A 107,500-nucleotide genomic window follows, 5' to 3' on the forward strand; every position below is an offset into this window, starting at 1 on the left:
TAGGGTTGGGGTTGGGGTTGGGGTCGGGGTTGGGGTCGGGGTTAGGGTTAAGCATAGTGAAACGAGTTGGTTAGGGTTAGGGCTAGGGTTGGGGGTGGGGTTAGGGTTAGGGTTAGGGTTAGAATTAGGGTTAGGGTTGGGGTTGGGGTTGGGGTTGGGATTAGGGTTAGGGTTAGGATTAGGGCTAGGGTTAGGGTTGGGGTTGGGATTAGGATTAGGGTTAGGGTTAGGCATAAAGGGTTAGGGTTAGGGTTAGGGTTAGGGTTAGGGTTGGGGTGGGGTTAGGGTTAGGATTAGGGTTAGGGTTAGGGTTAGGGTTAGGGTTAGTGTTAGGGTTAGGGTTTTTGTGACTGCTCCAAACAGGGTTAGGGTTAGGATTAGGGTTAGGGTTAGGGTTGGGGTTAGGGTTTGTGTGAATGCTCCAAACATTCACTCACATGCTTTTCTACACCAAAATGCATCTATTTATTTTTCTTCTCACTATTATTCTATTTCTCAAGATTTTGGCGCGCTCTACCTTCCACATTTTTCACCCGATTCAAACCGTTCCAACTTCAAATTGTTCAGCCTATTCGGGAATCGCGGGCTTTCCCTTGTCAAATTTAAAAAATTCCCAAATTTCCCAGAATTCCAGGTCTTCCGGGACAATTTTCCCCATTCAAAATGAATTGTCCATTTTTCAAACTTCCACCATTTCCACATTTTTCAACCTATTCAAACCATTCCAGCTTTAACACATTCTGGAAATTCAAACTATAATTTTTTCAAGTTCAAAACAATTCCAGGATTTTCCAGAATTCCTGCTTTTCCAAAGTCCTATTTCCACCCTTTTTTCTGGCGACTACTCCTTCCACAATTTTCAACGCATTTCCACCGTCAAAACATTCCTCTTAATCAGGACACAAAACAAAGTTAATTTTTGAACTGGAAAATTTCCCGGTTTTCCCGAAATTCCGTAATATCATTTCTCAATTCAACATGTTACTACTTCAACATTTCTCCACCGATATAACATTTTTTAGCACCAACCTTTTCAACTCATTCCGAACATTCAAGTCTTCTAAAATTTTCCCCAAAATTCTCAAATTTCCATGAAATTCCCATTGAAATGAATGGGACATATTTCTAAGTTCCACAATTCTCACATTTTTCATTGGATTCAAACCGTTCCAACTCCAAAATATTCAGCCTGTTCAAAATTGTGTGCTCTCCTTCAACAATTAAAAAAATAAATAAAAATACCCGGATTTCCAAGAATTCCCAGTTTTCAGGGACTTTTCCCCTCCATTCAAAATTAATTGTCCATTATATAAACTTCCACAATCCGCACATTTTTCAACCTATTCAAACCATTCCACATTCAACACATTCTGGAAATTCAAACTATCATTTTTCCAAGTTAAAATTTTTTTCCAGGATTTTCCAGAATCCCTGCTTTTCCTAAGCCCTATTTCCACCCTTTTTTCTGGCGACTACTTCTCCCACATTTTTCAACGCACTTCAACCGTTCCACCGTCAAAACATTCCTCTTAATCAGGACACAAAACAAAGTTAATTTTTGAACTGGAAAATTTCCCGGTTTTCCCGAAATTCCGTAATATCATTTCTCAATTCAACATGTTACTACTTCAACATTTCTCCACCGATATCATTTTTTTTAGCACCAACCTTTTCAACTCATTCCGAACATTTAGGTCTTTTAAAATTTTCCCCAAAATTCTCAAATTTCCATGAAATTCCCATTGAAATGAATGGGACATATATCTAAGTTCCACAATTCCCACATTTTTCATTGGATTCAAACCGTTCCAACTCCAAAATATTCAGCCTGTTCAAAATTGCGCGCTCTCTTTCAACAATTAAAAAAAACAAAAACCCGGATTTCCAAGAATTTCCCGTTTTCAGGGACTTTTTCCCCCCATTCAAAATGAATTGTCCATTTAATAAACTTCCACAATTCGCACATTTTTCAACCTATTCAAACCATTCCACCTTTAACATATTCTGGAAATTCAAACTATAATTTTTTCAAGTTCAAAACAATTTCAGGATTTTCCAGAATTCCTGCTTTTCCAAAGTCCTATTTCCACCCTTTTTTCTGGCGACTACTTCTCCCACAATTTTCAACGCATTTCAACCGTTCCACCGTCAAAACATTCCTCTTAATCAGGACACAAAACAAAGTTAATTTTTGAACTGGAAAATTTCCCGGTTTTCCCGAAATTCCGTAATATCTTTTCTCAATTCAACATGTTACTACTTCAACATTTCTCCACCGATATACATTTTTTTAGCCCCAACCTTTTCAACTCATTCCGAACATTTAGGTCTTTTAACATTTTCCCCAAAATTCTCAAATTTCCATGAAATTCCCATAGAAATCAATGGGACATATTTCTAAGTTCCACAATTCTCACATCTTTCATTGGATTCAAACCGTTCCAACTCCAAAATATTCAGCCTGTTCAAAATTGTGTGCTCTCCTTCAACAATTAAAAACAAATTCCCAGATTTCCAAGAATTCCCAGTTTTCAAGGACGCGTTCCCCCCATTCAAAATGAATTGTCCACTTTATAAACTTCCGCAATTCGCACATTTTTCAACCTATTCAAACCATTCCACCTTCAACACATTCCACTCGTCCAACCGACACTTTCCCAGGTTCCAAACCAAATTCAGTTTTTCTTGAAAATTCCAACTCTTCGACATCAAAACCATTCCAACATTCAAACTATTCTTACATTCATACTACATTCTGTCAGCATTTCAGTTCAACTTCAGCATCGGGGCATTCACACGCAATTCCTTCAGGAATGCTCATCTAGTTGACGCATGTTATTTCAAAGCTTCTGGGGGCCACATAAAATAATGTGGCGGGCCAGATCCGGCCCCCGGGCCTTGAGTTTGACACCTTTGCTCTGGTGTCACCCGGACTATATTCCATAGAAATAAATCAATCCAAAATAATGTCACGTCACGTACATTTAATGTTTTTTCCGACAACTTGACCAGCTTTCGTTTCATAAAAGTGGACAATTCAACACTGTAAAAATATGCTTTTATGAATGCAAAATGTGCAACAAAAAACTAGAAAAATAAATAAACGCAAAACAAGAGGTTCCTTTTTTTAGGTAAACTTAATAAAACTGACCTGAAGACGTTATATGGAAATAATATGCTGGATGTCATACATTAATAAAGGGTCGTGATCAATAGTCTGACTCATCGGAACGTTCTCCTTGTTGCGTCCAGTGTTTCCCCCTCTTCTTCTTTTTCCTTTTCCTCTCCCCCTTCAGCATGGCGGCCAACAAGGTTATCACCACGGTGACGGTGATGATGAGCACGGTGACAGTCTCGGCCAGGCACAGCTCCGTGTCCACCTCCATCAGCCGGTAGTCGCGCAGCACCGCGGGCTGCCCGCACGTCAGGTTGTAATAGTCGTCCAGAAAGAGTCTCTGGATGCTCCGCAGCTTCCGGAACACCCTCTGCAGGTCGCAGTCACAGTTCCAAGGGTTCCCCTCCAGCAGAATGTGGGTGCTGTAAGTGTGGATGCTCAGGAAGGTCTTGAAGTAGAGGCTGCTCAGCCGGTTGCCGGCCAGGTTGAGGAGCGTCATGCTGGTGAGCGGCTTGAACACCCCCGCCCGTGTCTCGTTGATCCGGTTCCCGGCCAGGTTGAGGACCTCCAGCGAGCGCAACATGGAGAACATACCGCTGCTGAGCGTGCTCAGCCGGTTGTCTTGCAGGTGCAGCTGCCGCAGGCCGCTCATGGAGGCAAACGACCTCACCTGGATGGCGTGGATGCCGTTGCCGCTCAGGTTCAGCCTCTGCAGGCTGTCCAGGTGCGCGAAGCTGCTGCTGTCCAGGCTGCTCAGCGAGTTGTGGGCCAGCTGGAGCTCTCGCAGAAAGGCCAAGCCCGCGGAGAAACCCTCGCCCAGCGTGGCGATCCGGTTCCGGCTGAGGTCCAGCTTCTGCAGGAACTCCAGCAGCGAGAAGCCGCCGTCTCGCACCGCGCTGATGTTGTTGTTCTGCAACAGAAGGACACGCAGCTTGCGGTTCATGCCAAACGAGCGCTCCGGGATGACCGAGATGTGATTGTCGGACAGGTCGAGCAGCTCGGTGGTGGGTGGGACTCTGGCGGGAAGGTGGGTGAAGAAGGCCCGCGAGCAGATGGCGAACCTCAGATCTCCACGACACTTGCAGCCTAATTCACACCAGGCGCTGTGAGACCTGGAGGACGCCGCTGACGCCAACAGGAGCAGGAACAGGAACTCCCTCATAGCTACTAAAAACAGCAGAAGGAAACATTTGCAAACTTGCAGTAGATGAATGACAACCTGCAAGATGAGGTGAAAAGTTCCTGTGTATGATTTGTCTTACCAGCAGCTGCACGTCGGCTTCCCAGCGCCTGCAACGACCAGCGGACGGCAGGGGGGAAACATGACATGATGATGGAGGCGAGGGGGACCTAATGAGACGCCACAAAGAGGATGGAAACAAAACAGCAAGGGGAGGCGAGCTCATCAATTATTTACCGTGCGGCGGGAGGGCGGAGGGGAAAGTGAAGTGCAGCGGGGTTTAAGAGATTGAATTGGGCCACAGGACAGAATTAGAAGGTCTGGGCTTATTCAACTGATTGCAGGCAGCTCTTAATCTCTACTATATATATATTTCCATCCATCCATCCATCATCTTCCGCTTATCCGAGGTCGGGTCGCGGGGGCAGCAGCCTAAGCAGAGAAGCCCAGACTTTCCTCTCCCCCGCCACTTCGTCCAGCCCCTCCCGGGGGATCCCGAGGCGTTGCCAGGCCAGCCGGGAGACATAGTCTTCCCAACGTGTCCTTGGTCTTCCCCGTGGCCTCCTACCGGTCGGACGTGCCCGAAACACCTCCCAAGGGAGGCGTTCGGGTGGCATCCTGACCAGATGCCCGAACTACCTCATCTGGCTCCTCTCCATGTGGAGGAGCAGAGGCTTTACTTTGAGCTCCCCCCAGATGACAGAGCTTCTCACCATATCTCTAAGGGAGAGCCCCGCCACCCGGCGGAGGAAACTCATTTCGGCCGCTTGTACCCGTGATCTTGTCCTTTTGGTCATAACCCAAAGCTCATGACCATAGGTGAGGATGGGAACTGTGGAGAATGCATATATGTTTAAGAGCTTTTTCTCTGTTCATAGCCATGTTTGGCGTAGCTAGTACTTTTCCTTTGTATATTCTACCAGTTTCTCTTTGTCCTCAGATGCCTGTTTAGTGGAATGTGAATACCTCCCCCACTTGTTCCTTATCAGTGTTGCGAGGGGGATGGGTGGGGGCTTTCTTTGTGTGCAAGGAGTTGGCTTTTCCGTTTGAATGTCAAATCAACTAGAGTAGCCGATATGAATGTATTGATTACACTGATCTCTTGAAATTTCAGTAAAACTTGATAATATTCCAATTCTGTTTTGACGGTCCTTCTCACTCAGCATATATGTCATCGAAATAACTTGGAATTGACCAGTAACTTAGATTCCCTGGGAGGAAGAGCTGGTCGACGCAACAGAACGTAGATCGACCGGTAAATTGAGAACTTTGCCTTCCGGCTCAGCTCCTTCTTCACCCGATACGGCGTCCGCATTACTGAAGACGCCACACCAATCCGCCTGTCGATCTCACGATCCACTCTTCCCTCACTCGTGAACAAGACTCCGAGGTACTTGAACTCCTCCATTTGGGGCAAGATCTCATTAGACTCGTATGTCTCTACTACTTATTTGGAACAAGGCCAAATAGTTTTATAAATATCTCCGCCACACTTCCATGGTTTGAATGAAAGTTTGAGACTTGGAGATTCCATATACACAAATTCAGGTGCCCACAGGTAAGAAAAGTAGATTTTGCACAATACCACCCTTTTAACTAGACACATTTTGCAGTTGCATAAATTGTGTTAGTTCCTCTCAGCTTACTTCTCTGCTTCAGCATTGCCATTTTGTGTGTTTTTATTGGTGAACCTTATGCTGATGACAGGTATGGTTCGTATTTCTTCCACATGGTGAGATACACGTCGACATCTACAGCCAGGGCCGCTTCTCCCTATCACGCAGATCACATGTTGTGGATCGAGGGGGCCCCATTTTGTGTATAGAAACCCATGAAAATGTCAATTACAGAGTGCTTAATATGACATTGTTAGAATAAATATGTGTAAGTTATCACACAACTCTTATGCTTAAAGGCCGTTGCTATAGTTATTATCAATTGTGCTGAAGTTGTGCTTTTCTATCTGTGCAAAGAGACAACTGGCAATCCAAGATTGTGAGTCGTCTCGTATCAGTGTTTGTGTCCAGAACATGGAGTGCCGTGACGCAGACAAAGCAGAGACAGGGCGATATCAGGAGTGTCAGCACATTTCCATTTCTGAATAATCATATATTGTGTCCAACTGGGGCTGCTGAAATGACGCCCCTTCCTTCAGAAGCAGCCTCAGTGATGTAACCAGGGACCTCCCAAATAAATAGAGGAGCACGTGGGACTGGACCTTAGAGCGTGGTGGGAGATTGTAACTGAGTGTGCAGCCCCAAACGTCTCTCTTCATTGAGCCAAATTGAACTCTGTCTCTGCATGATTCCTTGCTTCTTGTCTGTTTAATAAATGTCATCAGTGTTTGAACCTGACAGACATTCCTAACTCTTTCCTGCGAGATCACCAGTAAGAATTTGATGGTAAATTTCTCTAAACATGCCCATGTTAATGCTCGCCTTGAAAGGAAATCAATACCCAGAGTTGTTTCATAAGGTTTGCAAATGTTTCAATTACCGTCTTTTCCGGACTATAAGGCGCACTTCAAATACTTTTTTTTCTTTCTCAAAACTCGACAGTGCACCTTATAACCCGTGGCCTCTAATGTACGGAATAATTCTGGTTTTGCTTACCGACCTCGAAGCTATTTTATTTGGTATGTGGTGAATAATAAGTGTGCAGTCACACATAAGAGATACGTGTAGACTGCAATATAACTCAAGTACCCAACACCAACATTTTATATGTTCCATTGAAAATATAGAACATTACACACAGCGCTCAAAAACCAATCAAAATGTTTTAGTAGGACTTTGGTAAGCTATGAAGCCACACCGCTTGATGGATTGTACTGTGCTTCAACATAGGAGTATTATCATGGTGTGTGTATAAGCGTTTTGTTTCGCAATATTATGCAAAAGCAACTTTTCTTACCTTCTGGTACTCGCTGATCTGTATTTGGGATGTGCATAAGTCCTGAAAAATTGCGTGGGTCCGCCTTTGTAGTCCGTGTCGACGCCGTAGTCGATAAGCTTCTTCTTTTTCTCTATCTTCTTGTTATGTGACATTCATCTTCCACTGTTGCCATTTCTAATATAAAGTAGTGTAAAGTTCTTACATATATCTGTCAGTAAACTCACCATGAAAACACTAAAACATACCGGTGTAGTGAGTTCACATCATTCACCCAAGGAACTTTAGTTATTAGAAAGTTCCGGTCGGACGTTTTTCACGGGACACATTTACAGCGGATGAGGAGATGCTGCTCCGTAATTGATTGAAGTAAAGTCTGAATGTCATTAAAACAGTTAGCGCCATCTTTTGGCACTTCTTCCCACTCCCGTCCTTGCACGCTACACCGCTACAACAAAGATGACGGGGAGAAGACGCTGTCGAAGGTGAGCCACGTAAATAAGACCGCCCACAAAACGGCGCATCCTGAAGAGACTGTCAGAAAGCGACTTGAAGATGATCTGTAAAACATCATCTATGCAACATTTTGACCAAAGAACCACCATTACATGTTATGTAGACCACAAGGAAGTCTTTTACGTTTAGAAAAAAAAAATTAATAATATGACTCTGATGGCTTCATCTGGCCAAGATCTTCAGCTCTCACTGGATCGGTTCGCAAGCCGAGTGTGAAGCGACTGGGATGAGAATCAGCACCTCCAAGTTCGAGTCCATGGTTCTCGCCCGGAAAAGAGTGGAGTGCCATCTCCGGGTTGGGGAGGAGACCCTGCCCCAAGTGGAGGAGTTCAAGTACCTCGGAGTCTTGTTCACGAGTGAGGGAAGAGTGGATGGTGAGATCGGTGCGGCGTCTTCAGTAATGCGGACGCTGTATCGATCCGTTGTGGTGAAGAAGGAGCTGAGCCGGAAGGCACAGCTCTCAATTTACCGGTCGATCTACGTTCCCATCCTCACCTATGGTCATGAGCTTTGGGTTATGACCGAAAGGACAATATATTAGAATAATTATGTATGTATTATCACACTAACTTTATGCTTAAGGGCCGTTGCTATAAATTATTGTCAATTGTGCTGAAGAATGCCAGCCGTCTTTATCAGTGTTGTGTCTAGACTCGGCCTGCTGACTGCCAAGCCGAACACCGCCGTGACGCAGACAGAGCAGAGACAAGGCGATATGATCTGCGTCAACTAATTTTCATTTATTCTATAATCATACATTGTGTCTAACTGGAGTTGTCGAGATTACCCCCTTCCCTCAGCGACAGCTTCAGTGATGTAATAGGGCCCTTCCAAATAAATAGGGGAGACGCACGGGCTTGACTTTTAGAACGTAGTTTGGATCTGTAACTAGAATACAGCCCAAAACACGTGTCTCCTCATGAGCTAAATTGAACTATGTCTCTGCATGATTCCTTGCTTCTTGTCTGATTATTAGATGTCATCAGTGTTTGAACCTGACACAAGATCACAGGTACAAGCGGCCAAAACGAGCTTCCTCCACCGGGTGACGGGTCTCTCCCTTAGAGATAGGGTGAGAAGCTCTGCCATCCGGGAGGAGCTCAAAGTAAAGCCGCTGCTCCTCCACATGGAGAGGAGCCAGATGAGGTGGTTTGGGAATCTGGTCAGGATGCCACCCGAACGCCTCCCTAGGGAGGTGTTTAGGGCACGTCCGACCGGTAGGAGCCCGCGGGGAAGACCCAAGAGACGTTGGGAAGACTATGTCTCCCGGCTGGTCTGGGAACACCTCGGGATCCTCCGGGAGGAGCTGGACGAAGTAACTAGGGAGAGGGAAGTCTGGGCTTCTCTGCTTAGGCTGCTGCCCCTGCGACCCGACCTCGGATAAGCGGAAGAAGATGGATGGACGGATGATTCCTTTAATCCATCCATCCATCCATCTTCTTCCGCTTATCCGAGGTCGGGTCGCGGGGGCAGCAGCCTAAGCAGGGAAGCCCAGACTTCCCTCTCCCCAGCCACTTCGTCCAGCTCTTCCTGTGGGACTCCAAGGTGTTCCCAGGCCAGCCGGGAGACATAGTCTTCCCAACATGTCCTGGGTCTTCCCCGCGGCCTCCTACCGGTCGGACGTGCCCTAAACACCTCCCTAGGGAGGCGTTCGGGTGGCATCCTGACCAGATGCCCGAACCACCTCATCTGGCTTCTCTCAATGTGGAGGAGCAGCGGCTTTACTTTGAGCTCCCCCCGGATGGCAGAGCTTCTCACCCTATCTCTAAGGGAGAGCCCCGCCACCCGGCGGAGGAAACTCATTTCGGCCGCTTGTACCCGTGATCTTGTCCTTTCGGTCATAACCCAAAGCTTGTGACCATAGGTGAGGATGGGAACGTAGATCGACCGGTAAATTGAGAGCTTTGCCTTCCGGCTCAGCTCCTTCTTCACCACAACGGATCGATACAGCGTCCGCATTACTGAAGACGCCGCACCGATCCGCCTGTCGATCTCACGATCCACTCTTCCCCCACTCGTGAACAAGACTCCGAGGTACTTGAACTCCTCCACTTGGGGCAAAATCTCCTCCCCAACCCGGAGATGGCACTCTACCCTTTTCCGGGCGAGAACCATGGACTCGGACTTGGAGGTGCTGATTCTCATCCCAGTCGCTTCACACTCGGCTGCGAACCGATCCAGTGAGAGCTGAAGATCCTGGCCAGATGAAGCCATCAGGACCACATCATCTGCAAAAAGCAGAGACCTAATCCTGCAGCCACCAAACCAGATCCCCTCAACGCCTTGACTGCGCCTAGAAATTCTGTCCATAAAAGTTATGAACAGAATCGGTGACAAAGGGCAGCCTTGGCGGAGTCCAACCCTCACTGGAAACGTATCCGACTTACTGCCGGCAATGCGGACCAAACTCTGGCACTGAGCATACAGACTCCTTTAATGTGCCCTATAATCCGGTGCGCCTTATACATGAAAAAAGATCAACAATAGACCATTCAGCAGTGCTCCTTATAGTCCGGTGCGCCCTATGGTCCGGAAAATAGGGTAGGTAAATGTGTTATTTTGCACTAATCGTGGGGGCTTCGGCCAAATTGATTGCAAAAACTCATCTTCTTGTTTCTCTGTTGAAGCTACCGATATTACACCTTCTTCCCTTTAGTTCTGAAAGGAATACGACATGTGTGTCACGCTGAACCCAGTCATATTCACAGTTTCCACACCTCATTTTTATCTGGGAACAGCTGTACGTAGGGCCCGGCCACACATTTAAAAAAAAAAGTTCTAATAAGAGGGAAGTTTAGAGTGGTGAAAATGATTGATTGGGAGCAAACGCACTAATCTAAGTTCAGAGCCGTTGCGCCACATGTTGTATTGTTTACTTTCATCTGGAGGATGAGACAGGACGGATCAGACTGCCAGCAGACCTGTTGGACACCGAGGGAAAGATTATATTAATACCGTTAAAATCCGCGGCCCAGATAAAGCACTCTGTCACCACGTGAAGTCCCATCACTTCATGCTTACTTTTGCCTTTTACCAACGAGAACACAATGTCAATATCAAGGTTTACACGATCGGAATACTTTGATCCAAATCAAAGAAACTATCAGATGTCTGCAGGGTTCCAATTTCGTTGAGTGGACCCGAATAAATCCAGCATAATAGCCCTCCTTCAGTTACTCCCTGCAACACAACACGTCTGCTCCACGTGGGGAACAGTGTATGCCACTATGGAAACACCACGTAGGGAACAGTGTATGCCACTATGGAAACACCACGTGGGGAACAGTGTATGCCACTATGGAAACACCAGGTGGGGAACAGTGTATGCCACTATGGAAACACCAGGTGGGGAACAGTGTATGTCACTATGGAAACACCAGGTGGGGAACAGTGTATGCCACTATGGAAACACCAGGTGGGGAACAGTGTATGCCACTATGGAAACACCAGGTGGGGAACAGTGTATGCCACTATGGAAACACCAGGTGGGGAACAGTGTATGCCACTATGGAAACACCAGGTGGGGAACAGTGTATGCCACTATGGAAACACCAGGTGGGGAACAGTGTATGCCACTATGGAAACACCAGGTGGGGAACAGTGTATGCCACTATGGAAAGACCACACAGGTGAACATGCATACATTGTTGCATCATGGCGGTCTCATGCCTCACACTTCCACAGAGCAGGCGGATTAGAGTAAAGCCTGAAAGAAGACGTTAAGCTGTGCAGAGAAGGATTACATCCATGTTCTGCTGCTTTAGAACATCAAAGTACGCATGTGTTTATCTATCTTAATCACTTCCACTGTGGAGCATGTTGCACACATGTGTGACACTTTATCAGGGCTGGGCAAATTTGGTATCAATCCCATACTGGGTAAATACAGGGCCAGTATATATATATATATATATATATATATATATATATATATATATATATATATATAAATATATATATATATATTAGAGATGCGCGGTTTGCGGGCACAACCGCGGAGTCCGCGGATTATCCGCGGATCGGGCGGATGAAATAAAAAAAATTTTGATTTTATCCGCGGGTCGGGTCGGGTCGGGTGGTTGAAATAAAAAAAAAATTAGATTTTAAATAGATTCAGGCGGGTGGCAGTTAAACCAATTCGGAAATATATATACATAGTTAAATGTTGTTACCCACATACGAAAAAGGAGCAGGCACCTGCTGCATATGCCACAACAGAAGAAGAAAAAAAAAAAGATGGACATTTTTACGGAGCGGAGAAGGGACGCCTCGCCGGGGTCCGGGACCGAGGCCCCTTCCCCCGAGAGGGCCCCACCGGGAGCCGTAGCTGAGGCGATCCGCGAGAAGGGCCCGACGCACGTCCAGGGTCACCACCGCGCCCACCGCACTGACACCCCGCCTCGTCCGCCTTCGCCGCGGCCGACGTCACTCCGCGCGCTCCGCCCGCGCAGCTTACCTGCCCGCCACCCCTGTTGCCGGGGGCGCGTAACAGGGGTCACTCCGCGCGCAGTGCGCTCACGACAGGGGTGGGGCTCACCCTGGTTGATATAGACAGCAGGACGGTGGCCATGGAAGTCGGAACCCGCTAAGGAGTGTGTAACAACCCACCTGCCGAATCAACTAGCCCTGAAAATGGATGGCGCTGGAGCGTCGGGCCCATACCCGGCCGTCGCCGGCAGCGAGACGCGCTTGGAGGTGCGCTCAGCGCGGCTCCCATATGATTGCGCACTGGTGTGCGTCTGGGTCGTGACAGCGTGGCACGCGAATGTCTGTGCTGCATTGGATCAGTCTCCTTTCTTTAACAGGCAAAAGCTTTATAACCTCACTAATGCCTTGCATCGTCTATATTAGATATATAACAACGGGCGGGTGCGGTTCTGATCAAATGTTAGGTCGGGTGGATGGCGGATGGTTGACGACTTTCTGATGCGGTTGCGGATGAAATAATTGCCTATCCGTGCATCTCTAATATATATATATATATATATATCATCTCCTGATGATTGAGGGTACCCCCCCTCATGAAACAGGCCTGTAGAGATGAAATAGTCTTGTGATTTTGTTTCCCACACATACATATATATATATATATATATATATATATATATATATATATATATATATATATATATATATATATATATATATATATATATATATATATATATATACATATATATATATACATACATATATATATATATATATATATATATATATATATATATATATATATATATATATATATATACAGTACAGGCCAAAAGTTTGGACACACCTTCTCATTCAATACGTTTGTCTTTACTTCCATGACTATTTACATTGTAGATTGTCACAACAAAACTATGAATGAGCACATGTGGAGTTATGAACTTAACAAAAAAAAGGTGAAATAACTGAAAACATGTTTTATATTCTAGTTTCTTCAAAATAGCCACCCTTTGCTCTGATTACTTTTCCGAACACTCTTGGCATTCTCTCCATGAGCTTCAAGAGGTCGTCACCTGAAATGGTTTTCACTTCACAGGTGTGCTTGAAGCTCATGGAGAGAATGCCAAGAGTGTGCAAAGCAGTAATCAGAGCAAAGGGTGGCTATTTTGAAAAAACTAGAATAAAAAACATGTTTTTAGTTATTTAACTTTTTTTGCTGTTAAGTACATAACTCCACATGTGTTCATTCATAGTTTTGATGTGACAATCTAAAATGTAAATAGTCATGAAAATAAAGAAAACACGTTGAATGAGAAGGTATGTCCAAACTTTTGGCCTGAACTGTGTATATATATATATAAACTCTACCCTGCATACTGCAATTAAGCTGTATAATGACACTATCTAAGTAAATAAGTAATACAGGCATATACCAGAATGCTAATAGTTTCCATGCTGCTGTTGCCCTGAAAATGTTTTTTTTATATATAAAATACTGTCTGTTCTTTTAATTTTTTTCTTTTTGTTTGTTTGATATTCATTGTAAAGTTCAGCTGTTCTTTTTCAGTGCAAGCATGAATTAATAAAGTCAAGTCAAGTCAAATATATATATATATATATATATATATATGCATTGTTGAGGTGTGTCCAAACTTTTGGCTTAAACTGTGTGTGTGTGTGTATATATATATATATATATTAGAGATGCGCGGATAGGCAATTATTTCATCCGCAACCGCATCACAAAAGTCGTCAACCATCCGCATCCACCCGATCTAACATTTAATCAAACCGCATCCGCCCGCACCCGCCCGTTGTTATATATCTAATATAAACGATGCAAGGCATTAGTGAGGTTATAAAGCTTTTGCCTGTTAAAGAAAGGAGACTGATCCAATGGAGCAGAGACATTCAATGCGTGCTACGCTGTCACGGCCCAGACGCACACCAGTTCGCAATCATCTGGGAGCCGCGCTGAGCGCACCTCCAAGCGCGTGGAGGTGCGATGTCCCTCGCACCTGCGGCGGCTCCCCCCGGGCTCGCGCCCGAGGCTTCAGCGCGCACTGCGGCGGCCATCCTACTCGTCGCGGCAGGTAAGCTGCGCGGGCGGAGCGCGCGGAGTGACCCCTGTTACGAGCCCCCAGCCACGGGGGTGGCTGGCAGGTAAGCTGCTTACCTGCTGCGCGTGACGCCGGCCGCGGCGAAGGCGGACGAGAAAGGGTGTCGGTGCGGTGGGCGCGGTGGTGACCCTGGACGTGCGTCGGGCCCTTCTCGCGGATCACCTCAGCTACGGCTCCCGGTGGGGCCCTCTCGGGCGAAGGGGCCTCGGTCCCGGACCCCGGCGAGGCGTCCCTTCTCCGCTCCGTAAAAGTGTCCATCTCTTTTTTTTCCCTTCTTCTGTTGTGGCATATGCTGCAGGTGCCTGCTCGTTTTTCGTATGTGGGTAACAACATTTAACTATGTATATATATTTCCGAATTGGTTTAACTGCCACCCGCCTGAATCTATTTAAAATCTAATTTTTTTTTATTTCAACCGCCCGGACTGCGGATAATCCGCGGACTCCGCGGTTGTGTCTGCAAACCGCGCATCTCTAATATATATATATATATATATATATATATGTAAAAATATATAGAGACCTAACCCTTCCAACAACGCAACATTTACACACCAAACACCAACGTTTTCCATGTGTGACGTCATCCACATGCAATGTGTACTTACGGCCAGAAGGGGGCACAACAGGCCCGTTTGAACAGCAGAGAGGGTTGTAATGGTACACACTGTTCTAAAAACCAATAAATGCATTATTTCTTTGTTTACCTTTTAACATATGTATGTTATAGAAAATGCAATGACGTATTTTATCCAGCAAAGACATCATCATTGACTTTACCTCCAGCATTATCCAACTATTAGTGTTAGAGATGGTGTGTGAGCGTGTAGGTGTGTGTGTGTGTGGCGAGACAGACAGAGGTGTAAACAAAGACGACAGCATGGCTGCTTGTTAACGCCTTCCCGCAGATTCCACACGGCATCTCCACTGAGTAACATCAAGATTCTCACACTGGTTTCAAGGGTCAACGACCGCCAGGGGCCAAAGGGCTGCAAGCCCACTGGCCTTTGGCCGCTGTGACCTCCTGAGTGACACATGTTCATGTCCAATTGAGGGTCGAAACTGGAAAATTGGGAGGGGGTCAGCGCAACCAAAAAGTGTGATCATCAGATTTCTGAAGTTATCACATTATTCAACACAAGACATTAAAACAACGTTAAGAAAATGTTGAATTAGGTCCTGACGTTGAGCAACTCCAACCTAACGTGGAAACAACCATTTTGACAATGTTTAATCAATGTTGGGTTCTGACGTTGATTTGACCATTGAAATGTGGTCATTTCCCAACCAATATTCTACAACACAAATACAACGTTGAAACAACACACTTTTAGACTACGTTTATTCAATGTCATTGAGTTGACCATTGAAATTTACGAACAATGGGAGACCGGGCTTTCTGTTCCGCCCCTCCCAGCCTGTGGAACGCTTCCCCTGACCACCTGAGGGCACCACAGACTGTGGATGCATTTAAAAAAGGCTTAAAAAACCTTCTTTTTTTAAAAAAGCCTTGTTTTAGATATATGCATACTAGTTCTAGCTATTTGGCTGTTCTAGTTTTTATTTTTACTAATTTTTTATTATCTTTTTATTTTATTTTTTTAATACACTGTAGCACTTTGAGGTTGTTTACTCAATGTAAAGTGCTTTTTACAAATAAAATCTATTATTATTATTACATACCTGCCAACTTTTGAAATCAGAAAAACCTAATAGCCAGGGTCCAGGGGCCGCAGGCCCCGGTAGGTCCAGGACAAAGTCCTGGTGGGGGGTTCAGGCTTCGCCCCCCGACGCAAAATGATTATTAGCATTCAGACAGGTTAAAATGTTGCTAAAACCATCACTTTTCTATCAGTCAGTGACTTTTCAAAACAAAAATATTACAGCAAAAATCATATGGGTTGATTGACATGTTTATTCTGTAAGCTAACTTCAATAGTTTGAAATTATTTTGACAGTTAATGCCAGTTATCCTGTCAACCTTTCACAAGACTTCAATTTGTTAATTGAAAGTATAAACAGTATAAACACTTTTTACAGTAAACAAATGGTAAAACAGTACTAAACAATTCCATAAAAAAAAAAATTGGTGTTATTATTAACTTTCTGTCCAAGCTTGTATAATCTACTGCCTTGTTCAATTGTATAAAATATTCTGTGCCTAAAATTCACATTTCTATCACAATTATCATACTGTAAACATGGTAAGCTAACTTCATTAAAATTAATAGTCCTGTCAATAGCATGGAATTACAATTCAAATGTAGTTTTTTTGTAAGCCTTTCAAAAGAATTCAAAATATGAAAAATTAATGAAAATTCATTTAAGCCATCAGACACTTGAAAAGTGGCACATCACATCTCTAATGTAATCATTTGAACTTTTCAACAGAAATAGCACTGCAAAAATATTAAGGACATACTTCTGTATTTTGGTAGTTATGCTGTCAACATTTAACAAGATTTCTTCAACTTGGACTTGAAAGCATATATAGTATAAACACTTTTAACAGTATAACAGTACTAAACAATTCCAATAGATAACATTGGTGTCATTACCTTTTTGTGGCTAAAATCCGAAAAACGTTGAAAGTTTTCCACTTGTATCGCTAGCAACGGCATTAGACTTGTGTTTTTTTGTCCCAACGTGGTCTTTTACATGCTAATTCCTCCGTGTCCGATCGAAAAATCTTGTCTGCACAAGGTGCAATTCGCGTAGTTTTCACCCTTTTTGGAACGGATAATTATTTTTTGAATATTCTTCACGGAATGACTGCAGTTTTCTTTTCGGTTTAAGACTCGTTTGCGATTTTTCTCTGGCTGATTCCATGATCGTTCGCTCGTTTGTAAACAATGGCAACAGGTGCCTCGTGCTTGGCAGCGGTGCTATAAATAGCCTCGCGCATTTAAAAAAAATTTTTTTTTTTAATTAATGAAAAACCGTATTTTTTATCACTACAACCGTAACCCGGAATAGGTTGATGAAAACCGTACTAATTACGGGAAAACCGGAGTAGTTGGCAGGTATGTTATTATTATTTAGTCATTTCCCAACTCACAACGCGGATCCAACATTGGACATCAATATTGTCTCAATTTACAAGTAGAACTATTTTGCAACGTTGTTTAGAAGTCCGTTTTAAAAAACATACACAGTACAGGCCAAGAGTTTGAACACACTTTCTCATTTCAATGTGTTTTCTTTATTTTCAAGACTATTTACATTGTAGATTGTCACTGAAGGCATCACAACTATGACACCTTTGAAGTGAAAACCATTTCAGGTGACTACCTCTTGAAGCTCATGGAGAGAATGCCAAGAGTGTGCAAATTAGTAATCAGAGCAAAGGGTGGCTATTTTGAAGAAACTAGAATATAAAACATGTTTCAAGTTATTTCACCTTTTTTTATTAAGTACATAACTCCACATGTGTTCATTCATAGTTTTGATGTGACAATCTACAATGTAAATAGTCATGAAAATAAAGAAAACACATTGAACCAGATGAGGCAATTCCTGAAGGAATTGCGTGTGAATGCTCCAATGCTGAGGTTGAACTGAAATTCTGGAATTTTTTTTCTTAGAATTGTTGAAGTAGAGCACACAATTCCTGAACAGGCTGTATATTTTGAAGTTAGAACAGTTTGAATCAGACGAAAAATGTGGGAATTGTGGAACTTTGAAGAATTTCCCCAAAATTTGGGAATTTCGGGAAAAGCTGGATTTAAAAAAAAAAAAAATGGTAATAATCTTGAATTTTCTGAATGAGTTGAAATGGTTGGTGTTAAAACTTTTGAAATCGGTCGAGAAATGTTGACGTAGTAACATGTTGAATTGAGAAATGGTATCGTGGAATTCCTGGCATATTGGGAAAACCGGGAATTTTTCCAGTTCAAAAAACAACTTAATTTTTTTGTCCTGATTAAGAGGAATGTTTTGACGGTGGAACGGTTGAAGTGGGTGGAAAAATGTGGAAGGAGTAGACGCCAGAAAAAAAAGGGTGGAAATAGGGCTTTGGAAAACCAGGAATTATGGAAAACACAGGAATTTTTTGGAACTTGGAAAAAGGGAAGTTTGAATGTCCAGAATGGTTGAATGTTCTGAAGGTAGAATGGTTTGAATAGGTTGAAAAATGTGGAAATGGTGGAAGTCTGAAAAATGGCCAATTCATTTTGAATGGGAAAAATGTCCCGGAAAACCTGGAATTCTGGGAAATTTGGGATTTTTTTGGAATTTGCCAAGGGAAAGCCTGCGATTCCCGAATAGGCTGAACAGTTTGAAGTTGGAACGGTTTGAATCGGATGAAAAATGTGGAAGTTAGAGTGCACCAAAATCTGGAGAAGAAGAAGAAGTTGTTGAATAATAAATACATTTTGGTGTAGAAAATGTGTGAATGCTTTGGAGCATTCACACAATGAGAAGGTGTGTCCACACTTTTGGTCTGTAGTGTGTGTATAATCCAGTGACGTGCGGTGAGGTTGATGGCTGGTGAGGCACTGACTTCATCACAGTCAGATTTACAAACATATGAACCCTAAAGAGTATCTTATTCACCATTTGATTGGCAGCAGTTAACGGGTTATGTTTAAAAGCTCATACCAGCATTCTTCCCTGCTTGGCACTCAGCATCAAGGGTTGGAATTGGGGGTTAAATCACCAAAAATGATTCCCGGGCGCGGCACCGCTGCTGCCCACTGCTCCCCTCACCTCCCAGGGGGGTGAACAAGGGGATGGGTCAAATGCAGAGGACAAATTTCACCACACCTAGTGTGTGTGTGACAATCATTGGTACTTTAACTTAACTTTAACTTTGCACATACAAACTGTAGCACACAAAAAAGCACATTTAATAAAAAAAAAACGTTATTATGGTCTTACCTTTACTTAGAAATGCGCCGCTGTTGTGCTGGATTAATGAACCCCCTGATGGGAGTGTTATATCAACTAAAGCCCTCCCTTAAACTTTCCACGTGCAAGATTGAATCTATTTAAAAAAGTGTAACCGAGGGTTTATAAATGTCGCCTATACTGTATGAAACTACAAAATAACAAACACGGAGGCTCCAGTTTACACGAGGACCACTTTATTTACCTTCTTTCAAAAACTTCCGCTCCACTCCAACGTGTCAAAATTCCGCTCTTAGCGCCTTCAAAATAAGAGCTCAAGGCATATACTGTATAACAGCGCATAACAGGAACTTAACATCACAAAGAGGAAAGCCCATAAAAATAGGTTACAAAAGTTATTTAATAAGAAGCCAAAAAGTGCAAAAACAATAATGTTCGTGTTGGAGGAGTTGTGAATTAGGTACACCTGCAGTCTGCAGGTGTATCTAATGTTGTGGCCCTGCAGTCATTCACAACTCCGCCAACACGAACATTATTGTTTTTGCACTTTTTGGCTTCTTATGAAATAACTTTTTTAAATAGATTCAATCTTGCACGTGGAAAGTTTAAGTGTGGGCTTTAGTTGATATAACACTCCCGTCAGGGGTTGCCGTGCATTCTACGGCGGGGGTGCAGGAGGCGAGCCTCAGCCAGTGCGTCTTTTGCAGCCGTTTTATGATCGCTCAGCACAAGAAATACTTTACACACATACAGTTGTTGACAAAATACACTGTACATTATATACCTCAGCTAACTAATGTCACAGTCTCTGTGTGTGTATTTGGGAGAGTGGGTGTGTTTTGGGCGTAGGCGTGGCTCCAGCTCTCAGCCTGTCACAGCTGATCCCAGCACCCTAATCACTCACCTGCCTGCCATCGACTCATCACCTGCAGCCTACAAATGTTTGGACTTCACTCGGCGCGATCACCAGATCGTTTCACCTTTCTACATGTGGTAACGCTTCTCGCCCCTTTGTTCTTGGATTCTAGCACTTTTGGATATCTTGCGAATCTGCCATTTTTGTGTTTTTGGCTCCTCATTCTACCCCTGTTTTTTCCCTCTGCCTTCAGTTCCCTACCTGCCGTGTGTGCCTGCTCAGCCTGCTAGCCTCAGCCTGCTAGCCTCAGCCTGCTCGCCTCAGTGTGCTCTCCTGGACTGCCAAGCCAAGGACTACGAGCTCCCTCCTTTCCCTCTGGTTTTATTAATAATAACCCTTGAACTTTAAATCTGTGTGTCTTTTCTGCATTTGGGTCCACCAGTTTTACCAACCGTGACAACTAAACTATGGAAATGTATAATATAGTTCATATAGCAATACGGTCTCACTGCACAGCAGACCAGCAGTTAGCCGAGTCCGTCCATGTTGAGGCACTGAGTGACGTGCCTCGACTCGTCTCTTCTCAGTATTTGAACGGCAAATGTGAAAATTCAGCGATTTTGAATAAAAATAATCTAAAACTGGTGAAGTTAAATGGAAAATAACTTTATAGTTAGTATAATCACTGGATACATTTAACAATTTAATATATATTTTTTTCTTTTTACATTTTTTTTCTTTCCATGATGGCAGGTGAGGCCCTGCCTCACCTGCCTCTAGTGACTGCACGTCACTGGTATAATCCATGTCTTGTGCCTGCTGGGGAAAACACAGTAATTTGATCATGTGGAAAGTGAATGAGCTTGGTTGTCACACTCACAACTTGCCACCAGAGGGTGCTGTTTCTCCAATTCCATCCATCCATTTTTCTACCGCTTATTCCCTTCGGGGTCTCTGGAGCCTATCTCAGCTACAATCGGGCGGAAATGGAGCTAGGGATGTAACAGCATTAACAGTATGATATGATCAGGGCCGGCCCGTGGCATAGGCCGTATAGGCAAATGCTAAGGGCGCCGTCCATCAGGGGGCGCTACGCCAGTGCCACAAATGTTGGAGAAAAAAAAAGAAAAAAAAAAGTTGGTACTATTATTTCTAAATACAAAAAATAATCCCACGTTAATTAAAATGCAAAGTAAAGCCTATTTATTAGAAATATTATTTGTTACAACATTACAAAACATTACGCCCCCCCCCCCCCTGCACGGTGCGCCCCCTCCCTTCCCGTATCATGACTCTTTTTGGACGTCACCACATCAAAAAATCAACACAAGATGTCAAAACGGCCAAAACTGTCAGGTGCCCAGGGAAGAAAAAAGAGAAAAGAAGAGGAGGAGAAACGAGAAAAGACAGAGGTAGCAGGTAGGTAACGTTAGCCTACATGAAATTATTTGTCTGTTACAGAATGTGATAGTAGCTGGCTTTAAGCTAATGTTACATGATTCGGCAATTGCTAATCAATAAATAGCTAGTTCTGTTTTAACGTCGGGTTAATATTGTGGAGGGGGCTAAATTGTTATGGAAAATAATAATGTAACGTTAGGTAATTACAGTACTCCCACCTTACATTCCTCAGGGACATTTGTATTAGATCTTTTAAGCGGGTGTTTTTTGTTTACATTGTTATTGCCTTCTGGTTAGCTAATGTTTGCCCTGCAGGTAATAGTCACTTTTCCACCCCTTTATATATTAGGTATAGTTGTAAGTAAAAAAAAAAAGGTCAAAGACAAAGCTATTCAGTTTCTTGTGAGTATATACACTTCACTGCCGATGTGGGGGGGCGCCACCTAAAATCTTGCCTAGGGCGCCAGATTGGTTAGGGCCGGGCCTGGATATGATCATGGTGTTATGGCCAAAGCAGAGGATTCTGGGAGATGTAGTCTATTACAGACCCGGCCTATGCTAAAGGGCCAGAAAAGAAAGACACACCATGAATTGATTAACGTGGATCCCGACTTAAACAAGTCGAAAAACTTATTAGGGTGTTACCATTTAGTGGTCAATTGTACGGAATATGTACTGTACTGTGCAATCTACTAATACAAGTTTCAATCAATCAATCAATCAAACCAAAATATTGGTATTGGGACAACACTACACCTACTGTATGAGAGATTTGTTTGTTATTTTGATTGACAGGTAAAATGTGTATTTATGCCCCGCAGGAGGAGCATGGAAGCCACTGGCAGGAGGGCAAAGGTCAGATGTGAGCGAGGGGCTGTGCTGCCCTAAAAGCCTCCCAGCTTGTTCACGCTGGCCAATATCAGCCTGTTTAAAACTTGATGACAGCGTACACGGCATGCACCTTCCTGTGTGCCCCATTTGCTCTTGCTATGTAGCCATGGCCATAAATGAAAAGGAAACCAGTGTTCTAGGTGCATTTTTGTTGACTTGATGCTCTCTGTTGATGTAAAGAGCAACCATAAAGTGCACGCTTGTTCTATCCCGTCGCCTGCGTCCAGAGCACCGAGTGGAAGAAGTGCTTGCTGGACTGCATGTAATGCACACTGACATGTCGGGGAAAGGAGAAAGTCTGTGTGCACTCGGAAGAGAATCTATCAGCCATCGATCTGAAATCTTGACTCCATTTCTCTTTCAACAGTCAGCTTTAAAGAGCCACTTCACTTGGTAGATGACCAAATAACAAAAGGGTGTCACCGCCATTATCCCCTCAAAATGCCCCAAAACAATGGCGGCGTACTCCTGAGTGGCCTAAAATCAGGTCAGTGTGTCTGCAAAGAAACGTGTTCTTCATCAAGGCCTGAGTGGTTCTAGAGGAACATTAAATATTTCATATTTTTCTCATGCAGCAGAAATCTAGTCAAGGTGTTAAATATCAGATCACATATCTGTTGGAGAGCTATGGAAACACATTAAAAACCCTGTTAACTCTGCGCAACTGTCTTCCAGCGTGAATCTGTGAGACTGCAAGTATACGAAGCTTACAAATACAATTGTTCCTTTTAATCGGTGGAGCAAAATGAAGTCGAAATAAAAATGGCAATGACCTAACAACAGAAAAAAACTGATATTTGTGTAAAATAAACATGAAAGAGAACTGAACATGATCAATCATGTTAGTATCGAGCTGATACGGATACTATCTTTGGTCCCGATGCTAACGATATTAGGACCTATCTGCCCCCAGATCCCCTCTCCTTTGAGCAGTACGGATGCAACTACGGAAATGACTGGTAAAAAACCACGGGAGTCAGAAAATACGCGTCCGTGGTTGTTGCCATGGTAAGTAGTTTTATACTTGTGAGTGTTGATGACACAGCTTTGCAACAGTTGATATTCTAGTTTCAAGCATGTTTTTGTCATGTCTGTGTAATCATGTTTTGTTTTAAGTCATGTTTTGTTTAGTTTCTGGCTTTTCACTCCCTTGTCTTGTTTGCATGATTACCCATTAGTTTCACCTGTTCCACGTTTGGACTCATTGTGCACTCTTGTTTGTCACCATAGCAACCATTAGTTTTCACCTGTTTCACGTTTTGAGTCACGCACCTGTTTTCGTTAATCATGTCTGTGTTATTTAAGCTTTTCATTTTCTGTTGTTCGTCCTGACGACATCCCCGCATTCTTACCCCTGTCACACTCTATGTACCTCTGCGCACTTTATGCCATGTCAAGTAAGTTTTGTTTCGATTCATGCCACAGTTAGTGTTTTGTTTAATTGTTCATAGTTTCTGCCAATGTGCAAGTTTTGTGTTTATAGTCTAGTTTTGTACCTCCGCCCCTGTGCGCGCCTTTTGTTTGATCCTTTCTTTGTAGTTATAGTGTTAAATAAATCATGTATTTACCTTCACACCCTGACCAGTCCAATTCACTTGCACCTCGGGAGAACAAACCAAGCCACAGTCCAAGTCATGACAGTTTTACTCAATATAGGTCAGCAAATCTCAGCAACAAGCTGTAAAATCTTACTGAGATCATTTAGGACCAAAACCTTAAAACAAGTAAAAGACTCTAACATAAAATCTGCTTTGTGAGAAGAATTATCTTATCAGACAGAAAATAAGCAAATATCACACTTATTTGAGATATTTCATCTTACTTAGATTTCAGTTTTTGCAGTGTGGTTGTTGACATACCCCAAACCGAAACTGACAATTGCTTTCATGTACAGTGGAACCGCGATTTACGGACCTCTCGATTTGCAAGCTTTTCGGTTTACAAACCTTCGGATCGCGGCAGCTATGCCTCTTTGTGTGAACCATGTCTTGGTGTATGAACGCTTCATTCATGCAATCATTTTGTGTGCCGCTGCCAGTACAGTACGCATTTTGGAGAGGCGGAGCCCCCCCACATCACATCCTGTTTACGCAGTCCATTACTCAGTCACAACTTCTCAGTGCTTTAGCATGTGTTTCTCTTCACGCCATTCACCAAGTTTTTGCTTACTCACTAGGAGTTCAAGAAAGCCAACAAACCCGCCTGGAAAGAAGGAGGGTTTGGCTGTGGCATACCTGCCAACTTTTGAAATCAGAAAAACCTAGTAGCCAGGGTCCAGGTGTTGCAGGCCCCGGTAGGTCCAGGACAAAGTCCTGGTGGGGGGTTCAGGCTTCGCCCCCCCGACGCAAAATGATTATTAGCATTCAGACAGGTTAAAATGTTGCTAAAACCATCACTTTTCTATCAGTCACAGTGACTTTTCAAAACAAAAATATTACAGCAAAAATCATGTGGGTTGATTGACATGTTTATTCTGTAAGCTAACTTCAATAGTTTGAAATTATTTTGACAGTTAATGCCAGTTATCCTGTCAACCTTTCACAAGACTTCAATTTGTTGATTGAAAGTATAAACAGTATAAACACTTTTTACAGTAAACAAATGGTAAAACAGTACTAAACAATTCCATAAAAAAAAAAATTGGTGTCATTATTAACTTTCTGTCCAAGCTTGTATAATCTACTGCCTTGTTCAATTGTAACAAATATTCTGTGCCTAAAATTCACATTTCTATCACAATTATCATACTGTAAACATGGTAAGCTAACTTCATTAAAATTAATAGTCCTGTCAATAGCATGGAATTACAATTCAAATGTAGTTTTTTTGTAAGCCTTTCAAAAGAATTCAAAATATGAAAAATTAATGAAAATTAATTTAAGCCATCAGACACTTGAAAAGTGGCACATCACATCTCTAATGTAATCATTTTAACTTTTCAACAGAAATAGCACTGCAAAAATTTTAAGGACATACTTCTGTATTTTGGTAGTTATGCTGTCAACATTTAACAAGATTTCTTCAACTTGGACTTGAAAGCATAAATAGTATAAACACTTTTAACAGTATAACAGTACTAAACAATTCCAATAGATAACATTGGTGTCATTACCTTTTTGTGGCTAAAATCCAAATGTATCCAAAGAATCTGTTTGGGCGACGAAAAACGTTGAAAGTTTTCCACTTGTATCGCTAGCAACGGCATTAGACTTGTGTTTTTTTGTCCCAACGTGGTCTTTTACATCGCTAATTCCTCCGTGTCCAATCGAAAAATCTTGTCTGCACAAGGTGCAATTCGCGTAGTTTTCACCCTTTTTGGAACGGATAATTATTCCCAGATAGGCTTTTGAATATTCTTCACGGAATGACTGCAGTTTTCTTTTCGGTTTAAGACTCGTTTGCGATTTTTCTCCGGCTGATTCCATGATCGTTCGCTCGTTTGGAAACAATGGCAACAGGTGCCTCGTGCTTGGCAGCGGTGCTATAAATAGCCTCGCGCATGGCATTCGGAATGGCTCGATAGGAAGTTACGGGAAGCAGTGTAGATTGTCATTGTTGTTACGCGATTTCGTGAATAAAACTTAAAAAAAAAAAAAAATTTTTAATTAATGAAAAAACTTATTTTTTATCACTGCAACCGTAACCCGGAATAGGTTGATGAAAACCGTACTAATTACGGGAAAACCGGAGTAGTTGGCAGGTATGCTGTGGACTTAAACATAGAGAGAAGCACTCACACTTACCCACCTCCTACACTGTTTTCTACGCCTCGTGACGGCACTTTGTCTTCCGTTTGTGGACAACGAGGTAAAACTGATTTTACTTGATTTTTAATTACTGTAGCAACGTGGTTGTTAACGTTTTTGAGAGCACCAAAGGGACTTTTGTGTGTATATATACACACATAATATACAGTATATACACAATATACAGAATGTATATGTATATGCTAGAGATGCGCGGTTTGCGGGCACAACCGCGGAGTCCGCGGATTATCCGCGGATCGGGCGGATGAAATTTAAAAAAATTAGATTTTAAATAGATTCAGGCGGGTGGCAGTTAAACCAATTGGGAAATATATATACATAGTTAAATGTTGTTACCCACATACGAAAAACGAGCAGGCACCTGCTGCATATGCCACAACAGAAGAAGAAAACAAAAAGAGATGGACACTTTTACGGAGCGGAGAAGGCCCCCGGCCGACGCCTCGCCGGGGTCCGGGACCGAGGCCCCTTCCCCCGAGAGGGCCCCATCGGGAGCCGTAGCTGAGGCGATCCGCGAGAAGGGCCCGACGCACGTCCAGGGTCACCACCGCGCCCACCGCACAGACACCCCGCCTCGTCCGCCTTCGCCGCGGCCGGCGTCACGCGCAGCAGGTAAGCAGCTTACCTGCCCGCCACCCCCGTGGCCGGGGGCTCGTAACAGGGGTCACTCCGCGCGCTCCGCCCGCGCAGCTTACCTGCCCGCCACCCCTGTTGCCGGGGGCGCGTAACAGGGTTCACTCCGCGCGCAGTGCGCTCACGAAAGGGGTGGGGCTCACCCTGGTTGATATAGACAGCAGGACGGTGGCCATGGAAGTCGGAACCCGCTAAGGAGTGTGTAACAACCCACCTGCCGAATCAACTAGTCCTGAAAATGGATGGCGCTGGAGCGTCGGGCTCATACCCGGCCGTCGCCGGCAGCGAGACGCGCTTGGAGGTGCGCTCAGCGCGGCTCCCATATGATTGCGCACTGGTGTGCGTCTGGGTCGTGACAGCGTGGCACGCGAATGTCTGTGCTGCATTGGATCAGTCTCCTTTCTTTAACAGGCAAAAGCTTTATAACCTCACTAATGCCTTGCATCGTCTATATTAGATATATAACAACGGCCGGGTGCGGGCGGATGCGGTTCTGATCAAATGTTAGATCGGGTGGATTGCGGATGGTTGACGACTTTCTGATGGGGTTGCGGATGAAATAATTGCCTATCCGCGCATCTCTAGTATATGCGGTATAGGCCAGGAGTTTGGACGCACCTTCTCATTCAATGTGTTTTCTTTGTTTCCATGACTGTTTGCGTTGTGGATTGTCGCGTCGGGGCTGTGGATGAACACGTGGAGTTATGTACTTAACAAAAAAAAAAGGTGAAATCACTGAAAACATGTTTTGTATTCTAGTTTCTTCAGGGTAGCCGCCCTTTGCTCTGATTGCCGCTTTGCACACTCTTGGCGTTCTCTCCATGAGCTTTAAGAGGTTCAAGACTATTTGAAAATCTTACTTATCTCATTAATAATCTTACTTATCTCATTATATGTACTATGACTTACTTCACCAATTATTATTTCTTTATTTTTATTGTGATTACTTATGGAGTATATTGTGAATAAATTGAGAACAGGAAGTGAACAAAAGCTTTGGTAATTGTTATGTAAAAGAAAAGGGGGTAGGATTAAATAAGCTCTGCTTCTTCCTACTCCTTTTCGAACATGTTGAAAAGAGAAACTGGAAATTGTAGTGTATCATGTTGTATGCAGGGCCGGCCCGTGGCATAGGCCGTATAGGCAAATGCTAAGGGCGCCGTCCATCAGGGGGCGCCACGCCAGTGCCACAAATGTTGGATAAAAAAAAAAAAGTTGGTACTATTATTTCTAAATACAAAAAATAATCCCTCGTTAATTAAAATGCAAAGTAAAGCCTATATAATAGACATATTATTTGTTACAACATTACGCCCCCCCGCACGGTGCGCCCCCTCCCTTCCCGTATCATGACTCTTTTTGGACGTCACCACATCAAAAAATCAACACAAGATGTCAAAACGGCCAAAACTGTCAGGTGCCCAGGGAAGAAAAAAAGAGAAAAGAAGAGGAAGAGAAATGAGAAAAAGACAGAGGTAGCAGGTAGGTAACGTTAGCCTACATGAAATTATTTGTCTGTTACAGAATGTGATAGTAACCTGGCTTTTTAGCATTAAGCTAATGTTACATGATTCGGCAATTGCTGATCAATAAATCGCTAGTTCTGTTTTAACGTCGGGTTAATATTGTGGTGGGGGCTAAATTGTCATGGAAAATAATAATGTAACGTTAGGTAATTACAGTACTCCCACCTTACATTCCTCAGGGACATTTGTATTAGATCTTTTAAGCAGGTGTTTTTTGTTTACATTGTTATTGCCTTCTGGTTAGCTAATGTTTGCCCTGCAGGTAATAGTCACTTTTCCACCCCTTTATATATTAGGTATAGTTGTAAGCCTAGTTGTTAAAGTGCACATCATTAATGTTAATTAAGCAATATGTATGTAAAAAATATTGTATTTCATATATTCATTTTTTATTTTTTGCATTCATTTATTTATTCATAGTTTTTTTTATCTTGTTAACTATTCTGATTGTTAATTTGCTTTCTTTAAGTAAAAAAAAGGTCAAAGACAAAGCTATTCGGTTTCTTGTGAGTATATACACTTCACTGCCGATGTGGGGGGGCGCCACCTAAAATCTTGCCTAGGGCGCCAGATTGGTTAGGGCCGGGCCTGTTTGTATGCTTGCATGTTCGAAAAAAACTCAAACTCAACTCAACTCAAACTCAACGTGGCCACATGAAACTCTTGACTTGTTCCAGCGGCAGGGCGTGAAAAAGCTAGAGTGGGACACACACACAACATCTTGCCTGGATGATTGATCCCTTCACAAGTGCACCAGCTAACCAGCTGAAAACTGCGGGGAAAAGAAAACTCTCATAAATGATTTGGGAACGGTCATTAAAGATGCAACGTCGGCAGCGTTCTGCACTTGGCAGGAGCCTCAGCAGCTGCCCCTTAAAAGTCATTTCAGATTAGTATTATTCTTACAGGACTCAATTTGGGCTTTGAAATGAGAAAAAGTGAGATAATGTGGTTAGCTGCGGTTTGAGGGGATGCTGCTTATTCCACACCGTGAACGTGGGTTTGTTTGTTTGTTTTGGGAGGGATGTCAGGTCACACCAGTGAGGTTTGAGGTTGGGGAAGGTACTGACTCACTAATCAGATTTACAAACATAGAGTGTGATGCTAAGGCCCCGTTTACACTAAGGTTATCCAGGGTAAATCACACCTTTTGATTGATTGAAACTTGTATTAGTAGATTGCACAGTACAGTACATATTCCATACAATTGACCACTAAATGGTAACACCCCAATAAGTTTTTCAACTTGTTTAAGTCGGGGTCCACGTCAACTGAAACGCTTTTGAGGGCTTTAGTACACTCAAAAATATATCATGTCTCACAAGAAATTTGTACACTTTTTCATCAATGACCTCATACAGTAAGATGCTCAGGTTGTTTTTTTGGTTTTCAGGTCCCATTTTGGGGGGGATTTGGTCCCGTTGAATTTTTCAGAGTTTTTTGTTCTAAATTTGATTGATTCAGTTTTTTGTTCTAATTTGGGACCTGTTTAGTTTGTCTAAAGAATGTGTCGCGGGCCATTAAAAATTGAGCTGCGGGCCGCACTTTGGACACCCCGGGTTTAGAGCCAGATCAATACGTGATATTCCAAACGTTTTGAAATGAATCTGACCTTGAATGAGATGAGCTTTCATGTTTTTCGAGACTTCTTGGCAGTTTTTTTTCAGATCCATCCCATCCATTTTCTACCGCTTGTCCCTCTCGGGGTTGCCGGAGCCTATCTCAGCTGCATTGGGGCAGAAGGCAGGGTACACCCTGGACAAGTCGCCACCTCAGTATATCCCATTTGGGTCCAAACACGGTCACTCGCTGAAAATAAACGAGAAAGCAATAAAGACATTTTTTTTTGTAGCACAGCCACAAAGGCAATCCTTTTGAAATTAACAAGTTATTTTCTGTCCTCGGACCACACACCTTTGAATCAAATCTGGCAGCTCAGGCGTCGGTCTCCCAGTATTCATGACTTCTTGCATTCATTGAAAGTCCCGTCTTGAAAAGTTCCTTTTTTAGAAATCAAATCCTCCATTTTTAGGGCAAAAAAAAACACGTCACAATTTGCGGGAAGCCTAGCAGTTGTTGTCTGTTCTTTTCTTCTTCTACTTCTTAAGGGTTCATGAACTTTTGAAGTGCGAGTTGACAATATATCGCCCCCTACTGTGAGGCAGAGGTACTTGCTGCCTCATTGGCCTTCCCTTTTCACCGTGGTTACAAGCAATTTTGACCATGAAAATTATCAAAATATACAGGAACCACACCAAAATCACACATAAAGCATAGACCAAAAGAGAATTATTAAAACGTATTTTATTTTATTACTTTGTTTTTGAACATCTCATGGCCTACTTGCCAACCTTGAGACCTCAGAATTAGGGAGATATTCAAAAGGCCCGCTGGGGGGGTATGTATATATATATATATATATATATATATATATATATATATATATATATATATATAAAAGAAGGAGGATGATGTTCGTTAAGAAATTATCGATGACGATGCCATTAGCGAATCCTCTTACCGAACCGATTCCTTATCGAATTCAGATAGGTTGTTGTGTGTGCACTAGAGATGCGCGGTTTGCGGGCACAACCGCGGAGTCCGCGGATTATCCGCGGATCGGGCGGATGAAATAAAAAAAAATTAGATTTTATTCGCGGGTCGGGTGGTTGAAATAAAAAAAAATTTGATTTTAAATAGATTCAGGCGGGTGGCAGTTAAACCAATTCGGAAATATATATACATAGTTAAATGTTGTTACCCACATACGAAAAACGAGCAGGCACCTGCTGCATATGCCACAACAGCAGAAAAAAAAAAAGAAGAGATGGACACTTTTACGGAGCGGAGAAGGGACGCCTCGCCGGGGTCCGGGATCGAGGCCCCTTCCCCCGAGAGGGCCCCACCGGGAGCCGTAGCTGAGGCGATCCGCGAGAAGGGCCCGACGCACGTCCAGGGTCACCACCGCGCCCACCGCACCGACACCCCGCCTCGTCCGCCTTCGCCGCGGCCGGCGTCACGCGCAGCAGGTAAGCAGCTTACCTGCCCGCCACCCCCGTGGCCGGGGGCTCGTAACAGGGGTCACTCCGCGCGCTCCGCCCGCGCAGCTTACCTGCCCGCCACCCCTGTTGCCGGGGGCGCGTAACAGGGGTCACTCCGCGCGCAGTGCACTCACGAAAGGTGTGGGGCTCACCCTGGTTGATATAGACAGCAGGACGGTGGCCATGGAAGTTGGAACCCGCTAAGGAGTGTGTAACAACCCACCTGCCGAATCAACTAGCCCTGAAAATGGATGGCGCTGGAGCGTTGGGCCCATACCCGGCCGTCGCCGGCAGCGAGACAAGCTTGGAGGTGCGCTCAGCGCGGCTCCCATATGATTGCGCACTGGTGTGAGTCTGGGTCGTGACAGCGTGGCACGCGAATGTCTGTGCTGCATTGGATCAGTCTCCTTTCTTTAACAGGCAAAAGCTTTATAACCTCACTAATGCCTTGCATCGTCTATATTAGATACATAACAACGGGCGGGTGCGGTTCTGATCAAATGTTAGAACGGGTGGATGGCGGATGGTTGACGACTTTCTGATGCGGTTGCGGATGAAATAATTGCCTATCCGCGCATCTCTAGTGTGCACTGAGTTCCAAAAGCCATAGACTTATGTGACTGGGACGGCACGCTGTTTATATGGAGGAAAAGCGGACGTGACTGAGAACAGCATACGGCCGTTAAAGGGTGAAGGTTTCAGGTGAGAGAGGACGCTAAAGGCACACCCCCAATATTGTTGTCCGGGTGGAAATCGGGAGAAATTCGGGAGAACGGTTGCCCCGGGAGATTTTCGTGAGAGGCACTGAAATTCGGGACTCTCCCGGGAAAATCGGGAGGGTTGGCAAGTATGTCTCATGGTAAGGCCTTTTACCCCTGGTGGCAAGGTGAGGCACTGCCTTACTTGCCTCCCCCCTGACAGCATGTCACTGGTTCACACGTGCTGGTGCAAAAAGCGTGGAGGAGGTGGGGGGGTCGACTTTGGAGTGTTAGTTGGTTGTGCTAAAAGCGTTCAAAGGTTGACATTTGCAGACAGGTCACCCGGAAATGTGATAAAATGTCAGAATAATCCCATAAACAAAGATGACAAAGTGAAGTGATGAAGTTGCGAAGGATGCGAGAGAAGGAATTCAACATTTTTATTTCCTTATGTTGTCAAAGTGCATTTTTACAAAATGTATTTCCGGGCATTTTGTTAGCGAAGACAGTCACGGTGATACCTTAGTAAGTTGCCAAATCAAATACCTCAATATACACACACAGTGTACATACACTGTAGCTTCTGAGGGAGCACATTTCGACAGTGTAGTGCTGTCCCAAATCCATTACTTTTAATCAGAATGTTTAAAACTGCACATTTTTTTTAAATTATTTTAATTTAATTACAATATAAGACAAAACGACTAGATTTTAGGAAACAATACTAAAAACAAGCTCAGAGGTGTCGAACTCATTTTGGCTCAGGGGCCACATGGAGGAAAATCTATTCCCAGGTGGGCCGGACAGGTAAAATCATGGCATAATTAGAAACAAACACGACTTCAGATTGTTTTCTTTGGCCAAAAATAGAATTAGCATTCTGAAAATGTACAAATCACAAATAATCCTTTTGTCAAATGACTTCAAAATCTGAGGAAAAACAATGGGTGCGGTTTGAAAAACACAATGAACTTAGACTTGGTCTCAGGCTATGTCTACATTAAGCCGGATAACCCCTTAAACCAACAATTATTTAGCCTAAGCCCCGTTTCAGCCACACTAAACCATCGTTTAAAGTCCCCATCCTCGGACAACTTTCTACACGGGTAAGTGCGTCGTGTATTTCTCGAATCTCCGGCTCTTAGCTTTGTATGGACTCATTGATCGTTTACAAAGTGAGTTCGGAGAGGAAGTGAAGTCAGAAAGACCAAGCCACAGCCAGCTTCATAACAACCGGAGCTAACCACTGGAAATATGAAGGCGAGTCATCCAGACATGCCCGTGTTTCCCCTTCTTCTACATGTACAGACGCTTGTGGAAATCACACATGAATACCTTAAGACAGGGGTGCTCACACTTTTTCTGCAGGCGAGCTACTTTTCAATTGATCAAGTCGTGGGGATCTACCTCATTCATATATATAATTTATATTTACTTATTTATGAAACATATGTTTTTGTTAACAAGTTAAAGGTGTTTAATGATAATACAAGCATGTTTAACACATATAGTTAATATTGTTAATAAATTAAAGGTGTTTAATGAAAATACAAGTTTGTTTAATACATATAATTAATATTGTTAACAGGCTAAAGGTGATTAATGATAATACAAGCATGTTTAACACATATAGTTAATATTGTTAAGTTAAAGGTGTTTAAAGATAATGCAAACATGTTTAACACATATAGTTAATATTGTTAACAAGTTAAAGATGTTTAGTGATAATGCAAGCATGTTTAACACATATAGTTAATATTGTTAATAAATTAAAGGTGTTTAAAGATAATGCAAGCATGTTTAACACATATAGTTAATATTGTTAACAACTTAAAGGTGTTTAAAGATAATACAAGCATGTTTAACACATATAGTTAATATTGTTAACAAGTTAAAGGTGTTTAAAGATAATACAAGCATGTTTAACACATATAGATTCCTTTCTTTCATGAAGACAAGAATATAAGTTGGTGTATTACCTGATTCTGATGACTTGCATTGATTGGAATCAGACAGTAGGTGCTGATAAGGTCCGCATTTTCGAATGGAGGAGAAAAAAAGTCCTCCTTTCTGTCCAATACCACATGAAAGTGGTTGGTTTTTGGCATCTTATTTGTCCAGCTTCCGTACTCCTTTGTATACACTTTACAAGAAATACATTGTCGGCAAACTCCGTAGCTTGTTAGCTTGTGCACGCCAGCTTTCTGAGACTCTTATTTTGGTAGCGCAGGCAGGATGAAGCAGAGCTTTTATTGTGCAACTGTGCAGTCGGTCTTTGGAGTTTTGACGACAGGTACGGCGCCAGAGTCTGCTGAAATAAAGTGTTTCTCGCCTTCCAGTCGGTAATTTTAATGAGCTGGCAGCAGCCAGCGTCATCTCAGAAGACCCTCGGGTGCCGTGAATGTCAATCAAGTGACGAAAGTGACGTCATAGTGAAGATTTATGATCGCTAATTTTTAGGACTATTTTTTTAATGCCTGGCTGGTGATCGGCTGACACACCCTCCGAGATCGACCGGTAGCTCGCGATCGACGTAATGAGCACCCCTGCCTTAAGAGAAAGCCATTGCAGCTATTTGGGATACAACACTTCTCAGACGGCAAGAGAACTTCCGAATGTCGAGGTCAGCTGTGATTCTACTAACCGAAAAACGTTGTCCACTTGTCAAAGAAGAGACAATGAGAATGCGGGCTCCCGTGGATGTGATTAAAAAAAGGTAGCCTGTGCTTTGTATTACCTGGCCGTCGAGGGAAAACTATGGAAAATAGCGAATGCATTTGGACTGGCAAAGCAGACTGTATCAGTTATTGTCCGCCATGTATGTCGCGGACTTAACGTCTAGGTCCAGAGTATATAAAGTCACCAAAAAGGAATGGACAATGAAGGTGAAGGCAAAAGAGTGAGGAGTGTCCTGACCAGATATCTAGATCCCGAGATTGATTGATGTAAAATGTTCTTTATCACATTGTTTACGTGTCTAATAAAGATGTGATTAATTTATGATGTCTCAGGTGGGATTCACTACAATAGGGCCCCACAGCACACTGGATTCCAGTTCATTGAAATACCACAACACTGGATATTGTTCAGATAAGTTAAATTTAAGAACTTGCACACAAAGCAACACTGGAGGTGACTATGACGTGTGCATTTTCCGCGCATGCGTACTAGGTTGCGTTGCGCCAGCGGATTGTGGGGGGTCTTAAACGACCATTGTGTGTGTGGTAGAGATGCGCGGTTTGCGGGCACAACCGCGGAGTCCGCGGATTATCCGCGGATCGGGCAGATGAAATAAAAAAAAATTAGATTTTATCCGCGGGTCGGGTCGGGCGGTTGAAAAAAAAAAAAAAAAGATTTTAAATAGATTCAGGCGGGTGGCAGTTAAACCAATTCGGAAATATATATACATAGTTAAATGTTGTTACCCACATACGAAAAACGAGCAGGCACCTGCAGCATATGCCACAACAGAAGAAAAAAAGAAAGAAGAGATGGACACTTTTACGGAGCGGAGAAGGGACGCCTCGCCGGGGTCCGGGACCGAGGCCCCTTCCCCCGAGAGGGCCCCACCGGGAGCCGTAGCTGAGGCGATCCGCGAGAAGGGCCCGATGCACGTCCAGGGTCACCACCGCGCCCACCGCACCGACACCCCGCCTCGTCCGCCTTCGCCGCGGCCGGCGTCACGCGCAGCAGGTAAGCAGCTTACCTGCCTGCCACCCCCGTGGCTCGTAACAGGGGTCACTCCGCGCGCTCCGCCCGCGCAGCTTACCTGCCCGCCACCCCTGTTGCCGGGGGCGCATAACAGGGGTCACTCCGCGCGCAGTGCGCTCACGAAAGTGGTGGGGCTCACCCTGGTTGATATAGACAGCAGGACGGTGGCCATGGAAGTCGGAACCCGCTAAGTAGTGTGTAACAACCAACCTGCCAAATCAACTAGCCCTGAAAATGGATGGCGCTGGAGCGTCGGGCCCATACCCGGCCGTCGCCGGCAGCGAGACGCGCTTGGAGGTGCGCTCAGCGCGGCTCCCATATGATTGCGCACTGGTATGCGTCTGGGCCGTGACAGCGTGGCACGCGAATGTCTGTGCTGCATTGGATCAGTCTCCTTTCTTTAACAGGCAAAAGCTTTATAACCTCACTAATGCCTTGCATCGTCTATATTAGATATATAACAACGGGCGGGTGCGGGCGGATGCGGTTCTGATTAAATGTTACATCGGGTGGATGGCGGATGGTTGACGACTTTCTGATGCGGTTGCGGATGAAATAATTGCCTATCCGCGCATCTCTAGTGTGTGGACACGGATAAGATTAGTTGTGATTTACCCTGAATAACCTAGTGTAAACGGGACCTTATCAGACACTTCGCCTCTCATCCGAGTAGGCTTCATCAGTTCGTGCTCATAGACTTAGATTGCTTAGTCTCGCAGCTGGTGCCAAAACCCCAAATATTTATACTCCAACACTAGGAGGGTGTGCCTGGGCAAGGATGGTTTCGCCCTATCGTAGTGAGAAAAACAACTGTTGAGACGCAAAAGAGCAACCCTACTGTCAATGCCAAGTTGCAAACGACAGTCGTTGAAGTGGAATTTGCCCTGGTTAACACTGAGGTATCGAGTGGTAGGACGATCGCTGTGGATCGACCACTATCAGACCAAAATAGTCGTAATCATCCCGTTCGCATTCCATTCAGTTGTAAACAAACGGCAAAAAGGAACATCTTTGATCAGAATGTTTCCAACTACAACACTAATTGAGACACAGCCTTCCGACTTTTTCAAGCGTTAATCAGTTGCATGTTGGCGAGTCCCAACTTGCAACAATAGCAATTAATTGTTACCATTGTTATAAATAATACTTATACAAGATGGAATCACAAAATGCAGTATTTTAGTACGAGACCATTTGTGTGCATGTTGATCTTTTTTAATAAGAAGTGCTCGCAAAACAACACACATTTACAGGCACACATATATATTTTTTTACATTATTACATTTTTTTTAAATATACCATTGTGCATCACATACAAAAAGTCCAAAGCTGACAAAAATCAGGAAAATGCATTTGGTAACATTTAAGGGGAACTTCACTTTTTGGAATTTTTGCCTATAATTCACAATCTTTATGAGAGACAAGAACACATTTAAAAAAAAAAAGAAAAAGCATTCTAACTCGTTAATAAACGCAAATAAAAAGTCTGCTCACAATGGAGCCGATGCGGAGTCGTCTATTTTGACTATAAAGTCCTCTAAATAAGATCCAAAAAGCGCCAATACTACTCCATTTACATTTTGTGACCTGAATATTCAGCAAGTATTAGTGATATTGTCATATAAGCACTAACGTTAAGGACCTATTTTTAGTGGCGCATTGTCACAGAGAGGAAACTTCCTTGTGCTGCTGTATTGATGTCATCAACTGGTGAGCTGCTTCCTTGTCTCGGAGCTCATGAAAGTTTATTTATTCTAGATTATAAATGCCTCTCACTGACATAGTAAAAGGATGAGGACATAAACAGAGGAGTTGGTCCACTTTGACAGCCAATTTAGACCCGTATATGGCGAGAAAGACATCTTAACGGTAACATGGCAACATCTTAACAGTCGGCATCCCAGGGACAGTAGACTTCGTACAGTAAGTGATGTTTTAATATGTTTGTTGTCTCTCATGATGTCTGCAGTGGAGTAGTACGGTAATCAGTGATGTTGTCCAAATAAAAAGCAAACCTTGTGATGCGTTTGTGATGCTTAAAATGATCAAAATACGGAAATATTATATTTTTTTAATGAATGTGCCTGTTACTACATTAAATATATGCTTAGAGCATGTATATAAAATGTTGATGGAGGTTGTGGGGGGGCGTGGCCTGCGGACCTGCAGCGAAGCGGGGTGTGCCAAGACCGTCTTCGAGATCAGCGGCAGGTGCGTAGATGACACAGCTGAGAGTGTTTGTCTGATCACCTGTCGCTCTGTTAAAGGTAGCAGTCGGGAAGGAGAGGGGTTGGTTGATGGTGGAGAGTTGGCAGTGAGAGTGAGAGCTGAGACTGAAGAAAACCATTCGTGTGCTCACTGGCGAGATTGAGACACAAAAGACATTTGCTGAAAAGCATAACAGCTAGTGAAAAATAAATCATTGTTCGCAAAGATGACCGAGGCTGTCATGTCCGTTATTGGTGGTCCAGGGAACCCTGAGGAGCGAGACCTCCACAGAGGTGTTTGGATGTTTTTTTAAGTGATGTATGTGCAGGATGTTATTGTGGCTTGGGCAGTCCTTTGAGACACTTGTGATTAAGGGCTATATAAATAAACTTTTATTGATTGATTTAAAGGCAAAATAGAGCGACTCCCTTACGCTCCATTGGAAGCAGTCTTTTGCTCTGACTTATCTACTAGTTGAATGCATTAAATAAAAGAAAAACATACGTGTTCTTGTATTACGTAAAGGATTGTGAATGATTGGCAAAATTGACAAAATAGTGCAATCCACCTTTAAGACACAGCCACTGCAGACAATTGTGCTAAATGCTAAATGTTGCTTATCAGCATTACCTTCACTAACCACCAAGGCCCCATACTGTACATACTGTAAGTTAGCCGCATGGCGCAGTTTCATGAAGAACATTACAAATAGGAGAAGGATATCAGAATCAGAAAATGATGACTGTACAGTAAAGGCAGGGTCACCCCCAAACAAATAAAACCCACACATTTTTGAATAAATCGGTCGATTTGAATGTTTTTTCTTTTCTTTTTCAGGGTATACAAGTCAACTCGGTGCATGTACGATGGGACCAATAGTCTTCCCTAACAGGCCGACAGTATGTCTTCAAAAGAGCATACACTGCAGTGCAAGCATGTTTTCAGAGAAGGTTTCGGGTCTCGTCATGTTCCATCAAAAAGCTGAATTTTTGACTGGGTTCGGAAGTTCAGAAAGTATGCGACTGCAAAATCTCAATTGTAAAGTTTGAGTAATAATTGACAGTTTTGAGCCACTTTTATGCGGGTGTTACCATGTAGTGGTCAATTGTACGGAATATGTACTGTACTGTGCAATCTACTGATAAAAGTTTCAAAAAACATTTCTCAAAATTGGCTTGACCTCTGTATTCTACCTCTTTAATAGCATTTTCTATGGTTCCAATTTTTTTGGGGGGGGGTCACCCTAGATTTTTATAAACAACCGTTAAGAATCAAGAGACGGTGGAAAAATCCCCTTTCCAGGATATTCCTTAGGGCAGTGTTTTTCAACCACTGTCTGGTGTGCCGTGGGAGATTATCTAATTTCACCTATTTGGTTTAAAAATATTTTTTGCAAACCAGTAATTATAATCTGCAAATGATGTGTTGTTGTTGAGTGTCTTCCATATCAGTAGGTGGCAGCCGGTAGCTAATTGCTTTGTACCGGTAGATGTCGGAAACAGCGGGAGGCAGCGTGCAGGTAAAAAAGTGTCTAATGCTTAAACCAAAAATAAACAAAAGGTGAGTGGCCCTAAGAAAGCATTGAAGCTTAGGGAAGGCTGTGCAGAACGAAACTAAAACTGAACTGGCTACAAAGTAAAAAAAAACAGAATGCTGGACGACAGCAAAGACTTACTGTGGAGCAAAGACGGCGTCCACAAAGTACATCCGAACATGACATGACAATCAACAATGTCCCCACAAAGACGGATAAAAACAATTGAAATCTTCTTGATTGCTAAAACAAAGTACCGTATTTTCCGCACTATAAGGCGCACCTAAAAACCACAAATTTTCTCAAAAGCTGACAGTGCGCATTATAACCCGGTGCGCTTTATATATGGATAAATATTAAGATTCATTTTCATAAAGTTTCGGTCTCGTAACTACGGTAAACAGCCGCCATCTTTTTTCCCGGTAGAACAGGAAGCGCTTCTTCTTCTACGCAAGCAACCGCCAAGGTAAGCACCCGCCCCCATAGAACAGGAAGCGCTTCTTCTTCTACTGTAAGCAACCACCCGCCCGCGTAGAAGAAGAAAAAGCGCGCGGATATTACCGTACGTTCATTTCCTTTGTGTGTTTACATCTGTAAAGACCACAAAATGGCTCCTACTAAACGACAGGGATCCGGTTCATGAAAAGACGCAATCTCTCCATCCGCACACGGATTACTATTTCACAGCAACTGATATTCCTGTGAACCGCACTGTGGATACAACGGGAGCACGTACGGTGAATATTCGCACCACAGGGAATGAGAAGTCATCCTTCACTGTGGTTCTAGCTTGCCATGCTAATGGCCAGAAACTTCCACCCATGGTGATATTCAAAAGGAAGACCTTGCCAAAAGAGACCTTTCCAGCCGGCGTCATCATAAAAGCTAACTCGAAGGGATGGATGAAGAAAAGATGAGCGAGTGGTTAAGGTAAGTTTAAGTTTACGCGAAGAGGCCGGGTGGCTTTTTTCACGCAGCTTCGTCCATGTTGATATACGATTCCATGCGCGCCCACATCACGCTGGTTTTAATATATTATTAAAGTTTGACTGACCTATCTGACTGTTTTTTTGACATTCCTTTAGCGCAGTTAGATGCGGCTTACAACACGGGGCGGCTTATAGGTGGACAAAGTTTTGAAATATGCCGTTCATTGAAGGCGCGGCTTATAACCCAGGGCGCCTTATGGTGCGGAAAATACGGTAGATGCGGGAAATATCGCTTAAAGGAAGACATGAAACTGCTACAGGAAAATACCAAAAAAAGAGAAAAAGACACATAAATAGGAGTGCAAGACAAGAAGTAAAACACTACACACAGGAAAACAGCAAAAAAGTCCAAATAAGTCAGGGTGTGATGTGACAGGTGGTGACAGTACACCTACTTTGAGACAAGAGCTATATTGATGCATGCTTGGTTATGCTTTAATAGTTATTAATTAATTAGTCATATCCAACAATTGCGACGACTTTTTACTGTCAACCGGTGTGCCTCCGGATTTTTTCAACGCAAAAAATGTGCCTTGGCTCAAAAAAGGTTGAAAAACACTGCCTTAGGGTAATCCCGTCCTTATAAATTGACAAAAAGAACAAGAGTGAAAACTCTGTTCTTCTGTACGTGCTTCATAGGAAGTGTACAGGAAGTCAGCAGCGACAAGGCAGCAGGAAACTAAAATGCTTTTCTCGTGTCGGACATACCAGACCTGCTCTGACTATGTCGGGGACACACGTGTGCACAACATGGCGGCCATACCCAAGAGGCACAAATGCAGCAACAATGAACGTCTTGATGCTGCCGAGTGTTTGTCTCCATCGTGGCAGACGGGGAAAGATGTGAACACGCCATGCAAAGCACTCGTTTGTTGATGAGCTGGCATATTCTAGAAATACAGGATGCAAGTAGGTAAACGCTGAACCATGAATAAAAAGTTTTGGTGTACGTTCCAGTTGGAATGAAGCAGGGACTTACTTTACATAACTGCTGTCCAGTGTCAGCGTTGATTTTCTCTATTATTTCATTTTCAAACCCGGTTTCACTTGACACAGGCGCATACATTTAAGTAATATATAAAAGTGATATATAAATATATAGTAAAAAAAAAATGGAAGTGAAACAGACAAAGCGATGGAGGAGCCTACCCATCATCCGTGGGAGAAGTTTATTGATGCCTAACGTATAAAGACATCAAATCGTATTATGGTCCCACAACATAGCACAGATGATAGGTAGTAGAGATGCGCGGTTTGCGGGCACAACCGCGGAGTCCGCGGATTATCCGCGGATCGGGCGGATGAAATTTAAAAAAATTAGATTTTATCCGCGGGTCGGGTCGGGTCGGGTGGTTCAAATTATTAAAAAAAATTAGATTTTAAATAGATTCAGGCGGGTGGCAGTTAAACCAATTCGGAAATATATATACATAGTTAAATGTTGTTACCCACATACGAAAAACGAGCAGGCACCTGCAGCATATGCCACAACAGAAGAAGAAAAAGAAAAAAGAGATGGACACTTTTACGGAGCGGAGAAGGGATGCCTCGCCGGGGTCCGGGACCGAGGCCCCTTCCCCCGAGAGGGCCCCACCGGGAGCCGTAGCTGAGGCGATCCGCGAGAAGGGCCCGACGCACGTCCAGGGTCACCACCGCGCCCACCGCACCGACACCCCGCCTTCGCCACGCGCAGCAGGTAAGCAGCTTACCTGCCCGCCACCCCCGTGGCCGGGGGCTCGTAACAGGGGTCACTCCGCGCGCTCCGCCCGCGCAGCTTACCTGCCCGCCACCCCTGTTGCCGGGGGCGCGTAACAGGGGTCACTCCGCGCGCAGTGCGCTCACGAAAGGGGTGGGGCTCACCCTGGTTGATATAGACAGCAGCTAGGACGGTGGCCATGGAAGTTGGAACCCGCTAAGGAGTGTGTAACAACCCACCTGCCGAATCAACTAGCCCTGAAAATGGATGGCGCTGGAGCGTCGGGCCCATATACCCGGCCGTCGCCGGCAGCGAGACGCGCTTGGAGGTGCGCTCAGCGCGGCTCCCATATGATTGCGCACTGGTGTGCGTCTGGGTCGTGACAGCGTGGCACGCGAATGTCTGTGCTGCATTGGATCAGTCTCCTTTCTTTAACAGGCAAAAGCTTTATAACCTCACTAATGCCTTGCATCGTCTATATTAGATATATAACAACGGGCGGGTGCGGGCGGATGGCGGGCGGATGCGGTTCTGATCAAATGTTAGATCGGGTGGATTGCGGATGGTTGACGACTTTCTGATGCGGTTGCGGATGAAATAATTGCCTATCCGCGCATCTCTAATGGGTAGGCTCCCGCTCCTTCATCACTGTGTCTGTTTCACTTCCGGTTCACTGACATAGGAAAAAAAAACTAGAGATGTCTGATAATGGCTTTTTTGCCGATATCCGATATTCCGATATTGTCCAACTCTTAATTACCGATACCGATATATACAGTCGTGGAATTAACACATTATTATGCCTAATTTTGTTGTGATGCCCCGCTGTATGCATTAAACAATGTAACAAGGTTTTCTAAAATAAATCAAATCAAGTTATGGAAAAAAATGCCAACATGGCACTGCCATATTTATTATTGAAGTCACAAAGTGCATTATTTTTTTTAACATGCCTCAAAAAAGGTGGGCGGGGGTTAGTGGGGGGTGTATATTGTAGCGTCCCGGAAGAGTTAGTGCTGCAAGGGGTTCTGGGTATTTGTTCTGTTGTGTTACGGTGCGGATGTTCTCCCGAAATGTGTTTGTCATTCTTGTTTGGTGTGGGTTCACAGTGTGGCGCATATTTGTAACAGTGTTAAAGTTGTTTATACGGCCACCCTCAGTGTGACCTGTATGGCTGTTGATCAAGTTTGCTTTGCATTCACTTGTGTGTGTGAAAAGCCGTAGATATTATGAGACTGGGCCGGCACGCAAAGACAGTGCCTTTAAGGTTTATTGCCGCTCTGTACTTCTCCCTACGTCCGTGTACACAGCGGCGTTTTAAAAAGTTATACATTTTACTTTTTGAAACCGATACCGATAATTTTGAAACCGATACCGATAATTTCCGATAATATTGGCAGTCCGATATTATCGGACATCCCTAAAAAAACCTTTTGCGAGATCTCGGAAAAAGTATTGCGAGATCTCGCAAAACACCCATGTCCCTTTAGGGGCTCCGTACAAAAATTACTACTTATTGTTTTGTGGGGCCAGAGTTAGCTCCTCCCCTTCCATTATGTAGCCAGTATGGCATTTTTTTTTGTTGGTAAGTGATGTAGTAAGCGAGCATTGCTCAATCACCATTGGTACTGATTGCCAGGACGTAAGTGATGCTGTCACATTTTTATGGTTACAGCAGCGTTTCTCAAAGTGTGGGGCGCGCCCCACTGGTGGGGAATAGAGACATGACAGGTGGGGCGCGAGGAACGGGAGGACATTTCACTTTAATTTTTTTTTTTTAAATTATATTCTTAGATTTTTTTTTTTTACTATGCTTTCATTTTCTATACACACTGTAAATCACTTTGTGATTCTGTCTGTGGAATCCGCTATATAAATAAATGTAAATTACTTATTTTTCCTGTAGGCTTTAAATTTTTCGGTAGGAGCGAAAGTTTGACAGACATAGCAACAGTAACTAATGGGGGCGGGGCTAAGCGGATCAAACTTTCGCGCGGATGGGTAGCAGGCTAATGTGTGGACCACAATTACACAAAATGGATACATTTGTGACTGGCACCTCAAAGGTCGTCGAACCAGAGCCAGAGCCAGCGCCTGCAGAAAAACAAAAATCTGACGGGCCTAATCAACCATAAAGCCAACCGAAAAGAAAATATGATGAAGGGTATCTTGCTCTTGGATTCACGGCAGTGGTGGTGGAGGCAGAGAGACCCCTGTGTGTTCTGTGTCTAAAAGCGCTAGCAGCAGACAGCATGAGACCCAACAAATTAAAGAGACACCTCGAGACCACACACCCCAATCACGTCAATAAGCCACTTGATTTCTTTCAAAGAAAACTGACAGAGTACCGTCAACAGGAGAAGCGCATGGTAAAAGCTACATCAGTAAACAGTAACGCTCAAATGGCTTCATATAGAGTTGCATACGGAATTGCACAATGCAAAAAAACACATGTTATGTCCTCGGTTTCACCTATGTGCTTATTTAGGTGTCTTAATTTAATAATAATCAGGCAACACGTTTCAACTCAATGCCTCGGATCGCTCCCGTTTATTAACAACTTCGAGAGTCCAAACTCTCACTCCCTCCCGTGACGTCACACACTGAACACATGCTACGGTGGCTCGGACATGACAAAACAGTACATGACACCTCACACAATTGCTGAGCAGCTCATTCTCCCCGCTGCAATAGACCTGGTGTCAGTCATGCTTAGTTATTTTATTTATTATTGAACTTGATGCAAGTTATACCACAGCTGCACAGTTATTTTATTTATTATTGAACTTGATGTTATGTTATGTTATTGAGTTTGAATGTATACAACTTGATGTTACTTGATGTTCAATAAATTTGAAAATGTTAAGCTTGGCATTAGCGTTCTGTTGGGGCGATGGGGGCCGGTTGTGCTTGAAAACTCCCCCTTGTCCAAAGTGGGGGATGACAAAAAAAGTTTGAGAACCACTGGGTTACAGGCAGAGGTGGGTAGAGTAGCCAGAAATTGTACTCAAGTAAGAGTACTGTTACTTTAGAGATTTATTACTCAAGTAAAAGTAAGGAGTAGTCACCCAAATATTTACTTGAGTAAAAGTAAAAAGTATGTTGTGAAAAAACTACTCAAGTACTGAGTAACTGATGAGTAACATACACACTCATATCATATATATATATATATGTATGTATATATATATATATATATATATATATATATATATATATATATATACATACATACATATACATTGATATATACAGTATATAATTTATAAGTATTTATTTTGCTGTTTTTGTTTACATGTTAAAGGTGTTTTAATGAATATACATGCATGTTTAACATATAGATTCCTTTCTTTAATGAAGACTAGAATATAAGTTGGTGTATTACCTGATTCTGATGACTTGCGTTGATTGTAATCAGACAGTCGTGATGATAACGTCCACGTTTTCAAATGGAGGAGAAGAAAAGTTCCTCCTTTCTGTCTAATACCACATGAAAGTGGTGGGTTTTTGGCATCTTATTTGTCCAGCTTCCATATTTGTTTTTATACACTTTACAAGAAATATATTGGCGTCAAACTCCGTAGCTTGCTAGCTTGTTTACGCTGGCTTTCGGAGACTCTTGTTTTGAAAGCGCAGGCGCGATGGCGCGGCACTTTTATTGTGAAGACAGGAACGTCCTCATGTGCGGTCAGTCTTGAGGCTTTTGACGGTACGGTTGAAATAAAACAAATATCTTTTTTCCTTCACACTTTTGATTGATTGATTGGAACTTTTATTATTAGATTGCACAGTACAGTACATATTCCGTACAATTGACCACTAAATGGTAACACCCCAATAAGTTTTTCAACTTGTTTAAGTCAGGTCATGTGACCACCTGGCTCTGTTTGATTGGTCCAACGTCACCAGTGACTGCATCTGACTGGTGGAACGAAGTGAAACGTCACCAGTAAGGCAGGCACTTTGAAGGTCTGTCTGACAGACCAAAACAAACAAAGCGTGCATTAACAGATCGATAAAAATTAGTAGCGAGCTGAATGTAGATAAAAGTAGCGGAGTAAAAGTAGCGTTCCTTCTCTATAAATATACTTAAGTAAAAGTAAAAGTATGTTGCATTAAAACTACTCTTAGAAGTACAATTTATCCCAAAAGTTACTCAAGTAGATGTAACGGAGTAAATGTAGCGCGTTACTACCCACCTCTGGTTACAGGTAATTACTATTTTACTGTACAATTAATATTTCTGATGCTAAAATGCTGCTACTGTTCCTGTTGAGGCTTGTGCAGCCCTTTGAGACACTTGTGATTAAGGGCTATATAAATAAACTTTGATTGATTGATACTTTTAGTGAAATACGGATTTTTTGGCAACCATGAGTCCATGTGAATGAGTTGAAGCTGACTTCTTTTTTGCAAGATGAATATGCACACTTGTAAGGTAAATAAATAAACAACCACATTGGCTCAGCCAGTCAATTGAATGGCATGGGCATGAGGGTCACTACATACAACACTGACGGTACAGCTGAAATAACACAGGTAAGTAAAACGCATACACAAACTGACTACTTCTAAACAGAAGAGCAATGAACAGCATATATTTGAACAATAAAAACATACTTAAGTAATTATGTGCGGGGAACACTGACACTTCCCATGGAAACGCGTGCCCTGGCGAGGCTATGTTGGTGAGGGCAAGGTGTCGGGGCATTCTACGGTTGTAGCAGACATTTATACTAGTACTATTACTACTACTATATACTATGCCGCATATGGTTGCACACTTGTGCCATCCGATCAAAGGAAGAAAACTGTGAACCACAATTCATTAATAAGAAAATGATTCATTATACATGCATTGCCTTTAATGAGAACGTTGCCCACCACCAATGTGGCCGCCACGAAGGCAGGTGGCTTCGCGGGCCCGAGCATAGCAGTAGTTACATACCTGCCAACTTTTGAAACCTAGTAGCCAGGGTCCAAGGGCCGCAGGCCCCGGTAGGTCCAGGACAAAGTCCTGGTGGAGGGTTCAGGGCTTCGCCCCCCCGACGCAAAATGATTATTAGCATTCAGACAGGTTAAAATGTTGCTAAAACCATCACTTTTCTATCAGTCACAGTGACTTTTCAAAACAAAAATATTACAGCAAAAATCATATGGGTTGATTGGCATGTTTATTCTGTAAGCTAACTTCAATACTTTGAAATTATTTTGACAGTCAATGCCAGTTATCCTGTCAACCTTTCACAAGACTTCAATTTGTTAATTGAAAGTATAAACAGTATAAACACTTTTTACAGTAAACAAATGGTAAAACAGTACTAAACAATTCCATTTAAAAAAAAAAATGGTGTCATTATTAACTTTCTGTCCAAGCTTGTATAATCTACTGCCTTGTTCAATTGTAAAAAATATTCTGTGCCTAAAATTCACATTTCTATCACAATTATCATACTGTAAACATGGTAAGCTAACTTCATTAAAATTAATAGTCCTGTCAATAGCATGGAATTACAATTCAAATGTAGTTTTTTTGTAAGCCTTTCAAAAGAATTCAAAATATGAAAAATTAATGAAAATTAATTTAAGCCATCAGACACTTGAAAAGTGGCACATCACATCTCTAATGTAATCATTTGAACTTTTCAACAGAAATAGCACTGCAAAAATATTAAGGACATACTTCTGTATTTTGGTAGTTATGCTGTCAACATTTAACAAGATTTCTTCAACTTGGACTTGAAAGCATAAATAGTATAAACACTTTTAACAGTATGTCGTGCTGTGAAATACAGCCGACAGGATTGCGCACCAAACACGAAGCAAGGCCAAAGCGCATGCATGCTGCAGGAGAACAAAGGACTTCTTTCATTTAAGGTTTGTGATAAACCATCAAACTCATTCGTTAAAAGGACTCTATAGTAATATAAAGCGAATTTTTCTGGACATTATCATGCAAGAAAAGTTTATTTTTGGGACCGCGATCACCGCGTAATGATTTTTAAAGGTTGCATTACAAACATTTAACTGTCCCATGTGATCAGCCAGTGCGATTGGAAGTCCATGCTCAATTATTGCCTCCGTAAATAAAACTTCGGCATTTATCACATCCAAAGAATCTGTTTGGGCGACGAAAAACGTTGAAAGTTTTCCACTTGTATCGCTAGCAACGGCATTAGACTTGTGTTTTTTTTGTCCCAACGTGGTCTTTTACATCGCTAATTCCTCCGTGTCCGATCGAAAAATCTTGTCTGCACAAGGTGCAATTCGCGTAGTTTTCACCCTTTTTTTTTTTTTAATTAATGAAAAACCGTATTTTTTATCACTGCAACCGTAACCTGGAATAGGTTGATGAAAACCGTACGAATTGCGGGAAAACCGGAGTAGTTGGCAGGTATGTAGTTAGTGTGTTTTTACTTACCTTTTGTGTGTTGCGTTGTAATCTTTTTAGACTGAGAGTTTAGTCAGTGTTTTGTGTAGTGAGTTGTGTGTTTGTAAAAGTGCTTGACCAAGTAATAATACTTGATGCTGATTCAGTAAAGTAAATAGCATTTTTCTTCTGAGAAGATGAAGTCACAATGGATGTGCACAGATTGAGACACAGCCCATGATTCCGTGGAAGCAGAAGAATCGTAATCACTTCTTAAAAAGTTGGCATACTTCCTTGTTAGAGGAAACATCCTTACTTCTGGGTTTCCAGGAGTCCATCAGGGTATGAGACTGGGACCTCTGCGGCCACCTGTCTGTTACCGTTAGACATGACACAGGTGCTAATGTATGTGGCGTTGGCAACGCTGAGCAGGCAACCATTCTCCATCTGAAAAACATAACCAAGTGGGCACAATTAGAACAGATAGCAGTGACTGTATTTTTCGTCGTACTTCAGCAGTTACATTTTTCAAATGTGTCAGATCTCAGAAGATTCGTAGTAGGATTTTTTGGGGACAAATAAATGGGTGATTATCTATCTTTCTTATCTAGATCAATTAACTTAAAATATATAACTGTCATTTTTTTTGTTTTGTGCCACACTTATTTTAAACTCAGCTGGGCATGCAGGCTGTTAGAATAATTGTTTGTAAGTTATCACAAAAAACTTTGTGTTGAAATGAGTTCCTAGCAAGAAGACAAAAGCTGTCTTTGAAACCTACCAAGAAGAAGGCTCGTAAAACTCCACTGTGTAAGGGGGAAAGCCACATGAAGGGTTTTCCGTGTTCTTTCATGTATGGTAATCAACAGAAGGATGTTGTTCTGGCCCAAGGACTTCAGAGCGGAGAGATGACAGGATCTGCCCAATTTCCAGACCACCTCTTTTTGAAGTATTTTACGAACTCTTTTTGAACTATTTTATGGAACTCTTTTTGAACTATTTTACGAACTCTTTTGGAACTGACCTTTCCTGTGAATTGTTTACGACCTTTTCTGTGAACTTTTTGCGACCATTGTTCTTTGGAAACAAAGGTGGCCATGTGGTCGGGGAGTGTCCAAAATAAAAGAAGGAGGCATGCAATCTTTTGGCAGAGCGTGCTGAGATACTGTACAAGGGTACAGTGTGTCCAGGCGTGTCTCCTCAATTGAGTCCAAATTGAATTCTGTCTCTGTGTAATTCTTTGCCTCTTGTCTTGTTTAATAGATGTCATCAGTGTTTGAACCTGACACAGGCATTGAATGACAGGAGAACACAATTAAATGACATGCCTTAAGTATGACTTTGTGGATTATTTTGGAATAAAAAATAAATTAAAAAATGATGGATGTGATTTGAACTAATGCAAAGACATACATGTACATGCATGTGCACGAACTACACACAAAGACGAACAGGACTTGTCTTATTTACACAGCGTGTCTGGTCACATCATCACAGTTTACACTGAGGTGCATGCCTGAGGCTTCTGTGTGCTGACTTGGAAAAAAAAATTCAGCACCGAGTTAAGAGCATTGGAGATTGAATGCTTTTGCTGATATGATCCTACAGCCTCATGAAAGCCTTTTAATTAAGGGTGTGAAATCCAGACCAAACAATCTTAAACTAAGCTGGCAATGGCAGCGTAAGTCATTTGGAGAGTAGAGGAGGCAAAGAGTTGGACTGACACAAGCCTGCTATTAGCTTGTTAGATACTTAAAACTACTGCAAATGTATATAAGTGTATATTTACAATATATTAACAGAAATTAACTTCCGATCAACATTTATCTCAATAGAAGCATTTGTTAACCCTCCTACCTCCTGAATACGATTAGTCAAATGTACATCCTATGTCTTATCAAAGTGCAATAACCCACACTGTACATACAACTTTTGCACATTTTATTTTATTCCTAATACATTTTGTATTTCAGTATTCATTCATTTTTATATTTTATCTAGCTGTAAATACTCTATAAGCATATTTGCACTGTAAAAGGAGTACATGTGTATAGTAACAATAAAAGGCATTCTATTTTCTTTCATTTTCATTCTACATCATTGTAACATTTAGTGCATTAGGCCAAGAGGCATTAATATGCTTGCACTTTGTACAATATTACAATATGGCCCTGCAACACAGTTAGTGTAGCTGTGCTTCGTCACACCAAGAGTACTTTTATTATCTACAATTTTTAAGTATGTTTTTCATTTATTCCGAGTCCTATTAATGACACATGCCGAACAGAAATAACCAGAATGATTTCTAATAATCTACAAAGTTAAAGCCTGTATTGTAACTTTTAATTTCATTTTAATATGAATGTACCGGTCCCTGAGTATTCTAACTGGTTGCTGGTCTTGGTCATGTAAAAAACATTACTTTGTGTCTTACCTGGCTGCGAGTAGTCTGTGTGTTGGTGCTGAACAGACTATAGGCCTCGACTGAAGGCTGTGCCAGCGCCACCAACTGCTCCAGATTCATCGCGGGGCTCTGTGGGGGACCTTGGGACAAACCCAGAAGCAAAGCAGAACTGTGTTGCTTGTGTAAGTCCTGGCTCTGCAGTGTGTGTGGTTGCACAGAGTCCACCAAACTCTGGTAGTTTGTGCCAATTAGAGCAGATCTGCTTGCATGTAATACACTGGAGATGTTGCAATCTGCAGGGTCAACAAGCGCATCAGGCAGAAGGAAAGTGTGTTTATCAGGCCTGAAGGTTATTTCCTCGGTCTGCATGCCAGGCAACAAAAACTGGTCGGTTCCCGGTTGAAGTGGCTGCTGCTTCAGCTTCAACTGCTGACTTGACTCCAAAGGTGAGACGACTTTGTGCTCCATATTTACCTGGGATCTCCTGACAAGAGAATGGTTGGCGTGGTTGTTATGATGATGATGAGTTTTTTCAGGATAAAGCATCCAGTGGTTGTCTGGAATCTCAGAGAGGAGGCTGGCATCTACACTTCTAGAGGGTAATTGAAGCCCACCTTCACTGATGGGCTGCATTTGCTGGGAAGGTGCTGTGGCATTCTGCCCACTGAAAGACGTAGTGGCAGAGGTTGCTGGCGCAAAGTCTGCCTTCCCCTCATGGGTGGCACTTTGGGAGGAGTCTGGTGGAAGGGTTGAGGGGCCACATTTAGCTATACTGCTGCATTCTTCTCCATTCTCCACCTCCATTGAGTCATGAAAGTAGGAAATAATTTCATTATTGGTCAGGTCACAGAGCGATGAAACATGGCCGGGATCCACTTCTACCTGGATCATTTCTTCATCCAACAGCAAAAGTTCCAATTCTTCAGCATTCAGGCCCAGGTTCTCCAAAGCAGTGAAGAGTTCATTGTTGGAGCAGGTCTCATCTCCATCCAGAGATAGAGAGTCTAGAGTTGCTAAGAGTGGATCACATTTGGACGTTTTGCCGTTGCACTTCCCTGTCTCTCTATTAGCAAGCATCTGCCTGCTGCCACCGCATCTCGCAGTCTCACCTTGCTGTTCACTTAAAGCATTGACATGGTAGGACTTGTGATACTCTACATCTGACTGGCAGTAAACAGACTCATCTTGGCTCATCATCACTTCCAGCAAAGACTTTGGGTGCAGATCCTCTGAGCACTTCTTTTCCATTTTCCCCCTTTTAGACTTGTTGCCTTTGCCCTGGACAGGGTCTGGAAAGCCACAGAGTGGGTAACTAGTCTGGTAGAGAAGTGCCTCTCCTGTAGCAAAGTTGAAAGGAATTTGCATGGAGCGTTTCCTCAGATGTTCCCCTCCTTCTTCTTCCCTGAAGAAAGGACACAAATAAGATTAAACAATTCAAGTATCACTCCTTTCAAGCTATTATCATCCACTTACACCAGGGGCCTCTGTGTAGCGACGATGTAGTCTGGTTTGCCATTCTTATAGACAAGCCGGGCGTTGGCTTGGACCCACTTCCACCTGTTGTCCTTGGTAAGCAACCGGAAGACGGTGAGGCCGCTCTCACCAGTCTTTATCACTGGAATCATATCAGACAAGAGAGAAGGGGTATGCTGCCTGCAAATTTTGTAGATCAGATTTCTCCATTGAACACGGTGGCCGAATGGATATACCGTATTTTCCGCACTATTAGCCGCACCTAAAAACCACAAATTTGCTCAAAAGCTGACAGTGCGGCTTTTAACCCGGTGCGCTTTATATATGGATTAATATTACGATTCATTTTCATAAAGTTTCGATCTCGCAACTTCGGTAAACAGCCGCCATCTTTTTTCCCGGTAGAACAGGAAGCGCTTCTTCTTCTACGCAAGCAACCGCCAAGGTAAGCACCCGCCCCCATAGAACAGGAAGCGCTTCTTCTTCTACTGTAAGCAACCACCCGCCCGCGTAGAAGAAGAAAAAGCGCGCGGATATACCGTACGTTTCATTTCCTTTGTGTGTTTACATCTGTAAAGACCACAAAATGGCTCCTACTAAGCGTCAGGGATCCGGTTCATGAAAAGAAGCAATCTCTCCATCCGCACACGGATTACTATTTCACAGCAACTGATATTCCTGTGAACCGCACTGTGGATACAACGGGAGCACGTACGGTGAATATTCGCACCACAGGGAATGAGAAGTCATCCTTCACTGTGGTTCTAGCTTGCCATGCTAATGGCCAGAAACTTCCACCCATGGTGATATTCAAAAGGAAGACCTTGCCAAAAGAGACCTTTCCAGCCGGCGTCATCATAAAAGCTAACTCGAAGGGATGGATGAAGAAAAGATGAGCGAGTGGTTAAGGTAAGTTTAAGTTTACGCGAAGAGGCCGGGTGGCTTTTTTCACGCAGCTCTGTCCATGTTGATATACGTATGTTTGTTATTGCACATTTGCGTACATTTTGGGAGTGAACAGAGTTGTTAGAACGCTGGTTTTTAATATATTATTAAAGTTTGACTGACCTATCTGACTGTTTTTTTGACATTCCTTTAGCGCAGTTAGATGCGGCTTACAACACCGGGCGGCTTATAGGTGGACAAAGTTTTGAAATATGCCGTTCATTGAAGGCGCGGCTTTTAACCCAGGGCGCCTTATGGTGCGGAAAATACGGTAGTCACTTTTGTGCGTGCCACACAGCAATGCATCATCAGAGAGGGTGTTCAGCATGGTTAGAAATATAGTGACAGAGACTTCCTCGGGAGGCTAGGATCCTTCAATGTCTGTACAAACATGTTGAAGATGTTCTACGAGTCGGTGGTGGCGGGCGCCTTCTTGTACGCCGTGGCCTGCTGGGGCAGCGGGCTGAGAGCGAGGGACGCAAACAGACTGGACAAGTTGGTAGAGAAGGCCAGTAACGTGGTGGGAGTGAGGAGAAGTCGAGCAAAGCTCCTAGCCATTATGAACAACACCTCCCACCCACTACACTCGGACCTTTCAGGGAGAATGAGCACGTTCAGTGGAAAGCTCAGACTCCCAAAATGCAACACGGAACGACACAGGAGGTCCTTCATACCGACAGCCATCAGACTGTATAATGCATATGTTCCTTGACTGCACTTAAATGTAGAGTATATGTAGAATATATTTATATTATTTATATATTATATATATAATATATTATATTATTTATTATTATTACTGTCTATTGTGAGCGAACTGTGGTGCTGAATTTCCCCCAGGGATCAATAAAGTACTTTCTATTCTATCTATTCTATTCTAGAACAAGGATGGACAATTCAACCCTAAACTCACTCCTTTCCTGCAAATTAAATTTCACAGATGCTGCCCATACCTATGCTCCTTCAAAGGCTGTGCTACTGGCTGCAAAGCATTGCACTTTCAAATACAATGAGTAGAGGAGTGTTATGTGTGTGTATATGTGTAAATAAATGAACACTGAAATTCAAGTATTTCTTATATATATATATATATATATATATATATATATATATATATATATATATGGTTCACAGCTAGAATTCACTGAAAGTCAAGTAATTATTTTATTTATATATATATATATAAGAAATACTTGAATTTCAGTGAATTCTAGCTATAAATATACTCCTCCCCCCTTAACCCCGAACCCCACCCCCCAACCCCCTCAAATCTCTCGAATTCGGAGGTCTCAAGGTTGGCAAGTATGACAAGGCTCCACAAATGCAATTAGAGAGGTTTTGACTTACTTCTGACGTGGTTCTCGGCACAGTACAACATGTCAGCAGCATGGATGAACTGGTAGCCCGAACCTCGAACACGCAGCTCTGCTTCAGTGTAACCAAGTACTATTTTCCCCCTGAAATATACACAAACTCAGGATTCTTAAAATCTCCCGACTTCAGTCTTAAAAATATGAGCACAGAACCACGCACTTTGCGTCACAGGCCATAGGAGTGAAGTCAAGCTTGTGTTTAGTCCTGAAGATCATGTTCTTTGTTCTGATTTCCAAGATGGCTGGGGGCTGCAGGGGAGTGGCAATGGCGAATAAAGCCAGCTGTAGCGGGGTGTGCTCTCTGCCGTACTGCAGGTGGCTCTGACCACGAAGGAATTTCAGCCGACCCTGGATGCTCAATGACTGAAACAATTGAGCAGACAAAAGTTTAACTTATTTTCTTGCCGTCAAGTATCATACTATCACTACAGGTGTCAAAAACTGATGTCTTTTAATGAAACCTCTTTGGTTGCATTGCCTTTAGTCACATGACTCACTAAATGTAATATAGTGGAACCCGTTTATGTTTAAAAAAAACCCACCATCATACACTATAACAAAGTCGAACCTTCGATGGGTAAATTCTTAATATTAACATCCACGTTTGAACTGCCAGCATTCAGCATTCCTTGGTCGACTTACGAGTTCCATTCCAAAGTTAAGTCATAGTGTGGTGTGTACTGTAAGTCAGAACTTAACTAAATTAACACCTAGGTCACTCGCATTGTACACAGAACACATTAATGACCTATCAAATATAGTAATACAATAGTTAAATGTGAGAATGAATTTAAAAGAGAACAACTACTTAATATTATCTCTGCGGTTGTCTTGCACACTGGAGAGGCCTTTACAAGGGGCAGAGTGGACCCCGACTTAAACAAGTTGAAACACTTATTGGGGTGTTACCATTTAGTAGTCAATTGTACGGAATATATACTTCACTGTGCAACCTACTAATAAAAGTCTCAATCAATCTATCAATCAATCAAAGAGAGATAGGCTTCTCCAGAGGAGGAAATCTTAAGCCATGTCTACACTAAGCCAGATAACTCATTAAACAAATAATTATTTAGCCTAAACCCCGTTTCAGCCACACTAAACCATCGTGTAAGGTCCCCCTCCTTGGATAATTTTTTACATGGGTAAGTGCGCCGTGTATTTCTTGAATCTCCGGCTCTTCGCTTTGTATGGACTCATTGATCGTTTACAAACTGAGTTTGGAGAGGAAGTGACGCAAGAAAGACCGTGCCCCACACAGGAAGTGACGTCAGAAAGAACGCGCCACAGCCAGCTTCATAACAACCGAAGCTAACCACTGGAAAGATGGAGGCGAGTCATCCACACATGCCCGAGTGTCTCCTTCTTCTACATGTACAGACACATGAATACCTTAAGAGAAAGCGATTGCAGCTATTTGGGATACAACACTTCTCAGACGGCAAGAGAACTTTCCAATGTCGAGGTCAGCTGTGATTCTACTTACCGAAAAACGGAGACAATGAGAATGCGGGTTACCGTGGATGTGATAAAAAAAAGGTAGCGCGTACTTTGTATTACTTGGCCGTCGTGGGAAAACCACGGAAAACATGGAATGCATTTAGACTGGCAAAGCGGTTATTATATCAGTTATTGTCCGCCATGTATGTCGCGGACTCAACGTCTAGGTCCAGTGTATATAAAGTCACCAAAAAGGAATGGACAATGAAGGTGAAGGCAAAAGAGTGAGGAGTGTCCTGACCAGATATCTAGATCCCTAGTTTGATTGTTGTCAAATGTTATTTGTCATATTGTGTACTTTCACGTGTTTATTAAAGATTTGATACATTTATGATGTCTCAGGTGTGATTCACTCCAAAAGGGCCCCACAGCACACTGGATTCCAGTTCATTGAAATACCACAACACTGGATATTGTTCAGATAAGTTACATTTAAGAACTTTCACACTATGATGTGCGCATTTTCCGCGCATGCGTATTAGGTCGTGTTGCTCCGGCGGACGGAGGAGGGGGGAAGGGGGTCTTAAATGGTGGCATTGTTGTGTGTGGACACGGATTGATTGATTGAGAAGTTTATTGACATCTTAAAGAATTGAATCCATGTAATGCTTTAAAAAGGCAAATGAATGGCACAAAAAGCCAAAAGGCTTGTTTCCATTGGATAAGGTTAGGTGGGATTTACCCTGGATAACCTTAATAATTATACCACTACGCTGCTTAGTTATCACTGTCGACTTCACATTTAAAAAATATCTTTATCCATGATGATGGGACGGCGTGGCGCAGTGGAAGAGTGGCCGTGCGCGACCCGAGGGTCCCTGGTTCAATCCCCACCTAGTACCAACCTCGTCATGTCCGTTGTGTCCTGAGCAAGACACTTCACCCTTGCTCCTGATGGGTGCTGGTTAGCGCCTTGCATGGCAGCTCCCTCCATCAGTGTGTGAATGTGTGTGTGAATGGGTAAATGTGGAAGTAGTGTCAAAGCGCTTTGAGTACCTTGAAGGTAGAAAAGCGCTATACAAGTACAACCCATTTATCATTTTGTCATTTATGATGGTCACAACAAATGTTGGTCGGTGGTTTTTCCATTTTTGAGCATTTAACGATGTCTAAGTTTACTTTTCCATCTTCTTCCGCTTATCCGAGGTCGGGTCGCGGGGGCAGCAGCTTAAGCAGGGAAGCCCAGACTTCCCTCTCCCCAGCCACTTCGTCCAGCTCCTCCCGGGGGATCCCGAGGCGTTCCCAGGCCAGCCGGGAGACATAGTCTTCCCAGCGTGTCCTGGGTCTTCCCCGTGGCCTCCTACCGGTCGGACGTGCCCGAAACACCTTCCTAGGGAGGCGTTCGGGTGGCATCCTGACCAGATGCCCGAACCACCTCATCTGGCTCCTCTCGATGTGGAGGAGCAGCGGCTTTACTTTGAGCTCCCCCCGAATGACAGAGCTTCTCACCCTATCTCTAAGGGAGAGCCCCGCCACTCGGCGGAGGAAACTCATTTCGGCCGCTTGTACCCGTGATCTTGTCCTTTCGGTCATGACCCAAAGCTCATGACCATAGGTGAGGATGGGAACGTAGATTGACCGGTAAATCGAGAGCTTTGCCTTCCGGCTCAGCTCCTTCTTCACCACAACGGATCGATACAGCGTCCGCATTACTGAAGACGCCGCACCGATCCGCCTGTCGATCTCACGATCCACTCTTCCCCCACTCGTGAACAAGACTCCGAGGTACTTGAACTCCTCCACTTGGGGCAAGATCTCCTCCCCAACCCGGAGATGGCACTCCACCCTTTTCCGGGAGAGAACCATGGACTCGGACTTGGAGGTGCTGATTCCCATCCCAGTCGCTTCACACTCGGCTGCGAACCGATCCAGTGAGAGCTGAAGATCTTGGCCGGAGGAAGCCATCAGGACCACATCATCTGCAAATAGCAGTGACCTAATCCTGCAGCCACCAAACCAGATCCCCTCAACGCCCTGACTGCGCCTAGAAATTCTGTCCATAAAGGTTATGAACAGAATCGGTGACAAAGGGCAGCCTTGGCGGAGTCCAACCCTCACTGGAAACGTGTCCGACTTACTGCCGGCAATGCGGACCAAGCTTATTTGAGGCACTGCCATCAAAAGAGTGTGCCTCGCGCTTGGGAGACATAAATGATAAATGGGTTATACTTGTATAGCGCTTTTCTACCTTCAAGGTACTCAAAGCGCTTTGACAGTATTACCACATTCACCCATTCACACACACATTCACACACTGATGGCTGGAGCTGCCATGCAAGGCGCTAACCATCAGCCATCAGGAGCAAGGGGTGAAGTGTCTTGCCCAAGGACACAAGGGTCGTCACGAAGAGAAAAATGTTAACTAAAAAAGACAAAAAGTGATGTTATTTTTCCTCAGTGCAGTGACTATGTATTGTACTGCCTATGTACAGTAACTATTGTGTGTTGACCACAAAATGTCGTAGCACAAGGACTGCGTGTAATATAAAATGGCGAATGTAGTTGTCAATGAAGAGGTACACTAAACTGCCAGACCCACCCTTACAAAAGTTGCCTCGGTCCCACCACACATGTCGCAATACATTGGAGTCATGATAATAAATAAAGCTCTCTCTACTTAAGCTACTGGTGGTTTCAGGTCGACCATAATTGTAACTTAATGTTACAAATGTGTCTGAGGGACTCTCAGGTAGATCCAACTTTGTGAAAGCCCTCAACGCACACTTTCTCCTGTTTGCCCACCCTTTTTTTCGTGTGACGACCCCCTCTTCCTTTGTTAGCTCTGCCTAATTGACCTTGTTGGGTTTAAGGGCCTGCAGATGTGATGTCCTGAACAGCAGGAGGGATTACAAAAACAAAGCCTTAGTGACCAGTAGATACAAGCAGAAACCTGGCTTGCTGCTCACGCTAACCCTTTGGGGGGCAGGTTTGAACCTCGCGTCCGTTTCATGAACCATGGAGATGAAATTGCAGCACTGAGGTGTCAGGGTAAGAACATCATACTATTTGGACTTGCATGCAGTCTGGTTGTAAAATGAGAACAATTTAGACATTTTATCTTATTAGTGCCTCTTCTGCCCCCAAGCTATGGAACTCACTCCCTTCTGATTTGAGAGCTGGACGTTTTTAAAACTCAAATAAAAACCACACTTATTCCAACTGGCTTTTAACACAATGTGGCAGGGGGCGTGGCCTGCCGTGGAGCGGGGTGTGTAAGGACCGGCCTCGAAGACAGCGGCAGGTGAGTGGATTGCCCAGCTGGGGCTGGTTGTCTAATCACCTGTCGCCTTTATTAGCAGCAGCCGGCCCGAGACACGTGGTTGGAGTTGGAGTCAAGAACAGAGACACGCCGGACTGAAAAGCTTTGAATATATATTGCTGGAAAGCAAACCATACTTGTGTATGATAAATAAAAGACTTGCTCCAACCTGTATACCGGGCTCAAGAAGATCTGTCGGCATCAGAAGAACCCACCACACTCGGAGACTTCCACACACATGATTACCATAAGTGTTTTTAGATATAAGGTTTATTTTTAACTGATTTAATATACATGTTTTTGGTGTGTTTTTTTTTACCCTGTTCTTACTTAGTTTTAACTTGTTTGTCCCGTAAAGCACCTTGGGATTGATAAATAGTTCTGCAGGTGTGATTGAAAAATTCACAATGTTTTTCAGTCTTCATGATCTAAATCTGATCAGCTGCACTGCCAATAAACTAAACTGCAGGTAAATGTTTAAGTGTGAGTACTGATGGTGTTACTGACAGTGTTGGGTTAGTTACTGAAAACCAGTAACTAGTTACAGTTACTAAATTTCAAAAGTAACTCAGCTACTAACTCAGTTACTTACACCAAAAAGTAATGCGTTACTGTGAAAAGTAACTATTTAGTTACTTTATATACGTTATATATATATATATATATATATATATATATATTTTTTTTTTTTTAATTTTAAGGCCCCCTTTAATGCCCTTTTAGCCTTCATTTCAGTACTGTTATTGCAGTGGAGAATAATACAATCTGTTGATCAACTTGACATGCATTTGCATCACTGAACTCTGCTAAGCAATGTGGTCTACATACAACACACAAAGACAAAGATATGTTTCAAAGGGCCAATTTTTTTCAGGCCGGAAAAAGTTGCCAAAACTATTTTAAATAGCTGCAACATAACATACATAAGTAACAAACAGCATAATAACAACTTGGCTGTAAACCAAGGAAGGCACACACTACATACACAAAGCCTAACCAGGCGTTTTTTTTCTTTCAAGGAATTCTGAAATAAAATCATGTCTGAAGCCCAGAACACTCTACACATTCCCCCAGTTTTAGTTTAGAGATAAGGAAAGCTAGGCCTGGCCCACTAGCATCCCTCTTTATGTTTGTGAACTTTGTAGTCTATACATTTAGAGTGATGTGATAATCAAACACTCTAGAAGTCTAGAATGAAAGAGTATATAAGAGAATTGACAGAGTGTGTGTACCTTCAGTGCGCAGTGCCTCGTTAAAATCCAGCCGCTGTTGCTTAGGAGGTGAAGTGTGTCTCTCTTTACTAGCTTTGTCAAAGCATGTTGCTTTTGTAACTGTTTCAGCAGATTTGAATTGCTAGGATAGGATCTTTGATCCAAGACACAACTTACATTTAACTAAAATGTTCTTTTCTTTGTGGTCGACAAAAAAAAAGTAGTGAGAATATCTCCATGTTAAGAAACTCGGCTTCTGGCTTCGCCATGTCTTGTTAGTAAACACAGACACGCCCCCTCCCCCACACACACACATACAACGTGCGGTTCCTTGTCGCCTCTTCCGCAGCGCTCCAATAAAACACACTCAGATCTTCTAAGTTTCTAGCCGATACTACAGAAAAAATAACGTAAAATAACGCAGTAACGCATCATGTAGTAACGGTAACTGAGTTACTGAATATAAAAAATAACGCGTTAGATTACTATTTACCGCCGAAAGTAACGGCGTTACAGTAACGCGTTACTTTGTATCGCATTAGTCCCAACACTGGTTACTGATGGCAGCTCCTGATCATGGAAAATCAAGTTTTCCCTTTTCCCTTGTCCCCTCTGGGCAATAGGGGCAATAAGGCCCTGTTCCCCATGACCCTGAAGCAGTCCTAAAGCGGATTACACAAAGTAAATGGTGGCTCCTGATCCCTGAGGGACTTTGACGTGGCACACTATAATACAGGACTCCTAACAGGACTAAAACTATTGCAAGCCTCTGAAATGGTTTGATTAAAAGACACTCAGGGTGGCATTTATTCATAAAATCTCACCAAGAAGCCGGTGGAATTGTCCAGTAGGCAGCGGAAGCGACAGACAAAGCTTCTCTCCAAGACGGAGGAGTTTTCGGGTGGAAGCTCATCAGAGTTGAAGCTCACCAGGCAGGAAGAAGTCGGCTCATCATCTGTTGGAAAGAACATACCAACACAAAATATATGACGTTGAAAATAGACTGTCCTTGTCCTGAATGTGTGTGTGTGTGCATCAACTGTTGTGTTGAAAGTGACAAATGTACATTAAAAGTGGATGTGTGTTCGCATGTGCAGCATTTCCAGAGGGTTTGCTTAAAGTATCCTCCCACTGAATGCAACATAAAAACAACTTGCAGGTCCTGAGCTTGTTACAGACTAGAAGGAGTCATTCACTGGAAAAAATAAGGCAAAGCATTTAACTTTTTCTGAGTCAAATGGCTTCTACCACACCTGCCACAGCATCCAAAGGGGATCCAGTGCTGGGTGAGTCGTGCTCCCAGTGCAGATTCTGTCTGAACTCTTGCTGGTCTTCTGTGTGGATCAGCTCAAACACATTCTGGTGCATCACATCCGTCTGACAGGAAAACACAAAAAGGTCGTACTTTAGTTCTCCTCCAACTTCACAGTATTTGAAGTTAGGTGTGTACCTACCAGAGATGCGCGGTTTGCGGGCACAACCGCGGAGTCCGCGGATTATCCGCGGATCGGGCGGATGAAATTAAAAAAAATTAGATTTTATCCGCGGGTCGGGTCGGGCGGTTGAAATTAAAAAAAAATTAGATTTTAAATAGATTCAGGCGGGTGGCAGTTAAACCAATTCGTAAATATATATACATAGTTAAATGTTGTTACCCACATACGAAAAACGAGCAGGCACCTGCTGCATATGCCACAACAGAAGAAAAAAAAAAAAAAGAGATGGACACTTTTACGGAGCGGAGAAGGGACGCCTCGCCGGGGTCCGGGACCGAGGCCCCTTCCCCCGAGAGGGCCCCACCGGGAGCCGTAGCTGAGGCGATCCGCGAGAAGGGTCCAGGGTCACCACCGCGCCCACCGCACCGACACCCCGCCTCGTCCGCCTTCGCCGCGGCCGGCGTCACGCGCAGCAGGTAAGCAGCTTACCTGCCCGCCACCCCCGTGGCCGGGGGCTCGTAACAGGGGTCACTCCGCGCGCTCCGCCCGCGCAGCTTACCTGCCCGCGCAGCTTACCTGCCCGCCACCCCTGTTGCCGGGGGCGCGTAACAGGGGTCACTCCGCGCGCAGTGCGCTCACGGAAGGGGTGGGGCTCACCCTGGTTGATATAGACAGCAGGACGGTGGCCATGGAAGTTGGAACCCGCTAAGGAGTGTGTAACAACCCACCTGCCGAATCAACTAGCCTTGAAAATAGATGGCGCTGGAGCGTCGGGCCCATACCCGGCCGTCGCCGGCAGCGAGACGCGCTTGGAGGTGCGCTCAGCGCGGGTCCCATATGATTGCGCACTGGTGTGCGTCTGGGTCGTGACAGCGTGGCACGCGAATGTCTGTGCTGCATTGGATCAGTCTCCTTTCTTTAACAGGCAAAAGCTTTATAACCTCACTAATGCCTTGCATCGTCTATATTAGATATATAACAACGGGCGGGTGCGGTTCTGATCAAATGTTAGATCGGGTGGATGGCGGATGGTTGACGGCTTTCTGATGCGGTTGCGGATGAAATAATTGCCTATCCGCGCATCTCTAGTACCTACATAACGGTTGGTCAAGTTTAGCACGTTTCCCCCCCTAAAGGATTTGGTTTAGGGCTGCAAAATTTACAGTTGCAGTTTGTGGTTGTCTGCTTTGTCAGGGCATAGTCCCGAGTATAGTCTGTTTTGGTCCATTTTGGAGAAAGTGAATAAAATCAAAGGCCATATAAATTTCCTTTATACAGCGAGCCAAGACATTTACTGTACATCTGTGTACTGAAAATTTAAGTGGGCCAGACTTTTTAACCAGATGTTAAACCGCCTCAGAGGGGGGGGAATATGAGGTGTCTGTAAATTATAACGTGTACATATTTCTTATACGATTGTAAACTAGCATGCGTTTGTGCTTGGTCACAGAATCTGTTAGGGGATTATTGCATTCAGGAAGAAGCCCTTAGATAGCTTCAGGTTCAGATGTCAAACAAAGATCACCCAGAGAAGATTGCTTTTGCCAGCAGGACAATGGAAAACTTTAAGGAAAGCAGCGGTTGTAATTTAGGAGGAAGTGTAAACACATTAAGGGCATCTGGTAGGAGACCCCACCGATAGGAGAAGAGATCAGTAATTGTGAGGACTCGCTTGATCAAATAAACGCCTTTTATTCAACGTTTCCTCATTGGCGTCATATGTGGTCTATTCACACCACCAAGTCGTCTTCAGGTCCGGACGAGGATGACAAGACCAGCGATATACAACAATGCAAATGTAACTTCATTCATTATGAACAGAGGCCAATAACCATACATATCAAATATTTATTCCAAGGTTTTCTCCCCTTCCAAATACTGTATTTCAGTCAAATGCATGTACGGTATTATAATACTTTTTTTTTTACAAATCTGTAGTCCTGCTCCTCACAAAGCTTTACAACATTGTCTAATATGCCTTACTATTATGTACCGAACACAGTAGCCTAGAACTGCTGACATATAAAAAAATATATAACAAAATCATGTTAAAAGAATGCAGTTTTCCATGTAGGACGTTTTCAGGCTAATTAATGGGTTTTGCTGTCAGAGAATGGAAGGGCCCAATAACAGACTTTGGTTGTGGTGTAAATGGTTTTGTAGTTCATTTTGAGGACATGTTCTACTCCCAGCATTTATCAAAAAACAATATCAGAATGTGATTATTTTTTTAACTATTCTGTTTAATTTTAGTGCCTGTGAGTATGTGGTCAAAATTAAAGGCTTAAAATGTAATTATTTTCTTGGCTTAACATTGAACAAAAACTAACATGTAGCTTCTCCTCAAAGAAGCTACTTTGCATTTCAAGGATACCCTGACAATACTGTGCAGCTAAACAGTATTTAAGAAAAAAAAAAGTTTTATTATCCTGTTTTGAATATTTTATAAATCATATTATTATAATATTATAATTAATATTATTGTATAACCATATTTCATATTTAATCATATTTTATTCATTACCCTGTGTGTGAAAAGAGTAATATGCGGACGTGCTCATAAGCGTCATGGTTTGAATATATAAACCTCATGATTCTAATTCCAATCCGTATTTTCCGCACCATAAACCGCCCTGGGTTATAAGCCGCGCCTTCAATGAACGGCATATTTCAAAACTTTGTCCACCTATAAGCCGCCCCGTGTTATAAGCCGCATCTAACTGCGCTAAAGGAATGTCAAAAAAACAGTCAGATAGGTCAGTCAAACTTTAATAATATATTAAAAACCAGCGTGATGTGGGCGCGCATGGAGTCGTATATCAACATGGACGGAGCTGCGTAAAAAAGCCACCCGGCCTCTTCGCGTAAACTTACCTTAACCACTCGCTCATCTTTTCTTCATCCATCCATCCCTTTGAGTTAGCTTTTATGATGACGCCGGCTGGAAAGGTCTCTTTTGGCAAGGTCTTCCTTTTGAATATCACCATGGGTGGAAGTTTCTGGCCATTAGCATGGCAAGCTAGAACCACAGTGAAGGATGACTTCTCATTCCCTGTGGTGCGAATATTCACCGTACGTGCTCCCGTTGTATCCACAGTGCGGTTCACAGGAATATCAAAAGTCAGTGGAACCTCGTCCATGTTGATAATGTTCTCTGGCCGGATCTTTTTTTCAGCTATCTTGTTTTTACAATATGCACGGAAAGTAGCCAGCTTTTCTTGAAAGTCTTTAGGCAGTTGCTGTGAAATAGTAGTCCGTGTGCGGATGGAGAGATTGCGTCTTTTCATGAACCGGAAACCTGTCGCTTAGTAGGAGCCATTTTGTGGTCTTTACAGATGTAAACACACAAAGGAAATGAAACGTAATATCCGCGCGCTTCTTCTTCTTCTTCTACGCGGGCGGGTGGTTGCTTACAGTAGAAGAAGAAGCGCTTCCTGTTCTATGGGGGCGGGTGCTTACCTTGGCGGTTGCTTGCGTAGAAGAAGAAGCACTTCCCCTTCTACGGGGAAAAAAGATGGCGGCTGTTTACCGTAGTTGCGAGACCGAAACTTTATGAAAATGAATCTTAATATTAATCCATATATAAAGCGCACCGGGTTATAAGCCGCACTGTCAGCTTTTGAGTAAATTTGTGGTTTTTAGGTGCGGCTAATAGTGCGGAAAATACGGTAGTTATTTTCAGACTGTTACTTAGGGAAAAAAATTACATCTCATATTTGGGTCAAAACGATATAGGCCTACACACTGAGATGTCAGCAGATAGTGGCGGGCTTGTACCTGATGAAAGCCAAGGTAATCCTGGATGCTTTGAGAACAGTAAAAGATGATTCCCTCAGACGTGATCACGAGGACAAACCCACTCAAAGCCTGTTGAGACAACAACACAGTTGATAACATGAAGGACAGCATGTCTAAAATGACATTTTAGCTCCTTTCACACTCAGATTCTGCTAAACGGGCCATCGCAGACGTTACAAGGACAACAAAAAGCATTCCTAGATTTAACTAAGGGGGTATTTAGTGATAATTGACAGTATGTCATGTTTTTAAATACTCTTACTGTGTAGCACACATTTAGCAGTTTAGTGACATTTGTTTTGGATAAAACAAAAACACCAAATTTGGAGACAAGTGTTTTGTATTGGACAACAAAATACATTGTACATGAACCTTCTGCAGAGATAGAGGGAGTTGGAATACTACTTTGGCACGAATGCCATATTACTTTTGGGCCCTGAGTGATTTATTTGAACTGATTTGTTTCCAGGGTTGAATTATATACAAGGTTTTTCTTCAGTGACTTTTAAAAACAACAATTGAGCTTGAGTTTGAATTATTACCTCATAAACACGCATGGGTGGGTTGGGGTTCGGGAGTACGGCGCACCCTTCATTGCCTCCTCGGCCGGCGTGGGCTGCGGGTACTGCGGTCTGGTGGCCTGTCATTCCCGGGCAGAGATCTCGCTGAGAGTGCGAGGCTTTTATTAATTTATTATTATTATTATTATATTTTTTAAATGTTATTTATTTATTTATTTTTAATTTGTATTTATTTATTTATTTTTAATTAGTTTTTTATTAAATTTTTTGTGTATGGCGTCCCATGGGTTTTACATCCTGTTGGGCGGGGTCCGTGCCTGTGTGGTCCGGCCTCTTGTCTGGTGTGGGTGTGCTTTTTCTCGGTTGTTTGGGTGGTGGTGTTTTTGTGCGGGTCAATCATTAGTATTAGACGCCATTTAACTTTTTTCTCGTCCATCATCTTGGATTGCTCTGTCTCCTCTGACTTTTCCTGGGGACCAGAAGATCCAACTAACTCTGTATCGGTGATGGGGGGCGAGCAGTTGAAAGTAGGAAGCTTTGCTGTCATGGGACCTACTTTTTCCTTGATCAAAACTTTGATCAACAAGAACATTTGGTAGAGCACGGACTGCCATCAAGGTTGAGTGCTAGTGTTCTGAAGGAGGCTGTAATGTCTTCCGATTTTAAACTTTTCACAATAATAAACGCCCAAACACTTCCCCCAAGTTGTTCATTACTTTGATCCAAACTGCAGCCCTCCACAATTTTTTGTTTGTGAGTTATAATAGTAACAACCCTGGTACATATACATCAGTGTTTCCCACAGGACAGGCATCTATTTGTGGTGGTGTGGTCGGGGGGTGGCAGCGGCAGCGGCGATGACAAAGAAGAACGCGGAGTTGGAATATAATTACAACATTTTATGTACATATTTATATACAGATTTGAACAATTAGTGATTCACTGAAATATATTTATTAATTGTGGTTCTTACAAAAAATATATCTTATAAAATATAAAAGCTAAAATGTCTCTTAAAGCTCTGCCCCTTTAATTAGTGAATACTAAATAATTTAACTTTAGCCTACTACTACAACCATATTATTTACCAGCAACATGAAGTGAAACAGAGGCAGAGGTGTCCTGCCACAGTCAGTCAACCTCCTCCTCCTCCTCCTCCTCCTGCTGCTGCTGAACAGGTCACACCTGTGGTCCGGACTATAGGCCTACCTTCTCTCAAAGTCGAGCCCTTTTCGGCCGTTGAAAATATTTTTCTATACTCATCTGTGTGAAGGAGTGAACATCCAACATTAGAATGTATTACTAACGAGCAGAACCGCTCTATGTACAGTGCCGTCTAACCTTAAGCGCCAGCAGCTCAACACATGCAGGGTTCAACGTTAAGGTTTTTTGCTACTTGCCCGACTTCTCAAATCTACTTGCCCCAATATTTTTACTTGTCCTGCCTAGGTTTTTTTCTGGCTGTGTAGTGCTCATGGCTTATATCTTACTAAAATTCTTCCCGTTGACTATTTACAACACTACACAGTATTTATTATTATTATTATTATTATCATTATCTATAATTACATTTAAATGTCATTGCATACATGTAAAATTAAATGCTATTTCACATTATTTGACCAGTAGCAGTTACACTCATCTGAACAGGTCAGCCACCTGTTTAAAGCCCGATCACAGTTGAAATCTTGAAATGAAGGGCTTTTAATGGCCAAAACATTAACCTGGACAACTTTTTAACAGCTGGTTGGCTCAGATTTGATTATTTTCATTGCATTCACATGCTGCAGTGGACAGTGGACAATTTAGCTTCAGTCCATGTGTGTTTATTGACAACAGGGTTATAACCTGGACACGTTAGCTCATCGGTATGAAAACACGTGACTGTTACTACGTGCATGAAGCAGCGTCAGGCTGCTCACCGTCAGTAAAACGCTCGGTGAAATCGCGGATTAACGTTAAATATATGACGAGCCGCGAGCGATGCAGCTTTAACCTATCTACCTATATTACCCTCGTATTTTGATCCCGTCCGTCCGTCCATCCCTCTTCTTCTTCTTCTTCTGGCCCACCAGGTGAATTAAGTGCTATTGGCGGAGTTACAATGCATAGTAGGCTACCGCCACCTACTGCACCGGAGTTGTAACTACAAGCAACATTCACAGACAGTCCCATTGCTTTTATGAGCGGTCGAGCGAGTCAAAAGCCGAAAAATCCATTTGTGGCGGACGTAATTCTTTCGTGGCGGGCCGCCACAAATAAATGAATGTGTGGGAAACACTTATGCACACAAAGTTGAAATAACTTATGATCCCTGCACAGCAATTGTAAATACTGAAACTTATTTACCTGAAGCAGCAGTTCCCCTTCAGACATACAGCTTGTTGTCTGTTCCGGCACCTCTTCGTCATGGTGGTCAGTACTCTTACTTACACCATTGGGCGGATATCTTTTCGACGCCACTGGAGAAGGACCAAGAGAAGGGGAAGGATGATGGATAATTAGCCGAGACAATTAAATGCGGAGGTCACAATGACTTCATCCAGGGATACCTGAAAATACATAATGTAGCTTTAAGCAGGAGAAAGCTAAGTAACACCCACATTCTTGCTGTTCCAGAGACTTGAGCAGATGTTCCACTTTTATTGTCATGATCCGTTACCGGATCATGTCATGTTTAGTTTGAGATTCCCTTTGTTGTTTAGTTCTGTTTCAGCACCGCTGTTTTTTTGTGTTCCTTGTTGCCATGGGTGCTGATTATTGGACGCTCACCTGATCCCGGTCACTAATCAGAGAACTATTTACTCCTGCCTCTCGCCACACTCTGCCTGGCAGTTTTATTTCACAACAAGCGGCGATTGGCTCTATTTGCTTCCTGTTCCTGTTTAGGCTTGTCTTTTTGCTACACTATACTGTAGCATACCTGGCAAGTTTTGAAATCAGAAAAACCTAGTATCAAATCAAATCAAATCAACTTAATTTATAAAGCACATTTAAAATTTACCACAGGGGTAGCCAAAGTGTTGTACAATGAACAGGTTAAAAGATAAAACGAGTACCGAGCAAACACAACACAACACAAACAGAACACGATAAAAAATAAATAATTAAAATAGAATAAATAAAAACATAAAAACAGGTTCACAACAGGTGTATTATGGGGCGCCATTGCAGGATGGATATCACTCAGTGTTAAAAACCATGGAATAAAAGTATGTTTTTAAGAGAGATTTAAAAACAGGAAGAGAGGAGGCTTGTCTAACACTCAGGGGTAGGTCGTTCCAGAGCTTGGGAGCAGCAACGGCGAAAGCTCTGTCACCTCTAAGCTTCAGCCTTGTGTCAGGGACCGTCAACAGCAGCTGATCGGTAGCCAGGGTCCAGGGGCCGCAGGCCCCGGTAGGTCCAGGACAAAGTCCTGGTGGGGGGTTCAGGCTTCGCCCCCCCGACGCAAAATGATTATTAGCATTCAGACAGGTTAAAATGTCACTTTTCTATCAGTCACAGTGACTTTTCAAAACAAAAATATTACAGCATGTCGGGAAACATTTTCCGAAATAACTGTCCCATGTGATCAGCCAGTGCGATTGGAAGTCCATGCTCAATTATTGCCTCCGTAAATAAAACTTCGGCATCTATCACATCCAAAGAATCTGTTTGGGCGACGAAAAACGTTGAAAGTTTTCCACTTGTATCGCTAGCAACGGCATTAGACTTGTGTTTTTTTGTCCCAACGTGGTCTTTTACATCGCTAATTCCTCCGTGTCCGATCGAAAAATCTTGTCTGCACAAGGTGCAATTCGCGTAGTTTTCACCCTTTTTGGAACGGATAATTATTCCCGGATAGGCTTTTGAATATTCTTCACGGAATGACTGCAGTTTTCTTTTCGGTTTAAGACTCCTTTGCGATTTTTCTCCGGCTGATTCCATGATCGTTCGCTCGTTTGGAAACAATGGCAACTGGTGCCTCGTGCTTGGCAGCGGTGCTATAAATAGCCTCGCGCATGGCATTCGGAATGGCTCGATAGGAAGTTACGGGAAGCAGTGTCGATTGTCATTGTTGTTACGCGATTTCGTGAATAAAACTTAGATAAAAAATTTTTTTTTTAATTAATGAAAAACCGTATTTTTTATCACTGCAACCGTAACCCGGAATAGGTTGATGAAAACCGTACTAATTACGGGAAAACCGGAGTAGTTGGCAGGTATGCTGTAGCTTCCCGGGCCATCAGCACCACTTTGCATTTTGGCTCGACTATGGAAATGAACCCTCTCTCTCACCTAGGGTTGTCTCGATACCAATATTTTGGTGCCGGTACCAGTACCAAAATGTGTTTCGATACTTTTCAAAACTTTTCGATACTTTTCTAAATAAAGTGGATCACAAAAAAATTGCATTATTGCCTTTATTTAAACAAAAAAATCTTAGGGTACATTAAACATATATTCATTATTGCAATCGAAGAACAATTTGTCCTTAAATAAAATAGTGAACATACTAGACAACTTGTCTTTTAGTAGTAAGTAAACAAACAAAGGCTCCTAATTAGTCTGCTGACGTATGCAGTAACATATTGTGTCATTTATCTACCCATTTTTTTTGTCAAAATGATAAAGGACAAGCTGTAAAAATTAATTATTAATCTACTTGTTCATTTACTGTTAATATATGCTTTTTTCCCCGTTTCCACATGTTCTATCTACCGTATTTTCCGCACCATAAGGCGCCCTGGGTTATAAGCCGCGCCTTCAATAAACGGCATATTTCAAAACTTTGTCCACCTATAAGCCGCCCCGTGTTGTAAGCCGCATCTAACTGCGCTAAAGCAATGTCAAAAAAACAGTCAAATAGGTCAGTCAAACTTTAATAATATATTAAAACCAGCGTGATGTGGGCGCGGATGGAATCGTATATCAACATGGACGAAGCTGCGTGAAAAAAGCCACCCGGCCTCTTCGCGTAAACTTAAACTTACCTTAACCACTCGCTCATCTTTTCTTCATCCATCCCTTCGAGTTAGCTTTTATGATGACGCCGGCTGGAAAGGTCTCTTTTGGCAAGGTCTTCCTTTTGAATATCACCATGGGTGGAAGTTTCTGGCCATTAGCATGGCAAGCTAGAACCACAGTGAAGGATGACTTCTCATTCCCTGTGGTGCGAATATTCACCGTACGTGCTCCCGTTGTATCCACAGTGCGGTTCACAGGAATATCAGTTGCTGTGAAATAGTAATCCGTGTGCGGATGGAGAGATTGCGTCTTTTCATGAACCGGATCCCTGTCGTTTAGTAGGAGCCATTTTGTGGTCTTTACAGAATGTAAACACACAAAGGAAATGAAGTACGGTAATATCCGCGCGCTTTTTCTTCTTCTACGCGGGCGGGTGGTTGCTTACAGTAGAATAAGAAGCGCTTCCTGTTCTATGGGGGCGGGTGCTTACCTTGGCGGTTGCTTGCGTAGAAGAAGAAGCGCTTCCTGTTCTACCGGGAAAAAAGATGGCAGCTGTTTACCGTAGTTACGAGACCGAAACTTTATGAAAATGAATCTTAATATTTATCCATATATAAAGCGCACCGGGTTAAAAGGCGCACTGTCAGCTTTTGAGAAAATTTGTGGTTTTTAGGTGCGCCTTATAGTGCGGAAAATACGGTACACTTCTGTTAAAATGTAATAATCACTTATTCTTCTGTTGTTTGATACTTTACATTCGTTTTGGATGATACCACACCTGTAGGTATCGATCTGATACCAAGTAGTTACTGGGTCATACATTGGGTATAATTTAAGTTCTCATGTGTCCAGGGACGTATTTCCTTAGTTTCCTTTAGTTTCGTAAAAGCAGCAATGTCACGACGTGATGACGACGCGCCGTCATGCCCGTTAAAAAAAAAATATGGCGAACCGGTACTTTTCAAACAGAGTATAGTACCATTTTCGATTCATTAGTACCGCGATACTATACTAGTACCGGTATACCGTACAACCCTACTCTCACCTACACGCTGCTTCAGGACGTCCTTCCGCATCTTTGGGAAACGACCGCCGCAAAACTATTACACTTTCCTGTACAGCCCTGTTTCTTAAAGTGGCTCTTATGTGACCGCTGACCTCAAACACGAAACGTCAAGGGGCCATTATGTCCCTTAGAGCCTGAAGATGAAAACTGTATAAGCAGGTCGAGTCTGAAGGAAACAAAGAGCCTTTCAAGTGCAGCAAAGAGTTTTGCACACTCTTGGGAGTTTAATGGACCACAATGGAAACAAGCCTTTTGGCTTTTTGTGCCATCCATTTGCCTTTTTAAAGCATTACATGGATTCAATTCTTTAAGATGTCAATAAACTTCTCAGTCAATCAAAGCACGCTGCAAACAAAATAGGCGAAAAGTTTGAGCGCTTAAACACATTTATTCGTAATTGTGTGAATGCTCCAAAGCATATGGTTCTATACACCAAAATTAATCTATTTATTATTCAACTTATTATTAATCTTCTCCTCCAGATTTTGGCGCGCTCTACCTTCCACATTTTTCACCCGATTCAAACCGTTCCAACTTCAAACTATTCAGCCTATTCAGGAATCGCAGGCTTTTACTTGACAAATTCCAAAAAATCCCAGATTTCCCAGAATTCCAGGTTTTCCGGGACATTTTTCCCCATTCAAAATGAATTGGCCATTTTTTCAAACTTCCCTAATTTCCACATTTTTCAACCTGTTCAAACCATTCCACCTTCAACACATTTCACCATTATCGAAATTAAAACTACCCTTTTTTCAAGTTAAAAAAAATTGCAGGATTTTCCAGAATTCCTGGTTTTCCTTTTTTTCTGGCGGCTACTCCTCGCACATTTTTCAACCGAGCCACCATCAAAACATTCCTCTTAATCAGGACAAAAAACAAAGTTGTTTTTTCTATCTGGAAAAATTCCCGGTTTTCACGAAATTCCAGGAATTCCGTAATACCATTTCTCAATTCAACATGTTACTACTTCGACATTTCTCAACCGATTTGAAAAATTACAACACCAACCAATTCAGCTCATTTAGGACATTGATGCTCCTAATCATTTTCAAAAAATCCCGAATTTCCAGGAAGTTCCCATTGAAATGAATGGGACATTTTTTCAAGTTGCACAATTCCCACATTTTTCAACCTATTCAAACCAATCCAACATCAATACATACTCAATTTAAAGGGGAACTGTACTTTTTTATTTTTATTTTGCCTATCATTCACAATCCCTATGTAAGACAAGAACATACCTGCCAACTTTTGAAATCAGAAAAACCTAGTAGCCAGGGTCCAGGGGCCGCAGGCCCCGGTAGGTCCAGGACAAAGTCCTGGTGGGGGGTTCAGGTCGCCCCCCGACTCAAAATGATTGATTGCATTCAGACAGGTTAAAATGTTGCTAAAACCATCACTTTTCCATCAGTCACAGTGACTTTTCAAAACAAAAATATTACAGCAAAAATCATATGGGTTGATTGACATGTTTATTCTGTAAGCTAACTTCAATAGTTTGAAATTATTTTGACAGTTAATGCCAGTTATCCTGTCAACCTTTCACAAGACTTCAATTTGTTAATTGAAAGTATAAACAGTATAAACACGTTTTACAGTAAACAAATGGTAAAACAGTACTAAACAATTCCATAAAAAAAAAAATTGGTGTCATTATTAACTTTCTGTCCAAGCTTGTATAATCTACTGCCTTGTTCAATTGTAAAAAATATTCTGTGCCTAAAATTCACATTTCTATCACAATTATCATACTGTAAACATGGTAAGCTAACTTCATTAAAATTAATAGTCCTGTCAATAGCATGGAATTACAATTCAAATGTAGTTTTTTTGTAAGCCTTTCAAAAGAATTCAAAATATGAAAAATTAATGAAAATTAATTAATTTAAGCCATCAGACACTTGAAAAGTGGCACAGCACATCTCTAATGTAATCATTTTAACTTTTCAACAGAAATAGCACTGCAAAAATATTAAGGACATACTTCTGTATTTTGGTAGTTATGCTGTCAACATTTAACAAGATTTCTTCAACTTGGACTTGAAAGCATAAATAGTATAAACACTTTTAACAGTATAACAGTACTAAACAATTCCAATAGATAACATTGGTGTCATTACCTTTTTGTGGCTAAAATCCAAATTTAGCAACGGCATTAGACTTGTGTTTTTTTGTCCCAACGTGGTCTTTTACATCGCTAATTCCTCCGTGTCCGATCGAAAAATCTTGTCTGCACAAGGTGCAATTCGCGTAGTTTTCACCCTTTTTGGAACGGATAATTATTCCGGGATAGGCTTTTGAATATAAATAGCCTTGCGCATGGCATTCGGAATGGCTCGATAGGAAGTTACGGGAAGCAGTGTCGATTGTCATTGTTGTTACGCGATTTCGTGAATAAAACTTAAAAAAAATAAAATAATTTTAATTAATGAAAAACCGTATTTTTTATCACTGCAACCGTAACCCGGAATAGGTTGATGAAAACCGTACTAATTACGGGAAAACCGGAGTAGTTGGCAGGTATGCAAGAACACATTATTTTCTTTTTTTACGCATTCTAAAATGTAAATAAACGTTAACAAACGTTTGCTAACACTGGAGTCAACAAGAGCTTTTTTTTTCCCGCCCACAAAGCCCTCTTGATAACCATCCAAAAACCGCCAACAATACTCCATTTACAGCTCTTGACCTGAACATTAACCAATAGGTATTAGCAATATTATGACTATAAGCGCTAACCACAACAATCTATTTTTAGCGGTGCAGAGAGAGGCGGCTATATTGACATCTTGAGCCGGTGAGCTGCTCCTGCTGCTTCGCCTCGAAGTTGGTAAAAGTTATAAACCATGCCTCTCACCTGGATAGTAGAAGGGTGTGCCAATAAACCTAGAAGTTGGTCAACATTGACGTCCAACTTAGACACTGAGATGGGAAGAACAACATGAAAAGACGCTTGTTTGCGGCAACTTATTTTTCAACCCTTTGTGTGGATTATGAATAACTCTTCATCTAAACGGGAAGATATGAATATCCCATCAGTCGCCATACCAATGAGAGCAGACATTGTACAGTAAGTGATTGTTTTATTATGTTTATAGTTTCTATAGTTTGTTCCGTACTTAGCAACACTGCTACATTTCACTAAAGCTGCATCTGTTTAGCACACAGCTTCTCAAACTTGTTGCTTATCCTCCTTATATTCAGGCTAAAAATATAGGGTTCTGGATCATAATTCGTCCCAAAGTAGTCTTTGTTGTCTCTCACAAAGTATGCCGTGAGTATTATGTTTGTTGTTGTTAAATATAATGGCAGTCACACATAAGAGATATGTGTAGACTGCATAATGATGGCAGTCACACATAAGAGATATGTGTAGACTGCAATATGATGGCAGTCACACATAAGAGATACGTGTAGACTGCAATATGACTCAAGTAAACAACACCAACATTTTATATGCTCCATTGAAAATATAGAACATTACACACGGCGCTCAAAAATCTATCAAAATGTTTTAGTACGACTTTGGTAAGCTATGAGGCCGCACCGCTTGATGGATTGTACTGTGCTTCAACATACGAGTATTATTATGGTGTGGGTATAAGGTAAGACATATCATCTGGCGTTTTGTTTCACAATATTGTGCAAAACCAACTTTTCTTACCTTCTGGTCCTGAAGATCTGTATTTGAGATCTGCCTAAATCCTGAAAAATTGCACGCATCCGCCTTTGTAGTCCGTAGTCGATAAGCTTCTTATTTTTCTCTATCTTCTTGTTATGGGACATTCATCCTCCACTGTTGCAATTTCTAATATAAAGCAGTGTAAAGTTTTACTTATATCTGCCATGAAAGCGCTAAAACATACCGGTGTAGTGAGTTTACATAATTCACCTAAGAAACTTTAGTTATTTGAGGGTTCCGGGCGGACAGTTTTTCACGGGACACATTTCCAGCGGATGAGGAGATGCTGCTCCGTTATCGATTGAAGTAAAGTCTGAATGTCATTAAAACAGTTAGCGCCATCTTTTGACACTTCTTCCACTCCCGTCCTTGCACGCTACACCGCTACAAAAAAGATGACGGGGAGAAGACGCTGTCGAAGGTGAGCCACGAAAATAAGACGGCGCACCCTGAAGAGACTGTCAGAAAGCGACTTAAAGATGGTCTGTAAAACATCATCTATGCAACATTTTGACCAAAGAACCACCATTACATGTTATGTAGGCCACAAGGAAGTCTTTTACATTTAGAAAAAAAAATCCTAATGTGACTACCGTATTTTTCGGATTATAAATCGCAGTTTTTTTCATAGTTTGGCCGGGGGTGCGATTTATACTCTGGAGCGATTTATGTGTGAAATTATTAACACATTACCGTAAAATATCAAATAATATTGCAACTTTTCTGGATGTCATTGGATGGATCGACAAAGCATGGGCTTCAGTGACAACCGAAACCATCCTGTCCGGATTCAGAAAGTCTGGAATAATTAGAACTGCAATTGACGATGACTCTGATGTAAGCGACGTACCGATAGAAGAGGAAGCGGCGCATTGTCTACCTTTGGAGTTGGCAGAGTTGTTTAGAAGCGACACAGAGAAAGAAGATTTCATGGGATTTAGCGATTAGGAGTGACAGATTGTTTGGTAAACGTATAGCATGTTCTATATGTTATAGTTATTTGAATGACTCTTACTGTTGGAATAATTGTTTGTAAGTTATCACAAAAGAAACGTTGTATTATGAATGCTGTCTTTCGAGGCCTAACAAGAGGAAGAAGGCTCGTAAAACTCCACTGGGATTTCAACACGGACAGATGGCAGGATCTGCTCAACTTCCAGAGGAACTCTCTTTGAAGTGTTAAACGAACTCTCTTTGAAGTCAACGCTATTTACGACCCGCTGCCCTTTTGAAGCAACTGTGGTCAAGAGACGGGAGGGGTTATCCATTGTCCTCCAACACCTGCCCCAGCTGGATCCAGGAAGAGCCCAAGCCCGAGAAATCCCACATCTTGGTCTACAAAGCGACCGAAAACAATGACTGTTTTACATACTCCCCATTCCTGCTGAGACATGTGTTGGTGCGTGAACATTAAATATTGTAATAAAGAGGAGACGAAAACCTTCTTCGTCAGAGCGTGGTGCAGGACTGTACAGAGAGTGCAGTGGCCATGTCTCTCCTCAATATTGAGTCCAAATTGAATTCTGTCTCTGTTTGATTCCTTGCCTTTTGTCTTGTTTAATAGATGTCCTCAGTGTTTGAACGTGACATCTTATCATAAAATGTTACGTTAACATACCAGGCACCTTCTCAGTTGGTTATTTATGCCTCATATAACGTACACTTATTCAGCCTGTTGTTCACTATTCTTTATTTATTTTAAATTGCCTTTCAAATGTCTATTCTTGGTGTTGGCTTTTATTAAATACATTTCCCCAGAAAATGCGACTTACACTACAGTGCGACTTATATATGTTTTTTTTCCTTCTTTATTATGCATTTTCGGCCGGTGCGATTTATACTTCGGAGCGATTTATAATCCGAAAAATACGGTACTTTAATGCGCCTTATAATCCGGTGCGCCTAATATATGAAAATACGAAAATATACCTTTCATCTTGTCATGTCTGTGTAATCATGTTTTGTTTTTAGTCATGTTTTGTTTAGTTTCTGGCTTTTCACTCCCTCTTGTTTGCATGATTACCCATTAGTTTCACCTGTTCCACGTTTGGACTCATTGTGCACTCTTGTTTGTCACCATAGCAACCATTAGTTTTCACCTGTCACGTCACGCACGTGTTTCACGTTTTGAGTCACGCACCTGTTTTCGTTAATCATGTCTGTGTTATTTAAGCTTTTCATTTTCTGTTGTTCGTCCTGACGACATCCCCGCATTTATGCCCCCTGTCACACTCTGTCCACCTCTGCGCACTTCATGTCCATGCCAAGTAAGTTTTGTTTATTATTGCCATAGTTAGTGTTTTTTTGTTGTTCATAGTTTTTTGCCCCCGTGCAAGTCTTTTGTTTTCGTTAGTCAAGTTTGTACATCCGCCTTGAGCGCGCCTTTTGTTTCTTTGAGTGTCATTATTAAATCATGTATTTACCTTCAAGTCATATCCAGTCCAATTCACTTGCACCTCGGGAGAACAAACCAAGCCATAGTCCAAGTCTTGACACATCTGCAGTGCGCTTTATAATCCGGTGTGCCCTACGGTCCGGAAAATACGGTATATAAAACATTGATGGAGGTGTTTGGATGTTTTTTTAGAGGGATGATTATGCAGAATAGAGCTACCATTGACTCTGTTATTAGCTGACTTTTATTAATATTTATTATTTACAATTTAGAGTGCAAAAAAAGAAAAACATATGTTTTCTAGTCTTACATAGAGATTGTGAATGATGGGCATAAATCCCCAAAAAGTGCAGTTCCCTTTTAAGGAGAGAATATAAATGAAGCAGCCCGAAACCGAATCACGACAGAACCAACAGTGTCACATGGAAGATCACTTTGTCATTCGCTGTGACAAAATAACTTCAGTTGGTTTGATGTGGCTGCTAGAGTCAAAAGTTGAAAAGTGGGCACCCGTGCTCCCCTCCGTCTGCCTCTTCAAAAAGTCTGTACAGCGGCGTGAGTGGATTATCCATGTTGTTATTCTCCAAAGCTTTCATCTCCTCCCCCCTGCTCCTCACCACACATTGTAGTGCTGCCGCCTCTTCAGAGCTACAGTATACTACTGTGTGGCTGAGACGTTGGGAGGGAGGTCATATCATGGCCACAGGCACACAGGCTGACCTACAATCCAGTAATGGTGCACTCAGACACTGCCATGAGTTGGGGGTCGTCAAAGGGTCATACTTGTACTTGAGAAAGAGAGAAGTGGAGGCAGACTAGGCCTTGGTGGTACGACCCAAAAGTCATATCCTACTTTTGACTGAATGGCAAGCTTGGTATTTTTGACAAAGTAGGACAGTTTTACATCCATCCATCCATCCATCCATCTTCTTCCGCTTATCCGAGGTCGGGTCGCGGGGGCAGCAGCCTAAGCAGGGAAGCCCAGTCTTCCCTCTCCCCAGCCACTTCGTCCAGCTCTTCCCGGGGGATCCCGAGGCGTTCCCAGGCCAGCCGGGAGACATAGTCTTCCCAGCGTGTCCTGGGTCTTCCCCGTGGCCTCCTACCGGTCGGACGTGCCCTAAACACCTCCCGAGGGAGGCAATCGGGTGGCATCCTGACCAGATGCCCGAACCACCTCATCTGGCTCCTCTCGATGTGGAGGAGCAGCGGCTTTACTTTGAGCTCCCCCCGAATGACAGAGCTTCTCACCCTATCTCTAAGGGAGAGCCCTGCCACCCGGCAGAGGAAACTCATTTCGGCCGCTTGTACCCGTGATCTTGTCCTTTCGGTCATAACCCAAAGCTCATGACCATAGGTGAGGATGGGAACGTAGATCGACCGGTAAATTGAGAGCTTTGCCTTCCGGCTCAGCTCCTTCTTCACCACAACGGATCGATACAGCGTCCGCATTACTGAAGATGCCGCACCGATCCGCCTGTCGATCTCACGATCCACTCTTCCCTCACTCGTGAACAAGACAGTTTTACAATTTAGTTGAAAATACAAACACACCATTCTTTGATTAGCATTTAACCCAAAAAAATTAATTACTATATTTATTTATAGAAATATTGAAAACAAAGATTAGCGTTGTCAAAAACTGTAATTACTTATGATCTGTAGTAAATTAATCTAATTAATCGTGTTTTAGTCTTTCCTAAAACAAAATGCATGAATTTGAAAAAGATAATGCTGGGTTATTAATAGAGATGTCCGATAATATCTATTATATCTATAAATGCTTTAAAATGTAATATCGGAAATTATCGGTATCAGTTTCAACCTCCCGATTTTCCCGGGAGACTCACGAATTTCAGTGCCCCTCCCGAAAATCTCCCGGCGCAACCATTCTCCCGAATTTCTCCCAATTTCCACCCGGCACTGCCTTTAGCTTCCTCTACAACCTGTCGTCACGTCCGCTTTTCCTCCATACAAACAGCGTGCCGGCCCAGTCACATAATATATTCTACACACACATCGGTGAATGCAAGGCATACTTGATCAACAGCCATACAGGTCACACTGAGGGTGGCCGTATAAAGAACTTTAACACTGTTACAAATATGCGCCACACTGTGAACCCACACCAAACAAGAATGACAAACACATTTCGGGAGAACATCCGCACCGTAACACAACACAAACACAACAGAACAAATACCCAGAACCCCTTGCAGCACTAACTCTTCCGGGACGCTACAATATACACCCTCCGCTACCACCAAACCCAGCCCCCCCCCCCTCCCCCTGTTATTGTCAATCGACATTGACAATAACATCGCTAGGAAGTCCCAGTAAGGTGCCCATTTGCTCTTAGCATTTTTTACATGAGGACTGTGGATTTACCAGCTCAAGGAGTGCACAAGTCTTGTGCTGAAAGAATAAACATCCCATCAGACGGCAATGCGTTCGTTACGTCTCGTCTCGATTACTGTAACGTATTATTTTCGGGTCTCCCTATGTCTAGCATTAAAAGATTACAGTTGGTACAAAATGCGGCTGCTCGACTTTTGACAAGAACAAGAAAGTTTGATCATATTACACCTGTACTGGCTCACCTGCACTGGCTTCCTGTGCATTTAAGATGTGACTTTAAGGTTTTACTACTTACGTATAAAATACTACACGGTCTAGCTCCATCCTATCTTGCTGATTGTATTGTACCATATGTCCTGGCAAGAAATCTGCGTTCAAAGAACTCCGGCTTATTAGTGATTCCCAGAGCCCCAAAAAAGTCTGCGGGCTATAGAGCGTTTTCTATTCGGGCTCCAGTACTATGGAATGTTCTAGCACTAACAGTTGGAGATGCTACCTCAGTAGAAGCATTTAAGTCCCATCTTAAAACTCATTTGTATACTCTAGCCTTTAAATAGACCCCCTTTTTAGACCAGTTGATCTGCCGTTTCTTTTCTTTTCTGCCCCCCCTCTCCTGCGTGGAAGGTGGCCATGGATGAAGTGTTGGCTGTCCAGAGTCGGGACCTGGGGTGGACCGCTTGCCTGTGCATCGGTTGGGGACATTTCTGTGCTGCTGACCCGTCTCGGCTCGGGATGATCTCCTGCTGGCCCGACTATGGACTGGACTCTCACTATTATGTTAGATCCACTACGGACTGGACTCTCACTATTATGTTAGATCCACTACGGACTGGACTTTCACACTATTATGTTAGATCCATTATGGACTGGACTCGCACTATTATGTTAGATCCACTATGGACTGGACTTTCACACTACTATGTTAGATCCATTACGGACTGGACTCTCACTATTATGTTAGATCCACTATGGACTGGACTTTCACAATATTATGCTAGACCCACTCGACGTCCATTGCATCCGGTCTCCCCTAATGGGGGGTGGGGTGGGGGTGGGGGGGGGGTCACCCACATCTGCGGTCCTCTCCAAGGTTTCTCATAGTCATTCACATTGACATCCCACTGGTTTGTGAGTTTTTCCTTGCCCTTATGTGGGCTCTGAACCGAGGATGTTGTTGTGGCTTGTGCAGCCCTTTGAGACACTTGTGATTTAGGGCTATATAAATAAACATTGATTGATTCAATGAGAGTGGACATTGTGACTGTTTTGCTATGTTCCTAGTTTTTCTATAAAAAAAAACATCCAAAAATGTCAACACTTCATATTCGTGTAGTAATAGTCACATTTGTAATAACATGTAATATTTACATATTTTGGTCATTTTAAGCATTATGGCAGCGCATTGATTTCACTTCGCATCACACTGTTCGCTATTTTCTTCAACAAAATACAACTATTAATAACCATGGCAGATTTCAAGAGAGACAACGACTATTTTTGGACAGATGATGATCTAGAACCTTATATTTTTGAGCTTGACTATATTAGGAGGATAGTTTAGAGTTTTAGACCCTGAGTGGTAAGCGGATTATGCGACTTGTGTTTTCTGTTTGGATGATGAATTTAGCCTTGAGAATGAGACAAGCGGTATCAATGGATGGATGGATGGATACATTTTTTTTTTTTTTAAAGTGTTGATCCTCGCGATGTCTTCTGAACTAAATTGAATGTCATAGTTGACCAGCTTCTCGATTTCTGGCCACAACCTTCTACTATACAAGTGTGATGCATAATTTATCATCTAACACTAACTTTCACCACCTTAGAGGCGAAGCAGCAGATCACTGGCTCAGACTCAGTATGTCCGAAGCTGCAATAGCTACAACAGTTACCTCGGTTTGGTTTGCTGTCATTGTTTTTACATTCTATTTGCACTACACGATCACAATGTATTTTATTTATTTTATTGTAGTTATTTGTAACCTTCTCTACGTATATCACATTATATTTAAAGTATGTACATACTATTGTTCTTGTGGAGCAGCAACGGTAAATAAGTCAATGATCGGGCAAGATGCAAACACAAAGACTGAACTGACATTTTTGCTAATTGGGACTACAACACAGGTGTAGTGACAACGCTCCAAACAGAAAGCTGCAGCAAATGGTGCAAAACAGGAAAAAGGAAATAAACAAAAAAGATAAACTAAAGCCGGAGCTAATGAAAGCCAAACCCAAAAGTCCAGACTAGTACGCAGACCATGAAAAATAGTTTCCACCAAGGCCTGCATACAGAAAAACTGTAGGATGCTGGCTAGCCACCTCGATATATTTTTGGCGTTAAAGAAAGAAATCCAATGTACCGTATTTTCCGCACTATAAGGCGCACCTAAAAACCACAAATTTTCTCAAAAGCTGACAGTGCGCCTTATAACCCGGTGCGCTTTATATATGGATTAATATTAAGATTCATTTTCATAAAGTTTCGGTCTCGCAACTACGGTAAACAGCCGCCATCTTTTTTCCCCGTAGAAGAGGAAGTGCTTCTTCTTCTACGCAAGCAACCGCCAAAATAAGCACCCGCCCCCATAGAACAGGAAGCGCTTCTTCTTCTACTGTAAGCAACCACCCGCCCGCGTAGAAGAAGAAAAAGCGCGCGGATATCACGTTTCATTTCCTTTGTGTGTTTACATCTGTAAAGACCACAAAATGGCTCCTACTAAGCGACAGGGATCCGGTTCATGAAAAGACGCAATCTCTCCATCCGCACACGGACTACTATTTCACAGCAACTGCCTAAAGACTTTCAAGAAAAGCTGGCTACTTTCCGTGCATATTGTAAAAACAAGATAGCTGAAAAAAAGATCCGGCCAGAGAACATTATCAACATGGACGAGGTTCCACTGGCTTTTGATATTCCTGTGAACCGCACTGTGGATACAACGGGAGCACGTACGGTGAATATTCGCACCACAGGGAATGAGAAGTCATCCTTCACTGTGGTTCTAGCTTGCCATGCTAATGGCCAGAAACTTCCACCCATGGTGATATTCAAAAGGAAGACCTTGCCAAAAGAGACCTTTCCAGCCGGCGTCATCATAAAAGCTAACTCGAAGGGATGGATGAAGAAAAGATGAGCGAGTGGTTAAGGTAAGTTTACGCGAAGAGGCCGGGTGGCTTTTTTCACGCAGCTCCGTCCATGTTGATATACGACTCCGTGCGCGCCCACATCACGCTGGTTTTTAATATATTATTAAAGTTTGACTGACCTATCTGACTGTTTTTTTGACATTCCTTTAGCGCAGTTAGATGCGGCTTATAACACGGGGCGGCTTATAGGTGGACAAAGTTTTGAAATATGCCGTTCATTGAAGGCGCGGCTTATAACCCAGGGCGCCTTATGGTGCGGAAAATACGGTAGGTCAATACTGTTTATGTTAAGCTATTAGAATAAAACATTGCTATCTTAGCTTTGTGTTATAGGTGACAAAGCAAATTAGGGTACATTTTAACAATATTAATCATTAATATTTCATATATGTTATTTTTAGAACATGCTGCTGGCCAAGAAAAAAAGCCACACTCTAGAGCAGGGGTGCTCATTACGTCGATCGCGAGCTACCGGTCGATCTCGGAGGGTGTGTCAGTCGATCACCAGCCAGGCATTAAAAAAATAGTCCTAAAAATGAGCGATCATAAATCTTCACTATGACGTCACTTTCGTCACTTGATTGACATTCACGGCACCCGAGGGTCTTCTGAGATGACGCTGGCTGCTGCCAGCTCATTAAAATTACCGACTGGAAGGCGAGAAACACTTTATTTCAACAGACTCTGGCGCCGTACCTGTTGTCAAAACTCCAAAGACCGACTGCACAGTTGCACAGTTGCGCTAACAAAACAAGAGTCTCAGAAAGCTGGCGTGCACAAGCTAGCAAGCTACGGCGTTTGCCGACAATGCATTTCTTGTAAAGTGTATACAAAGGAGTACGGAAGCTGGACAAATAAGATGCCAAAAACCAACCACTTTCATGTGGTATTGGACAGAAAGGAGGACTTTTTTCTCCTCCATTCGAAAATGCGGACGTTTTTAGCACCACTGTCTGATTCCAATCAATGCAAGTCATCAGAATCAGGTAATACACCAACTTATATTCTTGTCTTCATGAAAGAAAGGAATCTATATGTGTTAAACATGCCTGTATTATCTTTAAACACCTTAACTTGTTAACAATATTAACTATATGTGTTAAACTTGCTTGCATTATCTTTAAACACCTTTAACTTATTAACAATATTAACTATATGTGTTAAACATGCTTGTATTATCATTAAACACCTTTAATTTATTAACAATATTAACTATATGTGTTAAACATGCTTGTATTATCATTAAACACCTTTAATTTATTAACAATATTAACTATGTGTTAAACATGATTGCATTATCATTAAACACCTTTAATTTATTAACAATATTAACTATATGTGTTAAACATGCTTGTATTATCATTAAACACCTTTAACTTATTAACAAAAACATATATTTCATAAATAAGTAAATATAAATTATATATATGAATGAGGTAGATCCCCACGACTTGATCAATTGAAAAGTAGCTCGCCTGCAGAAAAAGTGTGAGCACCCCTGCTCTAGAGTCAGAACCCCTTGTCTTAAAAACTCAATATACTGAGCAGCCCTAGGGCTGACCTGCTCCTGATTTCTGTACTGTCAGGCTGATATGTTTTTTCTATTATATGATGCACTTGGCTTGACAAGCGATAGAAACTGTCAGGACAGGCACCTGGGGAGATTTATGTACAAACATCTCTACAACCGATATATATCCTAATGTCCGGATGAGAGTCCAACATGTTTCAAATCTTCTGCATAGTTAAACAGCATGAAATGTAAAACTTTGTAATAATAAAGATTCCGAATAGGATATATTCTGTGTTATATGCCTGGCAGTCGGCTCCTGCTTGGCATTGTGCTGAAGTATGCATTGCTGCTGGGTGGAGGGCCACTCCACGGCCCTCGTATGTTGGCTTCACAGTTCTTGTGGCTTGTCTTGCACTAACCCTTCAAGGGTTAACTGCTTACCACCGTCCTTTCAACTCCCTCGGGGTACTGCACTTTTAGTGTGTCCAATGGCAGACACCTGGGTAGGTGGTGTGAGGGTGACATTTTGGTGCGTGATGTGTCAGGGTGGTGGCTCTTTTTCTAAATGGAGTCTTTCTGTGTGGAGTTTGCATGTTCTCCCCGTGACTGCGTGGGTTCCCTCCGGGTAACCCGGCTTCCTCCCACCCCCAAAGACATGCACCTGGGGATCAGTGACGTGCAGTCAGGGGAGGCAGGTGAGGCGGGGCCTCACGTGCCATCATGGAAAGAAAAAAAATGTAAAAAGAAAAAAAAATAATTAAATTGTTATATGTATCCAGTGATTATACTATAAAGTTATTTTCCATTTAACTTCACCAGTTTTAGATTATTTTTATTCAAAATCGCAGAATTTTTACATTTGCCGTTCAAATACTGAGAAGAGACTTGCGGTGATCACCAGCCAGTTGAGCCTCAACATGGATTGCGCAATGACTCGGCTAACTGCTGGCCTGCTGTGCAGTGAGACCGTATTGCTATATGAATTATATTATACATTTCTATAGCATACCTGCCAACTTTTGAAATCAGAAAAACCTAGTAGCCAGGGTCCAGGGGCCGCAGGCCCCGGTATGTCCAGGACAAAGTCCTGGTGGGGGGTTCAGCGCCCCCCCGACGCAAAATGATTATTAGCATTCAGACAGGTTAAAATGTTGCTAAAACCATCACTTTTCTATCAGTCACAGTGACTTTTCAAAACAAAAATATTACAGCAAAAATCATATGGGTTGATTGACATGTTTATTCTGTAAGCTAACTTCAATAGTTTGAAATTATTTTGACAGTTAATGCCAGTTATCCTGTCAACCTTTCACAAGACTTCAATTTGTTAATTGAAAGTATAAACAGTATAAACACTTTTTACAGTAAACAAATGGTAAAACAGTACTAAACATTTCCATTAAAAAAAAAATTGGTGTCATTATTAACTTTCTGTCCAAGCTTGTATAATCTACTGCCTTGTTCAATTGTAAAAAATATTCTGTGCCTAAAATTCACATTTCTATCACAATTATCATACTGTAAACATGGTAAGCTAACTTCATTCGATTGGAAGTCCATGCTCAATTATTGCCTCCGTAAATAAAACTTCGGCATTTATCACATCCAAAGAATCTGTTTGGGCGACGAAAAACGTTGAAAGTTTTCCACTTGTATCGCTAGCAACGGCATTAGACTTGTGTTTTTTTGTCCCAACGTGGTCTTTTATATCGCTAATTCCTCCGTGTCCGATCGAAAAATCTTGTCTGCACAAGGTGCAATTCGCGTAGTTTTCACCCTTTTTGGAACGGATAATTATTCCCGGATAGGCTTTTGAATATTCTTCACGGAATGACTGCAGTTTTCTTTTCGGTTTAAGACTCGTTTGCGATTTTTCTCCAGCTGATTCCATGATCGTTCGCTCGTTTGGAAACAATGGCAACTGGTGCCTCGTGCTTGGCAGCGGTGCTATAAATAGCCTCGCGCATGGCATTCCAATGGCTCGATAGGAAGTTACGGGAAGCAGTGTCGATTGTCATTGTTGTTACGCGATTTCGTGAATAAAACTTAAAAAAATTTTTTTTTTTTTAATTAATGAAAAACCGTATTTTTTATCACTGCAACCGTAACCCGGAATAGGTTGATGAAAACCGTACTAATTACGGGAAAACCGGAGTAGTTGGCAGGTATGCTATAGTTTAGTTAGCTGAGGTATATAATGTACAGTGTATTTTGTCAACAACTGCATGTGTGTAACGTATTTCTTGTGCAAGGCAATCACAAAACTGCTGCGAAGACGCACTGGCTGAGGCTCACAGTAATCCCGCCTCCTGGTGGTAGAGGGCGCTAGTGATCCCAGAGATCATTCTTGCGACTACTCGGCTGCAGAATAAGTGACAACAAGCAGCAACAGTTAACGATCGTTTATTTTTTCCTCTCGCCTAGATTTTTAACATGGAGGATTACATATCTAAATTAAACAGATTTTGTTATGCCCATTTGATTGTGGACTATTACTGACACCTTGTGGCGATGGGAAAATGCTTGGGCACTTCCGGTTTACGATGTTAGTTCAGTTCATGAGACAATAAGAAGTAGACAAGTCCCAGGCTCGGGATATTTCTGTGTGGAGTTTGCATGTTCTCCCCGTGACTGTGTGGGTTCCCTCCGGAAAAGGGTGGAGTGCCATCTCCGGGTTGGGGAGGAGATCTTGCCCCAAGTGGAGGAGTTCAAGTACCTCGGAGTCTTGTTCACGAGTGGGGGAAGAGTGGATCGTGAGATCGACAGGCGGATCGGTGCGGCGTCTTCAGTAATGCGGACGCTGTATCGATCTGTTGTGGTGAAGAAGGAGCTGAGCCGGAAGGCAAAGCTCTCGATTTACCGGTCGATCTACGTTCCCATCCTCACCTATGGTCATGAGCTTTGGGTCATAACCGAAAGGACAAGATCACGGGTACAAGCGGCCGAAATGAGTTTCCTCCGCCGAGTGGCGGGGCTCTCCCTTAGAGATAGGGTGAGAAGCTCTGTCATCCGCGGGGAGCTCAAAGTAAAGCCGCTGCTCCTCCACATCGAGAGGAGCCAGATGAGGTGGTTCGGGCATCTGGTCAGGATGCCACCCGAACGCCTCCCTAGGAAGGTGTTTCGGGCACGTCCGACCGGTAGGAGGCCACGGGGAAGACCCAGGACACGCTGGGTAGACTATCTCTCCCGGCTGGCCTGGGAACGCCTCGGGATCCCCCGGGAGGAGCTGGACGAAGTGGCTGGGGAGAGGGAAGTCTGGGCTTCCCTGCTCAAGCTGCTGCCCCCACGACCCGACCTCGGATAAGCGGAAGAAGATGGATGGATGGCAACCGCCCATGCCAGAGACTATTGTGTATGTGCACAGAGCTCCATGACCATGTCAACTTTGTCAGCCGGCATTTCCTGTCGCCTGGTTTCACTTTCATGGAGTCCTCGGCGTGCGGTAAAGGCCCACCAATGTTATTAAATGGCAGACGGGTGGACGCTAGCACAACACGCTGCTCTGCTAGTCTCCCTGAAGTTGCTAGTCAGTCAGCTATCGTTGAGCGCCTATATGCGCGAGACTTGCTCCCCATTGGTATTCATGCACCCCTTCCATATGCATATGTCTATGAATCCATGGAATACGGAAATGTAATAAGAAAAAACCGGCTCAGTGTCCTTGTGGTTAGAGTGTCTGCCCTAAGATGGGTAGGTCGAGAGTTCAAAACCCCGGCCTAGTCATACCAAAGACTATAAAAATGGGAGCCATTACCTCCCTGCTTGGCACTCAGCATCAAGGGTTGGAATTGGGGGTTAAATCACCAAAATGATTCCTGAGCGCAACCACCGCTGCTGCTCACTGCTCTCCTCAGGGGGTGGAACAAGGGGATGGGTCAAATGCAGAGGGTAATTTCACCACACCTCGTGTGTGTGTGACAATAAGTGGTACTTTAACTTTAATGTAATGTTTCTATTTTGTCATGTAATGCAGCTGAGATAAGCTCCAGAACCCCCCGCCACCCCAAACGGGTAGAAAATGGATGGATGGAATATACATGTTTCACACTACAAATGATCAAGTGTATGATTAGGTCAAGTGGGGGTATTCAATTGATGATGGACAGGGAACCCACAGAGTGTGGCCGTTTTTTTTCTCTCATGGCCCCCAAAAAACAACAAAATGGATAAATAGAGCTAAAGGCATCATGTAATGATCAAAAGATGAAATGTTAATACTAATGATGAACAAAATATCATTGTTATTAGAGATGTCCAAAAATGGCTTTTTTGCCGATATCCAATATTCCGATATTGTCCAACTTTTAATTACCGATTCCAATATCAACCGATACCGATATATACAGTCGTGGAATTAACACATTATTATGACTAATTTTGTTGCGATGCCCCGCTGGATGCATTAAACAATGTAACAAGGTTTTCCAAAATAAATCAACTCAAGTTATGGACAAAAATGCCAACATGGCACTGCCATATTTATTATTGAAGTCACAAAGTGCATTATTTTTTTTAACATGCCTCAAAACAGCAGCTTGGAATTTGGGACATGCTCTCCCTGAGAGAGTATTAAGAGGTTGAGGTGGGCGGGGTTAGGGGGGGTAGAGGGTAGCGGGGGGTGTATAGTGTAGCGTCCCGGAAGAGTTAGTGCTGCAAGGGGTTCTGGGTATTTGTTCTGTTGTGTTTATGTTGTGTTACGGTGCGGATGTTCTCCCGAAATGTTTTTGTCATTCTTATTTGGTGTGGGTTCACAGTGTGGCGCATATTTGTAACAGTGTTAAAGTTGTTTATACGGCCACCCTCAGTGTGACCTGTATGGCTGTTGACCAAGTATGATTGCATTCACCTGTGTGTGTGAAAAGCCGTAGATATTATGTGACTGGGCCGGCACGCAAAGGCAGTGCCTTTAGGGTTTATTGGCGCTCTGTACTTCTCCCTATGTCCGTGTACACAGCGGCGTTTTAAAAAGTCATACATTTTACTTTATGAAACCGATACCGTTAATTTTGAAACTGATACCGATAATTTCCGATATTACATTTTAAAGCATTTATCGGACATCCCTAATTGTTATCGCTTTGAATACATGGATATTGTTTGTTTAGCCGCATTGCCGCATTGCCGGCAGTAAGTCGGACACGTTTCCAGTGAGGGTTGGACTCCGCCAAGGCTGCCCTTTGTCACCGATTCTGTTCATAACCTTTATGGACAGAATTTCTAGGCGCAGTCAGGGCGTTGAGGGGATCTGGTTTGGTGGCTGCAGGATTAGGTCTCTGCTATTTGCAGATGATGTGGTCCTGATGGCTTCCTCCGGCCAAGATCTTCAGCTCTCACTGGATCGGTTCGCAGCCGAGTGTGAAGCGACTGGGATGAGAATCAGCACCTCCAAGTCCGAGTCCATGGTTCTCTCCCGGAAAAGGGTGGAGTGCCATCTCCGGGTTGAGGAGGAGATCTTGCCCCAAGTGAGGAGTTCAAGTACCTAGGAGTCTTGTTCACGAGTGAGGGAAGAGTGGATCGTGAGATCGACAGGCGAATCGGTGCGGCGTCTTCAGTAATGCGGACGCTGTATCGATCCGTTGTGGTGAAGAAGGAGCTGAGCCGGAAGGCAAAGCTCTCGATTTACCGGTCGATCTACTTTCCCATCCTCACCTATGGTCATGAGCTTTGGGTCATGACCGAAAGGACAAGATCACGGGTACAAGCGGCCGAAATGAGTTTCCTCCGCCGAGTAGCGGGGCTCTCCCTTAGAGATAGGGTGAGAAGCTCTGTCATTCGGGGGGAGCTCAAAGTAAAGCCGCTGATCCTCCATATCGAGAGGAGCCAGATGAGGTGGTTCGGGCATCTGGTCAGGATGCCACTCGAACGCCTCCCTAGGAAGGTGTTTCGGGCACGTCCGACCGGTAGGAGGCCACGGGGAAGACCCAGGACACGCTGGGAAGACTATCTCTCCCGGCTAGCCTGGGAACGCCTCGGGATCCCCCGGGAGGAGCTGGACGAAGTGGCTGGGGAGAGGGAAGTCTGGGCTTCCCTGCTCAAGCTGCTGCCCCCGCGACCCGACCTCGGATAAGCGGAAGAAGATGGATGGATGGATGGATGGATGGATGGATGGCAACCGCCCATGCCAGAGACTATTGTGTATGTGCACAGAGCTCCATGACCATGTCAACTTTGTCAGCCGGCAACTCCTGTGCCTGGTTTCACTTTCATGGAGTCCTCGGCGTGCGGTAAAGGCCCACCAATGTTATTAAATGGCAGGCGGGTGGACGCTAGCACAACACGCTGCTCTGCTAGTCTCCCTGAAGTTGCTAGTCAGTCAGCTATCGTTGAGCGCCTATATGCGCGAGACTTGCTCCCCATTGGTATTCATGCACCCCTTCCATATGCATATGTCTATGAATCCATGGAATACGGAAATGTAATAAGAAAAAACCGGCTCAGTGGCCTTGTGGTTAGAGTGTCTGCCCTGAGATGGGTAGGTCGAGAGTTCAAAACCCCGGCCTAGTCATACCAAAGACTATAAAAATGGGAGCCATTACCTCCCTGCTTGGCACTCAGCATCAAGGGTTGGAATTGGGGGTTAAATCACCAAAATGATTCCTGAGCGCAACCCTCCTCAGGGGGTGGAACAAGGGGATGGGTCAAATGCAGAGGGTAATTTCACCACACCTCGTGTGTGTGTGACAATAAGTGGTACTTTAACTTTAATGTAATGTTTCTATTTTGTCATGTAATGCAGCTGAGATAAGCTCCAGAACCCCCCGCCACCCCAAACGGGTAGAAAATGGATGGATGGAATATACATGTTTCACACTACAAATGATCAAGTTTATGATTAGGTCAAGTGGGGGTATTCAATTGATGATGGACAGGGCACCCACAGAGTGTGGCCGTTTTTTCTCTCTCATGGCCCCCAAAAAACAACAAAATGGATAAATAGAGCTAAAGGCATCATGTAATGATCAAAAGATGAAATGTTAATACTAATGATGAACAAAATATCATTGTTATTAGAGATGTCCAAAAATGGCTTTTTTGCCGATATCCAATATTCCGATATTGTCCAACTCTTAATTACCGATTCCAATATCAACCGATACCGATATATACAGTCGTGGAATTAACACATTATTATGACTAATTTTGTTGCGATTCCCCGCTGGATGCATTAAACAATGTAACAAGGTTTTCCAAAATAAATCAACTCAAGTTATGGAAAAAAAATTGCCAACATTGCACTGCCATATTTATTATTGAAGTCACAAAGTGCATTATTTTTTTTAACATGCCTCAAAACAGCAGCTTGGAATTTGGGAGACATGCTCTCCCTGAGAGAGTATTAAGAGGTTGAGGTGGGCAGTGTTAGGGGGGGTAGAGGGTAGCGGGGGGTGTATATTGTAGCGACTTTAGAGTTAGTGCTGCAAGGGGTTCTGGGTATTTGTTCTGTTGTGTTTATGTTGTGTTACGGTGCGGATGTTCTCCCAAAATGTTTTTGTCATTCTTATTTGGTGTGGGGTCACAGTGTGGCGCATATTTGTAACAGTGTTAAAGTTGTTTATACGGCCACCCTCAGTGTGACCTGTATGGCTGTTGACCAAGTATGCTTGCATTCACCTGTGTGTGTGAAAAGCCGTAGATATTATGTGACTGGGCCGGCACGCAAGGCAGTGCCTTTAGGGTTTATTGGCGCTCTGTACTTCTCCCTACGTCCGTGTACACAGCGGCAGAGGTGGGTAGAGTAGCCAGAAATTGTACTCAAGTAAGAGTACTGTTACTTTAGAGATGTATTACTCAAGTAAAAGTAAGGAGTAGTTACCCAAATATTTACTTGAGTAAAAGTAAAAAGTATGTTGTGAAAAAACTACTCAAGTATTGAGTAACTGATGAGTAACATATACACACACATATATATATATATATATATATATATATATATATATATATATATATATATATATATATATATATATACACACACATATATATATGTATACATACATTGATAAATACAGTATATAATTTATATTTATTTATTTTGCCGTTTTAGTTTACATGTTAAAGGTGTTTTAATGAATATACATGCATGTTTAACACATATATATTCCTTTCTTTCATGAAAACAAGAATATAAGTTGGTGTATTACCTGATTCTGATGACTTGCATTGATTGTAATCAGACAGTAGTGCTGATAACGTCCACGTTTTCAAATGGAGGAGAAAAAAAGTTCCTCCTTTCTGTCTAATACCACATGAAAGTGGTTGGTTTTTGGCTTCTTATTTGTCCAGCTTCCATATTCGTTTTTATACACTTTACAAGAAATACATTGGCGGCAAACTCCGTAGCTTGCTAGCTTGCTAGCTTGTTTGCACTGGCTTTCGGAGACTCTTATTTTGAAAGCGCACGCGCGATGGAGCGGCACTTTTATTGTGAAGACAGGAACTGTGCAGTCAGTCTTTAGGCTTTTGACGGGATGTACGGTTAAAATAAAAAAGGGTCTTTTTTCCTTCACACTTTTGATTGATTGATTGGAACTTTTATTAGTAGATTGCACAGTACAGTACATATCCCGTACGATTGACCACTAAATGGTAAGACCCGAATACGTTTTTCAACTTGTTTAAGTCAGGTCATGTGACCACCTGGCTCTGTTTGATTGGTCCAACGTCACCAGTGACTGCATCTGATTGGTGGAACGGAGTGAACGTCACCAGTGACTGTATTTGTTGAAACGCAGGCACTATGAAGGTCTGTCTGACAGACCAAAACAAACAAAGCGTGCATTAACAGATCGATAAAAATTAGTAGCGAGTAGCGAGCTGAATGTAGATAAAAGTAGCGGAGTAAAAGTAGCGTTTCTTCTCTATAAATATACTCAAGTAAAAGTAAAAGTATGTTGCATTAAAACTACTCTTAGAAGTACGACTTATCCCAAAAGTTACTCAAGTAGATGTAACGGAGTAAATGTAGCGCGTTACTACCCACCTCTGCATAGCGGCGTTTTAAAAAGTCATAAATTTTACTTATTTGAAACCGATACCGTTAATTTTGAAACTGATACCGATAATTTCCGACATTACATTTTAAAGCATTTATCGGACATCCCTAATTGTTATCGCTTTGAATACATGGATATTGTTTGTTTAGCCCTTTTATTAGACTATTACATTAGGAATTATGTCACGTTCACGAACCTCTTCCACCTCCGAGACCCCATTACTGCTAGTAAATTGTCGACTTGCGAGAAACACTATGTTTACCTAACATCATTGAATAATCGTTATTTCAATATTGATCAAAATAATTGGGATGATTATTTCGGCCAGAATTGTGCAGCCCGACTATGCTGCCTCAACACGACAGATAAACATGTTGTGTGCTGTGTTATACTAACACTTTTAGACAGTCATTTACTGTATTTTTAAATATTTACACAATGGTAGGCTGAGCTGAGCTGAGAACCAAAACCGTATAGTGTTACCCACCTGAGAAAAAACTCTTGGTGCGGAGGTAGCTGACACTGAGCCTTAAGATGGACAGTTTGTCCAGGCTGGAGATGACATCCTCGGGGAAAGGCAGCAACCTGGCAAGCCTGTCCAGCTCCAAGTTCAGGCGGTCACGGTGACGTTTGGATGGGTTGGACCTGGTCCCTTCATTCGGTGTCAGTTTGGCTCTGGATGTGAGAGGACGGACAGAATTTCAAACCATACTGAGACATCGCTACTGTTATTAATTGTTATTGGTATAAACCAGTGTTTTTCAACCTTTTTTGAGCCAAGGCACATTTTTTTTAATAAAGACAATACGGAGGCACACCACCAGCAGTAAAGGTTAGAAAATGAAACTCCAACAGGTTGTCGTGCCTTATTTTGAGTTTGTTGTTGTTTTCCTGTGTGTAGTGCTTTAGTTCCTGTCTTGCGCTGTTATTTTGGTGACCCTTCCTTCCCGTTTTGTTGTTTGTTTTCCTGGAGCAGCTTCATGCCTTCCTTTGAGTGCTATTGCCTGAATTGCCTAAATAGTCTCGCTATTGCGAGACTATTTAAGTTGTGCGTACGCTATCCTTCTTTGTGGGGACACTGTTGATTGTCATGTCCGGATGTACTTTGTGGACGCCATCTCTGCTCCACAAGCTGCAAGTCTTTGCTGTCGTCCAGCATTCTGTTTTTGTTTACCTTGTAGCAAGTTCAGTTTTGCTTTCGTTTTGCATAGCCATCCCTCAGCTTCAGTGCCTTTTCCTTCCCCTTTTGTTCATTTTTGGTTCAGTCATTGCATACCATTTTACCTGCACACCGTCTCCCGCTGTGCTCTGCATATCGGGATCACGACAAACCATCCTCGACGCGTTCCGACTTCTACAAAGCAATGAACTACCTGTTGCCACCTACTGACATGGAGTATTACATGGTTAACCTGCCGAGCTCTACACCTGTGTTTTTCAACCTTTTTTGAGCCAAGGCACATTTTTTGCGTTGAAAAAATGTGGAGGCACACCACCAGCAGAAACCATTAAAAAACAAAACTCAATTGACAATAAAAAGTCGCAATTGTTGGATATGACTTTAAACCTTAACCAAGCATGCATCACTATAGTTCTTGTCTCAAAGTAGGTGTACGGTCTCTACCTGTCACATCACACCCTGACTTATTTTGAGTTTTTTGCTGTTTTCCTGTGTGTAGTGTTTTACTTCTTGTCTTGCGCTCCTATTTTGGTGGCTTTTTCTCTTTTTTTGGTATTTTCCTGTAGCAGTTTCATGTCTTCCTTTGAGCGATATTTCCCGCTTCTACTTTGTTTTTATCCTTCTTTGTAGGGACATTGTCGATTGTCATGTCATGTTTGGATGTACATTGTGGACGCCGTCTTTGCTCCACAGTAAGTCTTTGCTGTCGTCCAGCATTCTGTTTCTGTTTACTTTGTAGCCAGTTCAGTTTTAGTTTAGTTCTGCATAGCCTTCCCTAAGCTTTTTTCTTAGGGGCACTCACCTTTTGTTTATTTTTGGTTTAAGCATTAGACACCTTTTTACCTGCACCCTGCCTCCCGCTGTTCCCGACATTTACAAAGCAATTAGCGACCGGCTGCCACCTACTGATATGGAAGAGTATTACACGGTTACTCTGCCGAGCTCTAGACAGCACTGACACTCAACAACAACACATCATTTGCAGACTATAAATACTGGTTTGCAAAAAATACTTTTAACTAGGGATGTCCGATAATATCGGACTGCCGATATTATCGGCCGATAAATGCTTTAAAATGTAATATCGGAAATTATCAGTTTCAAAAAGTAAAATTAACGACTTTTTAAAACGCCGCTGTGTACACGGACATAGGAAGAAGTACAGAGCGCCAATAAACCTTGAAGGCACTGCCTTTGCGTGCCGGCCCAATCACATAATATCTACGGCTTTTGACACACTCACAAGTGAATGCAAGGCATACTTAATCAATAGCCATACAGGTCACACTGAGGGTGGCCGTATAAACAACTTTAACACTGTTACAAATATGCGCCACACTGTGAACCCACGGGAGAACATCCGCACCGTAACACAACATAAACACAACAGAACAAATACCCAGAACCCCTTGGAGCACTAACTCTTCCGGGACGCTACAATATACACCCCTCGCTACCCCCTAACCCCACACCTCCACCCCGCCCACCTCAACCTCCTCATGCTCTCTCAGGGAGAGCATGTCCCAAATTCCAAGCTGCTGTTTTGAGGCATGTTAAAAAAAATAATGCACTTTGTGACTTAAATAATAAATATGGCAGTGCCATGTTGGCACTTTTTTCCATAACTTGAGTTGAAGTTGTTCGCTTATTTTGGAAAACCTTGTTACATTGTTTAATGCATCCAGCGGGGCATCACAACAAAATTAGGTACCGTATTTTTCGGACTATAAGTCGCAGTTTTTTTCATAGTTTGGCCGGGGGTGCGACTTATACTCAGGAGCGACTTATGTGTGAAATTATTAACACATTAGCGTAAAATATCAAATAATATTATTTATCTCATTCACGTAAGAGACTAGACGTATAAGATTTCATGGGATTTAGCGATTAGGAGTGACAGATTGTTTGGTAAACGTATAGCATGTTCTATATGTTATAGTTATTTGAATGACTCTTACCATAATCAGTGTTGGGACTAACGCGTTACAAAGTAACGCGTTACTGTAACGCCGTTACTATCGGCGGTAACTAGTAATCTAACGCGTTATTTTTTATATTCAGTAACTCCGTTACCGTTACTACATGATGCGTTACTGCATTATTTTGCGTTATTTTTTATGTAGTATCGGCTAGAAACTGAGAAGATCTGAGTGTTGCAGCGCTGCTGAAGAGGTGACAAAAAAGAGGCGCGCCGCGCGCTGTCTGTGTGTACGTGTGTGTGTGTGTGTGTGGGAGGGGGCGTGTCTGTGTCTACTATCAAGACGTCATGGCGAACCCCGAAGCCCAGTTTCTTAAAATGGAGATATTTTCAGTACGTTTCTTTAAACGACCACAAAGAAAAGAACATTTTAGTTGAATGTAAGTTTCAAATATGCTGAAACAGCGACAAAAACAACATGCTTCGACGAAGCTAGTAAAGAGACACACACTTCACCTCCACCTCCAACAGCGGCTGGATTTTAATGAGGCACTGCACACTGAAGGTACACACACGCTGTCAATTCTCTTATATACTCTTTCATTTTAGACTTTTAGAGTGTTTGATTATCACATCACTCTAAATGTATACACTATAAAGTTCACAAACCTAAAGAGGGATACTAGTGGGCCAGGCTAATATTTCCTTTTCTCTAAACTAAGTGGGGAAATGTGTAGAGTGTTCTGGGCTTCAGACATTATTTTATTTCAGAATTCCTTGAGAAAACGCCTGGTTAGGCTTTATGTATGTAGTTGTGCATTTCTTGTTTTACAGCTATGTTGTTATTATGCTGTTTGTTACTTATGTATGTTAAGTTGCAGCTATTTAAAATAGTTTTGTCAATTTGTTCTGGTCTGAAACAAATTGGCCCTTTAAAACATATCTTTGTCTTTGTGTGTTGTATGTAGAGCACATTGCTTAGCAGAGTTCAGTGATGCAAATGCATGTCAAGTTGATCAACAGATTGTATTATTCTCCAGTGCAATAACAGTACTGAAATGAAGGCTAAAAGGGCATTAAATGGGGCCTTAAAAAAATTAAGAAATATATATAAGTAACTAAATAGTTACTTTTCACAGTAACGCATTACTTTTTGGTTTAAGTAACTGAGTTAGTAACTGAGTTACTTTTGAAATAAAGTAACTAGTAACGTAACTAGTTACTGGTTTTCAGTAACTAACCCAACACTGACCATAATATGTTACGTTAACATACCAGGCACGTTCTCAGTTGGTTATTTATGCCTCATATAATGTACACTTATTCAGTCTGTTGTTCACTATTCATGATTTATTTTAAATTGCCTTTCAAATGTCTATTCTTGGTGTTGGCTTTTATCAAATAAATATCCCCCAAAAATGTGACTTATACTCCAGTGCGACTTATATATGTTTTTTTCCTTCTTTATTACCGTATATTACCAAATAGTAGCCTGGGCGTTTATTTCACAAAATGGGGTCAGACCCCGGGCGGCTATTAGGACATGGGCGGTTATTTGCACAAGGCTTTTATTTATTTTTGCACCAGCCTGCACCAGGCCATTATTTGGTTACAATGGTTAGTGTCCAGTATTTTTTTTCGTACTAAAAACTTTAAATGTAAAAGCTAATGTAAACATACAAACAAAAAAACAAGACTATCAAAAGACAAGAGGTCAACAAGGCCTCAACATGACAGTAGTGCAACAATTGTCAAATAGAATACAAATACTAAAAATAAATAAACTTTTTAAATAAAGCAGCCTACCGGGAAAAATAAAATTATGGTACCAAGTACTCAAGTATAAAACCCACCATCAAAACAGAACAATAATACTGTCACTGTCCTTTGCCTTAATGCGGATCATTTTGCGGGACACACGGTGGTTCAGTCCACGAACGCGATGTATCCACTGACACAAATTAGCATCAAGCTCGTCGCTCACTTTCTTCCTACCTCCACCAGATAAGCGAGCCCCTTTTCCATCGATTGCCGACTGAGATTGTAGTCCTCCCTTTTTTTGTTTCCATTCTCGTACACGTTTTGGGTCAACGTTAAACTGCCTGGCCGCTGCCAAACCAGAATTCTGCTCCGCATACTTCACAACCGCTAGCTTGAACTTTAAGTCAAACTTTCTGTTCTTCCCCCTTAAAGTATTCCCGTCCATCAGTTGTGGTGTACCGGTATCCTGTTCATTCAACTCACTGCTGCTGTTGCTTGCCATGTTGAAACTTTTCCTCGTGGGTTTGTTGTTGTCGTTGAGTGTGTGTTACCAGGGCCGGCCCGTGGCATAGGCCGTATAGGCAAATGCTAAGGGCGCCGTCCATCAGGGGGCGCCACGCCAGTGCCACAAATGTTGGAGAAAAAAAAAAAAAAAAAAGAAGTTGGTACTATTATTTCTAAATACAAAAAATAATCCCACGTTAATTAAAATGCAAAGTAAAGCCTATTTAATAGAAATATTATTTGTTACAACATTACGCCCGCCCCCCCCCCCCCCCCTCCTCCTCCTCCCCCCGCACGGTGCGCCCCCTCCCTTCCCGTATCATGACTCTTTTTGGACGTCACCACATCAAAAAATCAACACAAGATGCCAAAACTGTCAGGTGCCCAGGGAAGAAAAAAGAGAAAAGAAGAGGAGGAGAAACGAGAAAAGACAGAGGTAGCAGGTAGGTAACGTTAGCCTACATGAAATTATTTGTCTGTTACAGAATGTGATAGTAACCTGGCTTTTTAGCATTAAGCTAATGTTACATGATTCGGCAATTGCTAATCAATAAATAGCTAGTTCTGTTTTAACGTCGGGTTAATATTGTGGAGGGGGCTAAATTGTTATGGAAAATAATAATGTAACGTTAGGTAGTACTCCCACCTTACATTCCTCAGGGACATTTCTTTCTTTCTTTAGTTTATTTGGAACATGAACACACTTACATCATAATACATCACACAATTTCATATCATTTCATTTTACATCATGCCCGAAAAGGAGTAGGAAGAAGCAAAGCTTATTTAATCCTACCCCTTTCCCACTTCAAAGCGTTTACAAATATATAGAATCATTTACTGACCTTTTTATATAATAAAATAACATCTATGAATTAGTATACAACAGTTTTGTAATATGTAATTAATTAATTAATTCAGTCATTATTAACATACTGAGATGAAGAATATCTTATTTTCAATAAGGTTGAAAGTATTTCTCATAATTCTTCTTCTTTGTACTCTGTAAGCACTATTATTTTGAACAACCTCTTAAACTGGATCATATCAGTACAATTTTTAACTTCTTTACTTAATCCATTCCATAATTTAATTCCACATACTGATATGCTAAAAGTTCTAAGTGTTGTACGTGCATATAAATGTTTGTATTAGATCTTTTAAGCAGGTGTTTTTTGTTTACATTGTTATTGCCTTCTGGTTAGCTAATGTTTGCCCTGCAGGTAATCGTCACTTTTCCACCCCTTTATATATTAGGTATAGTTGTAAGTAAAAAAAAAAGGTCAAAGACAAAGCTATTCGGGTTCTTGTGAGTACATACACTTCACTGCCGATGTGGGGGGGCGCCACCTAAGATCTTGCCTAGGGCGCCAGATTGGTTAGGGCCTGTGTGTTACGCTATATGCGGTCACCCATTGCAATATGTTGATTACCCAGAATCCCCACGTAACGTCTGCTGTTACCGTAATGACCAGAATTATTGCACCTTTGCTTTTCCTTTTAGCTTATAAATTGGGTTTAATGAAGTCAATATGATTTTAATCTAAATTATGCAAATAACAGCCCATGGGCGGCTATTTGGACATAGGTGTTTATTAGGAAGAGGCGTTTATTTCACAAAATGGGGTCAGACCCCGGGCGGCTATTAGGACATGGGCGGTTATTTGCACAAGGGCGTTTATTTGGTAATATACGGGATGCATTTTCGGCCGGTACGACTTATACTCCGAAAAATACGGTATAATAATGTGTTAATTCCACAACTGTATGTATCGGTATCGGTTGATATCGGTATCGGTAATTAAGAGTTGGACAATATTGGAATATCGGCAAAAAAGCCATTGTCGGACATCTCTACTTTTAACCCATCCATCCATCCATCCATTTTCGACCGCTTATTCCCTTTGGGGTCGCTGGAGCCTGTCTCAGCTACAATCGGGCGGAAGGCGGCGTACACCCTGGACAAGTCGCCACCTCATCGCAGGGCCAACACAGATAGACAGACAACATTCACACTCACATCCTTCGTTCAATGAATGTTCTGCAATTTGTCGTCCCCAAAGTAAGAACTGAACTGGGCAAGAAAGCATTTAGGTTTTCAGCACCGAAGGCTTGGAATAACCTACAATCGAACATTAAACTTCAAACCCTAGTTACGTTGAATGAGTTTAAAGCTTCTGTGAAAGGACTGCAGTCTACCTTGTCTGTATGCACATGTGTCATGTGAGCAAGTTTTAATGTTGTAAATGTGATGTTTTATGTATTTGTTTACTGTTTTTAATGTAACCTTGCTGCTGCCCTCTTGGCCAGGTCTCACTTGGAAAAGAGATCTTTGATCTCAATGGGATTTTACCTGGTTAAATAAAGGCTAATAAATAAATAAATAAACATCCACACACTAGGGCCAATTTAGTGTTGCCAATCAACTTATCCCCAGGTGCATGTCTTTGGAAGTGGGAGGAAGCCGAAGTACCCGGAGGGAACCCACGCAGTCACGGGAAGGACATGCAAACTCCACACAGAAAGATCCCGAGCCCGGGATTGAACCCAAGACTACTCAGGACCTTCGTATTGTGAGGCAGATGCACTAACCCCTCTGCCACCGTGAAATTAGATCAATTCCACGGCACACCAAAATGTATCTCACGGCGCGGCACAGTGGTTGAAAAACACTGCTCTCCACAGCACAGACACTCGACAACGGCACGTTATTTGCAGATTATAATTATTGATTTGCAAAAAAAATACTTTTTTGGGACCAATTAGGTGAAGTTGCAAAATTTCCCACGGCACACCAGACAACATCTCACACAGTGGTTGAAAAATACCGATCCAAAGTATGAATGACGATAATGGCATGAACAAAATTAAATGCAATAAACCTTGAATTACCCTTTCTGAGCAGGTTTTCTCCTCTTGCGTGCGGCGTACATGTTGACTCACTTCATTCCCCGTCCAGCAACCACGTGATCTGTTTGGCTGGCTTTCAATACGACTCACTATATTGCATTTACAACTAGAACACAGCTGTTACAAATGTGAAAAAAAAAATCGGCGTCACTCCACCCCTCCATGGCAGACTTTGAACTTGACAGAAAGAGAAAGAGAAACAATCATGCACCTTTTTTCTCCTCTCTGCCCAGAGCCTTGGCGAGCATCTCCCAGCCCGCTGAGCGCTCTGATTGGTGCATCACGGAAGGGGGCGGGGCATCTTGACAGGATGGACACGCCTATATTCTGTACCACAGACAAAAGTATAATAATAAATATAATCTTTTTTTTTTTTTTTTTTTTACTTCAATTCATGTGCAGCTCGAATCAGTGTTGATTTACGTCGCGCAATAGAGTAACAAGAAAAATAATTATTTGCTTTCATAAAAACGTTATCATAATGATATTATGATAATGTAACCCTTATATTTTTGTTCTCTCACCAACTTCGACGGCTGTGGGTTAAAGGCGAATTACCGCTGAATTAGTTTGAAGATATATTTGTCGTCTTCCTTGTAAAAGCACCACAAAGATAGGACACTTTATATTTTGTGTACACTTAACACGTCAACTCTTCTCAGACTCCCGCTCTTTTCTTTTTTATCTCTTAGCTCCTCCTCTGTCCGTTCTCTATTCGGGCCCCCCCCGGAAACAACAGGTAGGAACGAAATGTGGAAACATATACAAAAAAAAAAAATTCAAATTAGGGATAATCGATAATGGCTGTTTGCCGATATCCGATATTGTCCAACTCTTTAATTACCGAAACCGATATCAACCAATACCGATGTATACAGTTGTGGAATTAACACATTGTTATGCCTAATTTGGACAACCAGGTATGGTGAAGATAAGGTCCTTTAAAAAAATATATATATATATAAAATAAAACATTTTCTTGAATAAAAAAGAAAGTAAAACAATATAAAATCAGTTACATAGAAACTAGTAATTAATGAAAATGAGTAAAATTACCTGTTAAAGGTTAGTACTATTAGTGGACCAGCAGCACGCACAATCATGTGTGCTTACGGACTGTATCCCTTGCAGACTGTATTGATATACAGGTAAAAGCCAGTAAATTAGAATATTTTGAAAAACTTGATTTATTTCAGTAATTGCATTCAAAAGGTGTAACTTGTACATTATATTTATTCATTGCACACAGACTGATGCATTCAAATGTTTATTTCATTTAATTTTGATGATTTGAAGTGGCAACAAATGAAAATCCAAAATTCCGTGTGTCACAAAATTAGAATATTACTTAAGGCTAATACAAAAAAGGGATTTTTAGAAATGTTGGCCAACTGAAAAGTATGAAAATGAAAAATATGAGCATGTACAATACTCAATACTTGGTTGGAGCTCCTTTTGCCTCAATTACTGCGTTAATGCGGCGTGGCATGGAGTCGAAGAGTTTCTGGCACTGCTCAGGTGTTATGAGAGCCCAGGTTGCTCTGATAGTGGCCTTCAACTCTTCTGCGTTTTTGGGTCTGGCATTCTGCATCTTCCTTTTCACAATACCCCACAGATTTTCTATGGGGCTAAGGTCAGGGGAGTTGGCGGGCCAATTTAGAACAGAAATACCATGGTCCGTAAACCAGGCACGGGTAGATTTTGCGCTGTGTGCAGGCGCCAAGTCCTGTTGGAACTTGAAATCTCCATCTCCATAGAGCAGGTCAGCAGCAGGAAGCATGAAGTGCTCTAAAACTTGCTGGTAGACGGCTGCGTTGACCCTGGATCTCAGGAAACAGAGTGGACCGACACCAGCAGATGACATGGCACCCCAAACCATCACTGATGGTGGAAACTTTACACTAGACTTCAGGCAACGTGGATCCTGTGCCTCTCCTGTCTTCCTCCAGACTCTGGGACCTCGATTTCCAAAGGAAATGGAAAATTTGCATGGTTGGGTGATGGTTTGGGGTGCCATGTCATCTGCTGGTGTCGGTCCACTCTGTTTCCTGAGATCCAGGGTCAACGCAGCCGTCTACCAGCAAGTTTTAGAGCACTTCATGCTTCCTGCTGCTGACCTGCTCTATGGAGATGGAGATTTCAAGTTCCAACAGGACTTGGCGCCTGCACACAGCGCAAAATCTACCCGTGCCTGGTTTACGGACCATGGTATTTCTGTTCTAAATTGGCCCGCCAACTCCCCTGACCTTAGCCCCATAGAAAATCTGTGGGGTATTGTGAAAAGGAAGATGCAGAATGCCAGACCCAAAAACGCAGAAGAGTTGAAGGCCACTATCAGAGCAACCTGGGCTCTCATAACACCTGAGCAGTGCCAGAAACTCATCGACTCCATGCCACGCCGCATTAACGCAGTAATTGAGGCAAAAGGAGCTCCAACCAAGTATTGAGTATTGTACATGCTCATATTTTTCATTTTCATACTTTTCAGTTGGCCAACATTTCTAAAAATCCCTTTTTTGTATTAGCCTTAAGTAATATTCTAATTTTGTGACACACGGAATTTTGGATTTTCATTTGTTGCCACTTCAAATCATCAAAATTAAATGAAATAAACATTTGAATGCATCAGTCTGTGTGCAATGAATAAATATAATGTACAAGTTACACCTTTTGAATGCAATTACTGAAATAAATCAAGTTTTTCAAAATATTCTAATTTACTGGCTTTTACCTGTATATTGATATATAATGTAGGAACCAGAATATTAATAACAGAAAGAAACAACCCTTTTGTGTGAATGAGGGAGGTTTTTTGGGTTGGTGCACTAATTGTAAGTGTATCTTGTGTTTTTTTTTATGTTGATTTAATAAAAAAAATTAAAAAAATAAAATAAACTGTTACCGATAAAAAAAACAAAAACCATACCGATCATTTCCGATATTACATTTTAAAGCATTTATCGGCCGATAATATCGGCAGGCAGATATTATCGGACATTTCTAATTCAAATACAACAAATATGTTACTTGAAAATAACTAATGTGACTCAATAATATGTAAATACATTCCTGTCTTAACAAAATTGGCAGTTCATGTGTTGGTGACAGGTCCTAAAGAAGGGATGTCCAAGTGTGGTCAGGAGGGCCATTTGTGTCACATTTTAAAAACTCTATTACTGCGACAAAACATTAAAAAAACTGCAATAATAGAGCATACAGATGAAATATAATGAGGGAAAAAGTTGCAACAATAATTACCTTTAAGTAGACCCCCCTTTTAGACCAGTTGATCTGCCGTTTCTTTTCTGCACAGATTCACTGACCACAGATGATGCGCTAGCTGTCCGAAGTCGGGACCCGGGGTGGACCACTCATCTGAGCATCAGTTGATGACATCTCTGTGCTGCTGACTTGTCTCCACTCAAGATGGTCTCCTGCTGGCCCCACTATGGACTGGACTCTCACTATTATGTTAGATCCACTATGGACTGGACTCTCACTATTATGTTAGATCCACCATGGACTGGACTCTCACACTATTATGTTAGATCCACTATGGACTGGACTCTCACACTATTATGTTAGATCCACTAATACTCTCACACTATTATGTTAGATCCACTATGGATTGGGCTTTCACAATATTATGTTAGATCCACTATGAACTGGACTCTCACTATTATGTTAGATCAACTATGGACTGGACTCTCACACTATTATGTTAGATCCACTATGGACTGGACTCTCACTATTATGTTAGATCAACTATGGACTGGACTCTCACACTATTATTTTAGATCCACTATGGACTGGACTCCCACTATTATGTTAGATCCACTATGGACTTGACTCTCACTATTATGTTAGATCCACTATGGACTGGACTCACACACTATTATGTTAGATCCACTATGGACTGGACTCTCACACTATTATGTTAGATCCACTAATACTCTCACACTATTATGTTAGATCCACTATGGATTGGGCTTTCACAATATTATATTAGATCCACTATGGACTGGACTCTCACTATTATGTTAGATCAACTATGGACTGGACTCTCACTATTATGTTAGATCAACTATGGACTGGACTCTCACACTATTATGTTAGATCCACTATGGACTGGACTCACACTATTATGTTGGATCCACTATGGACTGGACTCTCACTATTATGTTAGATCCACTATGGACTGGACTCTCACACTATTATGTTAGATCCACTATGGACTGGACTCTCACACTATTATGTTAGATCCACTATGGACTGGACTCTCACAATATTATGTTAGATCCACTATGGACTGGACTCTCACACTATTATGTTAGATCCACTATGGACTGGACTCTCATAATATTATGTTAGATCCACTATGGACTGGACTCTCACTATTATGTTAGATCCACTATGGACTGGACTTTCACAATATTATGTTAGATCCACTATGGACTGGACTCTCACACTATTATGTTAGATCCACTATGGACTGGACTCTCACTATTATGTTAGATCCACTATGGACTGGACTCTCACTATTATGTTGGATCCACTATGGACTGGACTTTCACAATATTATGTTAGATCCACTATGGACTGGACTCTCACTACTATGTTAGATCCACTATGGACTGGACTCTCACTATTATGTTAGATCCACTATGGACTGGACTCTCACACTATTATGTTAGATCCACTATGGACTGGACTCTCACACTATTATGTTAGAACCACTAATACTCTCACACTATTATGTTAGATCCACTATGGATTGGGC

At 42.5% G+C, this 107,500-nt stretch overlaps 2 protein-coding genes across 2 annotated transcripts; both read right to left on the reverse strand.

Annotated features, from left to right (window-relative positions):
• Positions 1 to 2,997: 2,997 nt before the first annotated feature.
• LOC133578044 (uncharacterized) lies at positions 2,998 to 4,832 on the reverse strand. The gene is made up of 2 exons (XM_061932168.2): positions 4,378 to 4,832; positions 2,998 to 4,282 (listed from the first exon to the last, which is right to left on the reverse strand). Exons 1-2 carry the CDS (start codon positions 4,442 to 4,444, stop codon positions 3,210 to 3,212), a joined length of 1,140 nt encoding a protein of 379 aa, XP_061788152.1. The 5' UTR covers positions 4,445 to 4,832; the 3' UTR covers positions 2,998 to 3,209.
• A 24,495-nt stretch (positions 4,833 to 29,327) lies between these two features.
• LOC133578043 (aryl hydrocarbon receptor-like) lies at positions 29,328 to 103,368 on the reverse strand. Its single transcript, XM_061932167.1, has 15 exons — positions 103,245 to 103,368; positions 102,932 to 103,047; positions 102,703 to 102,837; positions 94,935 to 95,122; positions 68,693 to 68,805; positions 65,802 to 65,891; positions 61,842 to 61,965; positions 61,413 to 61,543; positions 54,779 to 54,981; positions 54,593 to 54,702; positions 52,301 to 52,442; positions 51,710 to 52,229; positions 50,858 to 51,625; positions 48,714 to 48,870; positions 29,328 to 29,984 (listed from the first exon to the last, which is right to left on the reverse strand). Exons 3-14 carry the CDS (start codon positions 102,741 to 102,743, stop codon positions 48,736 to 48,738), a joined length of 2,565 nt encoding a protein of 854 aa, XP_061788151.1. The 5' UTR covers positions 102,744 to 102,837; positions 102,932 to 103,047; positions 103,245 to 103,368; the 3' UTR covers positions 29,328 to 29,984; positions 48,714 to 48,735.
• Positions 103,369 to 107,500: the final 4,132 nt, after the last annotated feature.

The sequence above is a fragment of the Nerophis lumbriciformis genome, linkage group LG38 (assembly GCF_033978685.3).
Source record: "Nerophis lumbriciformis linkage group LG38, RoL_Nlum_v2.1, whole genome shotgun sequence".
Lineage (NCBI taxonomy): Eukaryota > Metazoa > Chordata > Actinopteri > Syngnathiformes > Syngnathidae > Nerophis > Nerophis lumbriciformis.

What these genes read in the sequence shown, in the direction of transcription:
- LOC133578044 (XM_061932168.2), bottom strand. Translation starts at nt 4,444, where the DNA reads ATGTCATGTTTCCCCCCTGCCGTCCGCTGGTCGTTGCAGGCGCTGGGA. An exon ending in AAGCCGACGTGCAGCTGCTG is followed by an intron (nt 4,283 to 4,377) that starts GTAAGACAAATC and finishes TGCTGTTTTTAG; the next exon opens with TAGCTATGAGGGAGTTCCTG.
- LOC133578043 (XM_061932167.1), bottom strand. Translation starts at nt 102,743, where the DNA reads ATGTACGCCGCACGCAAGAGGAGAAAACCTGCTCAGAAAGG. An exon ending in ACAATTCCACCGGCTTCTTG is followed by an intron (nt 54,982 to 61,412) that starts GTGAGATTTTAT and finishes CAATTGTTTCAG; the next exon opens with TCATTGAGCATCCAGGGTCG. An exon ending in CCTATGGCCTGTGACGCAAA is followed by an intron (nt 54,703 to 54,778) that starts GTGCGTGGTTCT and finishes TGTATATTTCAG; the next exon opens with GGGGAAAATAGTACTTGGTT.